At 37.7% G+C, this 121896-nt stretch overlaps 10 protein-coding genes, 2 long non-coding RNA genes and 1 pseudogene across 13 annotated transcripts; 6 read left to right on the top strand and 7 right to left on the bottom strand.

Moving 5' to 3' along the window:
* The first annotated feature begins 818 nt into the window (after positions 1-818).
* Positions 819-3183, top strand: LOC134664012 (larval cuticle protein A2B-like). Its single transcript, XM_063520577.1, has 2 exons — positions 819-845; positions 2604-3183. The coding sequence occupies exons 1-2, from the start codon at positions 834-836 to the stop codon at positions 3153-3155; spliced, it is 564 nt and encodes a 187-aa protein (XP_063376647.1). The 5' UTR covers positions 819-833; the 3' UTR covers positions 3156-3183.
* Positions 3184-8844: 5661 nt separating this feature from the next.
* Positions 8845-12701, bottom strand: LOC134664000 (uncharacterized; annotated as a pseudogene).
* A 3739-nt stretch (positions 12702-16440) lies between these two features.
* On the bottom strand, positions 16441-18145 carry LOC134664004 (cuticle protein 16.5-like). The gene is made up of 2 exons (XM_063520568.1): positions 18049-18145; positions 16441-17343 (listed from the first exon to the last, which is right to left on the bottom strand). The coding sequence occupies exons 1-2, from the start codon at positions 18058-18060 to the stop codon at positions 16570-16572; spliced, it is 786 nt and encodes a 261-aa protein (XP_063376638.1). The 5' UTR covers positions 18061-18145; the 3' UTR covers positions 16441-16569.
* Positions 18146-35753: 17608 nt separating this feature from the next.
* Positions 35754-37369, bottom strand: LOC134664022 (uncharacterized). The gene is made up of 3 exons (XR_010098193.1): positions 37024-37369; positions 36702-36926; positions 35754-35862 (listed from the first exon to the last, which is right to left on the bottom strand). It is a non-coding gene; the product is annotated as an uncharacterized LOC134664022 (long non-coding RNA).
* Positions 37370-39272: 1903 nt separating this feature from the next.
* On the bottom strand, positions 39273-40664 carry LOC134664008 (cuticle protein 8-like). The gene is made up of 2 exons (XM_063520573.1): positions 40466-40664; positions 39273-39931 (listed from the first exon to the last, which is right to left on the bottom strand). The coding sequence occupies exons 1-2, from the start codon at positions 40475-40477 to the stop codon at positions 39302-39304; spliced, it is 642 nt and encodes a 213-aa protein (XP_063376643.1). The 5' UTR covers positions 40478-40664; the 3' UTR covers positions 39273-39301.
* Positions 40665-41492: 828 nt separating this feature from the next.
* Positions 41493-42478, top strand: LOC134664006 (larval/pupal rigid cuticle protein 66-like). 2 transcript variants are annotated; one of them, XM_063520572.1, is made up of 3 exons: positions 41493-41528; positions 41722-42059; positions 42096-42478. In XM_063520572.1, exons 1-3 carry the CDS (start codon positions 41517-41519, stop codon positions 42364-42366), a joined length of 621 nt encoding a protein of 206 aa, XP_063376642.1. In that variant the 5' UTR covers positions 41493-41516; the 3' UTR covers positions 42367-42478. The 2 variants fall into 2 exon arrangements, with proteins under 2 accessions (XP_063376642.1, XP_063376641.1); XM_063520571.1 differs by having other exon boundaries at positions 41722-42478.
* Positions 42479-45237: 2759 nt separating this feature from the next.
* Positions 45238-46263, top strand: LOC134664010 (larval/pupal rigid cuticle protein 66-like). Its single transcript, XM_063520575.1, has 2 exons — positions 45238-45347; positions 45589-46263. Exons 1-2 carry the CDS (start codon positions 45336-45338, stop codon positions 46186-46188), a joined length of 612 nt encoding a protein of 203 aa, XP_063376645.1. The 5' UTR covers positions 45238-45335; the 3' UTR covers positions 46189-46263.
* A 2566-nt stretch (positions 46264-48829) lies between these two features.
* LOC134664011 (cuticle protein 7-like) lies at positions 48830-50068 on the top strand. The gene is made up of 2 exons (XM_063520576.1): positions 48830-48983; positions 49392-50068. The coding sequence occupies exons 1-2, from the start codon at positions 48972-48974 to the stop codon at positions 49986-49988; spliced, it is 609 nt and encodes a 202-aa protein (XP_063376646.1). The 5' UTR covers positions 48830-48971; the 3' UTR covers positions 49989-50068.
* A 4761-nt stretch (positions 50069-54829) lies between these two features.
* LOC134664013 (larval/pupal rigid cuticle protein 66-like) lies at positions 54830-55894 on the top strand. Its single transcript, XM_063520578.1, has 2 exons — positions 54830-54988; positions 55278-55894. Exons 1-2 carry the CDS (start codon positions 54977-54979, stop codon positions 55824-55826), a joined length of 561 nt encoding a protein of 186 aa, XP_063376648.1. The 5' UTR covers positions 54830-54976; the 3' UTR covers positions 55827-55894.
* A 3437-nt stretch (positions 55895-59331) lies between these two features.
* On the bottom strand, positions 59332-60505 carry LOC134664009 (larval/pupal rigid cuticle protein 66-like). The gene is made up of 2 exons (XM_063520574.1): positions 60366-60505; positions 59332-60042 (listed from the first exon to the last, which is right to left on the bottom strand). The coding sequence occupies exons 1-2, from the start codon at positions 60375-60377 to the stop codon at positions 59437-59439; spliced, it is 618 nt and encodes a 205-aa protein (XP_063376644.1). The 5' UTR covers positions 60378-60505; the 3' UTR covers positions 59332-59436.
* A 296-nt stretch (positions 60506-60801) lies between these two features.
* On the bottom strand, positions 60802-61674 carry LOC134664017 (larval/pupal rigid cuticle protein 66-like). The gene is made up of 2 exons (XM_063520581.1): positions 61547-61674; positions 60802-61224 (listed from the first exon to the last, which is right to left on the bottom strand). Exons 1-2 carry the CDS (start codon positions 61556-61558, stop codon positions 60862-60864), a joined length of 375 nt encoding a protein of 124 aa, XP_063376651.1. The 5' UTR covers positions 61559-61674; the 3' UTR covers positions 60802-60861.
* Positions 61675-63553: 1879 nt separating this feature from the next.
* LOC134663913 (larval cuticle protein A2B-like) lies at positions 63554-65099 on the bottom strand. Its single transcript, XM_063520456.1, has 2 exons — positions 64967-65099; positions 63554-63940 (listed from the first exon to the last, which is right to left on the bottom strand). Exons 1-2 carry the CDS (start codon positions 64976-64978, stop codon positions 63554-63556), a joined length of 399 nt encoding a protein of 132 aa, XP_063376526.1. The 5' UTR covers positions 64979-65099.
* A 27543-nt stretch (positions 65100-92642) lies between these two features.
* Positions 92643-93436, top strand: LOC134664183 (uncharacterized). Its single transcript, XR_010098221.1, has 2 exons — positions 92643-92881; positions 93019-93436. It is a non-coding gene; the product is annotated as an uncharacterized LOC134664183 (long non-coding RNA).
* Positions 93437-121896: the final 28460 nt, after the last annotated feature.

The following is a 121896-nucleotide window of genomic DNA, read 5'->3' as shown; positions in this document are numbered from 1 at the left end:
TGACCTATTTCAATATTTTATACTGATAGAGCAGTGTCCATTACTGGGGGGGCCCATTACTGGAGCTTTGGTGTCCATGACTGGAGAAAAATAGCATAGTTTTAATTTGTTAAGTATGTGGAAACTCATTGCAGTATCTTTGATACAACACGCCTGAAACATGAAAGACGGGTAGGACTTTCATCTTTCAATACGCTAAGCGGTAGACCATTCACATGTTTTAGGGAAATATCACAAATACTCCAAATTCCCTCTTAAATGTCCCATGACTGGTGCTGTTACTATATATATATAGATATACCTAGAGCTGTCTCTACAATTCCTCTCTCTTCTTAAATTTTAAGGGTGAAATTCAGTGCACTACCTACGTACTACCTGCTAGTACGTACTTGAACGTACTTTGAAGTAGTGTCGAGGAGAAATGAAATTAGTGATCTGAGAATTCATGTAGGTAAGTACCTACAACCTTACATTTGGTACATTTCATCGCTACTTTTCATTAAACTCTGCTTACTTAAGTAATTTAGAAGACGCTAGTACCTACCTGTTACCAACGCAATTCAAAGTGTGGTCTTTACTTTGGTAATTGAAGCAATAAAAATAAATAATCCTAATATAAATCAATCAGCACCACGGCAATAAAACTAGTCCATTAAAAACCAGAAGTTACTACAATTTTGTTGAAATTTGCATACAAAAACCCTGAACAATTAATTTTGCCCGCGTATCGGGCCTATTTTTTTTTAAGTCTGACGAGTGGCTGATATCATGGGGATATATAAGCGGATGGTCAGAGGCAGCGGGCATCATTTAGTTGATTATCTCAATCCGAAATGGCTGCTAAGGTAACTCATTTTATTATACTTAATATAACAATAGCTGGTAGTATTTGGTTGGATATACGCTGAGCTAACGTAGGTATGCGGTATATTTCAGAAGTTGGACAGATAGTATTTTTTTTCAAGAAAACAAACTTGATAGTTAAGTTCAATAGTTTACTTATGATAGTAATGTTTTAAGTTACGTATCCCCAATAGATATGTAAAAATAGAACGACTTATTTCTCAGAAATGTTGCATAAATATACAGTTCGTCCTTTTGAATTAAAATCAGAGCACGTTCCTCAAAGAATGTCAATGCCAGTCTGTCGAAGCCTATACTCACCTACTTACATTTTTTCATATCTCATGCTCTGAAAGTGGGTCGTTGTTGTTCTAAAAGGTGCGCAGAAAGTGATACGTTTATGCTCTAGTGCAGAAAAGTGGTGTACTCCTCTGCGTCCCCGTCCCACGAACAACTGGGTGGAAACAAAATGGAAAAATAGTGTCTTTATTTCCTCGCCTGGAACAATTGGTAATTGTTTAATTTTATTAATCCCACGTTGATCCTTTTTTTTATAAAAAATGATATAAGTGAATTGTTAAAAACAAATTATTCTTGATTTATTTCGTTGAACACTATTTACTCGATTTCATAAGGCGGGAACCAAAAGGAATACACCAAAACTATTTTTTTAAACCTTACACTTGCGTAAATGGGCAAAGGCAGAATCTTATACAGCCACAGTTAAACGTTTGTACGATATTAAATTGATTTTTAAAGATATTTAGCACTATATTCATGAAAATTAAATAAAATACAAGAAAAAAATTACTTATTATTAATTAAATTGTTATTTAATATTTAAAATACTTTTATTATGTTATTACGTAGTGCGGCGCACCAAGGTCGCGGTGCGGTCCGGTAGTTTGTTGCGGCTTTTAGAACGAAAAAGTATAAAATTAAAAAGTAAGAGGCAATCCCGCTGATTTTCATACTATAATGAACAAATCATTTAAAAATTACTGCAGTTTGTTAAAAAATGTGTGTTTTCGTAAATATTGCAATCTAAATGATTTTCGCTAGGGGTTATTAATCACACCTGTAAAGTCTCCGATTGCAAGTAAGTCCTAAGGAAAATAAATCATGGCCGTAGATCTATTAGGTACTTCCATTACTGATTTTGCGAAATTGCCTTGTCTTGTTTGGTTTCCTCGCATTCGATATGAAAAGTAGAGTGTTTAACTCGGGTGAAAGGCACCATTTCTGTCTCGGATTATTGGCGCTCTCACTGCGTTCGAGCGCCAAACTACCTCGACAGAAATGGGTGCCTTTCCACCCTTGGTTAACAATCTACTATTGTCTTTTTGATGAAGCAAATATATTTTCACTATCAAGATCAGAAGTTTGATCATTGATACAAATGCACCAAAAAAGTTGTCTTGCTTCTGTTGTTTTTTCAAATATTATTTTTGTTTAGTCAAAGAGTTTACGGCGCGATTCGGGAAATGAAATAGAGATGCACTAGATAAGATATAGTAAAGATATGTGACGTTCCACGGCAAAAGGTACCATTGCCCCTACTGAATATTGGAGCGGCGTTAATAATAAGTGTAAGCGCCAGCCGCCATAAGGTACCTTTTTCCGTGGAACGTCACATATCTTTACTATTTCATATCTAGTGAATGTCTAACGGCGCGATATCTTAAAGTTCGAATCGCGCCGTTACTTGGGAATCTTTTTTGGTTGAGTTGAATAGAACTCAAAGTTTTTTCCTGTTATAGTTCGTCATAGTGCTGGCGCTAGCGGTGGCCACCCAGGCGTCAGTGGTGCCCGTCCCCGTGGCACGCGCAGATACCAGCAGCTTCGCATATGACGTAGCCGACCCTAACACCGGCGACTACAAGAGCCAAGTCGAGACGCGTGTCGGCGGCGTCGTGCAGGGCCAGTACTCGCTGCTGGACGCCGATGGCACCAAGCGTACCGTCGATTATTCCGCTGATGATGTCAACGGTTTCAACGCTGTAGTGCGCAAGGAACCTGTTGCTGTCGCTGCGCCTGTTGTGAGCGCGCCTGTTGTCAGCGGGTCTGTAGTCGAAGCCGCTCCCGCTGTGGTTGCCGCGCGCACTGTCGCCGCCCCTGCTGTGTACTCTGCCGCCCCGACCGTGTATTCTGCTGGTCCGGCCGTATACTCCGCTGCTCCCGCTTTCCGAACAGTTGCTGCTCCTGCTACTTACGCTGCTCCAGTAGCCTACTCCGGCTACTCTGCTCCTGTTGCTTACTCCAACAGCATTGCCAGCCCTTATTACCCTGTTCCTTATTCTACCTATTATTAATTCCTCCAAACTGGCCTCATCGAAAATACTCAAGAAATGAATACTAAGTCATCGTTGTAAATACTATTATTTCATGTAAAATAAAAAGTGAAACTACCTTATTTCTGTTGTTTCATTAGATCTCGTCTTATTTAAATCATAAATGAAGCGTTTCTAAGTAATATAATATAGACTATCTTGTGTGCAATTTGAGTAATACGATATACATAGTGTAACAGACTGACATCTACATTCATGTATTTACTCTCTCGGAAATTACTGAATCTGTTAGAATTGAATTTCCCGCGTTATATTGGCACTGTTAGTGCGACAGTGGAGTCGGAGCGCCATCTGGCTTCTAATCAGTGAACTAATAGGTAGCTTAGTTTTGATTCATTATTTACTACCCTGCAAAATTATATAATTTAATATTTTTTAAATGAAAATTATTAAAGCAATATTTATTGCTTAGGTATTTAAATACTACTACTTCATTGTGCTTTTTAATTTATTCATGTTATCCTTAGAGATGCCATCTGTTGTAAGGCAGATGAATCAAAATACGCGGGAATGAAGTAGGCCAATCATATGCAAGGGTGGCAAATGTTAACCAATCAAATCTTTGGATTTTGATTCGACCATTGAGGAACTTCCATTAACATGGCGGTTTAGGGGTTCTCATGAAAACCGCGAGCGAGGTTATTTAAGGAACCGAAAAGAGGATTCGAGGCTTTTTTCCGTCGGCAGAGCATCGAGTCAAAAAGGAGTCCTGTGAGTGTTAGTTTGTAAGGAAAACCATGTGTTAAGCTTGTTCGCAGATATGAGTATTAGCTGCCGTCTTCACGAATTCAAGATTTGGACAAGAGCCAGCAACCTCAATGGGCGAGACGCAATTTACAGCACCTGGTACAATGGTGGAGCCATGGGCGTGAAGACCGGGCGTGTGGTCACCACGGAGCAGCTACCAAAAGCACTGCATCTCGCAATCATCGAGCGAAGCTTCACCTAGACCATGGGCGTGTATAATTACACGAATCCATCACGTGACCGCTGCCAATGAACTACTTGTGACGGTACGTTAATTCATTAATACCTAATTATTTGCATGTTCTTTTATATTTTGAGGAACAAACATACATGTTGCATTCGTCCATAGGCTGCAGTAATCTCATACTATCCATAGGATTGTAGACTTGTTTGATATTGACGAGTTAAATAAAATAGAATCATTCTTTTATATGCTTGTCGTATGAATAGCGGGTAGTTGCATCGATCGTTTTTGATTATACCCTTCATTGACAAACAAAAGTACACTTTTATTCATGGTTTATGTAAGTCCGATTCTCGTACGTTAGTGAATTTTAATACATATAACGGACTGGATCGCAGTGTAGTCTATTCAATTGTATTTGTGCATTAAATACCTTAATTATATATGTGCTGGTGTGATTATATTAATTCAACTTGAAGTTCGTGTAGTGAACGAGCGTTCTTATGATTATGGATTAACCAACTACGAAGGGAATAGGAACGTTAATGCGTTAATCATCATCCATGAGTGTGTATGTATGTATTTTACCCGTTTTATTTAGATGGTAATGTAGGACGCGTCTTGATTTAGATATAAATGAAATAGGTAGATGTGTTTAATTAGATTTAGTTATTGTTGCATTCTTCGATTATATCTTTATCGGTTACTGTAAGTGGTTAATTATTTTAGGTATGAATATCGTTCATAAACTTCCATAAATAGTATTTGACGTAACTTTACCGAACGTTTTAGATTAAGATACCACAAGTTTAAACATTATAATTATAAATATTTATTCTTGGTTTGACAGTAAGATACTCATATTTTGAAGCAATAGATTATAGGTTATTTTCAGTATTAGAGATCCATAAATCTTTATTATTTTAATGATATAGAATATGTCGGCAATTCTAATTAAACTTACAATTTATAATTTTTATAATTGAAATGATGGTCCCTATAAATGCTTAGATGTCTTTGTCCATATAAAACATTAGCGCTGTAGGGCGTAAATGTTTGGTTAGATTAAAAATTGGTACCTATTTAAACCAATTACTTAATATTTTATTAAACACTATTTTATTTCTCAATTTCCGGTTCACGAGTGGGTGCGGCCGCGAGCCCTGTTCCATCGACGGCTTCGGAGTGTGTCTCGGAGCATCCTCGTCTGAACCTGATCAATCCCGCTGCTACGGGCGCCCCTACCTTCTACATCAAGAAGCGACCGGCAGCACTACACCGCATCTGAACCTTCAAGCTACTCACTGGAACCGGTGCAGTATTCACCTACGTGGGATGAGCAAGCTTTGTCTTCTCCACGACGTGAGAGCTTCGAAGCCCCGCCAAGCAGATCCTAATACCTACCTAAACGGTGACGTAGATCATTACCAATTATGTTAGGTGTACTTAAACGGTTAAACAGGATTATTGATTTATTACGGTGTATTTATCTGTAGGTAGTATTATGTAGGACATTCGCTATATTTGTATGTTTATATTATTGCGGTTTTAATATGAGAATAGGTAGATTTATATTTTATTACGGATTCTGGTTTAAAATGTAGGTACGGATTTTATTTCTTAACGTTCAATTGATTATTGATTTAAAATCTAGTCTATGATTCTTATGACTATCTGATGATTTATTTGAAAGCAAATGACTCTGACGACTTCTAGAACATTCTGTAAAGCCATAATCTGTGTGATAATACTGGTAATTGATACCTATTTAATGATCGTGATTTCGTATTCATATTTTAATGCTAGTATTCTCTAGTTCATCCAAACATGACTTAGCTAATCATATTATATATATATCTCTCTCCTACAATCTGGTTCAGCTTAAGCTGGTTGCGAATCACCGTATCATTTGTAAAGCATTGTAGTTACATTGCTAATGCGTATCATTTTATCTGTTATTACTGATATTTGGTAAACAGATTGGTATATTTCTTATGGTCTTAACATATTATACTTGAGCTACGAGTCCTTGTGATTCGCAAACAGCTATATGCTATAGAGTTCAAGAGTCATGAAATGCTATTGTGGGTGTATATTTTGAATAATTGGTATATAGTTTGATCTATATTTAGCCAATATTTTTACTTGCCCCAAATTCATTTGTCATATTGAATTAAGTCATTTGACTAGAGTATGGTTAATATCTATTACTACCATTTCAGATTACGTCCAATTAAAAGTATATTATATTTATTTACTAACTACATAATTGTAGTTGTTGAAGCTAGTCACATATAAGTGGCTGTTTTAACAATGAGGTATTTAGATGTTACCCAAGTTCATTTATTTAAGATATCGCTAAGCAATGGTTTATGTATACCAGGTTGATGAAATACGTCCATGTGTTTTATTATAGGGCCTGTCCCTGTTTCTATGAAGGGTGTCCCGTCTTTGGCCTTCGGCACTGAAGGGATCTTTGAAAAGGGATCGCTTCAGTGGTTGTAGCACGTTCAGTGGAGCTAAGCTAAGTATATTGATTGCATTAATCGTATGATTCATGCAATACGTTTACCAACCTCCCCTCGCATAGAGGTTCGTGCACCCTGGAGCTGAAATAGGCTGCTGGTCGGAATCTGATTGGATCTGGATAAATCCCTTTAGATCCTTACAAGACGCCTTTCACCTCCCTGGCGAGAAATCTGTGTTCATCGTTTGCTGGTACAAGCCATTAAAGACTCCTTTATATACTTACTGGTAGGATTATATACATTTATAGGACGAGATGGTTCTGTATCGGAGTCAATGATGATACGCAGGTTATTGGCGGGGCGCTAACCCCTTTGCCCGTTCATAGATAACTGAATCATTATTGATCTTGTCCCAAGCTCAATAATGAGGACAACTTTATTATAAGTGTGTTTATTCAGTATGATTCAACCTGGATTCAAAACTGTATTATGAATGCTTAGCCTTTTGTTGTATATTGGGTAAAGGTAACAAACCCTAATCCGACTGGCTTCTATTCTACTTTTAGTAGTTCTAATTTACTTTCGAGTAAAACTGTAAAATAAATAATGAAATGACTGATCTCATGATATTGGGGGCGACTCTTATATCATTGCTGTGTATATGGTCTCTCTTGGGCACTATTTGTCTATTCATTTAAGGTTAAACAAACTTACCTGAAGTGAAGTTTGACCATAATTATACGAGACGTTACATCCGAAAAGATTTATTGTCACTCTGTAGTTCACTCTCAATGTATCAGGCATTGCACATAGTTTAAAGCTAGAAAATAGAATAAAAAGTACTAAAATGACTACTTTCCCCCACTCCTGCCCCACCGTCACCCGGTTCTTGCGCCCGAGTTCGTGTCATTGTTTTAGAGATACTTAAGTGCCATTTTGCGACAGTTTTGGGTATCATTTTTTGAGACTCGGAGAAAAAAATGCAGGGCAGGGCGGGTGATAAATCTTTTCGGATGTAACGTCTCGTATAATTATGGTCAAACTTCACTTCAGGTAAGTTTGTTTAACCTTAAATTATACTACGACGTTACATCCTCAAGATTTATTGTCACTCTGTAGATGTTTAGCGCCAAGCAAAACTGGCACTTAAGGGAAAGTAGCAAGACCGAATAAAATAAATGTATATGTGTAATCAAAAATTGTATTTTCGAATTTGGCATTAATTCGTTAAATTACATACTGTGCCTATTATAGTAAGCTAATACTAGGTATTTACTAATCAACGATTTACAGTATTTAAATGCTATTTTAATCATTGTCCCTATTACATACGGCCTCTGCAAAAATGTTGCTATCTTCTTCAATTACCGGCCTATTATAAAACTTTGCGAATACCAGAGAATTCTTTGACCAGCCAGCTGACTTCTTGATAAGGTCTACAGATACCCCTTTTCGACTAGCTGCTGATGTAGAAGCATGACGACAACTGTAGGCCGAAAAAACTGAGGTATCTATTCCGCTTGCTACCAATACAGACTTTATCCAACGGCTAATGGTCGAAGGGCTCGCATTGTGGACTGGACTTTTTGTTGTTAAAATCAACTTGTCTGTTTTGGTTAAATGTCTAAATTGAGTGGTCTTTTCCATATATGCAATTAGGCATTTAGCGGGACATATCTCGACCTTATGAGGAAAAAATGGAATAATTAGCCGGGGCATAGATCTACCCGGAGCTGAAGTTTTAATTAGGTCATTAATTACAATTTCAATATTCTTTTCATTTATCTTGATATTGGATAAGCTAATAAGGGCTAGCGTCTGCATACGTTGTCCTGTAGACAACGCAAGAAGAGCTACCAACTTTTTTGTAATTTTTTCTAGAGGCAAGTCCTCATTCGGATGCCAATTACTGACTTGGTCTAATACTAGATTAGGGTCCCAGGTTGACTGATATTTTGGTAACGCAGGTTTTGTTTTAAAAACACCTTTTAGGAACCTAGCGACCCTTTCGTCATTACTGAATTGTTTGCCCAATATCAAGGAAAGTGCAGAACGAAGTGTATTTAAAGTGGAGTAACTTGCACCGGCGTTATATTCAGCCGTAAAAAACGCAAGAATATCGGGAATGTTGGTGGAGTAGATACTTATGTTATGTTTTGAACAAAACGTCCACCACTTTTTGTATCCGCCATTATACTGATTTAAAGAGTTCTTTGATAAAGATGATATTAAAATATCTATTGTGTCTAGATTTAGATTTTGTCTTCTAAATGCTTCCCGGATAATAGTGATGCCACCAGGGAAAGGCGACTCCAGAGAGGGTGTCTCTTCCTGAAAGGAGAAAGAAGCAACTGAGGCTCAGGATTGAAATATATCGGTTTTTGTTTGGAGAGCTTCATGAAAATTGGGTACCAGGGTTGACTGGGCCAGTCAGGAACGACCATTACACCTGTAGCTTTTTCATTTATGATTTTTCTCAGACTTTTGAGGATAAGTGAGAAAGGCGGAAAAGCATAAAAGAAAAAGTTAGCCCAGTTTTGCGTAAATGCGTCAATATCAAATGCCTCAGGGTCGCGTTTCCAGGAAATGTACTTGAGGCATTTATTATTTAATCTGGACGCAAACAGGTCAATTTCAGGAAATCCAAAGCATCGTGTAATTTTTTGAAATGCTAAGGGAGATAAGCTCCATTCGGTATCAATATTGCGATGACGAGATTCTTCGTCTGCCTCAACGTTGTCTTTGGATTTAATGTATGACGCATATATGTATAACTGGCGTGACTCGCACCACTGCCATATCTTTCGAGTAATATTATTTAGGTGAATATACTGCACCCCGCCAAATTTGTTTATGTATGATATGGCAGTGGTATTGTCAATGCGTAGTAATATTTCTACGTTGTTAAGATTCCGAGCAAAACATTTTAATCCATTAAAAGCTGCAAGCAGCTCGAGGAAATTTATGTGTCTTTTAGCCTCCTGTGGGCTCCAAAAACCTCCGGTTCTTTCACCGTTACAATATGCTCCCCAGCCTGTCAAGGATGCGTCTGAGAAAATTTCTAAAATATATTTGCCTTCTCGGATTTGGTTATATGAAGTTAAAATTTTATTTTTCCACCATGTAAAGTCAGGATTAAGGTGAGCACCAATACTAATAAGACTATCATAGTTGTCTCCCGATTGTTGTAAAGCAAGAAATTTTTCACGCTCTAAGGGTTTGGTATAAACCCACCCATAAGCAATCGCTGGACAGGCTGAGCATAATTGACCTAAAAGCTTGGCGAAATCACGTATCGTGATTGATTTTTTATTGTGGATATATTTGAGGCAGTCTAAAATTTTTTGTCTTTTCTTTTCTGGTAAGCCTAGACGCATATTAACAGAGTCTAACTCAAAACCGAGATAAGTCTGAACTTGACTAGGTATTAATTTACTTTTAGTCTGGTTTATTACAAAACCTAGATTTTTTAGTATATTAACGGTTTCCGTAGCGCAAGTTAGGCATTCATTATAAGTACCGCCTAAACATATTATATCATCTAGGTAAATAGCTAGTATGTAGCCTTTGCTTCTTAGAACTGCCGTCACTGGTTTGAGTAACTTGGTAAATATATATGGCGCCAAGGAGAGACCGAAAGGTAAACACTGAAATTCGAAGGTATTTCCCTGAAATTTGAACCTCAGAAACTTTTTGCTCTTATTATTCATTGGGATCAAAAAATATGCGTCTTTTAGGTCTATGGTGGACATAAAACAGTTTTTGGTCATGAGCTTTGTCACCGTTCGCACATCTTCCATTTTAAAATGTTGATGTGCAATGTGTTTATTTAGGTTTTTAAGATTAAGTATGAAACGATTAGAGCCATCTGGTTTTGGAGTAAGGAAGATACTAGATAAAAACTGTCCAGGTATATCTTTACAGTCTATCAATGCGCCTAAGTCCTTTAATTTTTTAATCTCGCAATTGATTTGCTCAATTTCTAGAGGACTAAAATTGTTATTTGCTGGAAACACATTTTGCATGACTGGACTATTAAAAGGTATGACTAGTCCTTTCACATAGCTCAAAACTACCTGATCGTCAGTAATATTACGCCATTTTTTATGGAAATATTTTAGTCTACCCGCATGGGGTACATTTACCTCTATTAGGCTTTTGGGGTCTTGTTGGGCGGCTTGCGCGTCGATTGGGCTTGACGATCGGGAACTGGCGGACGGTACCGGTATTGCTGGTGAGGGTAGCGCGGTCTCGGCCCACCCTGTCTCGGTGCTCGTTGAAAATGTTGTAATTGGTATTGGTAGTATGTTCGGGGTGGGCCCCTCCAGTTTCCCTGGTTGGGATATTTCCTAGACGTAGATGCGATAGCGTTGACCTCTTTACGCTTCACTTGTAGCCCTGATGTTTCCGCTGTTTTTGTGGCTTTTATTTTTTCTCCTAGGTTTTCGCCAAACAGGTAGGTATCCCTTTTTACGTCCGATATTATATTGACAAACTTTTTGTCAAGAGTTGTGGTTATGAGCTTTCTTCTCCTAGTGGTCTGATCGTGATGAAGGTCTAGGAAAATCTGGCTAGCTTCAGAAAGTTTCTTTAGTATTTCGACTTTATCTAAGTTTTCTTTGATTACCGCTGAAGCTAGATTTGTGAGCTCAGAAATGCCTAGACCCAGTTGGTTTGCTCTTTTTCTAATAATTTGTCACGATATCTGACTGATTCGTTGAGCACCGATATAATCTCAGGATTTAAAATAGGGGCTTTAGCTAAACGAAAGTTATCTGGTATCAGGTGCTTTTCAGGCAGTTTTTGCTTTACATCTTTCTCTAGGCCATCAACGAGTACCCGGCCCCAACGTTTAGAGATTTCATCAGTTATTTTTGGCCCATATATTTCTTCTTTTCCCTTCGGGTCCCCGAGGGCCTCTAATATATCAGACGGCAATGTTTGTGATGTATCGGTCTCGGTGCTGATACCGGGATCAGCCGATACCGTTTCATTGACGTTACTGGGTACGGCGGAATTAAGAACTGGGTCCGCTATCGGTGTAGGTTGCATGATCACCGATTTAGGCGTTGTATCAGGAATCGAGTGTTCCGAATCAGACCACGGTATTAGGGGCACTTCGTCCTCACTACCTGGATTGTGAGGGTAATCGTACTGTTCTGGGTAGTACCGATCATAATCATTGTATTCTGTAAAGACGATAAAAAACAATTTTTAAGTCTCTGAACATAGGCTCGCTATGCTGCTGGACTAGTGTTTTTAAGTCACTGGGTATAGGCTCGCTATATCGCTGGACTGAAAGTTTTGAGTCACTGGGCATAGGCACGCTATGACGCGGGACTGCTTAGTTGGCATACCTAGGCTTAGAATCGCTCGAGTGTATACCTAGCCTTTTAATACTTTTAATAAGTAATGTCATAATATCTGATATTCATGTTATTCGATGAAAGTCTTTCGTTTACATAACCATTACTACCTAAAATGTTAATTTTAATAAAGTAAACAACGAACCTTGATGATCCGGTAACAGTACAAAAGACATAAAAAAAGAATCTTTGTTTATATATGTTTGTTCGAGTTTGAATCGAAGCATTAATTTTTTCTTCAATTTAGGAGGGTAGATTCAATTTATTACGCATTCCACAGCATTTTGTCGTAGTGAAACATAATGTATGATAGTTTGTATTCCTTAGGTACTTACTATTGTTCTATTTAAACAAAAAAGACACTAACCTTCGTCTGTTGCCGAATCTGATGATGAACAACGGTTGAGTCGATCTTCTAATCGCCTAATTTTTTCTTTTAAATGACGATTTTTATCCTTACGTTTACGTTTTCCCATTATCACTACTTTGTGCGATCCAAAGAAAAGGATACGATATTTCGGAATGACAAAGTTACGTAACACGATGTTGCAATGCCCGCACAAAGAAAGAGAATGACACGAACTCGGGCGCAAGAACCGGGTGACGGTGGGGCAGGAGTGGGGGAAAGTAGTCATTTTAGTACTTTTTATTCTATTTTCTAGCTTTAAACTATGTGCAATGCCTGATACATTGAGAGTGAACTACAGAGTGACAATAAATCTTGAGGATGTAACGTCGTAGTATAATTACATACTAGACTCTGTTTCAGATCTACTTGCTTGTCTCATCCATATGTGAAATACTCCAATACGCAAAGCTATTGGATGCTCTGCATGTACGTTAGGTTGATAGGGTTTTACCAGAAGGTAGTACAGTCAAATGCACGTCCGACGACTAAGTCGAATAATAGGACGAACCCAACATGGTTAGCATGATCGATTTTATATACCCAAGGGATTGCATACTATGCAAGTTACTACGTAACACCCCACTAGGGTTGGATAGGGACCACCTGAGGGTTGCGCATTTGAATGTACGTCTACATGACTTTTACTTCTCTGGTATTGCGTGGAGTGGATCACAATGGGACTACAGTTCAGACATAGTTGCTTTAGAGTAGCGGCGTATGCACAGTAATTTTATAGGGCACACAAAGTGGCCTTATGGTTGACTGCAATCAGTTATTTTATTTTACGATGCTGTCTTATTAAAGATAAAATTGTAAGAAGCCAGACCACTCTCCTTTCACATTCCTAAACTTATTATATATACTGGAATAATGTTAATATGCCATTCGCAACATAAGTTAATAAATCTAAACTACTATATTTTACTAATAGAACTTGTTACAACCCATTTTCATATTTAAAATTTTGACTCAAACAGGTTTAAAATTTACTTAATTTCATTATTTTCAGACATCCATTTATTTAAATTAGAAATATATTGAATTTTGATATCTTACAATAGCATTTTATGTGAATAGGGTAGGATTTATAGTAGTCGTTTAGTTAATAAATAGTATTCCGTTATTTTGATAGGATTATATGAATTTCACCTTCTCTAGGAGCGTTACTTGACATTTCTAGTCGTTTATATTTAGGATCCTTTCGACATATTTTTATTTTAGGAGCGTTTTCTGTTAAATCTTGTATTTTAGGTTACTAATTACGTATTAGGTAATATTTGAGAGATATTGTGCTTGTTGGAACATATTTCAGATTTTATGTAGTAACATGTTTCACACCTCGGAGAGCTTAGGTTATTACTTTTCATAATGTTGGTCTATATTTCTCAGCTAGATGATCTTGCCATATTTTTCTTATATATTTACATAAGATTTCATTTCTTATTGTGACATATTTTATTATGGTTGTGTACAGGTTAAACTTGGGCAGTCAGGTTTTTGTCCCGTCTTGTTTTCCTGACTTAGGTATTTGGCCCTAGCAATCAAGGCGGTATATCCTAATGTGTCCTAACCAGACTTCATTGGATATAGAGCTTATAAATTATTTAATTAATTCGGCTTACAAACTTAACATATTTGAATGCAATAAATCAAATTCGTTAGCATTCAATACCTTGTTTATTTTATACTTCATCCCCTCTAGCCTAGATCCTTATATACTAAATTTCAATATTACTTTCCAAAGTTTTCAATAATAGAGAAAGTTCAGGAAAATTTCAGTATTTCAGATTATAAAGCTTTTATAGTAGAGCTTAGGCTGAATGAGTTATTACAATTGTTCTTACGAAATCCAAGTCACATAACCTAAGGACCTTGTTAATTTACTATAATTACCTGTTTCATTATTAGCTTTTAGTACCATTTCCTTATGGTATCATGTTACGCACATGATGAATTTGTCCGTATTATTAATTTTACGTTGGCATTACGGCAATTTTTGTTACCTTTAAATATTTCTACAAATTAGCTTTAGTCGACTACATGACACGCCTCCAACACGATGTAAGGATTAATTTTATACATCAAACCAACTTCACTGTAAGGTGTTACTTAGTTTTTATTCTCATATTTTTTTTAGCAAAAGAAAATTAGACTGTATAATTTTATTCAGCAACGCATAAGTAACAGCTATAAACCATTGGCCTATATTTAGCAGTGGACGTCTTATGGCTGAGATGATAAACCATTGGACAAACACTGAATAAACCAGCTTTAATTTGGAATCGACGATTGCCCGAGAATACCGTAAATTAGTGAATGAGATTTGTACTGGCTGTTACGGCTCTTATTTATTTATTAATTCTTTATTGCACAAAAGAAAAACCTTATAGTACAAAAGGTGGACTTAATGCCATAAGGTATAAGGCTTATGAGAGTAATTATCCAAAAGTTTGTACTTTTCGATCTGTAGATTTAAAAAAAAATTGATATGCTGGTAAACTGGTGGTATCTTCCACCATATTTCCCACAATGTCCCAGAAAGTTATTATAAAACTTTCCTGTTTTGTTACTAGATTTCCTTAAACATTTGGTAACAAAAAAGGAATATTTCTTAGAAACTTTGTGGGACATTTTGGGAAATGTGGTGGGAAATCTAAGATATGATCGAAATGTACAAACTTTTTGAGAATTGCTCATGAACAGGTGGGGCTCTATTGCCCCCGCATACCTGTCTACCATACCATAGCAAACATTTTCCGTAAAATTAATTTCATTGCTAGTTAAGTGAGTCGTGTAACGCAATTAGATGCATTGTCTTTTCTAATTATCTCACAAAAGTTTTGAATATGATAATAATATTCAGAAATGTAAAACGAAACATTTTACTCACTTTTTAGGGTTCCGTACCCAAAGGGTAAAACGGGACCCTATTACTAAGACTTCGCTATCCGTCCGTCCGTCCGTCCGTCCGTCTGTCTGTCACCAGGCTGTATCTCACGAACCGTGATAGCTAGACAGTTGAAATTTTCACAGATGATGTATTTCTGTTGCCGCTATAACAACAAATACTAAAAACAGAATAAAATAAAGATTTAAATGGGGCTCCCAACAACAAACGTGATTTTTGACCAAAGTTAAGCAACGTCGGGAGTGGTCAGTACTTGGATGGGTGACGGTTTTTTTGTTGCTTTTTTTTTGCATTATGGTACGGAACCCTTCATGCGCGAGTCCGACTCGCACTTGCCCGGTTTTTTTTAAATAATTATCAAAATATCATATAGTTTACACACAGTACATGTGGTGCTAATTTACCGCCCTAGTGCGGTAACTAGTGCACACTATACGTGCGTATGTCGAAAACGTGCGAAAAGGTAATTCGCAGCTCTCGTCGATTGAAAAACACTCCCCACGGTCGTGTTTTAATTTATCGCCACTCGTTGCGAATTTCCTACTTGTTGTACTTGTATCGTAATTACTATTTTATACTGGAATATTATTATGCCTATCAAGTGCGACACTTACACAAGCAGGTACAGTTTCCCTTAAAGGAAGCGCACGGAACCGTCTATAGTGTGGGAAGGCACCAAGGTTCACTTTATGCTCCATTTCTATAACTGCTATTATTTATGACTACCAACACGCACAGGCATGGAGCCTACGCAGTACTCGCTATTTTCTTTGTTCTTGGCTGCATTGACATTTTGCTAAAGGTGTTATAAAATAATAAGCAGTGTGAGTGACTCACTTTTACCCACTTTCTGGGGCCTGATTCATTTGATATACCTACATACCTGCAATTACATTTGTGTACCGTAAAATTAGGTTACTAATATAATCCTATAATACAACTATGGTCCAGTTTTTAACGTTGATTATCGTTATCGACGAGCCATTTGATTTGTACTCATTACATTTATTTTGTTTCAGTTTTCATGCTTTTTCTTTCCTATATCAGATACTTGTAAGTTGTGGGCTAAAGTTACCTGGTTTTACGGTAACATTCATTCATTATATATATATTGTTGGGGAGAATAGGGATGTGCAACGGGGTTGGTTCTTATAAAAATTACGATTGTTAAGTATAAAACGTTTGTATTTCGCATACATACTGCATATGTACAAAGTCGTATAAGTTATATACATTATGAAGAACACGTCGTGGTTTATGGCTAAGGAACCTTGAGACAAGGTTTTGTTAAAGTTACCATTGAGCTACCGGGGCAGCGTACGCGCCGTAGGTGTAAGGGGTGCCGTAGTATGAGCTGTATACGGAGGGTGCGGCGTAGCGGGCGACGACGGGGGCGGAGTAGACGGCCGGGGCGGAGTAGACGGCCGGGGCGGAGTAGACGGCCGGGGCGGCGACGCCAACGGTGCGGGTGGCTACCACGGGGGCGCTAGCGGCGTATACGGCGGGTGCTGAAGCAACCACACCGGTCGAGTAGACGGAGGGAGCGGCAACCGTACGTGCGGCCACTACAGGGGCGGAGTATACAGCGGGAGCGGCAACAGTGCGTGCGGCATACACAGCCGGCGCTGAAGCAACCACGCCGGTCGAATATACGGCAGGGGCGGCGACAGTGCGCGCGGCAACAACGGGAGCAGCGGAGTACACGGCAGGGGCGGCGTAAGTGCGCGCGGCAACCACAGCGGGAGCGGCTTCGACTACAGGCGCGCTGACAACAGGCGCGCTCACAACAGGCGCAGCGACGGCAACAGGGTCCTTGCGCACGACAGCGTTGAAGCCATTGACATCATCAGCGGCATAATCGACGGTACGCTTGGTGCCATCGGCGTCCAGCAGCGAGTACTGGCCCTGCACGACGCCGCCGACGCGCGTCTCGACCTGGCTCTTGTAGTCGCCGGTGTTGGGATCGGCCACGTCGTACGCGAAACTGGTGTAGTCGTCTGCGCGCGCGACGCCCACGGGCACCACTGACGCCTGGGCGGCCACCGCCAGCGCGAGCACTACGACAAACTGGAAATAAAGGATAAAGTTGTACATCACGTGACAGAGATAAAAGTAACTAAAATGTTGTATGACTAACGGCAACGCTTTAACTTATTTCGCGGTAATAAGGTTTGCAAATTGTCAATGTATTTCCGTAAGTACCTATGTTGTTTTTATGGCCATTTGTGTTGGACTATTAAATACTTATAAAATTTTTAGAAATCTTTTACTATTACTTTCATAAAACAATCTATATAATTTAGAAAAAAAATTTAACGGTCGTTTTATGAAAGCCAGATGCGCTGGGTATCACGTAAAAATGAGATTGAACTAAGTAATATTTGTATAGTTCGATTGCCACCTTTAGGTTGTTTTTTTTTAAAAATTAGTTTTTAAACTCAAATGAAATTAGATAAAGAAGAGATTTTAAAGGAATATTGACATCAGCTTAGCTAAATTATTTATAGATTCTAGAAACTAGGTATTTGACGTTTTGCGTGTTAAACTGTAAACGTTAGCTTATTTTGAAGAGAAACCATAACGGACGCACTAAGAAATTTATGAAACAGCTTTTGGATTTTCACGCTTTTTTTATTTTATTGAATAATCGATCGAACACACTAGACTCTATGAGTTTTTTTAAATTCTAGCTAAGATCTCAATAACTCCAATGTCAACACTAATGAATAAAAACCACATTAATCACAACACTAGTAATTATAAGTAGATCACCTTAGCAGCCATTGCGTACGGACTAGAGTACTTCCAATCGAGGAATGATTCTCATAGGAACGAGACGAGCTTATATACGAAGAAGCAAATATGAGGGCGTGGTAACAAGAGTATGGACCTCATACGCTAAAGCCGTGCGTGGTAACATCCGTGGACTCAAACGCTTTGTGATAAGGTTGATATTTCCTTGGCTTTCAGGCTTTATGTATGTATATGTCACAGGCATATTTTTAACCTCCTGTGAGACACAGAAACAGTTGTTTTGTTTTTGAATTTGGTACTCTTTGTTGTTCAACAAAAGTTCAAAATAGCTTGTGAAGTGTACAAAAAATTGTACAGGGGGTCTCAGGAGGTTATGATATACGTGTGTAGCATGTACAGGGCGTTTGTCGATGATATATCCGGAAGCGCAAGGTCGCTGTGATCTGGATGGCTGGCCGGTCGGTGCATTCTTCGAGTAATTTATGCCGTCTGCTTGGCAGAAGACGTGTTTATGTTTTTTTCGGTTAATTATAGTGGAATTTGTGTGCAGGAGCTTATCTGTTAAGTTTAAGTTTGTGTCATGCGAAAAATGCATCGTTATCAGATTTTATGGTTGACTTTTGAATAATAAATAGGTCGGAGTAAGTAAATTATATAGGACGCTATGGTAAAATATCAGTGCTGTGGTAGTAAGTCTGGTTTAAGTATATAATTATCGATTTGCGTTTATTTCAAATGATGTTAAATAACAATAAGCTTCATGTTTGAAAGTCCTAATTTCGTGTGTTTTTAACACACTCATAATTATGTGGTTACTTGAGAGATATTATTAATGTTTTTAAAAATATGTAGATAATGAACAAAAATGTTAGTCGAACCAAGCTAACTCTGCATGGCATTTGTAATGACAAACTGTGACAATGTCCTCCTTTAATGTGTCAATTTTTTATGAAAATATAACGCGTGACACTTGCTCCCTTTGCTCTGTTCAAATCGGTGCAAAAATATAGCTTAGACAGACTAGGTACCTACTTAATAAGTAGATGTGATAAAGATATAAAACCCCTAATTAATTAGTCTTCAAAAACGTTGACATTTTATCTTATATTCAGGCCAAACTTAGCCTAATCAGGTAATCTCTGTCAAATTTGCAAGGATATTGGAGCAATGTTTTAACAGTCTTAATTAGTTCAATAAAATGCTAAACAAATAACTAGTTATGCGCAAACGGTCTAATTTTCATGCTAAGCTATGACGCTACATCTGTCGTTCCTTATAAGTTTCAAGGCGAACTATATTTTCAATTTCTTTGCCATCGCGCTATGTGAACAGTAGTTGTGGGTTGCGAATAAATACCACTAGTAACTAGTATCAAGCCAAATGTGACAAAGAATACATCTGACATATTGTCAGAAGCTATAAGAGAGATGGATAAGTTCAAGGAATTGTAACAGAAGAATTTTTATAAAATGGAACGTATATAGGCTAGATATAAATTTGTCTTTACCCATTATGGGGCGTGCGAGGAGCCGAAGCCAAGATTAGACCTAGAGAGTGCGTGCGTGGCCATTTTCTTAGAAACTGCAAAAAGATGTGAGAGCGTAAAAACGCATGGTAAAAGATGGTTAAAAGCTAGCCTGGATTAGGTACTTTCAAGAAGAGCAGTCGATAGGACCGAGGTTTTACCCATAACAGCCATACAGAGACTTATTCTGTTGTTTACCATAATTCTTGCACAGCCGGCGTATTATGGATGGTTTTATCCATCTTTATCGTGATAAAACAACTGTCACTTTGAGCGCGGCGCACAGTGTTTCGTCTAGAACAAGCTAGGTGGACAAAATTATTTTTTTGTGTTTTTGGGTAGTATTATGGTTAGTATTGCTTAATTAAATATAATTTACTAAAAATTTTAAAATACCATGAAAAAAAGTAAAAAAATTAAAATAAAATATATATTTAAATTAATTATATATTTTTTTGCAAATAAATTATTAACACAATAATAAACAAAATTTTACAGTTCATTAGATACATTATTTTCATAGTATTTACTTTAAAATATACAAAAAAATAAAAATGTAATATAGAAAATTAATTAAAACTTAACTTATTATTAATAATTAATCTGTTAATTATTAATAACTTATAATCTGTTCTAACTCATGTATTATATCAGAATAATAATTGTTTTCCTTGTTTTGCGTAAGTTTTTTAAAGTTCTTCTGAAGGAAATAACACGCTTGTACCTTTTGCATTGGGCAAATAATCATATGATGAATATTTATGATAATCAGCCTTCATTGACCACATTTTAGTCTGCTTGTAAGTTTGTATTTGTCGATTTTGACTCAATATAATATGCTAATGCCTCATTAACACTTAGCTGCCTAGAATTCATTGAAGTACCTACTGCTGTCGTAAGAACAAGACTACGTTGGCTTATGTGGACTTTCTCTAATATTTTTTAACATTTTTGCCGTGTTTTATTTGCTGCCGATCACGAATCAATCGGGATTTCGGCAGCAGTTAAAAAATAGGTACGTAATTGTACCAGATCTTTAACTCAGCGTTTTTTCCGTTTTAAAAGGGGAACTTTTGAAGTTTAATTTGGGTCTTCCTGCAGGATTAACATTTTCAGACGACGTTGATGCACTTGGTCTAGTTATGTACACTCGTAATTCTATATTTTGGCCATCCATACCACTTTTAAACTTTTTCACAAATTGCTTCTTTAAATCTTGACGCACTATTCCACTTGGTATTCAGTTTTGATGAATAACTGGTTAAAATATTTTTTAACCGTCTCTCAGACTCTTCTTTGAAATCTCGTAACTCATATTTTACCAATATAAACTGATAAAGGTGGAAATTTTAGTCGTTTTTCCCCTTATTTGTCCATTCTTCAAAAACCCCTTCCTTAAAATAGAGAGAACGTGTTCTGCAAAAAAAATGAAAAAAAAATGTTATGCAAATTTATGCAAAATGAAATATACACCATCATAAAATAGAATTATGCAAGTAAATAATATCAAAAATCTAGACCGGTGTCAAGCGGTGTCAAGTATTTGCTAGTCTATCAAAGTTCTAAAATGAAGAAAATCTCACCACGTTTTTAAGTGCATATTTATTGCTCTATACGAGCATTATTACAACTGATATGAACATGTTTTTATGAAAAATATAAAGTGCTTACCTTCAGTTATAAGATCTATCACCAAACCTTTTCATAAAATAACGTTTTACTTGTAAGAGATGTCGTTGAACGCATCACAAAATTGCAACTGATTAAATTGTGCAATTGCACTTACCTCATTAGCTGACTTCTGCACCCTATGGCTCATAAAATTAGAAAGTTAGACATAATCTATTAATGGGTTTGGGGGTTTCAACATGTTGTTTATCATATCTAATGACTCATTAGAGATAATTTGATAACGACTTTTGTCCACCTAGCTTGTTCTAGACGAAACACTGTGCGGCGCGCTCATTCTTTCTTCCGTGGTCACTTTTTAACACCGTGGGTTAGAAAGTGACGGACACCGTTTTATGACGCTGTCACGTAGACAAGAATGACCATTATATCCGTACTGATGTAGGTAAATCCAAATTGGTAAGTCAATGTTTTATTGTGGTTTTATTTGAAAAATGATCGTCAGTAGTTGATTGTAATAAAGATGACTCACGCTATAAGTAGAACGTCCCGGGTCCGGGCCACGTGATGTTTTCTATAATGAAAAAAGGAGTGTCGGATGCCTTGTCCCGCATCCGGGCCGTTCTAATGTGAGTTATCCTAATATCCATTACATATAATAATTATGTATACCCGCTAACCGTCCGGAGACCTTTATTGTATAAATTTTGGTCTGTGGGCGGCTAGAGCTTAAAGATTTTGTTTCAATTATTATTGCTAATGTGGAAAGTACTTTTTTAAAACAATGCCGTGGTTCTCATAGTAAGTTTGAAATACTTAACTATCAAATAATCAAAATAAGTAACTAAGCACATATCAATTTTTTGAAATGTTTTTCAATCAATTCCAGGAAGTGAACAGTATTAATGTTTTAAGAATTAATAGGACCTATCCAATGTCAGCAAAAAAAAAAAAATACTTCCACACTTTACACGTATATGCATACGCCTAGCTCCAGAACTAAATCTGTATTTAAACCAAAAGGACATCGATTGAATAAACATGTTTTTTTTTAATGGCAGTAATTTTTTTTTTTTTTTTTATTATGAATGGGCTTACTCATGGCCACAGACTAGCCGAGGCGTAGACGTGGCCTACGATGGAGCGAGCTCGCCCAGAAGGTGCCTGTTCACTCTTGATTTGAAGGTTGCCGGGTTATAAGAACACGGAAATATAGACGCCGGCAGGGAATTCCATTCCTTGGCAGTTCGCATAAGGAAAGTAGAAGCAAAGCGCTTCGTGCGAATTGGTGGAATATCTACCATGTAAGGATGGAAACCGGCCGTGCGTCTAAAAGTCCGATGGTAGAATGGGGACGGTGGTATAAGCTCGTGTAGCTCTTGGGCACACTCCCCGAAGTGCAGCCTGTAGAATACCGACAGGCTGGCGACTTTCCGCCGATGGGCCAAAGACTGAAGCTTAGCCGTTAGCTTCTTGTCGCCAATCATCCTCCTGGCTCTGCGCTCCACTGAGTCCAAAGCGGCGAGTTGGTATTTAGCTGAGCCATCCCACAGGTGGCTGCAATACTCCATACACGACCGGACTTGAGCTTTGTAAAGTGTTAGAAGCTGTCCAGGTGTGAAGAATCAGAATCAGAATCAGAATCAGAATTTTATTGGTAAAAGTCACAGAATTTTACATGTCAGGCATAAAAATATATTATAACTAATATGTCACATTTTTAAATTATATATCTTTCTTAACACACAGTTGGTTATTAGTTTAAGTTTAATTGTAAGATATTTTCACAACCATTGCCAGTTTAATATTGACTAAGTATGTATTACAATATTTATGAGTGGGCCAATGATATCATTTCAAAGTATTCGTCAATTGTGTAACAAGCCAAAACTAGTAACCGATTTTTAACCTTGTTTTTAAAAACTGTATCGCTGGGCGCGTTTAGTATGTCAGCTGGAAGACAGTTGTAAATTTTAGGCCCCAGTACACCGAGTGTTCCTCGAACCTTAGCTAGCCTCCGCGACGGCACGACTAGAAGGTGCTGGCCGCGCGTGCTCCTGCCGGGGGCATGGTGCTGGGCGCGAGTTGGATACGACCCGAGGTTGTACCGGACGTGTAGACAGGCTTCAAGAATGAATACGCTAGGTAGGGTAAGTATTTTCAGCTCTTTGAATAGGCTCCGAGCGGGATGATCGTGCGGTTTGTTAGCAATTATTCGAACGGCGCGCTTTTGGATTTTAAACACCTTTTCACGATCAGCCGCTGTTGCCCACAGGTCGATGCCATATATCAGGATGGAGTGGAAGTAGCCATAGTAAGCCTTTTTAATGTTATCAGCGGATAAGGTAGGAGCTAGCCTCGATAGCGCATAAGAAGCTGAGCTTAGCTTGCCGCAGATGGCATCTATATGGGGCGACCACGTGAGACCTGTGTCAATACAAAATCCAAGGTATTTTACCTGTTCGACTTGGGGTATGAGTATATTGTTTGACAATATATTAAGTTTCTCATTTTTAGTGTTCCTCAGCTGAAAATGCATTATATGAGTTTTTTCGACGTTAAGGAGCATCCCGTTGGCCTTAAACCATGACGTAATGTTATCGACTGCCTCTTTTAATTTGTGTTTTAAGTTAGATACAGTATCGGCGTTTACTATTATACATGTATCATCGGCGAACATTACATATTCCGGGTCAGTACTAGCCGCCGTGATGTCATTTTCCAGTAATAGAAATAAGTAATTTCCCATTGTCGATCCTTGGGGAACGGCACAACCTGGCAATGATTCAAAGCCAGATCTGGAATTGAGCACATAAGTACATTGCGTTCGGTTACGTAGAAATGATGCTATTGTTTGGAGAAGACTGCCTTCAACACCGTAGTGCTCCAATTTTTTTACAAGCAGTGAGTGGTCGACCATTTCGAATGCACGCGACAAGTCGCAGAATATAGCTGCAACTTGTCGCCTGCACTCGAGGTGCGTTAGCACTCGCGTGATCACATCGCGCGCCGCGTGCACCGTGGAGCGCCCCGGTTGATATGCATATTGTCGTTCATTTAATACATTATTAACAGTGAGGTGGTGCATTATTCTCTTACTCAATAAACGCTCAAACACTTTTGAGACGATCGGGATTAATGATATAGGCCTGTAAAATTTTGGTAGATGCATCTCGCCTTTACCCTTATAAACAGGTTGCACCCTAATAGTTTTTAAAGCGTCTGGATAGGCTCCTATTTCGACACAACTGTTAAATAACTTTAGTAACAGAGAGATTAGAACCGGTGGTAGATAGGTGAGAATGTGAGTGGACATGTCGTTTACATCCCTTGACTCTTTCACTTTTATGGACTGTATGGTTTTCACAATTTCATCGAGAGTAAAGTATTCAAACTGAAATGTAAGCAACTTATCCGACAGATATTTTTTTTAAGTAGGCGAGCGCAACATCAACAGCTGGCCCGGCGCTGTTATCAGTAGCCGTTACGTAATGTCGGTTCAGCTGATCGGCGGCGGAGGCGGCGCGCGCGGCGGGGGAGTCTCCAGGTGCCCGGCTCACGAGTACGTCCAGCGCGGTGTTCCCTGCATTTTTGTTGCGACAGGTCTCCGAGGCAACAACACGCCACACGCCACGACGCATGTCATTAGTATTTGCGATTACGTTGTTTATGTACTGCGTTCTCGTATGTTTTAATGCGCACGCATAACGCGTCTCAAGATTTAGTAAGTTTGAGAACGACTCAGGGTCTGTGTGGCCTCTAGACAACTTAACTTTAGATGAACGTATTTGATGGCGCAATTGGCGAACGTTATCATTGACCCACACATTTACAGGATTTCTAACAGGGCATTTTTTAAGTATCGCTTCACCTTATTTAGGACGCCCAGCTTTCTGGCCGCAGTTTGAGCTTTAGACTCAATGAAGCTGCCGAAGCTGAGGACTGAACTCAGCTCCATGCCGAGGAGTTCCAGACTGTCGGCAATAGGTACAGATGCACCCCGGAAAGAAGGAGTCAGGTCGAATGGACTCCGTTTTGCGGAAAATAGACACGCCTGCGTTTTGGAGGCATTGAACGTGACCAGATTGTCATCACCCCACTGGGAAACGAGACTAAGGGTCAAGTTCATTCGCTCAACCATGGCCTCTCTCTGTGAACGTATATCCTCCCTGCTGTCCCCTGCACTAGCCAAATATCTTTCAACAACCGTACTGTCATCTGCATAACCTACAATGCTGGGTTGCAGCATGTCGTTAATGTGGAGCAGGAAAAGGGTTGCGGAGAGAACAGACCCCTGAGGAACACCAGCGTCAATGGCCATGAGGTCCGAAGAGCAGCCATCAATAACTACTCTGATCGACCGTTCACTCAAGAAATCAGATAGCCAGCTACAAAAGTCATCAGGGATACCGTATGCAGGAAGCTTGCTAAGGAGACTTGCGTGCCAAACCCTGTCAAAGGCCTTCGAGATGTCCAGTGAAACAGCAAGCGCTTCACCGTTCCTCTCGATGGCCTCGCCGCAGCAGTGCGTGACATACGCTAAAAGATCCCCAGTAGACCGACCTCGGCGAAAACCATACTGACGGTCACTGAGCAGATCATTTGCTTCGAGGTATGCCAGCAGCTTGCCGTTAAGTACCCTTTCCATGACTTTACAGAGCATGGAGGTAATGGCGATTGGTCGGTAATTGCAGGGATCAGCACGACTACCCTTCTTGGGTACTGGCTGCACGTTTGCAAGCTTCCAGGATTTCGGCACCGTTCTTGTTTGGAGAGAGAGGCGGTACAGGCGTGTCAGTACAGGAGACAACTCAGGCGCACACTGCTTTAGTACACGTGCAGGTATACCGTCTGGTCCATTGGCCTTATTCACGTCAAGATTCTGCAGAGCTCGGCGTACCTCTTTTTGATGTATAGCAATTCTCTGCATAGAGGAACTGCATTGAGGTAGCGTAGGTGGAAGTTTTGAGCCTGCATCTAGACGTGAATTGCTCGCAAACAGAGAAGCAAACAAGTTAGCTTTCTCTGTCGCGGAGTGGGCCAGTGTCCCATCAGGTTTCTGCAGAGGTGGCAATGTGGGTCGGCAGAAGTTGGATTCGACCGCTTTCGACAGGGACCAGAACCGCTTGCTACCAGGAGGGTAGGAGGCGAGTTTGGCCCCTATTCGACTGACGTGGTCGAATCGAGCCTTTTGAAGCACCCGTTTGCAGGACTTGGCAGCTGAGTTAAAGGCTTTTTTCCTCGCGCGAACCCTCTGTGCTCCAGCTTTGGTATCGCGGGCTAATACCCAAGCCTGGTATGCAGACTGCTTAAGGGCCTCGGCTCTAGCACAGTCCGAATTGTACCATGCTCGGGTCTTGTGATCGAGCGATAGGTCGGAGAACGGAATGAAATATTCCATTCCCTGCCGAATCACATCAGCAACAGCCTCAGCAGAACAAGAGGGGTCACCCGAAGAAAAACAGACCTGCTGCCAGGGGAAAGACGCAAAGAAATGCCGCATCTCATCCCAGTCCGCTGACTCGTATCGCCATACTCTCCTCGTGCCCCTAGGGCAGAGATCAGGAGGAGAGTGGATCGACACGGATTTCACTAGACAGTGATCGGACGATCCTAGCGGAGCTGAGACCGAAACCGAGTGCCTGTCTGGATCAGTTGTCAGCAGAAGGTCAAGGCGATTGGGTGTATGGTCAGTAACATCCGGTATCCGCGTCGCAACATTTACCAGCTGGGTAAGGTTTAGGGATACAGCAAATTTGCGCGCTTCCCTCCCAGCGTGGCAGGTATTCTTGAACGGGAAGTCCCCAAGGAATACGAGTTGAGCCGCAGGGTACCGCTGTTGGGCTTTATCTGCCATCTCAGTAAGGTGGTCAAAGAGCCTAGTTGTCTCCTGGTTTCCGCTGTGCGATCGGTAGACACAGGCATACAGAGTTTTCTCTGAGCCCGAGTCAACCATAATCCACAAAATGGAAAACCTGGCAGCCTCAAAGCAACGGAGACGCTTGCAGCAAATGTCATCGCGGACGTACACACAGACCCCAGCACGTGCTCTGAACTTATGTTCCAGTGAGTAGCCTGGGTAGTTGAGGTACGACGCGTCCGCTGGGGTTTTGATTTGCGTCTCCGTCAAAAAGAATAGGTGCGGTTTTTCGGTTTCAAGATGGTGGTGGACCGGATCGATATTTGAGTGCAACCCCCTGATGTTGGTGAGGTGCACTTTCAATGGGAGGAAGTGCAGCCGGTGTTTAACCCTATTCTTTTTCCTTTTCGACTTCATGTTTGTGGAGTGTGGGATGGGTGAAAAAAATGCCTGTCGAGGTGTTGTGTTTACCAATTGGATCACTTGAGCTAATCCGGACAATGAGGAGCTCACTTGGAGACTGCGGGGACGCCCGAGCCCCCCTGAAATAACCCACCGGGTCCTCCCGTCCAGTCGCCATCTGGCACGGTGGAGCTATTCCAGGATTTTTCGCTAGGTGGCGGGGCAGCCTCTCGTACGTGGCTGTCGTACAATTGGGCCCCCAACTTCCTGCGGTCGGCCACCGGCAAGACCGTGCCTCGGATCCCGCTACCCTCCAGCGTGAGCCGCTCGGCCCGACGTCACTCAAGAATCCAAAAACCGGCATTATGCAACACAACTGACAGCCAATCATCCCCCAAAGGCAGTAATAATTTCTTTATTGATAAAAACAAAGAAATAAATAAACAAACATAATAAAACTTACAAAACTATAGGTAAAAACTTTGCCCCAGATCGCCGTCAACGGGCAAGGTGCCCAGAAGGCTGGCCGTATTTCCCCGCTGTATAGCGATGCTAATACGCTGGGCGAAATAGTGGCCAGCCCTCTCGTCACCAGAAGCCTCTATTAAGCGCGACGACAAGTCTTTGTACAGTCGACGCACACTTGGCCCCCGCAATTTGAATTAAATTATTTGTTGGAGAATGTGGTGTAGGTCCTTGTTAAGGATTCAAGATAAGTTTGCGATTTTATTCAATCAGAGCCTTACTGGTGAGTATAATAATAGACTGAAGTAGAAGCATTCGATCTTTAAAAAATGGATATTGATTTGATATCGACTCGTGTATCTCCCGCGCTTATAAATTGTTGCGAGTCACGGATGTCGAGATAATCTCGATGAGATAAAATTTCTTAACGATAAAAGTGTGATCGCGAGAGAAGTCAAACTACAGAATTGCATCTCGTTACGATTACGAGGTCAACGACATTACTTGACAAAAAAAAATGCTATTATGAAAACATATCTTTGCGTTTGATACTTACGGCTCGATTCTGAAAATGTATTAGATCTCTACTAGACCTCAACAAGTTACGATATGGATAATTTAAAGATATTTGTAAGATAGATATATTATGTCAAATTTGACGTTTCCGCGATTCTGGAGGCCCTCTTGAACGATTTCGACAAGTTATGACTTAGATATCCGAGTCACATCTAGTCGATATCTAATGTAAATCTAGTTGATCTCTATATCGTTTCTAGATCTTGTGATTATCTCGTTTCCCGAATAAGTAACACCTCTTTTAGACCAATTCTTCTCTGAGCGTGTCTCATGAACACCTATCTTGGATAGTACGTATGTAGGTACAGTTAGCTGCGAAAATTGCACGGAGAAATTACGAATGAATTCATTGATAAAGTCGCCATGCACTTTTGCGGCTGATGGTACCTACTAGAGTCTGTGCGGAAAGAGAAGAGTCGTGGGATTTGAGGGCGCGCCAGTGCTATTTTATGGTTTTTGCTATACTGACAACACTGGTCACGTGATTATAGTACGATACTAAAGGTCATGATACTTGAATCCCTTTTGTTCCGGTTTTTTACCACGGCTTACTAAACGGAGCCTGGTGGTGGTGTCGGCTCGTCAACTCAATCCTCTGATTTAGCGCAGGCACTACTTTTCTTTTTAAAAAACACTTTGATTTTATGTCTCAGATACTAAAAAGTGACTGCGATTGACAAAACTGCTAAAACTAGTTAAGAATCTGCCGAATACAACTGTAATTTTAGTACCAAACAAGATAGAATCTCATTTATGTACTGCCTAATCTGTGCAGTCCAACAGTTATTAAAACCGGGTAGATCGGGTAGAAATTGGGCAATAGAGCTGTAATTTTATCTGGGATATATTTCACCCATTGTAAACTTGACTTGTAATGTATGTGTACATTATTAATAATAAATATGAATATGAATATGAATACTGCATAAGTAGGTAGGCCTTATTGGGATATGTCCGGTTCTCTCATCTCACGATATTTTACTTCGCCGAAAAGTCACTGCTAAATATGAAATATAATTTCGTAACTAACAGAATACAGATCAATTTCGTAAGCAGTAAAGAAATATTTTATTAGAAAATGTTTTATTCAGAACCTAGTAAACGAACTTACAAATAAAGAAATATTTTATTAGAAAAAGTTTATTCTTTGTAATCGAAGTCTGAATTAAAATATTCAATGTCATTTATGTTTGAGCTAGCGTCAAAACAACCAGAGACCCTCATAGGAACTATCTTCATCTAAACTGGATGTGCTTGAATCCGGCACGTAGATTACGAATTCTTGCATATCACCTACTTTTAGCGGTCTTTTATTCGAGATACCGTAGGTACTTTTACACAATCCTGAAAAAGAAATTACATATAAATATGCATAAAATGGCAAGTATCAAGACTATTTGTCAGTTATTTTAAAGATCATGAATGACCTGCATATTTATGAAAATTAATATATTTTTAATGAATATACTTACCGATTATATACCGGAGACAAGTTACTTAGGGGGGTAATTATTTAATATTAAATACAACATCAATACCCGCGAATAGCGGAAACACGTTCCGCGACTTTTTGTAAGTAGATAGTCGGCTTTTAGCCCTTTTCTTCCCGCTGAAAAAACCGAAGAATGTTAAATATAATTTTCCCTGTGGTTTTATGTACGGTTTTATCGTGTTTTGAAAATATTTTATACATAAAACTTGCGGTTTTTGTTAATAAAAATATACATTGACAGAAGTTTGTTTACTTTTTACAAGACAGGTGTCAAAGGTTTGATTGCCATATAAAATTTAAAATGTTAGTTCCCGTTTCTGCCACGACTCTTCTCTTTCCGCACAGACTCTAGAGTTAGATCAAGATTAGTTGGCAGCGATTTTGCTAGCCCAGACTGTGCAAGTTTTATTTTAAACATCAAATTTCTATGAAGTGATGACGTTAAAATAACTGTGTAAGTGTTATTTTAACACTTAATAACACTTGCACTGTCTAGGATATCAATATCGCTGCACACTTGGTCTAAAGGTGACAGTCCATTGTCCATTCCCAACGACAGCTGCATTACTGTTCATTTTATTATGGAAATTGACAATAACAGCGACGCGTTCAGTACTAGGAGTGCAGCTGCGGTTAGAAATGGAATGTTACCATAACTCTATCTGGATCATCTACAGTCTAGGTGCGAGCGAGTTGCACTGACTACCTAATGTCATGTAATGTCAATGTCAAGTCAATAGCAAATCAAGATCAAAATTTCGAAGTTCCTACAAGTCGCACATGTTTTCACATTTCCATTTTACAATGTAATGCTTTAGAATTGCAATCAAGCTATCTCTGATTGCTTTACATAGTTGAGATATTTACCCCTTTAATTAATTAATGTCGTATTTATGTGGAATAAAAACTCGATGTTTAATTAGTAATCAGTCACTCTTCCGCCCACATTGAATTTTGGAAGACATGTCTTCTAATATGATCAAGTTTATTATGGCATATTAAAATTTTTGGTAGATAAAATAAGTACCTATAAGATAAATGTCCCATGCTTGACAGTGTCCTAATAGTTGCCAACTTTAATCTATTGGAATTAAGATGTCAAATATGTAGTTAGTAGGTAGGTACATACGCGTTTAATTTACCGATATCGCGTATGGGAGTGTGCTCACACCTACTTTAGTAGGTACTACCAATATTGTAAATTTTTAGTTTATTGGTTTATATGGAATCAGAGAGAACATTTTTTATCCCTAAATTAACCCCTTAAAGGACCCCTCCCTTAAATAAGGAACAGGAATCATGGGTGTTCTATGTATATAAGTACCTAATATAAGTATGTAAGTATATTGTCGCCTCTAGCACCCGCAATATAATAATTAATAACAAAGAACCTCGACTCATACGAACATACAAGTTTACTGACAAATCAAATTAATTAATTAATTAAATTAATTAATTTAATGTATCGTGACATGTAATATGATATTACCAATAAATATGATTATGATTATGATTATGATTATTATGATTACTGTCTGGCGCAAATCCTTTGAGTTCTATTCCATGAATGAATAACTGCCGTATTCGAACTTCAAGATATTCACAAGAGACGACACGTACTAGATCCATTCTAGATACGTTATAGTTTAGATATCAACTAGTTCTCTTTTGCAGCGCAATTAGGGCAACCAATGTTACTAGGCCAAGCAATAAGAAGGTAAAAGTCATGTTTGGTATCAAGGAACGTTTCCCTTATGTAAATTCTCTTAGATCCTCTCAAAATTTGCTCCTATCTGTGCCATCTTCCTCTTCCAAATTCTATAATTGCTCATTTACTTTTCGGGCCATTCGACTATGGAACTCCCTCCCTGTCGAGTTAAGACGTTCTCAATCTATTACCTCCTTCAAATCAAACCTTAAGGAATACTACCTTTCCCTACCTTAGTTTTTCATTTTTATAATATTGACACTGTTGTTTCTTTATTTAATATATACTTTTTATGTATGTCTATGTATGTTTATGGTTATACGTATTTAAGTATGTTTATCTATAGTAATATTTTGTGTTGTTAAGTTATTTTTTTCTTTGCGCCACCTACCGTATATTCTAATTCTTATGTCTCCGATACCCAAAGGTTGTCTGGAAGAGATCGCTCTTAAGCGATAAGACCGCCTGTTGTTACCTCTACTGTCTTTGTTTATGTTATTGTCCATTTATTGTAAACTACGTGTATGTGAGGTGTGCAATAAAGAGTATTGTATTGTATTGTATTGTATATTGCAAAATCCGAATCGGGCCTACAGTCTGCAATGCGTCCGTAATTTTACAATACACGCGGCCCGTCCAAGGACACGTCTTTGTACGTAGTTTAGACTAATTATAAATACTTTAAAGCAAAGAGCATATAATCACTACGTTTTAAGAGTCGGCACTCTCGAACAATCCTCGAACCGAATTATGAACGTACATATCCCAACACACCAAATACAGGCTTAAAGATCTCGCATCCAGGCCATAATTGTTAAAAAAAAACCACACACAATACTACCAACACAAAAAAAAACAACGCTAGGGCTCGACACTTCCAGTACCTACTGTTTATCGATATCGATAAATGTGCGATACGTGCTGCTGTATTTACCTACTGTACTACTGTAACAGTACATTTTGAGAATCACGTGGATTAATAAAATAAAAGAACATTATATATATAAACAATTTTATTTTACATGATAAAAATAACATAGTTTATTATTCAAGTAGGCATATTACAATATGCTGAATTCGCGCGCATTCTTTTTTAATCTGGTCCCTTTTTATTCAAGGCACTGGATGGAGAATGATTTCCACAAATGAACTTGTTTCCATTCAGCTTTTGAATAGGTAAATAAATACGCCAAATCCTCATTTCCTTTTCCTCAGCTTTGCCCATAATCGACATCTGAAATAAAGAGATTATCGATAAATTGGTCGTACACTATTCGTGTCATAGGTTACTTAGTTTTTTACTTAAAAATACTTTATTCACAAAATATTTTCGTTTTAATCATGGATTGTACACGACTAAAACTAATTAAATTAGTAACTTTTAACGACTCAAAGTAAAAAATGAAAATATTGCATACAAACAACAGTTTACCGACCTGTTCGGATCAAGTGGAAATTTGGCCAAAAATGCGCCAGTAGTTAGTCTTCTTACACACCCACTACAAACTTCACATTTCCTTAAAGATTTGGCCCCCATTTAAATAACAGCTAAAGTTATTTTACCAATTACAATAAAAAATAACCACGTATTTCCACGTTCACGACAATTCAAATGACGTTTGACGTTTTACTGCCAATCATACCAACCTAAAGAAAAGTAAGTATAATACGTCTATGTTAAAAGCAAGTATGGTATGTGCCACCAAAATGCAACAGCAGTCATTTTAATTCGATAAGATTATTTCTATGCCTCAATGTTGGTAACAAGTACGTTCTTAATTTATCAAAGTATGGGGTGTCGATGGGCTGCTTTAAAGTAATATTTTTTTGCAATTCGTTAAAACAAGTCCAACAGGAAATTACTTGGAGTAAATCGTACAGTCGCCATCAGATATACCGGAGCGGCCAAGGTGCTCACAAATATCTGAACACGCCTCTATCGTCAAGGCGTTAGAGCGCGTGTTCAGATATTGTGAACACCTTGGCCACACTGATATATCTGATGGCGTCTGTACCTACTAATTTAATTTTGGCTGCGCATATTAATAATTGTAACTTGTTCTACTTACAGCCGTATTCATAAACAGTTAGAGCATTGATCATCAGTTGCTGATAACCGGATGTCACAAAACGTGATTCATAAACACTTTTTAGCGCTAAACAGTTGATCATCTCTTTATTAAATCCTCGGAAAGTTACGGAGCCGAGGACCCTTCTTTATCTGTTTATTATCTGCTATTTTACAAGATGGCGGTCACAAAACAGCTGATTTTGGCAAGAGTCACAAGAGCAAGAGGAAAGAGTACGTTTTGGTTAAAATTCCAAATGTGAATGAAAAACAACTTGAATATGTGCAATTAATTACGTATTAGATATCTGGATATAGTACGAAAATGGCGCGAAACCTAAATATCCCGTTTTTTATAAGTTGTTTATGTGATTTTGTGTATGGTGATTTTCGTTTAACCAAAATATCGATGGCAACAGAATTCTATGATCGCGTAGTCGGAAAAATGCATCATAAACGGAGCTAGTTCCTCCCTCACAGCTATTAGGCGTTTGGAGAAATAGGTAAACCCTCAGATTCATTTAAATCTATGGCGGCCAGCTTCATTGCGCGCCATACAATCGCATTTAATTTTCGAAACCAAGTTTGGCTTGGCAAGTAATATTAGAGCGTTCTATTTATTAATTTAAGATCAGGGTGTTCGCATTTCGCAAACTTAAATTCAATTGAATTTCTGGCGCACATTTATACCTACCTATATAATATTATAGACCCTGTAAGAGTACATCAATCTCGTTCATAGTTTGCTATTGAATAACTTACCATTATACCTAATGAGATCATAATATTTACTACAGTTAACTTGTTTTATAGACATATTTAAACAACTGTGTTTAATAAATATCACAGGTAAGTAGGCACTACTTAAAAGTATCAACTTATTTACAGGTAAAAGAAGTGTGCACTCTGTCAGTCTGATAAAGTAATGAAAAATCTGAAGAAGTCACCGGTATATGCAGTCATTGCATAAGCAGTTTGCTCAATATTGGCTTTGAGCATAACGATTTGGCCTCCAGGTAAAAATATTGCATTAAATTATAGTCACCATCATGTTATCAATAATTAGTTGACGTAAGCTGAACTTCATAGAATGAAAGTTTCATTTATGTCAACTAATTATTCAGTATAGTTATCCAGGTTGGATTCTATACCTACCTGTTCTTGACGCTCAGGTTTCCAGTGCTCCCAAAAATGCACTGTTGGCTATTTGTAACTCCGCTAGTTGCCTGTAGGCTGCAGTGCTTAATATCAGATGGGCAGCACTAAACTTGTCTTGTCATTGTCTGGTATTAAAAAATACCTTTTAATTTTATTCTACATAAGAACCATTAATTACCAATATTATTTTTGAACTTCTTTGAACTAGGTACATAGCATGTACCTATGAATATCTACTTTATAAAAATTGTACACTTTCATTAGAACAATATTGCAAACACATGAAAATCATAAATATGTGCAAAATAGGGTCCTACTTTCCTTTTAGTTTCCTTTTTAGAACTCTCAAAATGATTTGCTATTTATGGAATTTATATGAACATTTATTTTCTAATAATAATCTGGTGTTTTATTTTATGCATGGTATGGTGTGACATAATTTATTTTAAGTACAGGAAACATCCCTATTAGACTGCCATCTGATATGTCTAGATACATTTAAGATTTTATTGCATTGTAATAAGAAAAATGGAATTTTGAGTATTTCAATATAGATACAGTCGCCTCCAATAATATGTTACTCTTCGAAGGCAGCAAAAATGTGACATGCTCTTATGGGCCTTTGTCGTGTAACATATTATTGCAGGTGACTGTACATCATTAATAACAATTGTACAAACCTTAACAAGTCAAAAAATATATTTAAGTAGTAAAATAAAACACCAATTAAATTAGAACAATTTTATTACTTCAACCTAAATCAAGGTTTCCATTATGATGTTTTTTTTTTCTTTTAGGTTTCTTGTTGATTTCCTGCTGGGACTTGCAGTGTACGGAGTCAGTTACACTTCTCTGACCAATATTCACAGCTGTTCGCAGGCCACAGCTTTTCTTCCAAAGCCTGGAGTTATTCAACAGTAACAGTGGCTAAAGATGGTACTTTCAGGATCTGAAAAGATGCAATAATTTGAATAAAAGTATTTTTGTATTCAACAATTTTCTTTAATTTTTAGCTTATGATGTAGTTATGGTAAACTAAGTATCATTTGAAGCTATAGACAGAGATCAATATGACTTCATTCATTACCTATTAGGTACTATAATATGATATCATTGTACATTGACCTTGCAAACTCTCTGGAATAGATGTCCAAACTGTCTGATGAAATATAGATTAGCCAACTTAATTATAACCAACTGTACGCAGAAAACATCTTATTTTTAATCAGCAGGTACACAGTTATTTAAATACTGCCTAATTTGTGAACCATCCTTCCCCGTAGTAAGTAGGTTGGCTAGGTGGCCGAGTATAATAACCATTGCATTGTTCCATGCATAAATAGCATTACAAAATTATTACTAACAAAAGTTGCACCTACAAGTAAACTCGCGACACAAAGGCTTGTTACAATAAAACATCACTTGTACATATAATTATCATTTGGTTCCATTGTATGGTTAAGAAATATAATACCTATATTAGGTAGGTATGCATAATTTTAAACAAATACACCAAGCTCCACAAAGCACGGATAGATTTACCAAATTTATAAGTTTTATAACCTTTAAATAATGTCAAAGCTGTCAATGCAAGTGTCATTGTTAACACGTTCAGATACAACATTTTATGTAGTTACCTATGTCTATAATATATTATAAATAGATGGTCATGCCCAAAATTTGAACTGTACCTAGAGTTATCATCAAAATCGCTGCAGACTTTTCTTGGTCTAACTCTAAACACTGCAGGTATGAGGTAAACAAGAAAGTATAGGACATTGTTCATACCTGATTTAGTGAGTTTGAATGGACCTTGGTTTTGTTGACCCGTTGTGAATTTCTGCCGCAACCAGAATAAATTAGTGTGAACTCATGAACCATTATTCAATGGTTCTTCTTGCGGAGGCGACTGGAGGCCTGGTACGGTATCTGGCTTCGACTTCTTCTTTTCGCTAATTATGCACTTCGGCTAGAACCCCACTTCTTTCGACTCCATTCCACATAATATTGAAACTAAAAGCAATAAGAGATAGGTATATCAACATTGCAGTGACCTCATATTATTACTTATTGCTGTATAGGATACTTGTCTGTAAACGTAGTTACTTACCAAGTTTTATAAAATTACCGGCCATGCAGCAATCTTTGTTTATTTTTGTGGCACAGAAGCTATTTTAATATGAGATAATTCCGAAAATTAGTCAAAATAGTAAATCAACTTTTTCATGATATTACGATTGGCCGCTAGTGCTGCTGTCAAACTTTTTTTTTAAATTAATGTTCAGCCATATTTTTGTCTATGATGTGCCAAGATGCCAACATAACGCGTCTAATCTGCTTATTAGTTAAGAAGCCCCTAATAAACGTTTATAAATCATGGTTCTTATCAACGGCTTATTAAGCCTAAACAGTGGATTAGCTAATAAGCTGATCATTCCTCATTTAAGGATTTTTTATGAATACGGCTGCGGTATCCATCTATAACGTATGCTTGCAACGTCATGTCTTGAGCATAAGATTTTTATAGGCAGACGACACTCACGCGCCACTTCACGAATGAGTACCTATAATAATTATGTATAATATTTGTTTATTTTGCTGTTGATTTTTTTCGTTAGTCTTTAATTAAATTTGGCTGATGTGAAGAGCTCCTCATTCTGGACAGAATAAATAATATGAAATCAGAACTTGGCCCGAGGAAACAATGAAGTTTTCTGTTGAGATACAACAATTAAAGTTGTTTATAACAATTGATTTTTTTGAAATTGCGCTTTTGTTGTACGGAATATGGAACTCTATCCATTTTTATCGAGATCTGAGGAAATGATATCGATCACAAAATATTTATCGGCTCATAATCATTTTGCATAACGCTTTTATACCCACTATATTATTGTTTTTTTTTTATCACTTTATTGTACACAACACAGGTTTACATAATATTTACAGAAATAAAGGTACAAAGGCGAACTTATCCCTGTAAGGGATCTCTTCCAGCTAACCTTCGAGTAGATGAGGGGAGAATGCAAATTAGATAGACAAACTTACGGAATGCACAGTAATGTTTTAAAAGTAACTAACCAAAATGTAATTTAATATATAGTAATATATAGTATTTTTTTATATAGGCTAGTTTGCCACTGACATGATACAAAAATACAGTAGGTAGTAGACATATTGTACCACAACATGCGGCGTCCATTCTACATTATTAACTTGTCTCTGGTTCTAACAACGTTAAGTAATTGCTTCATCAAGATATTCATTGGAATCTTATTGGCATTTTACTTGTATCATTAACTGCATAGTTCGTTCTACTTTGTATGCCAGTTACATTGTAAGTAGGTACGTATTGAAGGTGTTTGATAAAGAATTAAGAAAATTCCATTTGTAGGGAGATTTTTCATCCGACCCGATAACGCGAAGGGTTAATATGATCATAGCCTGGCGTTGTCAATTAAGTAGGTATATCTATATACCTACTTCAATTAAATGTAATACTCCTATTTCAATTACAATCTTATTAAATGTATTATACCTAAATCACTAAGTATAATATTTATTATGAACAAAGCTGAGCACAAATAATTAAATACAAAAATTCAAATACTTTCATATTCCCTTAAGCCGAACACTGACTAACTAACAGGCCGCCGGACGACATCGGCCTGTCAGTTAGAATAAAAATGTGACAGTTCCAAACAACTGACCGGCCGATATCGTCCGGCGGACTGTTAGTCAGTGGTCGGCTTAGCTTTCAACTTCACCAACTCATATTTTCTTAAATTATTATCAACGTCGTTTCAAAACTTTTTTTTTGAATCCTAAATAAGCAAGCGATTCGTCATCGCGATAGTCATCAATTTTAAATACCAATGTTGTGATTGAAGGTTATTTTGCTAACCCTTATTTTTAAGAAATTGCATCATAATATCAAAAGTGTATATCAGAAGTAATGAAATAGTTGATTTTGGAAATCGGTGACTATCTGTGTGTTTGTGTGATCCTGATCCAAGACCATCTTACGATTAGACAACTTGTATAAGTTTAAGGTCTAATACTAAAATAAATGATGAATTGATGATATAAACGTGTTGAAACAAAAACAAAACATCGTTTCACCAATATTTAATATGTAAATTGGATTATTTAACATGAGTTCAGATTATAAATAGGTACAGTCACAGACGCCAACATTATATATCAGAGTGGCCAAGGTGCTCACAAATATCTGAACACGGCACTATTATCAAGGCGTTAGAGCGCGTGTTCAGATATATTTGAACATCTCGGCCGCTCCAATATATCGGATGGCGACTTTATAACATTATTTACATTTTACAGGATTATAGAATCCGTTTTAACAAGGGCGGTGAGTTTTCAGAAGTTTACCATCCTCCGTACTGCGCGCCATAACCGAGTCCATGGCCCAATCCAAGACCGGCGTATCCCAGGCCGTTACCAAGACCTAGGCCGTGAGCGCCATAACCGAGGCCGAGACCATGGGCGCCATAAGAGACGGCGCCATGAGCGATGGGAGCGGCATAGGCGGCGTGAGCTAACGGAGCGGCGTGGGTAACGTGGGAAGAGTAGGCTACGGGCGCGGCGTGGCCGGCGTATGCCAAGGGAGCGGCGTGGGCGAGAGGAGCGGCGTACGTGGCGGGAGCGGAGTGGGCTAGAGGAGCGGCGTATGCAACGGGAGCGGCGTGGGCGAGAGGAGCGGCGTATGCAACGGGGGCGGCGTGAGCGGCGATGGCGACCGGAGCCGGGTGCAGGCCAGGATCTTTGCGCACAACAGCGTTAAACCCAGTATGCGCGTCAGCGGCGTAGTCGACAGTGCGCTTCGTGCCATCAGACTCCAGCAGCGAGTACTGCCCGCGCACGCTGTCGCCCACGCGGGTCTCGTGCTGGCTCTTCACGTCGCCGGTGTGGGGGTCCGACACTCCATACGAGTACTCGTAGCCTCCGTGGGAGGGGCTGCTTTGGGCTACCGCCACGAGTAGAGCGAGGACTGCGATCTGACGAATAAAATAATGATTAATTAATAAACATTGCAAAAAATGTTTTTAATAGTCAATGTCGACTATCTAAATGTCTTTGAACAGTCCAGTTTACAAACATCTTAACAAGGCAACGTTCCGAAAATACGCCTCTAAGAAACTGAGAATAAGGTCTTATTTGTAAATATATTTTTGGAAGTCGGCTTGTAAAGATTTTTGTGAACTTGACCGAACCTAAAGTATATGCACAAGTACCTACAATAAGGGATTTTAATTTCTATTCCAAACACCGAATCCTATATATAAATAAATAAAAAGCTACAAATGGGAACACAATCGTTACAAGTAATTTTCAAATTTATTTGCCAGAACGTTATCTTGTATTAATTATTCATATTATTCATAGTAAATAATCAACTTTTGAAAGCGCCAGATAAAATCGAAACTAGCAACTCAATTTCACGTTCGTTGATTCGATAAGTTACGCACATTTTAATTAATGACTATTTTAATTAATTAAACTCAACGCCGACTTGTGTCATCGATATTTACCTTTGAAAACATGTTTGTATTGTTTGTTGTCTACACCACGAATGATAATGAACCGGGGGCGCACGTATTTATATGGTAGAGTTATTAAAATTAAAATGTACGAATATGTAACGCATTCCGAGCGCCGAAAGGAAGTGTTATGATACTCTGAGTGACCTACGCTCGCGGAAACCCCTTTCGGTTTTGGCTCATAAATAATGCTAATCCGAGCAAATTTAATAAAAAAATATACAATGTTTCTTTTGGTCTAAGAAATAGTTGCAAGGTCAGTGTATTAATTATTGTCCTGATTGAACATTATACTTGAAGAAAATATTTAACAGGGAATATTGGGAACAGGGTACATATAATCGTCAGAAAGAGACACTTTACACATAACTACCTACATAGGTAGTTGAGCATACTCTGTATACACTTACTCTTATGTTAGAACATCAACGATCGTAAATATGCATATATATTGAAAACGTAATATATGATCTGGTTTTATAATTTGCAATGTTTTCATGTGCCTAACTGTTTGATTTGAATATTGGTAAGCGCCTTTACTGGCATCCAGTTGAGATGAGCATACGTATTTAGGTATTAAAGTGAGTAGTTTATTATTTTATGGTATGTATTTTACATGGTACCATCGAGTAAATCTGACAATGAAAACGTTATTACGTCAAGCTATAACTCGATGGGTACACTACGGTTGACATTATAGCTTGTACTTATATAAAATTGTATTTCAGATACTGTATGAAAAATACTAGGTATTCCAATATCATATCAGATACATATTTACGTACATATACATTTCATCACAGATCACTATCACTAATTTGCAAATATTGTAGGTGTGCAATATCTGACGAGCAAAAGTTCCGTTACTCCTCATAACTCATACTCATAAGATTACCAAATATTGTTAGCTATATGATATATCCGTCATGCTTCAGCTCTGACCTCCAGCCGGCCAATATAGAGCCGCTGCGCGAATATAAATAGTATTAAACTTCAGCAGTAATCAGTTGTAAGTAGAAGTCGACCAAATAAACATTCTAAAATGGCAGCGAAGGTAAATTTTAAATATAATGCTCAAATTATTTGACTTGAATGGATTAGAATTATGTATTTGGTTTTAGGTGATTTTGGATCTACTTTGATTGTTTGTTTGTCAAGTTAAAATCAATTCCATTTTATTTCAACAAGTGCTCTTGCTGGACTGGACTTACCTAAAATGATATATAAAATTATCTTTTCTTTTACAGTTTGTCGTTGTAGCCCTTTTGGTGGCAGCTGCGCAAGGCAGCGCGGTGCACGGTGGCAATTACAACACCTTCTCCTACGGAGTATCAGATCCTAACACCGGTGATGTGAAGGATCAGCATGAGACACGCGTGGGCGATAGCGTCCGCGGGCAGTATTCCCTCCTGGAGTCTGATGGCACGAAACGCACTGTTGACTACGCTGCTGACCCACATACAGGATTCAACGCCGTCGTGCGCAAGGATCCTGCAATTGGACATGGTTACGGTGCTGGTTATGGCGCTGCCTATGGCGCTCACGCCGCTCCTTTAGCGTACGCTGCACACGCTGCTCCTCTCGCCTACGCCGCTCCTGTCGCCCACGCCGCTCCTCTCGCCCACGCCGCTCCCCTGGCTTACGCAGCCCACGCTGCTCCCGTAGCCTACTCTTCCCACGTCGCTCACGGCGCTCCTCTGGCTCACGGACTCTACGGTGCTCAAGGACTCAGCCTGGGCTATGGCGCTCAAGGTCTTGGACTCGGATACGGCACTCACGGCCTCGGTCTTGGCTACGGGAATGGCCTCGGTTACGCAGCTGGTCTCGGCTACGCTGGTGGACTTGGATACGGCCGTGGCCTCGGCTATGGCGCCCACTACGGAGGATGGTAATTTAATAAAGCCTTCCCTGTAAAATACCAAACCAAAAGTGATACTCAAATGAAAAGCTGTGATTTATACTGAAAATAAAAATTGTATTTATGAATAAATGACATGAAACGTACTAGAATATTTATTGGCCTATGACACATATTTGAGACGTACGGCCCTATTCGGGAAATGAATTAGAGATTAACTAGACACGATATAGTAAAGATATGTGGCGTCCCACGGTAAAGGTACCTTATGGCGGTTGACGTTTACGCTATTATTAACGCCGCTCCAATATTATTGCGGCGCTATGCGTCGTAAGCGCCGGCCATCATAAGGTACCTTTTTTCGTGGAACGTCACATGTCTTCACTATTTCATATCTAGTGAATCTCTAATTCATTTCCCGAATCGAGCCGCAAGATTTAGATTCGTGTCGAAAGATATACTGGCTGATTTTGTGGTACCACCTATACTTCTAAGAAGTAAATAATTAGGTCATACTAAACCACATCCATAGAAAACATTGACATATTTAAAATGATTTGACATCTCAGACTCTCAGAGTATGGCTAGATATAACAAATCATTTCTATAACATGTCTTGATCCAGTGAAAGTCGCCTACGCCCCCCCCCCCCACATCTAGCGTCTTTCGAGCGTCGGCGTCTACAACTCTATGGCCGCTGCTCGACGCAACGTCGACGCAACTGTGCAGCGACGTCTTTTTCCATAGCGCTGACCAGACACCGACAGACGCCGACGCTCGAAAGACGCTAGATGTGGGGGGGGGGGGGGGGGTAAGGGCAGCCAACAACACCAGATTTTTTTTAAACCTAATATTTAAAGTGGTACAGTCAGCATCAAAATAGCGGATCTAGTCGTCAAAAGTATCGTACCATTCTCTAGTATGTTAGCTGACCAAAAAGAGATAACATATTTGTATGTAGAATTACGAGTATTAGACTGTAAGGCGGGATTCCACTAGTGTGCGGACACGAGCATTTTTGAACTGCATTATGCTTGTGCCGCACAGTGCCTAGCGGCGCGATTCGGAAAATGATTTAGAGATTCACTAGATATGAAATACTTAGTAAAGATATGTGACGTTCCATGGCAACAGTGAGGATGGAGATGAGGCTGCTGAGTCATATTTTTTTTTGTATGTAAATTTAGTTTTCATAATGCGATAGCGTGTGGTATCATATTATGAAAGGGCTTTTTGAGGCGATTCTAAAAATATACCACATTTCAGCAATTTTTTCAAAGAAAACAAAAATAATTTTCAAAACATACCAAGTCCACGATATGGCTGATTTTTTTGCACATTATACCAATACTGATTCATTTTGCACAAGCAAATTTTAAAATAATTTTATAAGTATTTTAGTTTTTTTTTTTTCAATATTACAAAGTGACACAGTTCTACTTCAGTACCTAAATATTTTAATACATGACTCCCTGCTGGCACCTCTATATGCCAATATTGTAAGTTTGCATATGGTAATGAGTATATACAGTAGGTATGTAACTGAACGAAAATCAATTTCTCAAACCCGTTCATATTTAGCTCATACAGAGCAACTTTTGTTATGGGGCCAACTTCGAAAACGCGGAATAAAAATTAATGTTTCATACATTTTGCTACTCTGTTGTTGCAATTTCCTACGGGAGAGTCAATATTTTTTCACGATTTCGGGGTTGGTCCCATAGTAAAAGTTGCTCAGTATGACCTAAACATTAACGGGTTTGAGTATAATTGCTTGTCGTTCAGTTACATACTGTATATGTTCTGGGATATTAAGACCTCGGACGTCTAAGTGCCTTTCACGCACTGATCCTATTATTGCCTGTTATTTTAAATGCTTTATTTAAAAACAATACCTAAGAACAGTGTACGAGTAAATTCAAGAGACCTAACTATGTACCTCCCTACGGAGTAATTGCATACCTTAGACAAGGACCTAACTAATTATATGAAACAAACCGTAAAAAAACGATTAAGTAGGCGTGCATTTATATTACTAGCTTTAATTTTTTGCACCCGAGAGTCAAGATAATATCTAGCAATAAAAGTTAAATGCGTGTGTTTACTTATGACAAGGCAGGTTCTTGCTGAGTCATGTTCTTATTCATTATAGTTTATAGTATAGTTGGTATCAAGCGTTCATTAGGTATATAGCCGAATTTACTCCTGAAACTATTTATATCTTCAGAGATACACAGCTAATTTTAGTACAGTAAAGAAGTACACATTTAATTGTACGTTGAACTAGTTTGCATCTTTAGCTCAAATCAAAGCTAATCTAAGCGATGAACAGCTGGAATACATTTTTACCTACTTGAGACTCCAATAAGGGAAACGTAATATACCTATTAGGTACCTTAATTATAACTATGTAGCCGATTTTTGAATTTCAAACACTCGAAGTCGTGATTTGTATGTACCAATATCTATTGCTAGGATTTCAAATTTAACAATTCACCGTTTTCTACAGACTTGAGAGTAGCGAAATCGAGCGCTCGAAATTCAAAAATCGGCCCCCTGGGTTGTTAACTTTTTTTTGTCTGAATTATTTAAATAGGTAGGTACTGTATTCACGTGCAAGTGTTGTTTTTCCTGTCAAATTGGTTAACATTGTTCAAATTCCTTAAGATATTGTGTAATAAAGTGGTAACTTCTTCCGAAACTCATAAACTATTCAATTACTTATCTCGAATTTCTCAATGTCCTGCTACCCTTGATTGAGACCGTGCACCCAATCCGCATAACACAAGACACAATAAGGTAATCCTTGTTATACCTTATTTCATATTAATAAGGTGTACGATTGGTCGGTGAAATGATTGTCGTTTGTAAGTATGACGCACGCACGCGGACGCGGTACTGACCTCCGAAACATAAATGCACCGCTATGGGTGTATATAAATAGTTGTAGAAACCCTAAGTATATCAGTTGCAAGTCGAAGTCGAGCAATTACACTTACAATAATGGCTGCGAAGGTAAATAAAATAATATTAAAAAATATATGTATATAATATTAATAAAATGCAGAGGGCTTTTAGAGCCAGATAATAGTAATATAGTAAGTAACACTATCGATTGAGCTGGTAATTTTTTTAGGGTTAGAGTTGCCAGGACTTTACGAGTTGAAACGAACTATAATGTTTTACTATCTAGGTACTTGGGTAGGTACGTGACAAAAAATATTACACGGATCTAAAAAAATGTTTTTGTTTACAGTTCGTCGTTGTAGCTCTCTTGGTGGCGGCCGCCCAGGGCAGCGCGATCCATGGCGGTAACTACAACAGCTTCTCCTATGGAGTGTCGGACCCCCATACCGGCGACGTGAAGAGCCAGCACGAGACCCGCGTGGGCGACAGCGTGGTCGGCCAGTACTCGCTGCTGGACTCCGACGGCACGAAGCGCACCGTCGACTACGCCGCTGATGCCCACTCCGGATTCAACGCTGTTGTGCGCAAGGACGCTCTGCTGCACGCCGCTCCCGTCGCCATCGCGCACGCCGCTCCCGTCGCCATCGCGCACGCCGCTCCTCTGGCCGTCGCTGCTCACGCCGCTCCTCTGGCGTACGCCGCCCACGCCGCTCCTCTCGCTCACTCCGCCTACTCTACCCAAATCGCCCATGCCGCTCCCCTGGCCCACATCGCTCACGCTGCCCCCATTGCCCACACCGCCTATGCCGCTCCCATCGCCCATGGCGCTATCGGCTATGGTGCCCATGGCGCCATCGGCTACGGTGCCCAGGGTCTCGGTCTTGGTTACGCCGGTCATGGACTCAGTCTCGGCCATGGTCTTGGATACGGTCATGGACTCGCCTGGTGAATGTAGTATCTGTATATGTGGTTAGTTAATGAAGAACGGCTGTGTTGACAAATAAAATGAAATATTTAATTTAAATGACGCTTTATTTTCCTTAATTTTAAACTTCTCGTCGTAAACGGACTGTCCATAAAATAATTATTTTACCGAAGAAAGAAACTCTTAATACACAGAATTTTTGTTCTTTCGGCGCTATTTAAATACGAATAATTAAATAAGAGAGGCACCTTTTATTTCATAATTAGGTATTGAGACACTATGTACCTATGAATATACTTAGTCAGGCCATAATTTCTGTCACAAAGGTTTTGACTGATGAAATGTATTACAAAGCCTTCAATAAAAAAGACATGATTGGAAAGCTTGTTTTATACCGATCAAAACGTAATATTACCTAATTAGTTTAAAATGTAGATTATGACTTTCTTTACTACTTGCTTACTTTGGGATTGTCGTTAGACAAAAGCAGGTAAAATGTTTAGAAATATCAAAAGAAGTAATTATTTGTGAAAAATGTGGCAGATACAATAAAAATTGCTACAATACGGCGCCAGGAAAAGTTCATTGTTCATCAAAGCGCGCTGTTGTTTTATGCGATAAACGCAGCGTTGAGTAACGGCGCGATTCGGGAAATGAATTAGGGCTTCACTAGATATGAAATAGTAAAGATATGTGACGTTCCACGGCAAAAGATACCTTATGGCGGTTGGCGCTTACGCTATTTAATTATTAACGCCGCTCCAATATTCAGCCGGGGCAATGGTACCTTTTGCCGTGGAACGTCACATATCTTTACTATTTCTTATCTAGTGAAGCTCTAATTCATTTCCCGAATCGCTCCGTAAAACAGTGTTTGATTATTAGATTATCTGATGTAAAATGGATGTGCGGCAAGCGCATCGCTTGGCTGCGTTTATCGCATAAGACAACCGCGTGTTTTAGGTACCTAGTCGCGCAAAGCAAAGCAATGCTTAAAAGAATCTAAATCGTTGTTTTATTAATGGAAAGCTATGTTTAATTTTATTGATAATTTATTGACTTAATCTTGCCTCAAAGTTGGAATAACTTTCTTCGAAGCGAGGCTACATATACTTATCGCTCCAAAGCTTGTTATAAAATTGCGTCTACAAAAAACTATTGACATAAAAGAAGAAATGATTATATCAATTCAAGACGAAATAGGTAGTCAGTTTTATATTCATTTTATAACACTTATTATACAATAAATAAATGAGTTTCAACACCAGAAGAAATTAATATCTCCTTAACATTTCGATTACCTAATTAAATTCTTCATTTTTATATCAAATCATAATGTTATTTGAAAATCGGATCTTCCAGCCATGCTCACCCTTTTATCGGCACACAATTTCAATTTCAATTATTTATTTAATTTAAGATAACAGAGATCCCATTGTGTTAGTATTACATATTATAACAATTACACTCATCCTTATTCCCATGGCAACAATTTAACAAAGGTGTTAGAATATAATTTGCCCACTTTGGCCTTCACTATCTATTTGACGCTCACTGTGCAGCTAAATGTCAGTTTTATAAGAACCAGTCAAGTGCAAGTCGGACTCGCGTTCCAAGGGTCCCGTTCTCCCTCCGGCCGTTTTGGTAACAAAGTTTCGCAACCAGTTGATGAAAAAGAATTAATAATCCTGTTACGCAACTAGTTGCCCAAGAAGAAAATATATTCCTGAACCAAAAATAGCGTATCTATATGACAGTGGAGTTTCGCAACCAGTACGGATATGATGGTCGTATTTGTCTACGTGACAGCGTGATAAAACGGTGTCCGTCTCTTTCTATCCCGTAGAGTTATAAAGTGACAGTTGTTTTATCACGTGGATAAATGTGGATAAAGCGATCCATAATAGGCTTGCAGTTGACGAAAAGGAAATAATTGTCTTTGTTTATAACTAGTTACCAAATAAGACTCATTTTAATCGCGAAATTTCTAACGACATTTGTCCTACGTTTAGCTGACCTTAGCTGAAAGAGTCTAAGGTACGAAACTTTCTTTTCAAAAAACATTTCCTTTACAGCTTAACAAGACGGAGCCCCTATTTCTGGGCGGTTTGCCCTCCGGGCATCTGAAGCTACCTAACGAACCTAACCTACGTACTGAAAGAGTGAGCGAAAGAAGAACCCTATTTAAAATAGACGCGGATAAATGATTGGATATTTAATACATAATACGATTCGACCATTTCTTTAAAATTATCGTTGATGGACACAAGTAAGGTAGAGGAAACCCAGGTGCAGTCTTTACTAAGATCAAGTGAAAGAAAAAGTATTGGTCGTGTCGTATCAGAAAATCAAAGAGCTGGCGCAAGATAGAAAAAGCTGGAAGATTCTGAAATTAATCATTATATCTTATAAAACAAAGTCCCCCGCCGCGTCTGGTTGTTCTGTCTGTTTGTCCCGTCGCGATAAACTCAAAAACTACTGACCGGTTTTGATTAGTTTTCCACCTAGGTGCTATCAATAGAGTGATTCTTGAGGTAGGTTATAGGTACATAATTTGTTAAGGTTTACCCGTGCGAAGCCGGGGCGGGTCGCTAGTGTATGTATATACATATCTACTTAGATACTATTAGGATGTCAACGACCAACCAGATTCCTGGTCACTTAATACCTACGTAAGTTCTACACGGATAATGACTGAGAATTTGACCTCCGAAATATTATCGCAGTGCCGTCAGCAATATAAATAGTTGCTACAAACCCCAATTAATCAGTTGCAACCCGAAGTCGAGCAATACACACCTATCACAATGGCTGCGAAGGTAATTTTTCCGTCTTGATTTTATTAAAGATTTTTTTTTTGCTATTTACATAGAATAAATTGTGCAGTGGAATAATATTGCAGTAATACCGAAATGTTCAAGTTTGTATGATAAAGTAAATAATTAAACAAACATAAAATATGTCCTTTCCCGGACCTGAAACTATCTTCATACTAAATTTCATCTAAATCAGTTCAGCCGTTCAAGCATGAAGAGATAACAGACGGAGAGACAGACAAACAGACAGGGTTATTAACGCATATATAATTAATACATAATATTAGTAGGGATGGCATAAGTACCTGCTCATGTATCCAATTTTTTAACCCTTATACAGGGTTGCGTACTTGTGTAGTCAACACCGAGCAAATCATCAGTTTTGTAACTGTGTGCGTTTTTATTTTTCAGTTCGTCGTTGTAGCTCTCTTAGTGGCGGCTGCTCAGGGCAGCGCGATTCATGGCGGTAACTACAACAGCTTCTCCTATGGAGTGTCGGACCCCCACACCGGCGACGTGAAGAGCCAGCACGAGACCCGCGTGGGCGACAGCGTGGTCGGCCAGTACTCGCTGCTGGACTCCGACGGCACGAAGCGCACCGTCGACTATGCCGCTGATGCCCACTCCGGATTCAACGCTGTTGTGCGCAAGGACGCTCTGCTGCACGCCGCTCCCGTCGCCATCGCGCACGCCGCTCCTTTGGCCGTCGCTGCTCACGCCGCTCCTCTGGCGTACGCTGCCCACGCCGCTCCTCTCGCTCACTCCGCCTACTCTACCCAAATCGCCCATGGCGCTCCCCTGGCTCACACCGCCTACGCCGCTCCCATCGCTCACGGCGCCATCGGCTACGGTGCTCATGGCGCCATCGGCTACGGTGCTCATGGCGCCATCGGCTACGGTGCCCATGGCGCCATCGGCTACGGTGCCCAGGGTCTCGGTCTTGGTTACGCCGGTCATGGACTCGGTCTCGGCCATGGACTTGGATACGGTAATGGACTCGCCTGGTGAATGTAGTATCTATATATGTGGTTAGTTAATGAAGAACGGCTGTGTTGACCAATAAAAGAAAACATTTTATTTACAAAAAAGTGTGTTTTTATGCCTTATCAACAATTTCACCCACTATTTTTATTAACAATCTTAATGATTAAAGCTACGCCTATGATGTTAATGATAATAAGAAATATGTTTTTTTTAGGGTCCCGTGCTCAAAAAAACAAATTAAGGAAATCTGCGTACATCGTTTAACATTTTTTACACAAGTGCAAATGTTTCTCATTATAAAGTCATACATTAAAAAAATAATTAGATAAGAACGAATTCTTAAACGTGGAGCTTGTGGTGATTGAATAGGAACTTCAGTATTTTTGCATCTTATCTTATTTTATTATTCATGTCAAGTTTGTTAAAGTTTATTTTAGTCAAGGATTCTTAAATAGTTTGTTGCGTTCAAGCAATATGAACGTGAGCTTGAATAATAATTTGAATCCATATGCCGTGTTCAATATTACTTCAATGAGTTTGCTTTGTAAAATAAAAAGAGCGTTGTTTAAGAACGTTATCGGTCCTATCCTTATTCTTGCTATAGCTCGTTTTTTTAGCATTAGAAAGAACTTGAAAGAAGGTAAGCGATCTTGACATGTCTTTTAATTGAAAAACGCTTTTAAAAATCAGTAACTATTACTTATGAAAACAGAAGAATATAAATGATCGTATTAGATAAATAATTGTTACATATTTGCCGTAACTTATTTTTAAAATGTGTTTTTCAATTAAAAGACACATCAAGATTGTTTACCTTATTTCTAATGCTAAAAAAAACGAACTATAGGAAAGGTGGGTACCTAGTATAAAAGTATTTTTGGTACAAAAGAAATGCAAATGGTTATGGTTGTTGTATTTCTTCACGTCAAAAAATATCCTTGTTTTGTTATCAGAATACCGTTTCAAGCGTACCATTTTTAAGTTTTTATAGTATACGATTTTTATTGAATTTTATTGCAAGGATGATATGCATAATTTTTTTTACCATAAAATGAAAATTGACCAAATGATGTACATAAATTTGCGTTGAGTTTACCTCTGAAATTGCGGTCATCTATCGCTCGCTAGTGGCTCTGTAAACTGTAGACCTCGCGATAAGCTCCTTAAGCTTAAAAAATTTAGAACTAAAAACACCTTATAGTTTGCTGAGTCATTATCAAAGCGAACTCACAATGGTCTTGATGACACTTAGGTCCTTTAAGGCCTGCGCAAACCGGCGGAGCGCAGCGCAGATCACTTTAAAATTATCAATGTATTTTCTTCCGTATTTTGATTACATTCAGGTATAAATTTAAATGCCTTGAGACCGACATCGGAGCATCACGGAGGATTGTTACTCCGCGGCATCGAGAAGCACGCTAGAGGATACCGCGTTGGTAGGCGCCGGCATGCCGCGGCATCCCCCGGCATGCGCCGAGGTTTCCCGAGTGCGCCGGAGTAGCGCCGGGACGACGGGGGAGAACTCGTGCACACTAGTCACTAATCCTTTGTGATACACGCGAGTACACGCGGCTGGATGCATCCCCTGGCCTGCGCCAAAGTGCTCCCAGGTGCGCCGGCCGCTAGCGCTTGGGCTGGCGGACGCTCCTGGTATCGCGGGGGATTTTACTTCACCGGTGTGCGCTGCGCGACGTAAATCCTCCTCGGTGATCTGCGCTGCGCTCCGTCGGTTTGCGCTGGCTTTTATACCTGTCATTTTGGATTTTTTTAATAAAACGAAACGACAGAAAAATTCTATCTACCTGACCACCAAACCTGCTCACACGAGAATCCGTTGAGAGATGCGACCTGCAGAGGAGAATAACGAAAGCATTTTTGTCCAAGCTGAAACAGAGACCTTCGCTAACTCGGTCAAAAATTACTTTTATTATTTTCTTTGATGCTCATGGTCTCATATTGAGACATGTACATATTTTGATCCTCACAAAAAACAGACACAGTTGAGACAATGATACGATATGATTATATATATCTTTTTTTTTTATTATGATAATACATATAAGTCGCTTTCGTAAAAACGAATGCTTAAGTCAAATAATGAGATTAGTTGTCAAACGGACCCCGGGCTCCTATGAGCTGTGGCAAAATGCCGGGATAACGCGAGGAAGAAGAAGTTGAGACAATGATACAGGATACAAAAATAATGATATGATACGGGAATATGCAATAAGTGGGTTCACATTTTATAGTAGGTATGCTTAAAGGATGACTTAGATTTTGACCGAACCCGGGCCGGGGAGTCCGACAAGTCATTTTCTATGACAGCTGACCGCTGACCACGTGGTGCTTTCCATTGAAAACGAAGCGCCGGAAGCTCTGGCAATATTCCTGTTAATATAGCAAAATTAAGACAGTTAGAAAGCTAATTTTTACGCTACGCCCTTACATACGGGATACAGTTTTTCAGTGCCTACTTCTCAAATAAGAAAAACTTGATATATATGTACCCGTTTGTTTACTTTTATTGTAGGTATTGTCCAGTGTCCACTGAAGACAAATTTGACAAAATTAGTGAAAACTGATCCAATGTTTACCTAGTACTACATATTACAAAAAACATATGGGACAGTTGTATTTGATGCTTTTGAGTTGTTTCCTCATGTTTGCTAGTGTATTATATGTAATAATGGACTTTTTAAGCGGTAATAGAATGATACATACTTTTTAGCAAATTATGTATTTGGATTTGGAATTACAAGATTGTGTCACAAGGGAGTTAAATGAAATATTTACGGTATACTGAGCGCAGTGAGGGAATAAAGTGTTACACACATACTGCTTCTCCCATCACCTGTGAGGAAATTATATATCATGTCTCAAAATACATACATACTTACATACAGATATAGTGCATAAGTAATAATTGTTTTCCTTCGTGTTTTGTCGGAAACGTTAGTATTTGTCATGCTACTTCAATCAATATAAGTACTTTTTGTACCGAGACTGACTGAAATAGCATAACACGTTCGTACGTTTCCGCGAAAATACGAAGGAACATTATTATAAACTACATCTGTACAACAATAAGTATTTCCTCGTTTACATTTAAAATAGAATGCCAAAAATATACAGGGCGTCCCACGGCGATGCCACATGGAGGGAAAGTACCTTAAATATCATAGATAGCATATTTTGCTGAAAGAAGACTTCATTTTATTTTTAAAACTTAGTAAAGTTGCATTCATACTTTTTTAATTTTTTTTGAAAAAAAATGTAGTATGGAAAAAAATTATCGCGTCATTGGAGGAAAAGTACCTTAATTATTGTAAATGAACATCTTACTGAAAGAAGACATTATTTCGATTTAAAAAAACAAGTTGAATTGCATTTTAAATAATTTCATGGTTAAACCGGGAATCGAACCCGCTACACGAGAAAAATTTGGCAAAAAAATAATTCTCACATTGAAGCCTTTCGATCGGTATGACAAAGCTACAAGGTATTTTTTTTCTCGTGTAGCGGGTTCGATTCCCGGTTTAACCATGAAATTATTTAAAATGCAATTCAACTTGTTTTTTTAAATCGAAATAATGTCTTCTTTCAGTAAGATGTTCATTTACAATAATTAAGGTACTTTTCCTCCAATGACGCGATAATTTTTTTCCATACATTTTTATCAAAAAAAAATTTAAAAAGTATGAATGCAACTTTACTAAGTTTAAAAAATAAAATGAAGTCTTCTTTCAGCAAAATATGCTATCTATGATATTTAAGGTACTTTCCCTCCATGTGGCATCGCCGTGGGACGCCCTGTAGACTCGGAACCTTTTCAATAGGCTGTATTTAGGTGTCATGTACGCACTGATGTTTATTTATTTGCATAAATATGACAGTGATTGATTTGCGATTGGATTTGAATTTGCCGACAAAACAAAAGCGGTCACGAATAAGCGACTCACACATAATATACCGGGTGTGGCCTGTAACACGAGCAAATAATTAAAACATAGATTGTACTCCTCAACCGGTGACGCTTTTGTTCAACAACTTTTGAAAATTACGAAGTATTTAGACTCCCTATTTTTCATACAAAATAAATAGGTATTATCTTCAATGGACGCCATCGCCACGACATATCATTGTGATTGACGTTGCTTGTCACGCCTTAAACATAACAAAATTCGCAATACATTGCATCTAAGAATAAACTTTAAAGTGTATTAAAAATCAAACCACAAGTTATTTTTAAAAGTCGCTGAACAAATTTTGGTCAGTATGAGGAGTACAGCCTACAGTTAAATTTTTTGCTCATGTTACAGGCCATACCCGGTATGAAAGTTCCGTATTGGGTTCGAATGAATGTAACACCACGGATACGCATAATCGTGACAAATAAAAATCCATCCATCCATTCATCCATTTTCGCGACTTTTTTCTATATATTTCTCTAATAGTCTCTAATATGAAAGTAACTTTGGGTGAACTTACTTTTTTCTCAATAATTTAATAAAATTGATAATACGAGTGCAGCTATACAAAACATGCAAATAATGCGACCGATCTGTTTCGATTTCCGAGTTCGCTTTAGTCGTAATTCGAATGCAATTATGATGTCAATGACCGACCAAACTCCTGGTCATTTTTAATTCATATAAAGCCGTGCAATTCTCATTGTTTACACGGGGGCACACGAGTTCAGCTCTTGAAGTAACCGCTGTACACGTGACCCCGAGATTTGTAAGGATTATACACTTAAGAAGAACGCGCTTATAGCTGGTTAGCTTGAACCGTAGACTCGCCCGTGTATCGCTAGGTGATCGGAATGTTACACCCGCTTTACTATCACTTGGCAAGGTCGCCGATCCACCTGACAAACAATATCGACGTAACTATACGGACAACGACAGATCTTGACCTCCGAAATAATATGGTGCAGGCAACGATATAAATAGTTGTTACAGACCGAAGTTAATCAGTTGCAAGTCGAAGTCGAGCAATACACACTTATCACAATGGCTGCGAAGGTAAATTGCTATGCTATTTAGACGCAATTTGACAATTAGCATTTTTGCAGAAGTAATCTACAAAAGACAATCAATCATTTTCTGTAATTAGCAAGATACCTAGTTGCAAGATATGTATGGGTAATGCCAGTTTAAAACAGGTCTGGTGTTAAACAAAGACGTATTACTTATATAAAGTTATATATATATATTATCTTTAAATAAATAAGTGGCCTTAGTTACAGGAGCAGGGTTTATAAAAGCTAAGCTGATGGATGCGTTTAATAATGAAAGTTTCTTTTTGTTTCAGTTCGTCGTTGTAGCTCTTTTGGTGGCGGCTGCTCAGGGCAGCGCTATCCACGGTGGAAATTACAACAGCTTCTCCTATGGAGTGTCGGACCCCCACACCGGCGACGTGAAGAGCCAGCACGAGACCCGCGTGGGCGACAGCGTGGTCGGCCAGTACTCGCTGCTGGACTCCGACGGCACGAAGCGCACCGTCGACTACGCCGCTGATGCCCACTCCGGATTCAACGCTGTCGTGCGCAAGGATCCTCTGCTGCACGCCGCTCCCGTCGCCATCGCGCACGCCGCTCCCCTGGCGTACGCTGCCCCGATCGCTCACGCTGCTCCCGTAGCGTACGCCTCCCACGTCGCTCACGCCGCTCCCTTGGCCCATGCCGCGATTGCCGCTCCTCTGGCTCACACCGCGTACGCCGCTCCCCTGGCCCACGCTGCCTACGCTGCTCCCATCGCCCATGGCGCCATCGCTTACGGCGCTCACGGAGTCGGTCTCGGTTACGGCCATGGTCTTGGTTACGGACACGGTCTCGGCTACGGTGCGCATTACGGCTATTAAATAATAACACAACTCCAAACTGAAAGTAGACTGTGATGTTTATAGGATAAATATAAAACATTTTAAAACTATTTGCTATTTTCTTTTGTTGTTATAATATCTTCTAATAAGCTCTTCTCATAAGTACTTATAACCTAAGTTACATAATTACAATCATTTATAGCAATGACACTCGTAAACGCCAATGGAAACGAATACTTATTTGTCATCCTAATCCCGATGTAATTTAACTTTTCGTTTGGTGTTTGTCGATAAATGGTTGTCATTTTCGCTAAGGTCCCTGACAAGTGTCATTTTTATCATCTGACGCAAGAGAGAGCAGTGTCACAACTTTATGTGTCTGTTTGTGGCAGCGTAGTATAGCTAAATAACATTACCTAAGTCAAATTCAAAATATCATTCCGATGTACTGACATCACTTTCGAATTGGCATGTATATCTTTCTTTAAGTTTCACTAACTTATTATGCGAAGTAGGAACGTACATCTTGACTTTGTCTTGTCTTATAAACTCACCTTAGTTGATCATTAATATTCATAAACATTTATATTGTTTTCTTTCTTTTCTTTTCGTAATTTTGGGTGGAATGGGTGGTCTGTTAAATGTGATCAATGGAACCTGGACTAAGGGCCAATTGCAATCGCCGTAATTAGGGGGCTGGTTATCATCACTCAACATTGAACTGTGAAACTCTTCGTATATTCAAATTTAGCGAACTTTTTGACGTTTTCGTGAAATTGACCGGGAGTCTGTTTTTAAATCCAATAACCGTCTGAAAGATAAAATTTCAAGGTTAAATTGTGGCTGTAACTACCTGTGGAACACCTATTACCTACTGTAAGGTTTTGATGTACTACAATTTGTTTGTTTGGCATCCTTACCATGTGCAAAAATTACCTAAAACACATCAATTAATTTTGGTTCGTGCGTATCCAAGCGGAAACTTTGATCTAGGTATTTGTCATTGACCAATTGAATGTCATGAGATTGTGCGTAAAGGCGTAAAAGCGTTTTATGGCGCTATGCTTTTTAGGGTTCCGTACCCGATTGGTAAAAACGGGACCCTATTACTAAGACTCCTCTGCGCTCAAGAACCGTGATAGCTAGACAGTTGAAATTTTCACAGATGATGTATTTCTGTTGCTGCTATAACAGCAAATACTAAAAACAGAATGAAATAAATATTTGTGATAAAGTCGGGCCAATTTCCATATAACAAACGTGATTTTTTTTTGCCGTTTTTTTCGGTGTGGTACGGAACCCTTCGTGCGCGAGTCCCACTCGCACTTGGCCGGTTTTTTTGTTTAATAATACATATGGATATTGTTGAGTAGCAAGTTAAGTATTTTATTGTTGATACCTCTACCTACTCGTAGGAGCACCGCGATATTTTTAAACATCTTCTTTTCCTTTGCCTTATCCCACATTAGGTGGGGTCGGCTCTCCTTATCCTTCGGCGCCAAGACGATCTGTCTTGAGTTGTCGGGTTGGGTAGTTGGGTTTTATCCAGTAGTTTGGCCATACTCGTCCACCACGTCAGAGGGGGCCGTCCTCTACCTTTTCTGGCTTCTGGCAGAGCTAGCGCTTTTTGCACGACATGGCTGTCGTCTCTCCGCATAACATGGCCGTACCACCTCAGGCGGGTTTCCATAAGTTTTTCTGAGACGGGAGTGACTTTGAAGCTGCCTCTAATAAGTTCGTTTCGTATCTTATCTATTCTTGTAACTCCACCTGACCATCTAAGCATTTTCATTTCGGCCACATGTAACTTTTTAATATGTGTTTCTTTAACGGTCCAGCATTCAGCCCCATACAGCATTGCTGGTCTCACTGCAGTTTTGTATACCTTGCCCTTTGTACGATATTTTTAAACATCATCGTCATAAAAAGAAAAATAGAAAAGTAATTTTAGAGATTGTTTCAGGTAGGTATTTTATTTAAAAGTATATTTTACACAGGTATGTAGAAAATGCTATGTCTTGCGTTCATTTTATAGTACTAGTCCTAAAATGCTGGTAATGAAGTGTCACATATGCACAGTAATACATTCGATGATTTATGCTATAAATGTTGATTTTTTTTTTCAAATAATCGGCCTCTAGTATAATGTTGTCGGTATGTCATGATCATGACCCGCCATTTAAATTCATTGTGCTGGAGCACCCACAAAAATCAAGTTTTGAGGCTCATTACAGTGAGATAAACCTTCGTACGTAATGTAGTCATTACTTTTATGTCATCTCTGGCAGCCGTTTAGATAGGTATACCTACTCAACAGCTGTATGAATTTGGGCATACAATAATTGTCGAAGCTGCATTTTAAATTAAAAACATGCATTTCATGGTTGGAGCCGGGTATCCTTAAACTACGTCCAAGACCACCGGTGGACGGGCAGCAGCGTCCCTCAAATTCGGTGTACTCGACTGCGATCGCCAACCCGCCTGCCAAGCGTGGCGATTATGGCATTCACCCCCCAACAAGGGGGAGGCCTAGGGTCTCTATTGTTTCCCAAATAGTTTTAAGTCATAATGTATTGATTGTCAGAATTTTCGTTAGTCATAATTGGTTTTTCTCAGAAACGCGTAACTTTTCAGGATTGCCACAAAACAAACCTAACCTAACCTAACCTATCTATAGCATAACCTTAGGAAAATCCTGAAAAGTTAACGGTTTCAGTTTTATGACTAACGATAATATGTCAAACAATACATTATGACTTAAAACTTTATGGGAAACAAAGGGACCCCGGAGGGCCTATGTTCAGCAGTGGACATCTTAAGGCTGAGATGATGATGATGATGATGATTTCATGGTTGTCAAATTATTTATTTTACACACTGCTTATTGATATCAGTGGAGGTTATTTTATTGAAATAGACTTTGCGAATATCACACACTTTTTTTAAGTCATTGAGTACCTGGTTGAGATCCGTGTCGGGAGCCGTGGCAAAACTAGCTGCCAATTGCTGCAATTGACTAAAATGTTACTGTTAATTATTTTCATTGGTTACTTGTGCCTACTGCCTAGTCACTCCTTCGTTTTGGAGGTCAGCTTTGTTGTCTCATTTTTTTCATTGTTCGTCATTTACATTTTCAAGAGAGTAATATTTAAATTTGATCAAACGTTTACGTGTTTTACACTTGAAAATCTGTTACTACTTTTAAAAACCTCGCATCTTAGTTCTGAAATTAGTATCTTATGTTATACCTTTCAATTTTTATTTATAAATTTATATATACCTATTTCGGGGATCTCGGAAACGTCTCTAACGATTTCGATGAAATTTGTTATATACGGATTTTTGGGAAAGAAAAATCGATCTAGCTAGGTCTTATCTCATTTTTGAGTTTTTAATGGTTTCCGAGCAAAGCTCGGTCTTCCCGATATTTAGGTATAACTAATACGGTCAACTTTCTTTGTCTCGATCGAACATAAAATTAAATGTAAAACCCATTTAAAACTAAGAACTAAAACTTAAAGATTTGGAAAAAAACCAATAGAACTTTAATTTAATGTCATTTATTTGACGTAATCACAGCAGTTTCGTGGCCATGGTAAAAACCCATAGCTTATTTGAGTATTATTTATTGTCTAGGATAATTTAGTATCTAATAGTGGGAGTATCCCAAATGGCCAGCATATCCGAGGCCATGAGCGCCATGGGCGACATGAGCGAGGGGAGCGGCGATGGCACCGTGAGCGTAGGCGGTGTGCGCCAGGGGAGCGGCGTAGGCAGTGTGCGCCAGGGGAGCGGCGTACGCGGCGTGCGCAAGAGGAGCACCGTGGGCGACGCTGGTGGCGTACGAGGAGTGGGCGACGTGAGCGAGAGGAGCGGCGTGGGCAGCGTACGCTAGGGGAGCGGCATGGGCCAGAGGAGCGGCGTGAGCAGCGTACGCCAGGGGAGCGGCGTGAGCAGCGTACGCCAGGGGAGCGGCGTGGGCGACGGCGACGGGAGCGGCGTGCAGCAGGGGGTCCTTGCGCACAACAGCGTTGAATCCGGAGTGGGCATCAGCGGCGTAGTCGACGGTGCGCTTTGTGCCGTCAGACTCCAGCAGCGAGTACTGGCCCACCACGCTGTCGCCCACGCGGGTCTCGTGCTGGCTCTTCACGTCGCCGGTGTGGGGGTCCGACACTCCATAGGAGAAGCTGTTGTAGTTACCGCCATGGATCGCGCTGCCCTGAGCAGCCGCCACCAAGAGAGCTACAACGACGAACTGAAACAAAAAGATGTTTCATTAGTTCATTATTAACTGGTGAACTGTAAATATTTGATGGGTAGAATTTTACTGCTATCTTTGTGGTAAGGATTCATTAAGGCAAGGAAACTTTTCACTTTTTTTTCACAAATCGCATTTAGATTATAGCGATAATCTAAAACCTATTATTAGTTTTAAGATATTCAATAATAAGTACATAAATTGACGTAAGAGGATTTCATTTGAACTTAGTACGTACTTAAATATTTAGCAAATATTAGATTTTCACTGGTAACTAAATTAAAGGAGGCAAACTAAAGCTTTAACGCTTCAATAATTACCTTAGCTGCCATTTCGATAAGTTTATTTGTTGCACAGTGAACTGCGAATGATTGATCCTGGTTTTTGCTCCGCCTTTTTATATTACTCCTGTACAATCGCTCACAGCTAATAATAGGAAGTAAAAGACACGTATACGCTCTAGGCCGAAGTATGGTTTTTTAAGCGTCACATTTCGTCTACGGTATGCGGAACTCGGCTCGGACCACGCGACCAAACATTTAGTTAAACTCAGTCCGCTTGGACGTAAAGGAAACAATTATATTTATTATGCATCGAAATTAGGCGGTGACCTTCAGATGCTAGATAATATTAATTTTTGTATCAAGACGTTGCGTACTCCAATAACTGTGTTAATTAGCCCATTTGCATTGAAGCTAATCGTGTTGAGTTTACCACGTTTGCAACATTAGTGATTACATCAAAGAAACAAAGAAATTTGAGATATAATCTGTTTATTTACAAAACGGGTGCCAATTAGAGATGCCTAATACAGTTTTAGTAGAATCGTCCGTATGGGTATCCGAATCTGGCGTAAGGGTACGCGCCATAGGCGTAGGGGGTGGCGTAAGAAATTGGAGCGGCGTAGGAGATTGGGGCGGCGTAAGAGATAGGAGCGGCAGCGATCAGAGCAGGGTCCTTCCTGACAACGGCGTTGAAGCCGCCAGCGCCGGCAGCGTAGTCGACGGTCCTGCGGGTTCCATCAGACTCGAGGAGGGAGTACTGTCCCTGGACGTTGTCCCCGGCGCGGGTCTCGACCTGGTTCTTGAAGTCCCCGGTGTAGGGGTCCGCCACGCCGTACGAGAAGCTGGAGAGAGAGCTGGCGGAGGCCACTGCCACGAAGGCGAGGACGATGACGAACTGGAACAAGGGGTTTCGTAATTAGTCGCGGTGGTGAAGGCTAAGATTTTATCAAGGGCTGCGTTTTATGAGTTAGTTAAAGGGCAGATTTTATTGCTCTTTAACATTTCAAGCATCTAATTAGTATTAAGTATGAGCATCTTGATAACTAAAGCTGCATTAGATATAATTTGATCCTTGCTTTTATAAAATCTGGTACTAAATGTTAACAGTTTCCTAACATCAGTAATATATCATTATTTAGTACATTTCTTCAAACATTTCTAATCAATTTAAGCGTAGGTGACAAATTAGAAAAAAGTTATATATTGTTTAAATTTACCTTCGCAACCATGTTAAATGAGGATAGGTAGTTGTGACTACGTCGGTAAGTCCAGAAGATCTGATGCTTCCGTCGAAGATTTACCGGCTTTTTATATCATCCAACACAAGATCCCACTTGCTCGAGATCTTGTTTTGTTGTCGAACAATCAGGAAACGCCTAAAAGTCAAGAGCGACGGGGCGACGTTCGGGAAAGGTCTCAGACGGGCTTAATGAAATGTTTCGATCTTAATTTCCCTTTGTACATGAATCATGGGTTGTTTTCTACCATAGTTGTCCTTTTAAGACCGGTTCATGGTGGCGAAATGTCAAAGAGATTCTCGAGAATCCAAATATTTTGCCCTTAACTTATTTAATGGTCATTTCTTTTTTTTAACCGAACAATCAGCATGATCTCGGTAATTAGAGTTATAGGTACTCTGGCATTATTAAAGTACAAGTATTTTACGTACAACCTTAAATTTGCTATATGTGTACTTAATTCAAATGTGCCAAAGATTTTATTCGTAATTGGCATGACACTGATTGATTTAAACATTACATACATCAAATAGGTAAGTACTATAACACTTATTAGTCTGATATTCAATCGAGGTTTTGATCATCCTCTGTATTCTTGTCTTAGCCCATTTCAGACTCTATAAAAAAGCTCTCTGGGATTCCAACTCACGACCTCCAGATTGTTGCACGCTTTTAGTAATTGGTTACCACAATTCAGGTTTATCATCTACGTGCAGATATACCTACAAACAAGTTGTCTAAATTAATCAGGTATATTACATATACGAGTACCTAACTTTATTATAAAGTCGGGAGCTCAATATATTATGAATTATGATACCTACGTGATCCGTACGTTAATTATATCCGGATCCTGTTGTACTTATGTATAAGTCCTGATGTCAAGACAAAAAATCGATGGCTACATAATTGTTGTTAGGGTTCTATTATGTGTAGTTCACACTCTTAGGGCCCCCCCACATCTGGCGTCTTTCGAGCGTCGGCGTTTACAATTCTATGGCCGCTGCTCGACGCAACGTCGACGCAGCGTCGGCGCAACTGCACAGCGACGTCATTTTCCATAGCGCTGACCAGACGCCGACAGACGCCGACGCTCGAAAGACGCTAGATGTGGGGGGGCCTTACTAATTACTGGGTTAACATTGTTGTAATTAGTACCGTAGTGTACAAACAAAAAGTCTTAATTACTTTTTCAATATATCTAATCATTCAATAAGAAATTCCGCACAATCAGTACCTACCAGTCTAAAAAAGGGTATCGATATATGGGTTATATCATGTGCTTATTATTATATTAGAGCTAAGTCGTGAGAAATAAAATCGGCAATAAAAATAACAGGACAGAAAAACGCAGGAATAATTGCAATAATTTACTTAACACATTGTGATTACTGATTACAGGACTTATAAAACCTTAGTTATGTCATGGTACCGGTACTGCATTTCTTAGGTATTACTCAGGCAATTTCCCTCGTACTATTCGTACCTAGATACCAAGGTTAGCCGGGCCGGTCACCAATTATCTCTAGTTATTCTATCTACATGCTAAATACAAGTCTGTATTCAAGGCAGTATTAAGTTAAATGCAAATAAAATAGTCTAGATTTCTTCTAATCTATACAGAGACATTACGTTCGCGCTGAGTGCATCTTCGCATCATAAAAAAAACATTTAAAAAAAATTATCATTCCTAGCGCTACTTGCACCATTCCAATAACCCGGGATTAGGCATTTAAACCGTGTCAGTGTCAAATTGTACTAGTAACCATGGTAACTCCCTGTTTAACCGGTTAACCCGAGTTAGTGGGGTGGTGCAAGTGGCCCTTAACAATCAAAATAAATACACGAAAAAAAAAATATTGATAATAAATAATAAAAACATAAATAAATGTGAATTCATCCTAGATTATAGAGTCAAAACCTAACTTTTATTTAAATCCATGAGTGATGTTTCTAAAGAGTATCCATTCAGATCATTGTATAATTTTATATCCACGAAGAACCGCGATTAGGAACATGTTGCACCATGGAGCTCCTCGAAACAGCTGGCAACTCAGTGGCTTGATTCCCAACATGGCCGACATCAGTCCTAACATCAGCGTTAAACCCAGTATGATCATCAGCTCTATAGTCCACCGTCCTTCTCAGCCCATCAGGTTGAATAAGGGAATACTGTCCAACAACAGTGTCAGCTCTCCTGCTTTCATGTTGATTTTTCACATCGCCTGTGTGTCTATCATTAACGGCATAAGAGAAGTCGTAAGATGGAGCGTCATGGGATGGATATGGTTGGATACCGATGGTAAGAGGTAACGGAGACTGATGGATGTACATGCAGCTTGCTGAGATGATTAAAGCTGAAAGTACTGCGATCTAAAACAAGATGAGTTAATTAATAACTTACTACTGAAAATAAGTAAGTACAAAAACTAAATAAAAGTAACTTTAACTGATAAAAATATGAAATTAAACGATACCGCGGTAATATCTTGAAATGAAAGTTCATAAGTCCATAACTGTCGATTTACTTGGTCTAATTGTGGGTACGAATGTGCATAATTTTTCTTCAGTATAGAGTACGAGTAATATCGTATCTTAAAATCGAATCGTAATTTAGAGCCCTAGAAACATCGTAGACTCAAAAAAAGAGAGGTACCTAATAATTATTCTAATTCTAAGTACGTTTGTTATTTGCATATTAGAATCGTCGCTACAGATTAATTACAAATAATTACTCTGTCTTCGACAAGTTTGGCAAGGAAATAGTAAACGCTATTTATAGCTGATACCATGCAGTAAATGTGATAATTTATTGGGCTTAATTGCTGTCCTCTTTAGTGGCGAATTCTCATGCATAATTTATAGATTAGCGCCTAATCTTATTTTTATTGACAATCTATAATGAAGGTTAACAATTTTTGCAATTCTTTGATACCTAGTTTATGGGTCAAAAACGTTCAGGAAAATCAGTGTCTTTTCTATGTTCGTTTTCTAAGACTTTCATCATACAACTTATAAAAAGTAGAAGGTTTTGACATGTATATAAGGAGAAAAATTTATAAAAGTACGATTTAAAATACGTTTACTTTATGATGTCTACAGAAAGATGTAACTTTAACTCATTCTAAAAAGTTTTCAATCCTTATAATAGCCTCATAGACGCAATTTAATTAGAGCCTAATAAGACTTAGTCAATATTGTCCTTATTAACAGCTTTAGAATGAGTAAAAAGAAACACATTTTATTTCGACATGAAATCTTAATGAGGTGTAAAACGGGTCCATTGGTAAAATAATATTATTAAAATTGAAATTATCCCAGTCAGCTCTACTCTACTTAACTAAGTATTGACCAGTGTATAATCTACTTTACTTAATAATTAGGTACTTTAATAGGTACCTTCTGAATCATGGCGCTGCCTGATGACTGTCCTGTGAACTATGATTAGTGCTCAATTATGCCTCGATTTATACCGAAGGATGTGAAAAACAATCCAGCTTGCGCAAGAGTCTCGGGTGGCGGAGACTTGAGCCCTGTGGTTGCAGGTGTTCCGTTTCCGTTCGTATTTAAATTAGTGCATAAAGAAAAATACATTTGCGGTGTCTGTTTTTAATTATATTTATAATATAGCATGTAGTATGTGTTTATGTGATGGCAATAGGACGACATAACCAAGGCGTCGCAGATAGTTATATGTTAATTTACACAGATCAATCTAGAGCCACTATAAGTACCTACCTAAACTCAATAAGGCTTGTGTTGTAGGTACCAGACGACAATATTATATACAGTATATAGTTACATATAAATGCTTATGGACCGCTCCAATCTGGAGACATTTTAATGACATTTTAGTACGCTTCTCTGTCGTCAAAAATTGTTCAGTTATTGGAAATCAGTGCTTTTTAGCCATTTAAATTATGTGTACCTTTTCCTTCGACTCTCCAAATGCAGTGTAGATAAGTTTAAGCCATATTGATTATGCAATTAAAAAGTAACACGATTTACTTTTATTAAGTTAGCCAATTTAAACTTTGAACCTCCACCATCCATCTCCAACACTCCGTCAGTCAAAATCAGGAAGATCATAAACTTTTAATTACAGCGCAGTCATTATCCATTTATATGTTGCACAATGCAAATGGTCAAGTTCGGAGGAAATTATGGTACTATAATGTAATGCACCGAGCACAGCACAAAACAGTCGGTTCACTAACGCTTAAGTGTTGGGTCAACTATTTGTTGTCCTGTTATTATTTTCTACTAGGCATGAAATTACAGGACACAATATATTAAAAAGACGTGATCACACTCTAGCCATGTTTTTTGTGCCCTTACTAGAATACTTAGTACGCCATTCTATCTACAACCGAATGTTTATAAATATATAATTAATATTTACGAGTAGAACGTTGTTTGATTCTTCTAGAATGGCCTATTTGACTAGTTAAGTCTGAGTAATGTAATAGTTATGTACGATACAAGTGCGAAAAATGAAAAATTCGTAACGAGTGGGTTTAAATTGATACGAGTTGCAAATTACCTATGTATTTGCACGTGTACTAATGTACTTATTAGTACAATGTTTTACAGTACATATGGCCCTTTTAATTTTCGACGTAGCTACGTTATGTGTTTATTATATCACGGGGTGTCGTAATGGAGCACCAGATGTACTATAAACTATTGTACCTACTGTTATTATCAAGCTGTGACCACAATGCGCATTAAGGCAGTTGCACAAGCGGCCGTGGCATTGAACCGAGCCGAATTCTGACAATGACCCCGACGCATCGATCACCGTCATTATGTAACCGCCTTTATGGCGATCAAGCGGGTTTTGCGATGAGCGTATGACATTTAGAGGCGTACAAAAAAAAGTTTATCTCACACACACACACATCAATCACACACACACACACACACAATTCACATTAATCACCCATTTCATTTAGATAATCATTAGATCAGTTAGAGATCACTTTTTGACAGCGTTTGTTAGAAAGGGACTTCTATTTGTATTACAAGTTATAAGCTTTTGAATAACGGGCCCCAGATGATGTGTATTTCTTAAAAGTAGCAAAACTTTTTTTTGCTTTTTGTGCCTATTGCTTGATGTACGTTTATTTGTTACTAACTCGGATCTCGGATATTTTGAGACAAGTCTCCCGCAGAGCGCTTAAATTAGCAAAAATATGCCCGTATCAAATCAGATATGTTCTGACAATTCGTGTTTTTAAAGCCAGTTGGGCAAACAATAAAGTGACTTGTTTTTGTCGAGGCCGAATGACTGACTGACTTACAATACAATACAAATACTCTTTATTTTACTTACATATTTGGAAAGATGAAACTTTTTAATTTTACAAGAAAAGGTTCAAGACTTTTTAATTCAAAACCGTCATTTCATTCAGTTCAATTCAGGAGTAAATAATTAACCACGACCGCCTACTGTCAGACAGATAGCACTGATAACAAAAAGCTTGACAATTTCAAGTCTCCGAAGACGACAGTCAACTCGTAAACACTTCATTTTCATACCCAAAAACCCAACTTTAGAAAAACAATTGATTTGAATGCACAAGTTAAAACGCATCGGTATAACAACATTACATAACACCATTTATTTATTGTAATGTAATCTCACACGTGACTTACAATTACATCCACAATTAAGTTGTCCATCATCCTAATGCAATCATCAGCACGTATCATCTGCCGGTCATTGACTCGGCGGAGATGAATGAAGTGACGTCACGACGTAGTAAAGATGCGCAGTGACACGGCGCGGTCGTGACTTGTTTAATGTTTACGTTCGACTTAGAACTTTTCAAAGTCAATGTTAGATGATTGTTGTGTGGGAGAGGATGTAATTTTTTTCTTTTTTGCTCGAAACTACATTCTCTATTTTAAGTTTTGTATTGTAGTGCGACATGAAATAGTAGAAATTACATAAAATGGAACTAAAACAATTCCATACGAAATTGTTGCCATGTTTAAGCATTTTACATCAAAAATATGACAGTTACGTAGGAAGTGGCACCCTCAAAATTTTTCTACTATTCCTTGTTGGACTATAAGTAGGTTCCTACACGAAACGACCGGGTGACAATAATACATTTTATGATGGCTATTTTCGTAATCTACGTAAGATTAATTTATTCGTTTAATTTATAAGTGTAATTTTATACTTCTTGTTCTTATTCTACTTATTTGAATCATTTATCAACACGGTATTATACCTACTTAATTGAAATAATTTTCCATTGCCTTTTGTTTTATACCATATAAAACAAGTAAATTAATTGGGACAAGTGACATTTAAGTAATAGTTAAATTAAGGAACGGCATGATTTTGGCAGTAAATCATTTGTCATGACTTAACGATTTACGTTGATCTAATATCGTTTGATCACGACGGACAGACAAAAAAGATCAATTTTTATTATTCTTGTAGTTGGCGAATTGTTTTTGCTGTAAAGATGGATTTAAGTTGAGATAAGGCATACTCCAATACCTAAGTGTTTGGTGTAACTTTAAAAACGAAGTAATTTTGAAAATAATAAATACCTACACATCTACTAAACTAGAAGCATTCACTGCAATGGCACAGAATAAATAATAGTACTAGCAATGGTAGCGTTTGAAATGGTTTATCGAAAAGGAAACGCTATCATTTCCAATTTTCCATACATTATTTATAAATATCTAAGTGTTTCGTTTTGTTTTCTGCAAACTGTTGTCATCTTGGCTAGGCCCCTTGATGCATACATATATAGTTATAGTACGTAAATGACAAGAATCAAAATAAGGTACTTACTTACTTACTTACTACTTACTTTGTTGGCGCGGTGACCCAAAATGAGTCTTGGCCTCCAACACAAAATAAACAAAATAATACAAAATAAGGTAGGTACCATTTTACTTTATTTAATGGCCTCTGGCCAATAACTTACCTACACTGTGCGGTGCTTAACAAACTCCTTTTTCACATATCGATAAAATGTTCATATATTTATCTAAATAATACCTATATGTGACAAAAGGTCACAATCAACATAAATATATGACAAGTATAATTATGTGTATGAAATGAATACTCATAATATACCTACACATACAACTACTATGCATAGTGTGACTTTAGTGCAATTATTCTTAGCCTATAGGTAATAGGTATTTATTACGCTATTCATTGCCTTACAATTATTTATGAATCACTGCTACCTATATCATTACGTATCTAAACTACGTACTTACAGCAACTAGTGCTAAGCGGATTTGTCGTTTTTTTTTTTTTTTTTTAATATTGGGGACATCTTACACAGATCAACCTAGCCCCAAACTAAGCAAAGCTTGTACTATGGGTGCTAGGCGACGATATATATACTTATATAGATAAATACATACTTATATACATAGAAAAACACCCATAACTCAGGAACAAATATTAGTGTTCATCACACAAATAAATGCCCTTACTGGGATTCGAACCCAGGACCATCGGCTTAGCAGTTTTGTTCGCCGAAAATAACTTTTTACAACGTTTAAAACGTTTTTTTTTTACTACGGAACACCGTAGTTAGTTTAATACAAATTTGAACCAATATTTGAATACTTGATAAGTATTTCATTGAAAAAAAAAAGTGTAGCCCCTGCTCCCGCTGGATACTGGGGCAGCAGAAAGGTTCTTGAAATATTACACAAAGCAAACTGTAAAAAAACCGGGCAAGTGCGAGTCAGACTCGCGCACGAAGGGTTCCGTACCATAATGCAAAAAAAAAAAACAAAAAAAAAGGGAAAAAAACGGTTACCCATCCAAGTACTGACCACTCCCGACGTTGCTTTAACTTTGGTCAAAAATCACGTTTGTTGTATGGGAGCCCCATTTAAATCTTTATTTTATTCTGTTTTTAGTATTTGTTATTATAGCGGCAACAGAAATACATCATCTGTGAAAATTTCAACTGTCTAGCTATCACGGTTCGTGAGATACAGCCTGGTGACAGACGGACGGACGGACGGACAGCGAAGTCTTAGTAATAGGGTCCCGTTTTACCCTTTGGGTACGGAACCCTAATAACGGATATAAGTAAATTAACATGTAAGCGATACATTACATCGAAGAGGGATATACAGGGTGCTTCCTGTAACAGGAGCAATAAATTAAACTAAAGGCTGGTACTCCTCAAGCTGACCAATAATTGTTCAGCAACTTTTAAAAATTATTATGAATCCTTTAGACTTCCTCTTTTTCATACAAAACAAATATTGCCTTCAATGTACGCTGACATCAGTATGTTTGACGTTACTTGTCACGCTTTTAACATAACAAAATTTGCAATACATTTCGTCTTAGAATAAACTCTAAAGTGTAATAAAAAACAAACCATGAGTTATTTTCAAAAGTCGCTGAACAAAGTTTGAGGAGTAAGTACAGCCTACAGTTTAATTTATTGCTCCTGTTACAGAAAACACACTTTATAGGTACATAATATACATATTATGTATGAATATTAAATGACAAATCTACATCGAAATGACAGTTGAATTTAAGAATACATTAAGAACAAATTTTATTGAATTACCTACCGGTTTCATTGCTACCTACGTAATTTATCCGCTAATGTGGTGCTGTGCGGTACACAAATTGTGGATTACACTAGGTGTAGACTAATAAAGAACCATACAATTATAATTTGACATATTTTAGAATTATTATGACAATGCATGATCATATTGATCATACCGGGTGTGGCCTGTAATATGAGCAAAATATTTAACTGTAGGCTGTACTCCTCATACTGATCAACATATGTTCAGCGACTTTTGACAATAACTTGTAGTTTGATTTTTAATACACTTTAAAGGTTATTCAAAGACGCAATGTATTGCGAATTTTGTTATGTTTTAGGCGGGACAAGCAACGTCAATCACAATGATATGGCGTGACGATGGCGTCCATTAAAGATTAATATGTATATAAAATAGGGAGTCAAAATACTTAGTAATTTTTAAAAGTTGTTGAACAAAAGTGTCACCAGTTGAGGAGTACAATCTATGTTTTAATTATTTGCTCATGTTACAGGCCACATCCGGTATATTAATTATATTATAAATATTATATTAAGATCAGAGATGGGCAGGACGCCAACTTCGATATTTAAGAAAGCACCTCTCAGACCTAGACCAAAAATGCCTGGACAAAGCGAGTAAGATGAAGAAAATGCTTTATTAGCGATCATTTACTACGATGCAAACCTAAAAACCCCTTTTTGTAATCATTGGTATTATACTATTCCCGTTTGTAGGTAGGTTTATTAGTAGGTACCTACTTGTACAAAGCGATCACTAAAAAAAGTAAGTTGTGGTTCCAGAGCCACTGAGAGTCTAAAGCAGCGGTCGGCAAACTTTTAGCAGCCAAGGACCACATAGTAGTTAACGAAGTTGACGCGGGCCTCACTTTGTTATTTATGACTTTATCAGACATTGTCGTTTGTCAATATTACATACAAAATAGCCAGGAAGGCTCGCGAGCCGCGAGTTAGAGGCCGCCCGTTGCCGACCACTGGTCTAAAGGGTAATTTTTAGGGTTCCGTACCCAAAGGGTAAAACGGGACCCTATTACTAAGACTTCGCTGTCCGTCCGTCCGTCCGTCCGTCCGTCTGTCACCAGGCTGTATCTCACGAACCGTGATAGCTAGACAGTTGAAATTTTCACAGATGATGTATTTCTGTTGCCGCTATAACAACAAATACTAAAAACAGAATAAAATAAAGATTTAAATGGGGCTCCCATACAACAAACGTGATTTTTGACCAAAGTTAAGCAACGTCGGGAGGGGTCAGTACTTGGATGGGTGACCGTTTTTTTTTTGCTTTTTTTTGTTTTTGTTTTTTTGCATTATGATACGGAACCCTTCGTGCGCGAGTCCGACTCGCACTTGCCCGGTTTTTCTTATACTTAAATCTTAGTTACAGTGTCATAACCTGTCATAATATCATGAAGTCAAAAAGCCTTCATTCTTGTACCGTGTAATACGTTCTTACACGCAGGTGTAACGCTCCGCGACTCGACCTTGCCAGCTTCCGCGAGAGAAAGGGCATTTCGTCGCGTACGTTACTATAATAAAAACATGCTCTCGTTGTCTGTCATCGACGTACAGTTCATTGTGAATCAATAAACAATGTATACAGTCAACATGGTACCGCAAAACCACCCAAGTATAGTCCGAAATTCTGAGAGAACTAAAAATCCGGGCAAGTCGGACTCGCGCACGAAGGGTTCCGTACCATAATGCAAAAAACGGCAAAAGAAAAACGGTCACCCATCCAAGTACTGACCCCGCCCGACGTTGCTTAACTTTGGTCAAAAATCACGTTTGTTGTATGGGAGCCCCACTTAAATCTTTATTTTATTCTGTTTTTAGTATTTTTTGTTATAGCGGCAACAGAAATACATCATCTGTGAAAATTTCAACTGTCTAGCTTTCACGGTTCGTGAGATACAGCCTGGTGACAGACGGACGGATAGCGAAGTCTTAGTAATATGGTCCCGTTTTACCCTTTGGGTACGGAACCCTAAAAATCACCAAACGTCTCTCAACATCATCATCTGCCAGGGGAGGGCTTTCAGATTCTTTGGGCACATAATGCGATCGCCACATCACAGCCACGAACGTGACAATATCATCATACATAAGTTGAAGGCAAGTGCGCTAGAGGATGATCCCCTGTAAGATGGTCGGATTCCATTAGAAGCATGAGGTTCCATGCAGAGGGCGGCCCACATAGCCCTTGATCGCGATAAATGGTGGGACATACCGCTGTATTCGAACTATCGAACTAACGAAGATATTCACAAGAGACGACACGTACTAGATCCATTCTAGATACGTTATAGTTTAGATATCAACTAGTTCTCTTTTGCAGCGCAATTCGGGATACCAATGTCACTTTTACGTTAGATATAGTAAGATATCTATCAGATGTGAATTAGATCTTTAAGTCATATCCTGTGGAAATCGTTCAAGAGTACCTCCAGAATCGCACAAATGTCAAATTTGACATGTTAGATCTTAAACATATCGTTATCGTTTCTTGGTGACATAGACTAGGAATCCTCTAGACCGAGTTTAGAGCAATTATTTCATGCAACAGATGATGTCAAAAATGCGGGGGTGCGCGGGACGAGGTGAGCGAAATCCCGTGCCGTGATTGGTCCGGACACGGACGTCCACAAAGACACTTTCGACTCGAACATGGAGTAAAATTACCGTATGCGTGGCAGAGGGGGTAGCGCGACTATGCTCATATTCACAAGAGACGACACGTACTAGATCCATTCTAGATACGTTATAGTTTATATATCAACTAGTTCTCTTTTGCAGCGCAATTCGGGAAACCAATGTTACTTTTACGTTAGATAGAGTAAGATATCTATTAGATGTGAATTAGATCTCTAAGTCATATCCTGTGGAAATCGTTCAAGAGTATCTCCAGAATCGCGCAAATGTCAAATTTGACAGGTTAGATCTTAAACATATCGGTATCGTTTCTTGGTGATGTCAAATAGATGTCTATTTCATAATCCGAATCGGGTCCATAGTTGTTGTTCACGATCCTCAGTCATGAAGGAACGACGAAGAAGAAGAACATAGTCCAATAGCAAATTATGGGCCAAAATTAACTCGAATATCTTCATTTAGGTGTGACTATTATTCAACAGTCGTAATTCTATGGCAAGATATTTATAAAAATGGAGCTATTTCGTGGAAGTAGTTATTATTATTACGTCTCACTCTCTCATTAAGCAAAATTAGAGACAAAATAAACATTAGACAAAGGTATGGGACAAATGGAATACCACCCTAATTTAACTTACGGGTACATACTTACATATTCCTACAGATGTAGTGCATAATTCTTGTCCATCGTATTTTCTCGGAAACGTTCGTATTTGTCATGCTACTTCCATCAACCTCACAGTACTTTTTGTACCGAGACTGACTGAAATAGCAAGACACGTTCGTACGTTTCCGGGAAAATACGATGGAAAATAACTAGGCACTATTATAATTATCATTTGTAACTAAAGTGTGTAATATGGAATAACAATAACTGATTTGGTGGGCCATAATAATTGTTTGCTACCTAATTCGAAAATAAACAAAGACGCGCTTATTTTATAATAGCTATTCTAGGTTCAATGATTTTTATAGATCTTTAGTCATTCTTTGACCTTGTAGAGTTCAGTTTTCCGGTTCACCGTGTTAATAGTTTTTCATCTGGCGAAAATAGAAACTAATCAATGTCTGCACAATAATGTAAAGTATCGCAAAAAATTTAGTGAATGAATATTTTTAGTCAGAAATGAGTTCACAAAAGAACCCGCAGCAAACATAGGGAAAAATCCGTTTCTGTCAAATCTCACAAATAGTATGATGATGTTTAAAGTCTCGTGATTATTTTTATATAAGGTCGCAAGTCTTTCAGAAGTAAGTACCTATACTTTCAGAAATAATTAGGTTTTTATTGTTCTATTGTTTTTGCTGATAATTATGATTTACGAAAACTAGATGCTGCCAAAAAGAAGAGTGGCGATTACTCCACCGACAAGAGCATAGCTCTTAAATACTGATGATGATGAGATGCTGCATATATTTTGTATGAAACAACTAAATTGATTATTTCTGAAAGTATAGGTACTTCTGAGAGAGTAGTGGCCATACAAAAAAATAATCGAGAGCTATGATTCTTCATCATAAAATACTTATGTACATTCTTAAGAGGGAAGTATACCTACTGAGTAGGTACTACTGACAAAAGTAACTTCTTCATACAATTTCCATTTCGGGAGAAAACGTTTTCCACTAACTAAATCTTTGATTTTGACGTTAATCGCTTCAGCATAATATATTTTAGGGTTTTTAGGGTTCCATAGCCAAATGGCAAAAAACGGAACCCTTATGGATTCGTCATGTCTGTCTGTCTGTCCGTCCGTATTTCACAGCCACATTTTTCCAAAACTATAAGGAATATACTGTTGAAACTTGGTAAGTAGATGTATTCTGTGAACCGCATTAAGGTTTTTACACAAAAATAGAAAAATAACGATAAATTTTGAGGGTCCCCCATGCTCAGAACTGAAACTCAAAAAAAATTTTTCATCTAACCCATACGTGGATACTATGGATAGGTCTTCAAAAATGATATTGAGGTCTCTAATATATTTTTTTTCTAAACTGAATAGTTTGCGCGAGAGACACTTCCAAAGTGGTAAAATGTGTCCCCCCCCTAAACTTCTAAAATAAGAGAACGATAAAACTAAAAAAAATATATGATGTATATTACCATGCAAACTTCCACCAAAAATTGGTTTGAACGAGATCTAATAAGTAGTTCAATCAGTCAGATTCATATAATATGTATTCTCATTTCTTTTATTGATTTTATTTTCTTTTCCTTTTGTAAGAATTTGATATGTTGTCTGAAAGAGCTACGTATTTGTATAAAGTTATGTACTCACTGAGTATAATTGCATGAATTCTATAGTAATTTAAATTGTATTTTTCTTAATTACTCGTAATGCATGTTAATTATAAGATGTAATAATGTTTTGAAAAGATGTGTCCCGCCGAGTTTGTTGCCGGTCCCATATTGGGATACCCTCCTCCAATTGAGGGGGGATTTAAATCTTCTCGGGGCAGAGGTGTACGGTTGGAGCCGGTAAAGGTTTATTTGACGTTCATAAGCGCATTGTAATATGCCTACTTGAATAAACTATTTTTTTATCTTTTATCTTTATCTTTAGTTTTTTTTAATACGTCATAAATCGTAAACCGCTATTTTATTATGTTACTTGCTGTTACGGAACCCTTCATGGGCGAGTCCGACTCGCACTTGGCCGCTTTTTAAATACATAGTAGGCAAAAACCTTACTAAATTAACTGATTTCAAAATAATACGCGGTTCTGACTGAGTTCTTTGATAAATTGTATTAGAAAATAATTGAAATTAAATCTAAAACCTACCTATCGAACATGTCTCCATCTATGATTATAACATATTTTTAATCTCACGTAACCTAGCCGATTGCGCGCTTATAAAACGCAATTACAAGAAAAGCTCAATCATAGTTCGCCCTAGACGACATAGATGGCGCTGAAATCAATACATAATCCGCACATGCGCCGGGCGTCCCGGCGCTATTCTGGGTACATCACGGGAACATTCTATTTTCGCACCTGACTTTCTACGAGAGAACTCCTGGTCGGTTCTGTCGCTCTGGTGTTTCGGGGGCGGGAAGTGACTGCCGTGACGTAATGGACGGGTGCCCGTCAATGTTGCGTGACGTTGACGTGTCCGTCTGACGTGACTGAAATGCTTGAGAAATTAAAAAAATATAAGTTTACTATTTTAGATGATTTTAATATTTCTGTTGCAAATGACATTAATGTTAAATTTAAAATAAGTCCTACGAGTAATTTGATAAATTAAATTATGTTTAATTATAATAACTAATTTTATAACATATTCATAATCGGAAATTAATACTTTAGTTGTTTAATTAAAACATAGAATTAAATACGTATTCATGAACAAGTAAATGAAATAATGATAAGCTTTGTGCAAATTCCATTAGCAATGTGACATAATAATCAATATAGACAATAGACATTATGATTACATTAATTACTGAACCGAAAAATCGTGAATAATAATATTCATGCTTAATTTTTATTTAAATATATTTTTTTTATTTAAATAAAAAAAATATTACAGTCTAATTTTAACAGAAATTAATTAAAAGCATTCTTGTAACCTGGCAACGATCGTCCAAGTTTCCTTGAAATTCAGTAATAAGGTTAGGAGTACCAGGGGAGTAGAAATCGGTGGTACAAGTGCGTGGTTGCCATGGCAACCATCGAAATTCGGCAGTGTGCGTGTATCCACCTGTTATTATCTATCACACTTCGATGGTTCGAGGCGTAATAGATAAAGTTGCGGGTTATTCTTTATAAGTTTGGGACTTATATGATGTCGACTTTTAGACGTTGTTTTCATATAATCACTTTATAAGACTGTTAACTTATTAGTTTCCTGACGATACATCTGTATGCCGAAAAAAACCGTAAATTTCGACACTCTCAATGGAATAAAAAATTATAGGGTAGTTCCCGTTGGCCGTTCCCATTGGCCATTATAGAACTATGAAATTTTTGACAAGTAATATCGTCTTACACTTTACACTACGGTTACAAGTTGAGGTAAAATCTAACACTATAAATTTGTGAAAAATAAGGAAAAATAAATTAAATTTATACGAACCCTTGGTGGGTAGTCCGACTCGCACTTGTCCAATTTTTTATACTACTAAGGGCCTCTTGCACCAATTACTAACCCGTGCTTAACCGATTAAACCTGGAGTTACCATGGTTACCAGTATAATTTGACACTGGGTTAACGGTTTAACCAGGTAACCCCGGATTTGTGGGATGGTACAAGTGGCCCTAAATGGCAACATCTACATTATAGGTACAATGAATTTGCCGTCGTGGTTAAATCGTCAGTCGGTCATATATTTGTTTAGATAGAGTTAGATCCAGAAAAGTTGCAGCGATTTTGATAGCCCACGCAGTGCAATGCAAGTGTTATTTAAGTTATTTTAAACGTCAAACTTCTATGACGACGAAGAACACTTGCACTGCGGCGCTATCAAAATCGCCCAGACTTTTCTTGGTCTAACTCTAGTAGGTATAGTCGCACCAATAAAAGTCTGCAGCGGATTTGATAGCCCACGCAGTGTAAGTGTTATTTATACGTCATAATTTCATAGAAGTTTGACGTTTAAAATGACACTTGCACTGCGTGGGCTATCAAAATCGCTGCAGACTTTTTACGGTCTAACTCTACACACTTAAGCCAAATGTATCAGCGGCTATATTAAGAAATGATCCTTCTTCTTCATGGCTCATGGGAGCCTGGGGTCCGCTTGACAACTAATCCCATGATTTGACGTAGGCACTAGTTTTTACGAAAGCGACTGCCATCTGACCTTCCAACCCAGAGGGGAAACTAGGCCTTATTGGGATTAGTCCGGTTTCCTCACGATGTTTTCCTTCACCGAAAAGCGACTGGCAAATATCAAATGATATTTCGTACATAAGTTCCGAAAAACTCATTGGTACGAGCCGGGGTTTGAACCCGCGATATTAAGAAATAATTATTATAAAAACAAGTGCGAGTCGGACTCGCGCACGAAGGGTTCCGTACTATATAATGCAAAAAAAAAACAAAAAAAAAAAAGGAAAAAGAACGGTCACCCATCCAAGTACTGACCCCTCCCGACGTTGCTTAACTTTGGTCAAAAATCACGTTTGTTGTATGGGAGCCCCATTTAAATCTTTATTTTATTCTGTTTTTAACCGACTTCCATTTAATAGAAGGAGGAGGTTCTGTATTCGGTTGTGGCTATTTTTTTTTTTTCTATGTACGTTCACCGATTACTCCGACATCCGTGGTCCGATTTGAGTAATTCTTTTTTTGTTTGAAAGGAGCTACCTCCGAGTTGGTCCCATTTTAATTTGGTTCTGTTCTGATGATGGAATCCATGAGGAATTGAGGGAACTCCTCAATTTTTAAAGGCACATGCATGGTGATTTGGGTGTTTTCTTAAGCAACTCGAGCATTTTCTCCCGAAAACCACCACTTTGATGAAGTAGACCTGATGATGATGATTGTTTTGATGATAATGATGATGATTTTTTGAAATGTAGTATGTTCAGCGATTACTCCGGCACCTGTGATCCGATTTGAGTAATTCTTTTTTTGTTTGGAAGGAGTTACCTCCAAGGTGTTTCCGTATTATTTTTGGTTCTGGTCTGATGATGGAATCCATGAGGAATTGAGGGAACTCCTCAGTTTTTAAAGGCACGTGTAAAGTGATTTCGGTGTTTTCTAAAGTAACTCGAGCATTTGCTTCCGAAAACCGCCAATTTGATGTAGTGCAAGTGTAGCCCTACCACGAGTTTGACATTGACATATTCGCTAAGTTAGCGACGCTAACGTCTTCGTAACTTACTTTTTATGCATCTCGCTCGCATTAATATGCCAGTACGAGCGAGATGCAAAGAAAGTAAGTTACACACACGCTAGCGAATAAATCAATGTCAAACTCTTGGTAAGCTGGTAAGGCTACTGATCGGGGGTTAGGGTTAGGAGTTAAAGGGGTCGGGGAATGGCGGTTGAAGGGCTGCTGGTTCAGGGTCGAGGGGTTGATGGATCAGGGGTTGATGCGCTGTGAGGTAGAGTTATCGGGGGGTTGAGGGATTGGGTCAGTGGCGGGGCGGAGGATGGATTTAGTGTAGTGACAGGAATTATAATTTCCCAGACGGACTCGAGAAAATTCCTGATTACATATTTATTAAAGTAGGTACACGCATTTAATGTTAATCATGATGTTGTTTTTCATTCATGCGTCGCGCTCTTAACAATGCATTAAAACTAAAAATGGAAAAATAAAAACTTTTTACAAAAAAAAGAAAACCGACTTCAAAAAGGATGAAATAAAATATTATCCTTTTTAAGTCTATGCGTTACCAACTGATATGTTTGAAGTCGGTGCCAAGCCAAGTAGTAACAATACCCGTCAAAAATAATCAGCTTTATGACTATAAATCCCATTAGAACTGTACTAATAACTATTATAAATGTGTAAGTAATTCTGTCTGCCTCTTTGTCGCCTTTTCATGGCTAAACAACTGAACCGATTTAGGTGAAATTTGGCAACAAGGTAAATTCTTTGAATTGTTTTATATTTTGAAATGTAGTCCTCTGAATAAGGGACGGGAAATAACTCAGTCCCAATCCCACGCTTGCGTGCCGACAAACATGGTACGGACTGTGCCAAGAAGGTTTGATCGTGTGTTCAGGTACAGTCGACGTCAAAGATATGTTTACACTTTTGCACCTTACTCCTTTGTAATAAGACGAAAAGTGTAAACATACTTTTAACGTTGACTGTACCTACAAAAAGTACGTTCATTGTCGTCGTGTAAGGCAATCCAACGTACATACTTATTGAATCGTACCAAAATCATGGTAGGTATGCTTCATAAGTTGGCTTGGCACCGACTTCAAACATATCAGTTGGTAACGCATAGACTTAAAAAGGATAATATTTTATTTCATCCTTTTTGAAGTCGGTTTTCTTTTTTTTGTAAAAAGTTTTTATTAGTATTTGTTGTTATAGCGGCAACAGAAATACATCATCTGTGAAAATTTCAACTGTCTAGCTATCACGGTTCGTGAGATACAGCCTGGTGACAGACGGACGGACGGACGGACGGACGGACGGACGGACGGACGGACAGCGAAGTCTTAGTAATAGGGTCCCGTTTTACCCTTTGGGTACGGAACCCTAACAATGCTAAGCCTATAAACATTTTCAAATGAGTATTTAAATTCTAATTTAGGTCCTTGCTTGTAGCGGAAATGATTATCCCGGGACGCGGCAAAATTGAATCCATGAAGGAAGTAAACTCTATGAATAATAAAACGAAACATTTCTTTGGCATCAGAATAAATTGCATTGAATCTGGGGCTTATACGCAGAGAAAATTTAAATAAATATGTATTTAAATTTGGCTCAAAAACGACCCGGAAAAAGTGCATATTTCCTGTGGGTCGATTGATTTCAGTAGAATTTCTGCTTTCATTATAAAACTTGTAAGAAGTAAGAAGGCAATTCGAACTTTTTAATCTTGTTATGAAACGGTTATAGATATGCTCTTGGCCTCCAGTCCAATTTGGCATGAATATATAATATAATCATGCCGCCAAAGTGATCAAATAAAAACTAGAATATAACTAAGTAAATGAATCACTAAGAATAAAAATAACTAGGGGCATTGTGAAATTAAGTATTATGTATGTACTTGCATGGCGTTTAATCGCCTAAATACCTCATGGCGATTAGATATGTTTGGACAATCCCATCTCTTTGAAGGCGACTAGGAATAATATACACGTTAATTAAAAATTTAACTTCCAGCAGCCGGCGTTTCACTTTGAAGTGCTTTGAAACCATATTAATGTTAATTACGAGTGTGTACCTACTTAAGATAAAATAAAAACATCGTCAAAGCGCCCTCGGCGTCCCAGACCGAATGAAGATCATACGTAACCGTCCAACTTAAACAAATTAACGAACTAACTAAATTATTCTGGTCGCTAACAAAATAAGCTGGAAATCAAAACCATTGATTAATAACGCGTAAGCGAGCAATCATCTAAACCCAACCAATATAGCGTGATATACCCATACGCATGATATAACAGGTCATACTTAATTTGGTTTAGTCTGAGACGAGTATTTTATAGGCAACAGGAATAACTGTCCTGAACCCCGCTAACTTTTCAGACTGCTTGACGCTCCCGATATAGCTCGCTCCGTTGCGCTCGCACCCCTATTTTTAACCCGTGCGCTTTCTCTCTCGCACTTGTGGGTTTTCTTGGGATTTTCTCGGGCATGCGCAGAGCGTCGCGACGCACGTGTCGGTGTGACTCCTGGCGAGGTATGTCGTCCTGGTATCGGGCGCGCCTAGGGCGGCCGCTTCGCGCCGCCGCCCAGCGCCGCAGCCGCCCTAACCTCCGCCCGCCCAGAAGCAAGTAAGGCCGCTAGCGATACGGTCCGCTCAACTTCAGATTCGCGACCGTGCACGTGCAAAGTTACGCACGGCTTTTAAAAACCCGACGTATAAAAAAGTGTTTAAGTTTAATTTTAAAAATATTCCTTTTTTAATCTACCTACACTTCTGTTTTAAATTTTAACAAAGTTTGTTTTTGCAGGTTTTAATATTTGTTTGGTGTAAGTTTTAGTGAGTTAAGTGTGTGCCCCAGGTCCTGGTGGTTTGCTGATGATCTTCAGATCCTGAGTCTGCTGCAGTCGACCCTCAAAATGAGACGTCAAGTAACAATTCCAGGTGAGTGATAAAAAATCTGTAGGGTATTTTTTTAAACATATATAAGAAATAACGAGGGAAAGAACTTTTTTCTGTTGTGTATAAATAAGAGGGTTTTTCTTCTGTGAGGGAGCCTTGTTCAAAGAACTCATTAGGAGACGGTTCCTGCAAAAAGTGTAAAACGTGTTTTTTTGGAGCCATTAACTTTTAGCTGTCTTGTACAGTCAGCGCGGCAAAAACATCTACGTTTGCTAAAGCACTCAGAAATATCTTGAAATTTATGCCTCAAAGTCCATGTAATATAACTTTGCCGACTTTTAACACATTCAAAATTAAATATAATGTCTAATAATTAGACATTATACCTATTTGATGTGTTAAAAGTGTAATTTCAACAATTTATGTTTCAAAGAACAAGTTAAAATTATCAAGTACAGTCAACGGTAAAAATATGGGTGTACAAATAATTTCAAAAATATGTCCCATAACTCTTATGTCAGTGAATTAAGAACTATGGGACATATTTTTGAGTAAGTTGTCTACACCCATATTTTTACCGTTGACTACCATAAAGTTTTATTACATATTTGTATTTATACCTACATATTTGTTTTTTGTTTCAATCTTGTACACACATGCTCAACTGTGTACAAGGGGCACTTATAAGTTTTTATTTACCCATACTTGGTTTAACACGAACTGTATTTTCACTTACAATATTTTTGTAGGTATGTATTTATGTATGTTCGGGTCAAGATTTGCAAGCTAAATTAGACCCACTTCCCACTATTCTTATTCTTATTCATTTATTCATAAAACAATTTTACATTGTGTTTGAATTATGTTATAAATAACTTAAAACTACAAGAACAACAACAACAAGCAAACATGCAGTTAATATTAAAATTAAAACATAAAAACACACAAAATTAATTAAATGGGAATGGGAATAAGGTATTTGACCACTAGTCAGATCAGCTATTCGATAAAGCTGAAACTATACATACAGAAGTTAGATGACGAAGCAATATTAAGGTGGTAATAAAACCACTAGGCTGATCTGAAGATGGGCACAGGAGGTAGTTATAGGAATTCTATGATAAAACAATGCAACCTCATTTTTTACACAATTGGGCTTGTTAGAATTGTCTCGATAAGTATTGTTTATTTATTTATTAAATCATTTGAATCAGGTAACAAAGCCTTGCTTACAAATACCTTGTTAATAAGCGTATAAATTTTATAAGCTTAAAAGTAAACACTATTTAGGCGTGAAAACGGCGCCTTAATAATAGGTATAGTGTGTATCTGATTAGAGTTGCGCCGTTGTCGAGAACGTTCTCCGTTTACTATGAGGAATCCCAGCAAAAAACGGAGAACGTTCTCTAGAACAACACAACCTGTTAGTGTATTGTTGTAGAAGTGCAGTCAGAGATAAAAGCTTGAATCAAAAACTAAATTTTTGGTTTAAAACTTATTTTTATTACCTAGTTTTTTTATTGAGTTACCTTTCACTTATACTGGTATAAGCGGGATGTAGAACACGTTTATACCAGCTTAACTCGGCTTAGCGTTGACATCAAAATCGGCTTAGAATAAACAAGTGAATCCTTAGCTTAATAGGTCAATTTAAGTTTTAGCAGGGGTGCGAAACTCCTGACTTCGGTCAAAGTCGGCTCCGCTCGGCTCAGCAGTGCTCCGAGCAATTATTAGGGTTAGCACCACTTGACTTACTTTTGCGTGCACGACCACAGATAAGATAATCACTTGATTTTTGACAACCCTAAATAGCCAAATGGGATAGTGCCATATATTAGAAAGAGACAACATGATTCGACCCTGAACCGCTGTCAAACTTGTTTTTTGTAGGAAGTTTCCTTTCTGTAGGTACAGTAGTACTATTATTTATTCTGTGTTTTAGTAATTAATTTGTTTCCAATATGATACTGCAGTGTCAACAGTGGCGTTTTTGGTTGAAGAAATGTCACTTTTGTCACTGACATATCAGTATCATATTGGAAACAGATTGAATAACTCAAACTCGAATTGGCCTGTAAGATTGAAATATCTGATAGACCGACAAATGCCAATGAAATCGAAATTGCTTTACGAACACCACAGGCGTTTGCTATGTCCAGTGCGTGATAACCAGAGCTCGGATAGGGTGAGCTATTTGCCTTATATATGACATAAGACATGTCAAATTATAAGGCAAATAGCTCACCCTATCCGAGCTCTGGTGATAACACTGACAGGCGTGGCTCACTCCGCGATTTCGTCGCTTTGATACAGGTAGCTGTTAAAGTACATCCGTTCCACACCAATTTTGGTGGCTAGCCATAAGCCGCGCGTGGCGCTGTCGCCACCTAGCGGCCACATCTGTCCAGATGGCCTACCGCGAACCACGTTCGACGTGTTGGCTTTCTCTCGCACTTGTAAATTCGTACGTAAGTGTGACAGGGAGGCAACACGTTGAACGTGGTTCGCGGTAGGCCCTCTGATCTTAACAGATGCGTTTTGTTAGAGAGTGAGTCTTCTGTACCCAGTACTATTATTTATTCTGTGTCCACAGATTTTTTTTTTCTGAGAACGTAACCTACCAAAATCTCGATTCTAGGGTCTTACAAATAGCAGCACTCCTAACTGTACATCGGCGGACATTAATACAAAAGGTATAAGGTCCAACGATGTACAGTTAACAGTGTGGGCGATGGTGCATGGAAAATAATTGAATTGTTTACATTGTGTTCTACACACTCACAAAATATATATAGCTAGAATTAAATATACAGGGTGATTCATGAGACGTGAGCAGGACTAATCCTGCACACTCAGTAACTGATAATTGATCGATCACCGTCGTATTTAGGTGAAACAACCACACTTTTTCCTATTTTTTAACTTTTTGGCGAGGCCAAATTTAATTCTCTACAATCATGGTCACCCTACAAGACCTAATTAATAAACATAAAACCTCTTTAACCGTAATGACAGCATTATGATTACGAAGAAAATAAACTGTCAAACTTGAGTGAGATACGAGTTTTCAAAAGTAACCAGACCGTGATAACCTGATAACATTCAATTTGACACATAATATCGGTAGTTTAGTATTCTAATTGTAGGGTGACCAATTGACCATGCATGTCGTAAATCAATTAATAACTTTTTTTTTCGACACGACTAGAAAATTACCGTTAACCTCACTAATACTGATACGAAACAGTTGCTTATAATTTACGAAATGCGCAGTGTTACGCTACGTCTTACGTAGGCGAACAACGCGCGAACGCGGCGCGGCGCGGCGCGGCGAAAGCGGCCGCCGCCGCGCCGCGCCGCGCCGCGCCGCCTGACATTCGCGTGCAAATCGCGCCGCACCGCGTTCGCAACGAGATCGCTTACGTAGGACACTTCTATGGGCATCAAAGGATTGATTTCGCCGCGCCGCGCCGCGCCGCGTTCGCGCGTTGTTCGCCTACGTAAGACGTAGCGTTAGTCCTGCTCACGTCTCCTGAATCACCCTGTATTTAGCATATAGGAATGTACGCGAGCACCCAGAGTACGTACGTAGGTATATGTATACATAGAATTGCTAATATTTGTAGGAATAATAATCGAGTTCTCAAAATCGATACAATAATAATGAAATTATCAAATCCTTGGAATATTCGTTTTCATTGTATACTCTACTCGCGAACAGAGAAAAAACGTATATTCTCTTTATTTCGTATGTATATACAGTGACACGTGTAATACTAATATGTGCCTTTACATAATACAATGAAAATTTTACAGGCGTATCCTTTTTTAGGGTTCCGTACCCAAAGGGTAAAACGGGACCCTATTACTAAGACTTCGCTGTCCGTCCGTCTGTCACCAGGCTGTATCTCACGAACCGTGATAGCTAGACAGTTGAAATTTTCACAGATGATGTATTTCTGTTGCCGCTATAACAACAAATACTAAAAACAGAATAAAATAAAGATTTAAATGGGGCTCCCATACAACAAACGTGATTTTTGACCAAAGTTAAGCAACGTCGGAAGTGGTCAGTACATGGATGGGTGACCGTTTTTTTTTTAGGCTTTTTTTGTTTTTTTTTTTTGCATTATGGTACGGAACCCTTCGTGCACGAGTCCGACTCGCACTTGCCCGGTTTTTTTAATTATAGGATTGGATCGGATCTGTCACTGAAAGAAATGTCACTTTTGACACTGACAGATCCGACCATAATTAATCCAGATTAAATTCATAGGTTACCTATTCTTAAAAATCTAATAAAATTTAGAGTATTTTTGCGATTGCCCAAATATTCAAATATACAGCTAAAAATTATCATTTCAAAACTCGAGCCTTCTGAAACTGAATAATGTTTATTCGCCTCTTAAAAAACAAAAGACGTTCTTGCCTCGCGTCTGCTGCTGACACATTTGTGAAGTCAACCATCTTCCACAGATCAAATACTCACTAGATGAAGCAAACAAGACGGCTGTAGGACACCACATAGGGTCATTGGCATTGCCATACTCATATGGTGTATGGGTAACTTCGAAAGTGGATATTTTTGAAATGGCAAAGTATCTATAAAACTTATAGGTATATAATATATATACTTTAACAACATTTAAGTTATTGCAACGCTTATCTAGGCATCTTGCTTAGGTACCTGATACTGTTTCCACAGTCCAAATTGTTCCAAGTTTGCTAGATATTTGTCATGTTATGTCATTTGCCGCTTTCGGATAACTTGGGGTAACCCACCTTACTGCGACCGTTCGTTTTTGTGCTCTGGTCTGGACCAGTAATAATGCCATTAAAATACTTATCCTCATTCTTTTATTCCATTCCCATTTTCATGAAAAACCTTTGAAGTCAACTTACATTTAATGTTTCAATTTTTTATTTTTTATTTGTGTAATGACTCGGATCAGATCCGACTGCATTAATAATGCAAAAGTAAAACTTGATATATTGACCTTTTTAACGATTCCTGCGCAAAGTTACTGACGCAAATGTAAGAAATACGATTTTGACATTTCGCGGCAGAACGTCGCGCCGCAATACTGGCACATTCTGAATCCGAACTGTACCTTTACATAGCGGAGTCTGATGTCCGTAGTCTAAATCATTCCCGCTTGCTTAGGAAAATCTTGACGCTCCTCCACGCTTTCTAAAACCAAAAGGTTACGTCTAACACAAGTTAACATGCGACTTAAGACTTTTTAGCTACGGTAATGTCGTGAAGAAATGATAAGTTTTCGTTGGAGTTTCGAGAACGCTATAAATAAAACAACGGATATTTCTCGATTTCCGTTTAATCACTTCGAACTCGAGATTGTCTATTATTGAGTACCCTGTCTGTGTCTGGTAAGTGATGCATCTTGCGCTAGGTGGTTCTTTGGATATTAAATTACACTGTGATTTTTCAAGCTTGCGAGTATTCATAGTCTATTCCATTAGCAAATTAAAATAGTATAAACAAACCAAACCACGTGAATAGTTGAATACCATAGACTAGGACTCCTCTAGACCGAGTTTAGAGCAATTATTTCATGCAACCGATGACGCCAAAAATGCGGGGGTGCGCGGGACGAGGTGAGCGAAGTCCCGTGCCGTGATTGGTCCGTTCAAAGACACGGACGTTACACAAAGACACCTTCGACTCGAACATTGAGTAAAATTATCGTATGCGTGGCAGAGGGGGTAGAGCGACTATGCTCAGTCTGGAGGATGTTTTGTCTGTGGTGAATACACATGTCCGTACAGGTATTGGCGCGGGCGAGACGTACGATAGCTAGATAATATTCTGAGTCAAATATCATTCTGATATCAGTGTACGCTCGAATTGGCCTGTCGGTAATTCCGCTTTAACTAACTTAACTTTTTGAATCTATAGAATTATATCAAATGACATGGTATCGTTTGTTTACAGTATTTTAAGGTCCTAATGAAATAGAGGATTGTATTTTTATGTTCTATGCATAAAATATAACCTGTGTTGTGTGCAATAAAGTGATTACTACTACTACTAATATAAGACATTAGCTTAAAAATATTAAAGAGATTGAAAACATTAACGAGTAACGACCTAGTAAAATAAATGTTTTACTCCTGGCGTAAAACCATGAACATTAAATATTAATTATTCAGAAAAAAAATGTATTATCATGAAATATAACAGTATAAACGTCAGCTTACACATTCAAAGTCTAAAAGACTAGTGAAACTAACCGTGAATCATTCAAAACTGTTGGTCCTTCTTTTATTTTTTTCACATAACTAAGCACGGCGCCCATTTCCAATAAAGCTTATTATCCGTCATTACTTGTTATAAAGCCGTCTCAAGTATGCCAGTCGTGTTGTCCAGGCATTTGCCCGTTATGCCAATTATATTAAAATGAAATGGTGCAGTGGTAACGTTCCGCGGCCTCTGACGTCAGACGGCATTCATGAATTCAATAAAGCTAAGTTATGGCTGTTATGAGCGATTGTGGCATAGAATTAAATTGGAGATCGAGGCTTCGAATCCTCTTTAAAAAATCCTTAGAATTTATAATATTCATACGAATTAACGACTTTTTTTATTGGAAAAAGGTAAGCGTTTGATTACAATGTCACCTGCAAGCGACGAACTTTCATGAAAATGTAAAGTTTCAATAAATCGACCCGTGAAATATAACTGCTATTTTACACATTTTAATGGTAACATTCCATTTCTAACCGCAGCTGCACTACCGGTACTGAACGCGTCGCTGTCATTGTCAATTTCCATAGTAAAATGAACAGTAATGCAGCTGTCGTTGGAAATGGACTGTCTCCTTAATGATTTTTCTAATTTTTAAGCTGTGGCCGAGTGGATCTGACGTTGCACTTTCAATCCAGAGGCCGCAGGTTCAATTTCTGTTCCTAGTAGGTATTCTTCAAATATAAAGGTGACTCTTGTTACTCTTTGTTAGCCGTTAGCCAGACACTCCTTAGCACATAATACATATGTAATGTTTTAATGTTATTTTTTTATTACATTAATCTTAAGTGGGTATTTTCCCAGTAACGAGACGGATATATTCACCTAAAATGTTTAAATCTCAGCTCCCTTATCCTCTTAATAGACGAATCACGAAATGGACGAACTCCGTAATGATGATTCGCGAAATGGACGAAATGCAGAGTGACAAATCGCGAAATGGACAAACTCCGTATTGACGAATCACTTATGGACGAACTGCCTAGTAGACGAATGGACGAAATGCGATTTGGACGAACTGCGTATCGGACGTGTAGCTAACAAATCTTTTTTATAGACCCACATATTATAAGCTCTGACTTTAATCGTTTAACCGTCACTGAACTATGCCAATCATATTGTCCCGCCATTTATGCCAATTAAATGGTAATGGAATGGTGCAGTGATGAAACGTTCCGCAACTCTCTGACGTAACTCAACCCAGTATTCATGAATGCAATAAACTGGAAGTTATTAAATATTTTTTATTACTACCTAAATATCAATGTAATAATATATGCTTTACACTACTTTTTGTGGTCAAAAACTTGTATGAAAGAGCAAGTAAAATTAAGTGAAAGTAGAATTTTGAAACAGATAAATGAGTAAATTAATAATTCGGAATTAACTTTGTCTGTCTATTACCTTTGCGTATTCCCATTGTAAAGGTCGGCAACGCACTTACAACCCCTCTGGTGTTACAGGTATCCATGGGCGACGTTAATTTTTTACCTTTAGGCGATTCGTCGCTTGCCTCTTATTGACATTAAAACAAAAACAATTTTCATCTATATTTATAATATAAACTAGCGCCCCATCCCGGCTTCGCACGGTTTAACAAATTATACACCTAAACCTTCCTCAATAATCACTTTATTGTTAGGTGAAAACCGCATGAAAATCCGTTCAGTAGTTTTTGAGTTTATCGCGAAAATACAAACACACAAACAGACAGACGCGGCGGTGGAATTTGTTTTATAAGGTGTAGTGATATGGTGCAGGTATAGGTGTACGTTCCTAACTCATTCATTGGCAATAACTACTCGAATTTCCGGCTCAACACTAAACGGTTCGGCTGCCGGCCGCGACCCTTCAGGTGACACATGATTAAGAGAGGCGCGCATAAGTGACACATCATTTATCGACGATGTGAGAAAAGCAGCGCAAGAAGAGATAGGAAGTGACATGACACATATACCTATAGATAAACTAGCGACCCACCCCGGCTTTGCACGGGTTAAAAATTATACACCTAAACCTTCCTCAAGAATCACTCTATTGATATTAGGTGAAAACCGGATGAAAATCTGGTCAGTAGTTTTTGAGTTTATCGCGAAGAAAACAGACGCGACGGGGGACTTTGTTTTATAAGATGTAGAGATGTGATGTGATATGTAGATAGGTACCTTTTTTTCTAAACCCCACAATAAATAAAATAGTTTAATAATATTAAATCAAAAATATTGGCGTTGTCGCAGGATATTCATTATTTTATAAAATATGGAAAATAATACGAGTATGACACAATTAAAAATGGTTTGTATTGGAATGCGACAGCTGCCACAACCTCCAAATAGAAACACAAACAAATAAATGTACAAACCTAGGGATATAATTTCAAGTAAAGGTATAAAACTGAAAAGAAAAATATTTCCCAAATTGTTCAATTACCTAATGAAAACAATTCAACGAATTGTTAAAAGTTTTCAACAATGATTCGTTACGAGGTCCGTGAAGTAAAAAGTTTGACGAGGAAATTAAAAATAAATTCCTGGGAAGATTGGGCGCCAGATTAGGAGATTAAAATTGCTGGACGAGTCGCTTCCGTGGCTATTAAGTAAGTTTTCTTTATTAATTGTTTTGTAATTACAATCACATTCTACATACAAGCAGTGGTGGCCGAGTGGATATGACGTCTGACTTTCAATCCGGAGGTCGCGGGTTCAAATCCTGGCTCGTACCAATGAGTTTTTCGGACATTATGTACGAAATATCATTTGATATTTACCACTAGCTTTTCGGTGAAGGAAAACATCGTGAGGAAACCTGCATACATCTGCGAAGAAATTCAAAGGTGTATGTGAAGTCCCCAATCCGCATTGGGCTAGCGTGGGGACTATTAGCCCAAGCCCTCTCGCGCATGAGAGGAGGCCTGTGCTCAGCAGTGGGACGTATATAGGCTGAAATGATGATGATGATGAGGAATCACATTCTTGGTAATATTTTGTATGCAGTCAATACTGTGTAATGTTGCAAATATTTTCCTTACCTTTATACTATGTATAAAGAGGAAGAATTTATTGGGTACTTCCGTTAAGTACTTACTTATATCGTAGTAGGTAAACCTAATAGCTGAAATTGCTAAAATAAAACATTGTTTTATTTATTTATTTATGTTTTGGAAATCCAATAGCTATCTATACAGAGTATCCCAAATTAATAAGAGACGGGAAGCCAATTACAGGATTACACATGTAGCTACAGATTACTACATTCAAGTTTACTTAAATGAATAGCGTCGACGCTCGGACAGCAACACACAACATAAATTTATTTATTAAATGATTTTTCAAAGAGTTATTTCATATTTTTGAGGTATTTTCGCTAGAGGGCCCACTCCTTGACCCCTATTCGACAAGCGCGTTTGACGTATCGTGTTGATCTCCCGTTGATGTGGGAAAAATCATAAGTTCTCGAATACGTACAATGTCAAAATTTGACATTAACAATCACAGTTAGGGTGATAAGCAAACCAAACCGAACCACCCTTAGTTTAGAGTTGAGTTTTGGTTGTACCAAATGATATTATCCACCGGTGATGGAATCAACACTCAGTAGGTATGCAATAAAATCAACAGTTGATTTGACGTGGATGCGAAATCTGACAGTTGTACGTGTCGAATTTGGCCCCTTGTATCAGGTTTATATTTCATAATTTACGAGGATTCAAACCAGTGACCTCCTGCTTCATAGCTAGGGTCACTCACTACTGACTAGGCTAGGAGACCATCATACATGCGAAGTCCATTCGATACATGTGTGTGACGTTGTTCACACTTAATATTCCGTGCAAGCACAGTTATAATATCTCGTTTAACACCCCACGGAAACTTACCCTTTTTCCCCTTTTCCCCTCCACCTTTTTGCGGCCACTAAATGCACCTGGAAGAGCTCCGTAAATACGAATAAATAGTAACGAGCCGGTTCGTATTCAGTGCGCGCTACGAAAACAAGTACATACTGCCGTATTCGAACTTCAAGATATTCACAAGAGACGACACGTATTACTAGATCCATTCTAGATACGTTATAGTTTAGATATCAACTAGTTCTCTTTTGCAGCGCAATTTGGGCAACCAATGTCACATTTACGTTAGATAGAGTAACATATCTATTAGATGTGAATTGGATCTCTAAGTCATATCCTGTGGAAATCGTTCAAGAGTATCTCCAGAATCGCGCAAATGTCAAATTTGACAGGTTAGATCTTAAACATATCGTAATCGTATCTTGGTGATGTCTAAAAGATATCTAATAGATGTCTATTTCTAAATCCGAATCGGGCCCATAGTATACGAAATGTTGTGTCAATATGACCTAGATAAAACTGTGTTTACGGAGAGGAAATGGGGAAGTTATGGCTTTTTCAATTGCAAGGAGAGTCAAATATTTAGGTAGGTAGTTATTTCTTGACAGGGTCCTAGCCTATTCGGTAGTGATCCCGCCTACGAAACAGGAGGTCCCGGGTTCGATTCCTTGTAAAGGCATTTATTTGTGTGCTTATCATTGCCACTATCAATATCAATAAAATTGTATTTATGACATTTGCGGCAGTTTGTAGTCAGCAGTATTGCAGCATTTAGTACCGACTGCATTGCTAAACACTGTTGATAACGACGGGACATACCTAATCGAGTAAAATTAAGTGTTTAAATGTACGCAATAAAGTCCCGCCGTTGTGAATAATAACGAATACGTATACGTACGTCGTTATGAATACTATGACAGAAATCAAAATACAGCTTCAAAATTGTATAAAATACAGATTTTAGCGCGAAAGTCGAATGCGTTGAGGATGACTCCCGCTAGACCAGGGCCCGTAGCCAAATTACATTCGCTCCGTATCGATTCGATCTCTACGTTCGCGAGCGACTGGTCGATAATGTTTATAATAACCTAGCCAAGAGGCAATCTTTTTAGTTATCGCATATTCGACGGGCCAAGTCGATAAAAATTAATTTTAGTCTGTGGTTCTCGTTCAAAACCGTCAAGAAACGTCATCTGTCAGCTGTCAAGAGTGTCAAGTGAACAGCGAATCTAATTTTGGAGAAAATAATTGTTTTATCGGTAAGCAAATGAAATATTTTGGCATTTGTTTAACTTAGTTAATTACAATTTCGTGATAAAATAACTCTATATAGTGTAATATTTGAAGAGTGCGTTGTTAATTGCATATAATTTTGACCTAAGTTTAACAATTTCAGACAGCCGTCGTCACCGCAGCCCCAATCAAGGCGGCGGCGCAGCCAGAGCGGGCAAGAGCGGGCTCCGCGGGCTCTTCTTCCACGCTGAGAAGTCCTCGCCAAGTTGGCACGAACAGTCAAAGCTGCCGCTGCAATGACGCCTTCATGGCAGTTACCAGTGCTAAGGACGTGCACTGCTGGCTTACTTGACCAGAAGAGACAATACTTTAAGTGTTAGTAATGATTCAAACCGTGAAGTGAAATTGTGAACAGGTTTGCCCGAATCAGTGTAACCTCAGTGAACTCATTTACTTCATAGACTTCAAACATTTTCGAAATTAACAAAAGTCAAGCGAACATTGAATACATAGATGTTATGCATTAGATAAGATAAAAGCTGCCTGTGAAACCAAAACTAATAAATCATATTATTACTTAATATTATTTTTTAATTACCTACCATCTTTGCTTTGAATGGAAATTTGGGAAGGGAATCTCACCCGCTAAGCTACTGGCTTATATTTAACCTTTTGTATGCTCCTGTCAACAATTTGTAATTTATATATCAATCATAATTAAATAAAATAAAATAAATAAATAAATATTGGGGACATCTTACACAGATCAACCTAGCCCCAAACTAAGCAAAGCTTGTACTATGGGTGCTAGGCAACGACACATACTTATATAGATAAATACATACTTATATACATAGAAAACACCCATGACTCAGGAACAAATATTAGTGTTCACCACACAAATAAATGCCCTTACTGGGATTCGAACCCAGGACCATCGGCTTAGCAAGCAGGGTCACTACCCACTAGGTCAGACCGGTCGTCAAAATTAATGCATTTTTTAAAGTTGAATATAGGTAAGTACATGGGAGCAGATCTGCTCCTAAGCATACCAAAGGTTAAGGTGGTAACCACCATAAATAAATGAAACAATGATTGGGTTAAAAAGTTAATTTATTTTATTGGAAATCTATTAATGAAAGATACAGCAGGTATTTTTTGCCGGCAGCATGAAATCAGTAGCCAAGCATTCTTTTCTTGTTTGTACATATATTATGTAGTGTTTTAAAATAGTAAAACAACACTCAATATATTTTTGTGGTTGTACATGTGTCATAGTTTCTTCCCTTGACCCTGGCTTTGGAGCACCATAAATATGTCAAGGCTGCAATGAATATCCAAGTCACCTGAAACAAAATGAATGCTTAGTTTTTCAAAAAACTCTGTAACATTTGGTTATAATATTTATCTATTCTCTACCAGTCATATGACAAAAAAAACTAAATGTTTTGTGTAAGTACATATATTTTTATATAGTGTGTAGGTACAGTCAGCTGCACAGAAAAGGTACCACCGCTACATAGAAGTTTGTATGCAGGAGTGGTACCATTTTCTGCAGCTGACTGTACCTGCGCCTGCCAAAAGAAGTCATATACAATATGTTTCATAATATGAAAAAGTTTCATTAATATGGTTGATAATTTATATGAATAACAACAGCCGGTCTGGCCTAGTGGGTAGTGACTAGTGACCCTGCCGGTTAATCTGATATTAATCCTGAGTTTGAATCCCCGGTAAGGAAATTTGTTTGTGTAATGAGCACAGATATTTTGTACCTGAGTCATGGGTGTTGTCTATGTATTTAAGTATAGTTTGTCAAAGGACTGTCTCATTTCAAACAAAGACAGAGAGAATCATACTAGCTTTGTCATATACTAGTACTAGCACCCAAAAGTATGAGTATAGTTTTCCTGGTTCTTACTGAGTGACAAATTGGTTTGACCATCTATATATAGTTATCTAAGTACCCTAAGTACCCACAACACAAGTCTTCTTGAGCTTACTGTACAGTTCGACAAGAAATTGTAGAAATCAAAAAGTAGCAACACTGTAGTCTCGTCTCTTTCAAATCAATTTAAGAAAATGGGATGACACTACAATATTGCTAGTCGTTAGTGACCTTGCCTATGAAGGTTATGGTTTTGTTTCCCGGGAAGGGCATTTATTTGTGTGAAGAACATTTGTTCCCGAGTCTTTATCTATAATTGTAAAGCCTTTACCTATATACCTTTGCCTTTACACATTCAATTCACTTTCCTATTGAGAAACAAGTGCTTGCCTGTGTGCATATGGGTACCAAATTTAATCTACACCGTTCATCGGTTTATATTTGAAGACGTAACAGGAACACATAAGAAGTTATTTTAGCATCAATTACATATTTTATATACTTATTAGGTATGTGGGGATAAGTTATTGGCTCACTCTTACCTTTGTAGGGACGTTGTTTCGTGTTGCATTTGTGGGTGCATAATCCATTTTTCCATGACACTGTCAATATAGATAGGTAGATATTCAGCGCCTCGGTCACATTGGATCCTTTGGGTGAAATGCTGCGTACGGCCCACTATCCTTTGATCTGACCCCGTAGCATAAAGCCACCAGCCACCAGCTAAGGGCAGTCCTTTCCTAAGCAGTTTCAATAGGCGATTTTTCAGACGGCGCCTGCGTCTAAGCGAGACTTCCGCGTTGTTCGCCGCCCACAATAATGTTAAAGTATGCTTTTTACTACAAATTCTAATTTACAAACACTATTATACGGCATTTTCTTGTGCTTCGATAAGTTATCTGCAAGGGGATAGCTCTCGCTACTTATCGACACCTAGGAGGCGATAACGATTCGATTTCGCATGTCAAAAGTGTCACTCGGCTAGGCAATGTATGACAGATATCGAATTCCAGTAACGAAAGTTTTGCGTTTCGTTACAACATTGCAACTTGGCTAACATTTTTGTATTCGTTAATATTTTTCGACAAACTCATCTACGGTACCTGTCATTCCCATACATTTTTTATCGATTCGTTAGCGATATCTTTTTTCGAAATGCGTTTTGGCTAGGCCCCCAGGACGTGCCCGGGGCGTCCGATATGTCATTTTCTATGACGGCTGATCGGTGATCACGTGGCGCTTCCATGGAAAACGAAGAGCCTAATGCTCCGACTCGGCCCCGGCCCGGTCTAGCGTGAGTCATCCTTTAGGTAACCACCAAAGAATTTGCAGAAATAGCCACGTCAAATTAAGCCGAATTTGGGCAAGCTGCGGAAATAATTCGTGTAGTTTTGAAAATTGGTACAGGCATACCTTGTTGTGTCTAGATAAACATACTAAAAGTCCTCGAGGGTAGGGGGTGTGCTGGGGGTGTAGAGGGGGGTTGAAGGTACCTTTTTTCATATTTTTGCTCATATCTCGAAAATGTGTACGAATTGCATTATAATTACTTCGGACAAAAGTTTTAACATAAAATTTACTACAAATTTGGTTATGTTTATTTTTACTCTGCGATCAATACTTTAGGAGCTACAGGCTGTTAAAGTTAAATAAGAGATAAAAAATAGACGGTTTAAAAAACGTCGTATTTTCATAATTGTTCATCATAAATAAAAAAAATAATTGAGAATAAGCAAGCTAAATGACCTGCTGATAAAATATAAAAAAACCGGCCATGAGCATGTCGGGTCATGCTCAGTGTAGGGTTCCGTAGTTACCCGTCCGTCAAAATAGACTATTTGCAAAAACTCAAAAACTGCTTAATCGATTAGGTTCGTTATATTTTTCTCTGAAAGTCTTTACTAAGCTTTACTTTCACGATATTTTTTGGACCCATGGTTCAAATGTTAGGGGAACTAAAGTGGAAAACACAACTTTTTTTCTTTCAGATCGATTATTTCCGAAAATATTAAGCAGATCAAAAAATGGTTCTCAAAGACCCGTATTCGTTTTAAAAGACCTATCCAATGACACCCCACACTATAAGGTGGAAGCGAAAAAAAATTTCATCCCCTTTTTAATGTACGGTAGCCACCCTAAAAAAATATTTTTTCTAATTTATATTTTACAACTTTGTCAGCGTAACTGATTTTTATATTCGTGTCAAATTTAAACATGAAAACTAGAATTTTTTTTTATTGTGGTTGCCCTACATTAAAGTGGGGATGAAATTTTTTTTCGCTTCCACCCTATAGTGTGGGGTGTCCTTGGATAGGTCTTTTAAAACGAATAAGGGTCTTCAAGAACCATTTTTGATCAACTTAATATTTTCGGAAATAATCGATCTGAAAGAAAAAAAGTTGTGATTTACCCCTTAGTTCCCCTAACTTGAACCATGGGTCCAAAAAATATGAAAAAAATCGTGAAAACATAACTTAGTAAATACTTTCAAGGAAAAATATAGCGAACCTAATCGGTACAGCTGTTTTTGAGTTATGGCAAATAGTCTATTTTGCCAGACGGGTAACTACGGAACCCTACACTGAGCATGGCCCGACATGCATATGGCCTATTTTTTTATATTTTATCAGCAGGTTGCTTAGCTTGCTTACTCTAAGCTAATTTTTTTATTTGTGATGAACAATTACAAAAAACGACGTTTTCTTAAACCGTCTATTTTTAATTACTTATTTAACTTTAACAGCCTGTAGCCCCTAAAGTATTGATCGCAGAGTAAAAATAAACATAACCAAATTTGTAGTAAATTTTATGTTCAAACTTTTGTCTTAAGTAATTATAATGCTATTCGTACAGATATTCGAGATATGAGCAAAAATATGAAAAAAAGTACCTTCAACCCCCCTCTACACCCCCAGCACACCCCCCACCCTCGAGGACTTTTAGTATGTTTATCTGGACACCACAAGGTATACCTGTACCAATTTTCAAAACTACACGAATTATTCCCGCAGATTTTTCTAATTTGCTTAGGCTAAAAATATAATAATACATACATAATATCGATTATATTGCGTCGCAAATGACAAAATCAGTGTCGATGCCCGGTTTTTTTACTTTTGCGGCACTGTTTTGACATTTGACGTAGTGTTTTAAGTATAAGCAGTATTCCTTACTTGTTTAGCGAGGCTGCCGCCTCCATTATGATCATGATCAGTAAATAATTATTAAACATCAATTTGAAAATAGACTCTGAATTAGGGAAAATGTAATTTTGCAATTACAGCGCAAGTCTCGGCCGTATGATGGATGAAACAAACAATTACGAACAGTAATGATCTCGAGCTCACGGGCCAATTCGGGTTTTAGTTGTTAGATCTGATTTCGATACCGATATCTCAGTGTCAAAAGTGACGTAATTGGCTGAAGAAATGTTACTTTTGGTACTGACATATCAGTATCGGAATCAGACATAATAACTAAAGCTTGAATTGGCCCGCCAGTAACGACAATACGAGAGACAATATTTGTTCTAGGACAAAGATAAAGCCTGGCTGGTTGTTGGGACTAGTTATTAATTTGAGAGGTTATTTGCTAAGTGCTCGAGAAATTTGATTGAAATGCTTAAATTAGAAGTCGGTTATTTTGCTACGACAGAACATCAAAATTTTTAATTTTTGTACTTAACTTAATTAATTAATTTAAATTAATTAATTAATTAATTTAAAATTAATTTTAATTTATTTTGTACTATACCTACTTTAATGTAAAATGACATGTAATATGAATTATTATTATTAATAAACGAATATGAATATGAATATAACCTATACTTACTGATATCTATTCTTTCATATTTATTCTTTGAAATAAAAATAAAGTTTTTTGCTATCGATATAGGTACTATAGTTTTCCGTGCTATTCACCACGCTCCATTGGGAGGCGCAGTTGAGAAGTCCTCTTTTCTCAATTAGTCAAAGTATTTACAATCCGTTCTTCTAAATTTATCCGTTTTTTTAATCATTCTGCGTTTGCTTATCGAGATTATTTGGTTCACATAATTTTATGAGTATTTCTCAGTCTAGACTCTGAAATCAAAATGAAATACGAACCGTGTTGTACCTATATTTGCGATACCGTAGTGCACCTGGGGGCCGTCTATATTGTTTAAGCAATCTATATTGCAAAAAGCTCCGACTGTGGGTAAAATAAAATACAATAAAAAGTAAGTTTACACCACACGAGCTTGTAAAGGCTTACTTCAAACTGACTAGAAAGTTGAATTAAGGATGACTCACGTTAGACCGGGCCGTGGCTTCCGGAGCTTCGTTTTCTATGGAAAGCATCACGTGATCGCCCGTCATGTCATAGAAAAGTAAGCGCCGGAAAATCCGGCCCGGACACGGCCCGGTCTAAATTTTCTTATTCAACTTTATTAACTGGTATATTTTCAATCCACCAGACTCTGAAGTAAGAACTAAGTTGTGTGAAGTTCTACAAATAAACGCTTTTGCAAAACACCGAGTTGTGTCAGCCAAATAAATAAAAGTTAGACGTGCGACCGAAATTTGTCTTGATAAGTTGGCACGTGAATCGAAAGTCGAAACCAGAGCGGTTTGTACGTAGTTATTTTAAAGTAATTTTCATCATTTTTAATTCACAGTTACAGAATAATGTAAGTACATAAATAAGTTGTGGTTTGTGATATCATTCCTTTTGAAAATCTACACAAATAAAGAAAGACAAAAGAATACTAATTCGTGTACAGACGACAGTAAACTGACAGTTTATGAGATTACTGCAAAAATAAAATTGTTCTTATCATTTTTAGAATAGAATATAATAGAAATGTTTATTTGCCGGAATACGTTACAATTAGTTACCGGAATACGTTACGTTATTAAATAGTTTTAGAGTCAGTATTCAGGTCAACGTAAAGCCAAAATGTAAAATATGCTGATGCACACTGCAGGTAGGTACGAGTAAATGCATATTTTTTTAATAATCCTAAAAAAACAATGTAATTTCTTTATAAATATAATTAAAAATAGAAGTAATTATAAATTACATATTAAGAAATTACGCTAAAATCAAACTGATTACTGATACAATTAACTGTAATTTATTAATTGATCGGTGAAGTAATCTTCTTAGGTATTGAATTCTATTTAGGTCCGTAATTAATATTATTCAACTCCTGCTCAGTGATAACTGATCATCGATAAAACTTCATCGTGTTTGATAATTGTCATTGTTTGTAACTTATCAGTACTGCCGGCGTATTATGGATAGCTTTATCCATCTTTATCCACGTGATAAAACAACTGTCACTTTTTAACTCTGCGGGATAGAAAGAGACGGATACCGTTTTATCACGCTGTCACGTAGACAAATACGACCATCATATCAGTACTGGTCAGTGTTCAGTTGTAAGATTAAGTAAGCCGGTTGGATTGACTTCAGTTGAGTTAAAAAGTAAACGCAGTACAAGAATACGAATTGTAATTAATTAACTGTAATTATAACTAAATGTAAACAATTAGCTGAAGCTAATCGATCGAAACTCCTCCCTCGGCGCGCTTAGATAGAAGCTCGATCGTAGCCCTAGAGACTCCAAGATTGCAGTTATTACCTGTTACCTACTGTCTGTGATGTTAATTTTAGAATGTCCTTTGAGCTAGCTTTATTCAAGTTGCAGTTCTATTTTAATAATATGAATAGATGCTGATATTACGATTCATTGACAATAGATGCAATTACTTTTATAACTGTAACAATACCGAAACAACTACTTTGTATGTATATACTTAATTATTTCCATCTTTGTCACACAAATCTTTGACGAATCAAAAGGCAGCTCATAGTACGAAATGAGGTAAGTATTCGGCACGTCACATATTTTTACTTTTTCATATCTATTGTATCTCTAATTCATTTCCTGAATCGCGCCGATTGACTCATTTGTACATAAAGTACTTAATAATTAATAAGTACTCCGCTGAAAATCACGTAAATTAATGCTTTCGTCTGTCCAGTTTGTACGTAAAGTGCTTAATAAGTACTCCGCTGAAACGGCTGTGCTCCTCATTTCTCAACCGAATATTCGATTCTGAGCAGATTTAATTATAATCGTAGTATTTATCGATTTGTATTTCTGTTTTTCTTTTTCAAAATGGCGACATCCATGGGTGCTGTGAGGTCTGCAGGCTCTGCAGCTCACAAAGCCACTATTTACTAGATAATTGGCTCGTATTTACATTACATTTTCGCTCGTATTAGCCCCAAGCCTGCATGCACGTGTTTATGGCAACCCATGTCTCAAGAATAAATTGAATGTTACCTTGTCACGCAAAATTACCTCACGACACCGAGAAATTCGATATTTTCCTTTTTTAACATCTTCCTGAACCGGTAACCCGACACCAGTCTTAGGTACTGTTAAAAGCCTGTCAACGTCTTGCTCTGTCTTACAAAATTATGTGAAAAGTTATATTATACGTATCTCAAAGTTGTTCTTACGGAAAAATATCTGCAAGGGAATTAAATATCAATGAAATTAAATGGAATGGAAAGAGGATGATAATCTTATCTTACTGGGTATCCAAAAACATCATTTGAATTAAATAATCGAGTGTATTCTAAAGGAAACTTGAAAATCTTCAGTCAGATACGCTTCATGATTTAATGTTTGAAAAAATATAACAAAATTGTGTTTGCTGCAAATGTTATTTTGAGTCCTGAGCAACGAAAAAAGTAACTGCGCTCGTGATTTTAAATTTGAATAATATGTACAACAGCAAAATGCACAAATATTGTTTTTTTTTTAATTTAGGAAATATGTATCAAATGCCCATACAACTTCATGTTTGTTTTTGTTTTCAGATGTTTTACTTTATTTTCTTTTTTAACTGATTGTATACTTAATTCCTTACTTACGTCCGCATGTGTCCGGTTATTTAATTTTAATTTTGTAAGAACATGCCCTAATCTGTCAGTCTCAAGCAACTGCAAGATGCACTAGATTTTAACAAGATTAACCGCTCCGGCGGTTTGATGCGGACTCCTCTCGAAGTTTCTGTCGGCCCGGATCGACCTATAATCGGATTGCTAGATTGCAAAGTAGGTAAATATCCATCTCTAACTTTTACTACGGGAAAATAGCAGGAAAGTATAAAGCAGTTATGTAGGAACTTATATGTATATTGTATATGTGCTCGTAAGTATGGTGCATATTGACAAGAGCTTTCGAACGTCTTCGTTCGAGTAAAAAATATAATTTTTGTGTCCTATTCGCAAATGACGAACGAGGATTTTATATCAATTTTGTCAGGCAGCGTCACAGCGCCACGGATTTTATTGAAGTACAGTCATACATAGGTCATGCCCAATCGGCTGCCCTAAGCAGAAAACAAGTAACTCAGTTTTGACAAATTTTTGAGGAGAGCAAAAAAAACGTAATTTGTCTGTTTTGTTAGGTATTTGGTCTAAAATATAACATCTTTTTATACCATTATGTTAAGGGCGATAAAATTAACCTTATAAAGACTTTATTTTTTTATATTCTTGTATATAAAACTTTGTACAGGCATAAAATGTTTTCTGTGTAGTTTACTGCCGGAAAATCACAGAACCATTCTACACAAATTCAAGTATCTCGTGTTTAGCTTTGAAATAGCAAGCACTTTAGCTTCTTAAATACTTAACATATTTGGCTCTCCGCTCAATAACTTTTCAAATTTTCATGTAATTCTGAAGGAAATGGTATCAAATGAAAGCTAATGACATAAGCTACCGATAACTTACTTTTGTTTCTTTCTGGTTTGTCGACTTCAAAATTTCTGTTACATAATAAAACGCTTGAAAGAATTATATTTTTTTATATATATTTAAAACTCATTTTCTCCTGGAAAATATACATTTCTTTTATTAGTAATTGATGTTGCCATCCTCAGACCTTCTGACACATGGTTATTGGTAGCTATTTCATCGATTTTATTTATTGCCAGCGATTATTTTGTGATACAATATCCTATTCCTTCAACAAACCCTCTGTCTTCGTGGATGGGTGGTTTCAAACTTCTAAATTAACGTAAAAAAAGATACGGTCGTTTATGTCAAAATACGTAAGTATTCGACAGTCTCAAATGAATCAAAATTTAAAACTGGTAGGTAAGTAGGCAAGCTACCTACCAGTTTTAAATTTTGATTCATTTGAGACTGTCGAATACTAAAGGAAGTCCCGTTGACCTAGAACTATGAAATGTAGCAAGTAATATTGTCTTACACTATAAGTAGAGGGAATAATCTGAAAACTATAAAGTACCTACAAAAAAAGAAATAATTTAAATTTGTAAGGTGGGCGAGTTCGACTTGCATTTTTTATTGTCCTATTTGACAGATGTCTTTGATAGGAATGAGGCTGGTGCATGGTATGGTGAGAGCTGGTGAGTCCATAAAAATCAATATTTGGGGACAATCTTTCACCCTTTGACCTAGCCCCAAATTAAGCAAAGTTTGTACTATGAGTACTAGGCGACGATGCCGACGATATACATACTTGCATAGATAAATACTTAGGTACATAGTTACTTTATTTACTATTTAACTTTACTTATGTAACTAAGTAAAAATCTAATTAAATCCTTCAAATCAGTTTTCCATATTTCTTATAAAGCAATATCGATTCTTGGCTATGTTACCTTATTAATATGGTAAGTAATCGGTGGTTATCTTTAGTGGCTAGAGTTAAACCAAAAACTGCAGAGATTTTGACAGCACACGCAGTGCAGGTGTTATTTTAAACGTCAAACTTCTATGAAATTATGATATAAATAACACTGGCACTGAGTGTGCTCTCAACATCTCTACAGACTTTTTTTGGTCTAACTCAGTAGAGGGGAGGGGTGGGTTTGATCTAATTAGTAAGTAGACTCCTCGAAATTGATCTTAGATGATTCACTTAACCACATAATATATTTCTTTATAAAAATTCAATTTCTGGATTAAAATAAATATTTCCCTTTTGGTCAATTGAATCCAGTCAGTTATTGTTTGTTTCTATTTTTTTCCAAAACCTTTGGCATGGATGCGGCATAATTATGATTTCCTCTTTCTTTGGCGTAGGCGTCTATCTTATGCATTCTAGTGTTCTGTTTTCATTACTGTAGACAATACAGATAATTTTAATTGTTTTAACAACACTTTTTCTTTATACTTAAATGTCACAGACTCTTCACGTGTTAGCTTTTGACACGAATATTGCTAAGCAAATTTGTTCTCTATGTACTCGTAAGTATATGTTTAAACAAGGTACCTTCTGTATAACTATGTAACTAATTTCTAACCTAAATTGCAGATTGTGTTGGGAGATACTTGTTTTACCATTGTAATAAACTGATTCGTAGTTACGAACATCTACGCTAAACTCAAGTATCTCTGTCATCTATATGAATTACAAGTATCTTTGTTTAGTTACTTGAATTTAGCGTAGAAATGGGAAATATACTTGAATTCAGCGTAGAATACAGGCTCAAAAAAAGATACTTGGATTTTAAAAACATGAATATTTTAAAAACTACGCATTATTTTACAATTATTTATTTGGTGAAAGATGCACCTAAAAATGTAGATTCCGAAAATCCAAAAAACCCGTTTTTGAAAATTTCCGAGATACTTGTTTTCTGCTTAGGGCAGCCGCAATGTCAGAACCCAAATCATATGTGTAACATTCTCTACATTTACTTTAAGCCTCCTAAAGGTCGACTTGTTATTAGGGACAAAACAATTTCAGAAAAATGTTTCAAATCAGAAAATGGTGCGGAACTGTATATTATTGTATTTCACCCAAATACTTAATTCTAAAAACAATCATGGTCCGTTGGTATTGAGTTCATTTTTCGATGGAATATCAAATTACATACGATTTTTTAAAAGTTACCAGTCAGTATCTTCTTATGTCGGTTGTAATGGTTTGTGGACTTAATTCTCGCATGAAACTCTAATCTTTTACTAAGTATTAGAATGGAATCGTATAGCTTCATGAGCCTTAACTTCACCGCTGGGGTCCAACTTCGCCCAAGTAAAATATGAAAATAATAATTTGTGCAAGGAATATCCATTCCATCCATTGAATTTATAATAAAAAAATATATTTTTATAATAAAGAGCTACGTTATAATTATAATAGTTTTCAAGCAAAAAATGTATATTCCAAAAACCTAACTTTGTCACCCACTCCAACTTAATAATATTTTTTTTAATTAGGTACCTATAGAATTTTTACTAAAACTTATTCCTAAATGTTAAATTACTAAACGCGCCTGATACAAGATGTTATAGTCGAATTACCTTATACGGCTACCTCGCACAACGTATCAGCATTGCAATACAGCGAGGAAATGCCGCCAGCATCCTTGGTACAATGCCTCAATACTAATTTCGTTTAGTAGACTAGTACCACTGGTAGGTATATATATTGTAGGTATGTAAATAAATGGTTACCTTATCATTTCATGGTAGTTAAGGTTAACTTATGTCCAGTAAGCTGCAAAGTGCCCCCCCCCTGCCAACGCTGATTTTCAATGAACTGCAACATTGATAATGGGATTTGCCAATGATGATGGTAATTGGATTGATATTGGATTTGTTATTGGGGAATGAAGACCCGTTGCGTGTTTTATTTGATATCGGAAAAGGGATTTATAATTTCATAGCTTCGAGATTTTATGTTATTTATGAGATAATGTTATATATTATGGGTAAAAGGGTTTTAGGCATACAATGTTTATTTTATATATACCTACCTGAATATACTTTGGTCCAATACTGTCGAATGTTTAAATGGTGGTTACCGAGATTAGCAATGTTAGAATATAGTTATGTTATATAACACTTTAAACTCTCGCGTTTTGTACACATATTCAATTACACAAACGGGTCTACCGCGATATAATTTCATTGTTTTTACCTTTAATTCCGACGTTTCATCAAAAATCACCCTAAAAATTTCAATCGAGAGGACGGTTACAAATTATCGTCTACTTGGGGACCAGTGATTCAAATGTTGAAACCAGCAGATATATCTTCGGACCAGTGTACGGATACTGTGAGTGTTGTGTGTCGTGCCGTGGACAATAAACATTAAACTTTAACGGGTAGCTGCAATTTCTTTGTCTACCCCGAACATTTTTATAAACTAATTTCGGGTAGTTTAGTGTTGTTTTATTAATATCTCCGTTGACATTTGTTGGGACGTCAGTCTTTCCGTGACCACAGCTAGTTATGTTATGTTGGATTTGGTACTTGTACCAAATCCGTTAACACTACTCCGCTGCACCTCTTCAGGAATAGCTAATTCCAACTGAAATGGTTAATTAAGCTTAATATTAACGTAGTTAACGCTAATGAATCATTAGGATTGAAATTGTTTATACCAATTCCGTTAACACCACTCCGCTGCACCGAAAATGCTATAACATTTAAAATGTCTGATAATCTCGTAAAAATTAGTGTCCTTCAAAAGACTGAAAAGTCTCAAGCTGTTACCAACATTGGATCGTAACGATACAAAGTATATTCGGAAACATTGGGGTACTATGTTTATGTTTACGGCTTTTGTTACGACTGCATCTATCTGGCTTGAGGAGTAGAATGTGCTATCAATATGTTGTAAAGTGTAATAGTATGAAAGCTTCGTAGATATATATAACCAGTTTTTGATTTATGATCTAAGACTATGATTTGAGATATGTGTATGAAGTAGTGCAGTGCTAATCGACGAGTGTGGATTCAGATAATAAAAGTATATATTTTTAGGGTTCCGTACCCAAAGGCTAAAACGGGACCCTATTACTAAGACTTCGCTGTCCGTCCGTCCGTCCGTCCGTCCGTCCGTCCGTCCGTCCGTCCGTCTGTCCGTCTGTCTGTCACCAGGCTGTATCTCACGAACCGTGATAGCTAGACAGTTGAAATTTTCACAGATGATGTATTTCTGTTGCCGCTATAACAACAAATACTAAAAACAGAATAAAATAAAGATTTCAGTGGGGCTCCCATACAGCAAACGTGATTTTTGACCAAAGTTAAGCAACGTCGGGCGTGGTCAGTACTTGGATGGCTGACCGTTTTCTTTTTGCATTTTTTCCGTTTTTCTTTTTTGCTTTATGGTACGGAACCCTTCGTGCGCGAGTCCGACTCGCACTTGCCCGGTTTTTAACCATCTAACGATGCCGTTCTAAATATTCTAATTGGCCACCACGCAGAATAAATAACAACAGAAAGGAACTTAAATGACGTTAAAATTCAGTATGACATGGCATTTATTGAGCAATAATACGGTAAACAAATGAATGAGATAAGGGTAATGCAGCTATACACTATAGTTGCCATACAAACGTCACCACTTTGTTGGTTATACAAACAACAATACTCTTAACCTGTCCATCGGTTGACTTTATACCTTTTGTAATAAGGTCTATCGATGGTCAGTTAACAGTGTGGGCGATGGTACGTGCTGAGTTTGACTAGCGAGCATATTTATTTTAGTTGAAACAGCAGGTTGAACAAACTCACACACAGCCTATTTTTATTAAAAATATCCTCTGATTAAAAGGCGCAGTTCAAAGAAGGATTTACCCACATGGAGTCGCAGGAAGAAGCTAGTTAATAACACCATTCCTTCCGAACAGAGCGTCAATCTGTCCAGAATATAAAGAACGCACTTAATGCCCGGCACTAAATTCCTAAGTGTCGGCCGAGCTCATTACTTCGGGTTCTCTTAAATAATTTTATTATTATGGTGGCTCCGTTTTTCTTTCTATGACGCCTTGGTTTTGTGGCCTCGTTTAAATGGCGTACATTGAAGTATTTTGTTGATGGTTAAGGGCGTGTTTACACTGACGATAACTGCTTGAGAGCAAACGGTCGCATCGTCGACTGAATACAACTAAAACATATATAAAATAGCTACAAAACCGCTTTTTGTGATTTTTTTCCAAATGTAGGAAGGGTTCTTAGAAATTTCCGGAAAATTACCTACACGAAAAAGTTATTTCCAAAATGGTAAATTTAATATTTTATTCCTGATACAAAATATGAGGCGGTGCGGAATTTATCAAACCAGTGATCAAAAATATTAAAGTGAAACTTTTCAATTTGACCTAAATGTAACTTAAGGTTAATGGAAATATTTATAGCTATCATAGTAAGTGTATATCTACCGGTCAATTAAATCAAAGCACGTCTATGGATTAATACCCGTTATCAGCGCCATTCCATAATAAGTTATAGCGCGCATAATATCCAACCAATACCTTTGATATTCGGCGACGAATAATTGTTTTGGATGTCTAGGTCAACCTTACACTGGTTATTTTGAGGGTGTCGGTTCAGTAACCAATGAGAAGAATGAATCGGGGTTATTTAAGATTAACAATATCCCTTCTCTTGCCTCTGGGGTCGGATCAGGTGTCCCGTCTGATGGGTTGGATTTACACGTTTAAGATAATTGAAACGATGATAAACAATCGATCATTCTTCACAGTATTTGTAGCCTGTAAATATATCACTTCTTGACCTTCTCTCTTGCCCGCGCCCTTTGGGCCTGTATACCTAGTAATAAATAGCTAGCGTAGGTTAGGCTCATTTAGATATTTTAGATACTCAACACTATCTAGACTATCTTGTTATCTTAGTCATCAAATTTATAGAGGGAAATTTTAAAGATGTTATTATATGGAAGAATATGCGGGGTTGTATGTGTCATCTTAGAAGACATTCGTGCTTTCGAAACCTGCGTGACTACACCACTTTAAATCACTTACGACACTGAAAATCGCAATTTCGTTATCTGCTTCTCTATCAGTCTTCCATAATCGAGCAGATAACGAAATTTCGATTTTAGATTTTGGCAATAGACCCTCTGGATTGTAGTGAGCGAGATAAAGAGTAATATAAAAACGGAGTAAGGCACACCCCAGGTACATAGGTACTGTTTAAATTTTTTAAAATGTAATGTATCCAAAACTAAAAAAAATCCCATCGTCACTTATTTGGTCAGGCTCTACCCCGATATCCATTTAAATTTGTTCATGTTCACGTGAAGCCTTACTTTTGTTATCGTATTATCAGATTATGACTTGCCGTCATATCGGGTCAAGCTTGGTTTAGAAAGTGTATAATAAAATAAGTCCTATCGTGCATTCTAATAATGATCGACTTAATTCAAGATTAACAAGTGTAGATATCATCATCATCATCATATCAGCCAGAGGACGTCCACTGCTGGACATAGGCCTCCCCCGCAGAGTGCCACAATGACCGGTCTTGCGTCACCCGCATCCAGCGGACTCGGGGGTCGTCAGTTCACCTTGCGGGTAGTGTAGATATAGCCTGTCCGATTTCTAAGATCAAGTTCGCCATAGATTTACTATGGCGATATAGAGATGTAGATAATATTGAAACACACACCCAAACAACTACCCTCAGCCTATCGCAGTTTTACACGGGCAAATGAGGAACAAAAAAAACATCAGCATAATAACATCATATTACCGAAAATAGAAAATAATGCCTAATATAGTAATTTGAAATATCTGCTGGTTTTGACTAGACTCGATTTATCCTAACGTACCTTATTACTCGTACAAAACGAGCTGCGTCATGACGGAGTTGGGACGGACAGGGTATTAAAATAATAGGCTGATGCAACTATTTTTTTAGATACGAATTTTGTGGAAAAGGAACATTTTGTTTTTAGAATAAAATATAAGCATTTATGTACTTATTTTGTATTGCAATGAATAAAATTGAATTCTACAAAAATTGCGGAACTGGTTAAGACTTGTGGAAATAGTTTTGGCAACTTTGAATTTATAAATACTAATGTTCTGTAGCCTAATAAGCGGCTGTTAGCTACGGTTCACTCATGGCGGTCTTTGTATAGCTTTACCCGATATTCGAATAAAAAAAATCATAAGTGGGTATCATAATATGCCCCTCATCACGAAAAATAGTATAAACTCGGAAACGATTTTAATTAACTCATTCAATTAGTATTCTTTACATTCTGATTCGGATTACGTATTCACTGGGAATTAAGTGCTTAGTCGGATTACTTGCAAAGGCTTCGTTCCTACGTGTTAGGCCGGGGACTGGACGCACGCGATCAGCGGTGCAACAAGCGGAGCGGCAGGCTGCGTCAAATTGAAGCCTAAGGGTAACATTCCATTTCTAACCGCAGCTGCATTACTGTCAATTTTACTATGGAAATTGACAATGACAGCGACGCGTTCAGTACCGGTAGTGCAGCTGCGGTTAGAAATGGAATGTTACCATAAATGAACCTACAGACCTGAATGTATCTTTTTTGACCGTCCCTCAAAATAGATTCATTCAAGTCTATACATTTTGATCGCTGATAGACGATGGTAAGGCTAAGGCGGCTTTGTCAGTGGCAGCGATGCTCGGGACCTATTTGACTAGGTAAAGTGACAGGTATGACGGACTTGATTAACGTAGCTAGATTAAGAGTTCGCAGCAAGCTCGGCTTAGTTTCACCTTCTCATACAAATGCGTTCTCATTTTAGTATTACGTGTTGGTTTGGAATGAAACTTTGCATATACAATAACATGAGGTATACGTATACTGAAAATTCGTTTATATAGCTGCAGCTTATAAAATAAAAGAATCAGAGCAAAAACAAGTTTTGTATGAAAAGCGCTGTATTTTTTTAACTATGGTATCTGAAGCTACTTAAACTAATTACAGTTATACTTTATAATATGTATTGTAAGTACAAGTTTCAGAGCAATTTAGCCAGTCGTTAATGAGAGCGTTACTACGTTTGTATTGCTGCGGACTTTTAAGTTCTTTTAATACTGTTTGCATATTTGTCATAACCACATTAACTAGAATTATTAGGTAAGTACATTTTAATAAAACCCTTCTATAAAAGTGAATCGCTCAACCAAACGCTACCATCGAAACGTGGCCTTACGCGCACAGAGCGAGATACAATTTACTTTAAATACATACGAATTGAAGATAAATCGTTTTAATTAAATAAGTTTGTAGCAGTCGGTGCGCCTGATTCGTTAGAGGAGACTTTAAAATTGGATTCGGTTCGTCCAACCCGTGGACTGTTATTGGCAGGTTCCTTCGAATACGACGATAATGTTACTTTGTAGATAACGTATAGTCGAAGAGCGGGCGACGGGAAAAGCGTTCACGTCACGCAAGCGGTATGCCGTCTCTCATGCGGATTTGTATAGTTAGGTATTAACGCGCACGTACACTGTTACGTGTACACTATGTTACCGTCAAGTCTGTGCAGAGTTAGCTTAGACGGGCTCTAAAGTCAATGCTCCTAGATTAACTACCTAACAAACTACCCACACTATAGCCTGCAGGCCTCTCAGAGTGCTGAGTCTATCTTGGTTTTACGGATTTAATGCCAAAGTTTGATGGTTTATTCTTCTTTTTACGCAAAGCAACTGGGGGCCGATCCCATTTTAACAATTTGATATCGATACGACCGTGAGTTGTCTGATTAGTCATCTTACGAGCACTAATAATTATGTGCCAGCGAAACGACTCCTAAATACATGCCGTGAGGACCAATCAGCGTAAGCCGCTAACGCAGCTCGGTCGCAAGTGGTGCATAAGGGGTACGGATGCCTGATGACACTACTCAAGTTCGTATAAAAATATGGAGAAACCCTTATTAAATTGTACGGGATTCAAATGTTACAGTTTTGATCTTATTTTGACCTTGAACATCGCTTCCTTTGATAGGTGCATGCGAAATGAAGTAAAGGTTTTGCATGAGATGCTCGTCAATCACCAAGATCAAAGAGAATAGAGTATACATATACAGGCGGATTGTCAAAGTAAATTATGTAGCCACTGTAAATTTACCGCCACCTTTCGACAGAAGGTTAAAACTGTTAGAACGTCGTTTGACTTTGATCCTTATTCTTTCATTGATACGTGTTAATTAATCTTCTGTCGAAAGATGTCAGTAAATATACAGTAGCTACATAATTTACCAAGATAGTAACTCTCTATTTCAAATTCTCTTTGCCAAGACGATCCTATAAAAACCAGATCAAAACCACAACATAATTTTAAATTAGAATCAGCCGCTAGCCTAAAACCTTGATTTAAGTTTAACAGTTGGGCCGGTGAGTTAGACGTAGGTTATTTTTATCACAGAAAAGTGCACGGATCCCGAGGGATGTAGGTAGTGGGAACGTAAATAAACTTAGGAGAAAATCTCTTAACAATACTTAGCCACTAGCCCGTGTCCGTTTTTCTTTTTTCTCGATGATAGTAAAAATACTTCAAAAATATCAAGTATTTTGGTGTATTAATACTCGTCCATCTTTTTAGAAATAAAAATAGAAAAGGTTCATTCGTGGCAAAAAAAATTACACATAACATTAAGTACATCACATGGGACATATTAGCCACGAAAGGGTCCGAATCAGCATGGTGCATGGACCAACGGGTTTTCCGTCGGGGCCATAAATAAACTTGGAAAAATATTATTTGTAATCTTATATCATAATATACTAAATAAAGGCGTCCCAGAGAGTGGAAACCTACACTATAATAACGTTAATTTGAAATGCCTACTCCAGCCAGAGTACAGGGCTATAACCGCGAAAATCGAATTTCGCAAATTGTGGGCATTTTTCTCTGTCACTCTAATTACGCCTTCATTAGAGTAAAAGAGAAAGATCCCCGCAATTTGCGAATTTCGGTTTTCGCGGTAGCCGCTCAGTACAGTTGCTGTGGGCGAAACCGGTCACGAGAATCATCATCAATCTGAATAAAAAATGAGAAAAGTCGATATTAAGTTTAATAATAAACTAGGATTCTAATAATATAACACATTTGGGCTTATTCACCAATAAACTTGCCTTATAATTTATTTAGCCGAAGATATCAAAGTCACATTTCTTTCAAAACCTTTTTGTAATACCTAAGACCAGAGCTCGGAACCGGTATTTTTAAAAAACCTCGATATAGCCCAATATTTTGAATATTTATGCTCTTTACGTAGGACTGAATTATGTATTGTGTTTAGGTAACAACTTTGTACTTATTATTAGGTTTTCCCATGAAAATGGAAATAATAAACCAAAGAACGAAAAAGAAGGTAATAATACCGGTATTTTTGTATGGAGCGAATACCGGTTTCCGACCGGTTTAGGCAGGCCTAAAACTTGTAAAACCAAACTTGAGCATGTCACATTTTCTTCGCACTAAAATAAAGCACGTGTCTTGATATCTTAATGGTAACATTCCATTTCTAACCGCAGCTGCACTGAACGCGTCGCTGTCATTGTCAATTTTCATAGTAAAATAAACAGTAGTGCAGCTGTCGTTGGAAATGGACTGTCACCTTAAAGCGAACTCAGTTTTAGAAACCAGGAGATTAAAATTTATCCCGGCATAAGCATCCGGGATTATAGAACATCAACATTCATGCGATTTTAGTTCGTAAGTCGTAATGAATTAGATTGGGTATAGGTTGAAGTATTGTACTAAGATTCGGTGGGATCCAGTGGCAATCATTACTTAAGTTTAGGTCTGTGCAAAAAGTGTCTTCTAACCGTTTTAACCACAAAGGCAGTCCTCGGAATACATTAGACGCTTTTTGGTAAAAAATATTGCTAAGTCGTGCCAATTTTCCTTAAAAAGTATTCGCAACGTCCAGTCATGAGGAAATAAAAAGTAAAATTTCGTGAAAACGATTAAGGTAAAATATCTAGTTAATAACGAAGCTTAATAGCTTTAAGTGATGGTTATTGAAAGGATTTATAATAAGGACCAATTTTTTAATCTTGTTTATGAGTCGTTGATTTTAATTTTTTATTTGAACCACCATACCATAGTCCATAGTCCATAGTCGACCATTACTTAATTGTTTTTTTTTTTAGTTTATTTATTTACTTTAAAATTCAATACAATTTTTACATGCATGCCACTATTCTTTTTCTGGACAACTAAAACCATAAATTGTCTAAGGAATTATCTTTTAGTATTCTGTAGATGACTCTCTATTTCTCTCCCACTCATTTCTTTCTCCCAGGCATTAAATCAGCATTGAGTCCATCATTTGTCTTTCGGTCCATCGAATAATTGTACTGACTGAGCCTAAATTTTATGAGATGTCTATGAATAAACATTTCTACCTATAACAAATATACATATTTATTTTATTTATAGTTAGTTATACTACATTACTGTAGTACCTACCTACTTAAGGTTTAACTGGGTACTATTCTTCTAATAAAAGCACATGAAATAAAGGTGGGAGATGTCGGAAATAAAATAGCAAACTTGTGTCTTACCGTCTTCCATTGCATTGAAATCTTGCAATCAGATATACAGCTGCACTGAGCTCAAAGAGGGATCCCGGCGATTTTCTGTTGTTAGTCTATAGCTCAGCATGTCTTATGTAGGTACCTACCTATACGTATGTAAACAGGAAGGTAATGTACTTAAATCCTTACTTTTATATAATATTATAAAGGCGAAAGTGTCTCTGTCTATCTGTCTGTTACCTCTTCACGCTTAAGCCGCTGAACCGACTTAGTTGAAATTTGGTATAGAGATAGTTTGAGTCCAGGGGAAGGACATAGGATAGTTTTTATGTCGGAAATCATCCCTGAAGAGAGTACAAAGGGGGGTGGAATTGAAAGAGTTAATGAATTACCTAATAATTGAAGTAAGTAACTAAGCAATGCGCGAATTGAATGATTACTATTAGCATTATCCAGGCGCTATACCTACTTTAGCTGCTGTCACTAATTTCACGCAGACGAAGTCGCGGGCAAAAGCTAGTATGTCTATGTTTTCAACATTTTTATCATAATTTTAGTGTAAGCAAACACGCATTTTGTGGAAATACACTAAGACTAGCACTAAGATTAGCACTGAGGATTAGGTTTAAGGATTATTATTAAGGATTAGATTTGAGATTAGCACTAAGAGTCATTTTATTAATTTATGCCATTTGGCAGCTAGCTAAAGGATGACTCACGCTAGACCGGGCCGTGCCCGGGCCGAGGCGTCCGACATGCCATTTTCTATGACGGCTGATCGGTGATCACGTGGTGTTTTCCGTAGAAAACGAAGCTCCAGTAGCTCCGGCTCGGTTTAACGTGAGTCATCCTTTAGCTGGCTGCATTTGGCAGACTTAAATTAATAAAATGACTTATAGCTAATACCTATTTCCACAAAGTGCATGTCATCCTTAAATAACTGTTTTTAAACACGGAGTCATAAAGTGACCACAACAAGTCTGCAGGTTTATTTACAAATGTAAAATCGCCTTATTTCCCATTACAATGAAATCTTGCAATCAAACGCAGCTGCGCTGAGCGCACAAAGGGTATTTCCTGTTGTCAGTCCGTCGCGGATTAGGGGCGACTAGATCTACGAAGTTTAGCTTTGGTAAAACTTTAGACGAAGCGCTGTTCCAGCTACATACAAGGTGCAAAAATAGTGGGGTTGGGGATCCATTTAAGGGCACATTCGGTAATGTGTTCTGAGACTTCTGAAAAGGAAAAAGTAGAGGAAAACATTTTGGAATTTGTATGAAGGGCTTTACATTTAGACGAGGAATTTTGTAGACATTTAAAGCTCATCCGGGTATCCTTGTTTTGTTTTGTTGTCCATTCTCGGTTAAATGTTTGTAATAAATTTAGCCCCAAATTAAACAGGTTAACGTTCTCTAAATAACACTATTACAGTAACTAGTTGCACTTCTCTATAGGTAATGTCAGTACGCCATGTAGAAAAAAACGTGTATTTCTTCGAAACCAAAAGGGTAAAAGCTTTCGTCGAAACGTCGGAGGTATTTTTATAACTTATTTATACACGATTAAGTCCCGTTTGCTGTATCTGTAAAATCGTGAAAGTTTCAATCTAAGTCTTGTCACTTATTTCCTTCTCATTCGTAATCACACAATTCAATCTAGTCTGAATCCACTCGAATTAATAGTTATTACTGCCGGCTATACGGAATTCATCGAAAGTCCTACATTCTAGAGGCCTGTTCTGTTTAAATAATTTGGTTGCCACCTTGTTTTGATACGAGCTTGAGGTGACGTTTGAAATAACTTGGATGGCCACTGAAGCTGCATTAGTGGTGTGACATTTCTGTTGTAGCCTTAAATTTCCTGTAAATTTCCTCGATAAAATGAGTGATTCCTTGCAGTTGACATCCTGTTATATACATTCATAATTACTTTGCTTACCAGGTAAAACTAAAATGTAGGTGAAGCATCGACAGCAATATTACTGTATAAAAATCCGAATAATAGTAAAAACATGGTCACTCGTAATTTACTCTTTAACATAGATCTAGTAATATCCTAAATCTTTTAGTGTGTAAGTTTGTGCAGTGTATTTTGGGTTTAATAAACTGTTTGGGTTGTATTCAAGAGTTTTCTTCGAAACTCCAACGGAGGCCGCCCTATAACAATCCGAATGTCACTTTAAGGGTAGGTAAGATTCCATTTCTGACCGCAGCTGCACTACTAGTATGGACGCGTCGGTGTTATTGTCAATTTCCATAGTAAATGAATGGTAGTGCTGCTGTCGTTGGAAATGGACTGTCACCTTTAGTCAGCGTGCGCTGCTGCACATTTCGTGAGCACCAATTTAGCTTTTCACACTGATTGCAGTGCGTGTGAAAAGCTAAATTGGTGCTCACGAAATGCAATCAGGAATCGTCATATACACATGAATCACATATAGGCGCCTGTGAGTTGCTTGATGACACAACTCAAGGTTGTATCGAAATAAGATAAAAACCTTATCAAATTGTTAAGACAGAATCTGCCTCTTACATCCATATTAATTGCTTCTGAACTTATGTCGGTAAACTGTGTCCCAAACTTAGAACGTGGCTTATCCATCTATAGCAATTAATTTTAATAGAAGTAATATGTGAATACTCCTTCGATACTCTCGCATCTAGACAGAGCTTTGCGTTTTCAGTAACTTAGAAATTAATTCACACGACAACTTCTTAAAACCATCATAGAAGGCAAGATAGAAGGAAAGAGAGGCAGGGGCAGACCAAGACGTAGCTATGTAGACCAAATAAAAGAAATAGCTGGTGTCGTGTCGTATCAAGAGGTTAAAGCTATGGCTTATGAGAAGGAGAAATGGAAAATACTCCACCGACAAGAGGATACCTCTTAAATTGAAGAGAGAGAAATTAATTAACGTATGTAGTTAGTTTTCCTAGTAGTGAGACACCCTAGGCTCATGTAAATAAATAAAAATTAGGGACCGTTTGACCGTTGTTTATTTAAAAACTCTGGCATTATTTTCTAGAATGGTCGGTAAACGACGGTAAACAGGGATATGGCCGAGACGTGACAATCCTCTTAAGGCGAGGTAAGCTCTTAGAAACGTAATTTTCATGCCATTTTATTAAGAAACGGCAAAGATTAAACACGTGAAAAAAATATATGTTGTTGTTGAGACCTTTATGTAAGTACGTCGGGTACTCGTTACATAATTGGACAAACTTCGCTCGATAGAAAAAAAATCCAAACATACCCTTATTCTCTACCTTAAAACTCATTTCACGTCAATATTATACTACTTGATGTATTGAAAATTACATCAAAATAAACGTCTGTAATGATGTAATGTCCGTCGGGTTTAATCTAGTTAATTTCATAACACATATAACTTTAAACTCAAAATTTACGAATTCACGGCACCATTTACTCGCGCCCCCGCTGCCAGCCCGCCGCTCAGTCCCGAGCGGGACGCGTTGGAGGTCGGACGCTTGCCAATTTTTGAGGCACTCCATATTACGATTGGTTGATAGTACCTACAGTTTTTCATGGTATAACTCTAGATTCTAAACTCCAGTGGGGTCCGCATATTTCTGCTCTTTCGAATAGACTGAGTTTTGCAGCTTTTGCAGTGAGCAAAACTCGTTAGCTAACCGATGGCGATGTGAAAACAACTCGATCAGTATATTTTCATAACTGCCATAGCATTATGTCATAAGACAGAAGGAGCAACCGTTCAGATACTATTGTAACATTGACACGACCGAATAATTACTAGAGTTAAACTAAGAAAAGTCTGCAGCCATTTTGATAGCCAACGCAGTGCAAGTGCTATTTATACGTCAAACTTCTATGAAATTAAGACGTCTTAATTTCCTAGATATACGTATACATATAATTTCATAAGTATACGTATACATAACACTTACACTGCGTGGGCTATCAAATCCGCTGCAGACTTTTATTGGTGCGACTATAGATAGCTACGAGTACATTCATACTGACAAACTCGACAAGTTCAATAAAATACCTAATGTCCGAATGATAGACAATATGATGTCCACTATACAATATAACAATTAATATGAGCCTATTTTTAACATTACTTTTAAATCGATCATTTAGGAATAGGAAATCGTACGCAAAGTAGTTGTTGAACACTCTTTTATCTCGGCAGTCCAGTGTAATGTTGCACGCGCCCGGTCAAGACAAGACAATATACCTTTGGGTTCGATTGGCGTAAAGGACAAAATGCTATTTTTTAGGAGACGCGAATAACTACGATGTTTTGTTTAATGTTGATATATTTTTTTTATTCATCGAGCTATATTTTTGATGTGTATTGGAAAAGTATTCAAAATGTTAGTCTCTTTAACTTAAATTAGCGATCATATCTATAAATTCAATACGAAAGAAGTTACTGTCCTTTAAAATTGGTCAAAAACACTATGCATGGCCTTTACGACCATGACATTTTTGATAATTTAGTGAGTCTTGTTTAGTAGGGGGTCGTAAGTGACATACTCAGACTTTTTTATTCTAAATTCAGGGTGTATTCGTTCCTAACTACGGTACACATCGACTACCGTAGGCTTAAAGGGTTTAACGGACAAAACGCGATTTTTAGAAGAGCAAAAACAACACATTTGTTTTGAGAAAAAAAATCATACTGTTTACATTTACCTTCTTGTGTACAAAGTACCTATACATTTTAGGAGAAAAGTGTCAATAAAAGAAATAATCCTTAATAAATTCTTAATAAAATCAAGGTAACGTTACATTCATTTTTTTTATATAATGTACCATTTTCATAATAACTTAGTTTTTACTTAGGATTTGAAACTCATTTAGTATACACGGTGTAACACGAGGAAACCGAATAATTTTAACAGCGTATTCCTGATCATATTTACAGACAAATTATTATTATTATTCAGAGCTTGTCCTATAAACTTTTGAAATTCGGCTAGTTTCAGAGTTAATACAAAATATGAAAAAATCATTGTCTGAAATAAATTCGTCCGACATATCTCAGTGCCTCAAGACAAAAGTCTTTAATCAATGTGTGTTACCAGCAGTGATGACTTACGGCTCCGAAACGTGGTCTTTCACTCTCGGCCTCATCTCAAAATTCAAAGTCGCTCAACGAGCTATGGAAAGGGCTATGCTCGGAGTTTCTCTACGTGATCGAATCAGAAAAGAGGAGATCCGTAGACGAACTAAAGTCACTGACATAGGCTACCGGATTAGCAAGCTGAAGTGGCAATGGGCAGGCCACATTGCGCGCAGAGAAGATGGCCGATGGGGTGGAAAAGTGCTCGAGTAGAGACCACGGACTAGCAAGCGCAGCGTAGGACGTCCACCCACAAGATGGACGGACGACCTTGTTAAGGCCGCCGGAAGACGCTGGATGCGCCCGCTTCCAACCGGTACGAATGGAGGTCCAAGGGGGAGGCCTATGTTCAGCAGTGGATGTCCTATGGCTGAGATGATGATGATGCTGATGAAATAAAAGAACAGCAAATAAGATAAAAAAAGTTAAAAAAAACAGGCTTTTATTGTTACATAGTGCAAAATGCCTTTTTTGATGGCGATGTTGCTACTATGGGACGTAGTTTAAATTTCCTTATTGATAGATGTCAAACTAAGTTTTACGAAAAAAAAGTAAAAATTGATTTTAATTATAATATATATATAATATTAAAAAAATTAAAAAAAAAAACCGGATTTTTTTTTTGTAAAACTTAGTTTTTGCAAAGTGTTACTTGTCACTTTTTTACATCTATCAATAAGGATATTTAGAATAAATACCATAGTAGCATCGTCATCAAAAAGGCGTTTTGCACTATGAAACACTAAAAACTTGTTTTTTTTTAAAATTGGTATTAACTCTGAAACTAGGCGAATTTCAAAAAAGTTTACAGGACATTTTTGTCTCTAAATATGATCAGAAATACGCTGTTAAAATTATTCGGTTTCCTCATGTTACACCGTGTATAATAAATGAGATTCGAACCCTAAGTAAAAACTGTGTTATTTCGAATTTTGACAAGCTAATACATGAACATGGTGCATCATATAAAAAATCATTTTTTTTTATTTGTTTATATTACTTCAACAGAATCAATGCTAAATAGTCAATAATAGTCAACTAAAATAGTCAATAACTAAGTATTGTGTATTTTGAAAGTATACGGACATAAGTGATTCTACGATTAATAATTTTACACGAATAATTAGTTATTTGAACCTATATTAAATACGAACAAAAACTAGAGAGAATTGTGTAATTAGTAAAATATGCATTTTAGTTCGAATACGGCATAAGAAACTCTCATTAATAAAGACATTTTAGAAAGAATTATCATATTACAGTAACATGCTCTCCCCTTGGTAAATTCTTAATTATGGCCGCAACAACTTCTTGATTCTTTGTATTGATAGTTCTATTATTAGTAGGTAAAATATCCCTGCCACAGAACGCATGCGAAAATAATTAATATAATTTCACGAAACCGCTTACACATTTAAATTAAATGATGATATTACCTGAGCCACACTTCAGTTTTTGCCGATGTTTTTCAATAAACATAGTGAAATATCAGATGTAATTTAAGATTAAACCAAATTATATTATTTAGTAGTATATGGTAAGCAGAGGGCATGATTGTGTGGCTTCAAGACACATATCGTAAAAAGAAGTGTGTGTACCTTCACTATGGTACTTATTATATATACTGTACCTACTAATGTTTAGAGAAACATTCATGATCGTTTTAGGTTTTACCGAAAATTGAGGTAAAAACTGATTTTTGAAGGCAGTCCTGAAAGTACCGAAAATACCGAGAAATCCCGATTCCATTTTTGCCTGGTACCGAAAATTCCGGTTCTTTTAAACCGTACCGGTTCTGCAATCCTTAATTTATGTACATCAAAACAATTTATAACAATCACTTTTACTATACTATGTAATTTGTAACTGGTCATTTACGCCCCCTGAGCTAAGGTGTTTTTCCAAAATCATAATAAAAAATTGGCAGCATTTAAAGTGATATTAAAATTTTAACTACACAGCACAGAACGAAAGCGCTTGGAATTCTGAATAAAACTGTATATATAACCCATTTTCGCCAAAATGTCCTTTACGCCAATTAAACCCAAAAGTATCGATTTCTAAAGCTTATTACGAGTATATCACACAAGACTACATGAATGATAAAACAGCATGGAAATAACTGTGATTAGAAATGATTGATTATTTATTTTACTATGTATAATACTCTAGTATTGTGTACCTACATATAATTATCTATACTATCCACCATTGTAAATTTTATTAAATAGGTACTAATCAAAATACTAATTAGCCTATAATCAATTTCAATTTTATTTATTTCGTCAATATATAAACCTTATTCAATATAAATTTCCGGAAAAAAATTCGGAACTAACAAACCAGAATACGGATGGCGACAGAATAAGGAAGTCGATGTGTTGCGCGGGAATCGTGCGGCGCGGGCGGGGCGCGCGGGGTGCCCCCCTGCCTATTCTATCGCTGCGTCTGCTTCACCCCCTTGAAAACGTAAAACTCCAGTATAAGAGCGCCTTAAATCCTTTACTTTTCACTTCACGATTTGTCCGCCATGGTTGAAAAAGGATTCAGTGAAAGCCCTTAGAATAATGAGAAATACGTAAACGTCATTGTTAACGTTAATAAAAATAATTTATTAAAACCTTTAAGCAAATTGTGTTAAATCCATATATTTAACTAGACAAAAGTTAGTTTTCCCTGTTAGCACCAGCAAAATTGATGACCCATATTTTCAA

The sequence above is a fragment of the Cydia fagiglandana genome, chromosome 4 (genome assembly GCF_963556715.1).
Source record: "Cydia fagiglandana chromosome 4, ilCydFagi1.1, whole genome shotgun sequence".
NCBI classification, from domain to species: domain Eukaryota; kingdom Metazoa; phylum Arthropoda; class Insecta; order Lepidoptera; family Tortricidae; genus Cydia; species Cydia fagiglandana.
Note: the sequence above shows the minus strand (reverse complement) of the source record. Positions and strands in the feature narration are given on the sequence as shown.